General features: G+C 44.3%; 1 protein-coding gene across 1 annotated transcript; it reads right to left on the reverse strand.

Moving 5' to 3' along the window:
- Window positions 1–134767: 134767 nt before the first annotated feature.
- TMEM200C (transmembrane protein 200C) lies at window positions 134768–140417 on the reverse strand. Its single transcript, XM_070361737.1, is given in 3 exon segments — window positions 134768–136475; window positions 136477–137442; window positions 140281–140417. Coding segments are annotated over 2 exon segments (1776 nt in total). The 5' UTR covers window positions 137338–137442; window positions 140281–140417; the 3' UTR covers window positions 134768–135560.
- Window positions 140418–144179: the final 3762 nt, after the last annotated feature.

Here is a 144179-nt window from a genome sequence, read left to right on the forward strand (position 1 = left end):
GAGCAAAAAGAAATGTGGGGTTTTCTGTCAGCAAGCTTTGGGCAGATGGGTGCTCCTAGAGTGAGCCCTCCTCCAAGGATCAACATGGTGGCCAAGGTCATCTGAACCTGGAAATTCTCCCTGGATGGGGCAGCTTCAGGGTGTCTCCTGTGTTTCCCAGTGTTGACAGAGAGCTGCCAGGATCCCTAAGGAGCCAAGAACCCGGTTATAAGGTCCTTTCCCGCTGAGACCCACCCAACCAGACAAGCCTCCCAAGACCCAGACCGGCTTAGTGAGGAGCGGATTCGGTTCCGAAAGCGCCTGCTGTACTTGACAGTCCCAGACGGTAGTCCTTCTCTCCCAAGATTGATGCAACTGATCACACTGATCCTGAGGGGACTCATTCAGAACACAAAGAAGGCTAGTGCTTTCTGTCTTAATTGTCACCCAAAGCTAAGCCTTTTCTTTCTTTTCTTTCTTAGTCCTGAATACTTGTGAGGATTCATTATTTTTTCCCCTGAGGAATAAAGTGTAACCACCATCTAGATATTTCCGGATCTAGACTTCAAAAGAAACTCAGGGAAAGATATTTCTTGCTCTTGATATTCTTCTTCTAGTCCCGTTCAAATCTGTATGGGGATTTCAAACCTTCATTGTATGGAACAACTCTTTATTGACTAGGTCTATGTGACTTCTGTGTGAAGAGAATAATCCACCATATGAAAAATGCCTGTGTTGGAGAAAACTCACCATAGCTCTGAGCTTGCTGGGTGAGGATGGATGGGCAGACAGGAACCTGTTCTGATATGTATCTTCCAGATAGCAAATGTCCTGTTGTCTCTTTTAAGGAAGCCACACCTGCTTCTCCTTCTGTTTTCATATTCCATATGTGGGATCTGGGGTTCTTCCCAGGTGGCTCAGTGGTAGAGAGTCCACCTGCCAAGCAGGAGATGTGGGTTTGATCGTGGGTCAGGAAGATCCCCTGGGGAAGAGAATGGCAACCCACTCTAGTATTCTTGCCTGGGGAATTCCATGGACAGAAGAGCCTGGTGGGCTACAGTCCATGGGGTCTCAAAGAATTGGATATGACTGAACAACTGAGCACAAATGCACAACCCACATCAGAGAAAAGTTTCTTAAAAATTGTTTTTCCTTATGGTTAAAATGTTACAGTTTTTTTAAAGGTAAATATTTTATGTGTGTCTCTCCTTGGACCATGCACTCCTTGGGTTATTCCCTCACTACCTAGCACAGTACCATAAAAATGCAATAAATATTTCAGAATGTTCTATATCAGGAGGCTAGGGCCTGAAGACCGCTCTGCACCCTGACCCAACCCAGCCTGGAAGCTCATGGGAGAGGGCCAGGGGCATCTTCTCTCTCTACCTCCCTCCCACTCCCCTACCCAGATCACCAAGAAGCCAAGTTATTCCTACCAAGGGAAGCAGAGAATTTTGAAGTTATGAATTAAGTTTTCACTCCTCTCCATCTGCAGCTTCAAACCCAAATACTATCTTAGACTCAACTGTTGAGATTATCAGGTTCCAATTTCTTAGTGAAGACAGTGAGCCCCAGAATTAGCAGAGTAAAGAGTCTTAATGTTAAATATAGAGAGGTTTTATATATTGTTATGATTAGATAGCTTTCTGAAATAGGGTGGGAAGGACTGAATTAAATGGAAAGCACCAGAAGAAATGGCTGACTGCCAATGCAGAAGCCACAGGAGACATGGGTTTGATTCCTTGGTTAGGAAGATCCCCTGGAGGATGAAATGGTAATCTACTCCAGTGTTCTTTCTTGGGGGACCCCACGGACAGAGGAGCCTGGCAGGCCACAGTCCATGGGGTTGCAGAGTCAGATATAACTGAGCATACACACACACGTACACTAGAAGAAACAGACATTTAAATGTAATCACAAGAGACTCATCGAGTCAACTGTCTTGAGTTGACTATTAAACAACAAGGGTTTGAACTATGCAGGTCCACCTACACAGGAACTCTTTTCAGTAGTAAATATCAAAGTCCAAACCAAACCACATATATGAAGAGTGGACTCTAAGTCATTGGAGGATTTCTGACTGCGGGGAGAGTCAGTGCCCCCAACCTCATGTTGTTAAGGGTCAACTGTACTTGTCTTTCCCCTGCCTGTAGCTCTTCTCAAACTTGCTGAAATTAGAAATATGTATTCACACATACACATACATAAACTTACACGTGCCTGTCTGACCTCTTTCTCTCTTCCTTCCTCCTTTCCTCCTAAGCCCCTTCCCTCCCTCCATCCATATTTCTTCCTGAATCTTTGAAATATACATAACACAATCTCTGCCTGTTTGGGTGACAGCCATAGAACATGGAGGAAACATTCTCAGAGCTTATAAAGATGACGTTTTCTGCTTCCTGAGTTTCTATTGACTTCTACTGGGGTTGCATGTAGTCACTTCAGTTGTGTCCAAATCTATCTTTGTGACCCCATGGACTGTAGCCTGTAAGGTTCCTCTGTCCATAGGATTCTCTAGGCAAAAATACTAGAGTGGGTTGGCATTTCCATCTTAAGGGGACCTTCCCAATCCAGGGGTCAAATCTGCATCTCCTGCATTGCAGGTGGGTTCTTTACCACTGAGCCACTGGGGGAGCCTTTTTTTTACAAAGCACCTTTGTGTTGAATTACTATTCTTCAAATAGGGTTTGTGAGGATTCTATTTTTATTACTCTGTTGATTTTACAAGACATTATTTTAACATTATTTAATACTGGGAAGTGGCAATGATATTATCTCATCCGGGTTGTCCAGGCAATTGTCACTGCCTGAAAATAAATAAGAGGGAAATTTGCATAGAAATAAGGACATGGAGGCAAAAATAATTGCTGTTTTTCATCACCACAAATGAATCAGTTATTAGAACAGGATGAGGAAATAGGAGTCATCACCCCTGATACTGAAGGCATTTGCCTAAAAAGCTAGCATGTTAGAAAGTGTAATATTTATGATAGAAATTATCTTAGTGGTTCTGAATATGGACAATTTCAGAGTTGATTTGGGAAAACACCCCAAGGATATCAATGTTTTATTTTATAATTATTTTGGAACAAAATAGAATTTGTGCCAAAGTTTGTATTAAAAAACGAAGGATTCATCTAAGCAAATAGCCATAGTGGTTAAAAACTGTATTTGAAATCTTTTTCAGTGGTTAAATGCGTTTTTAAAAAGTATACATTTTCCCTCCTCAATGGTAATTTTCTAAAGTTCAGGTCACAATGATGCAAGGAATTTAAGGTAGAGATCCAACGATATCAAGTATTCATTACATCGTCTGGGTCTTATTTGGCTGGAAGCAAATGGACTTGTCAGGAGCTCAGCCATCTCTCTGTAAAGGACTGTAACAATCTCACTATGAAGTTTTATAGCATCTACATGTGGCTGGGAAAGAGGAAGAGTCAAGATATTTCATTTCAGCGCTTTTTCATAAAAATGCTCTGTTGCTTTCCACCTCTCTACAGTTTCCCTGGAGACTCTGAGCCCGCTCCCCCCGCCCTTCCACCTTTAAATACCTGGAAGCTTAGATGTTCAAAAACCCTGGAGCCACCTCTAGCAAAGTCAGAAATTGTACAAAGAACAGAGGGAATGTCTAGAGCTTCAAGGCATGTGAGTTTCTGAGTCTACTTGAGCAAATAACATTTCATCAGCATCGCTTTCATGCGCATATTCAGAGTACATGTTGTCTCACTACTTCCTTGCTGCCCAAATTGTAGTCCATAGACCAGCATAGATGCCAAGCAGCTAAGGACTCGCCCATACCAGAGGATGGAGTAACACCTGACATCTCTCAAAAGCCCTTGTCACGAGTACTAGAGTGGGTTGCCATTGCCTTCTCCCTTCTGCCTCTTGGTTACTTTCAAAGGCAATGTTCCCATTATCCTCTTTGCATGCCTCTTTTTTTCATTTATGAAGCATTTTGCTGCTTCACGAGGCAATTAGGGAGGAAGGCTCCGCAGGGTCGTATTGATCCCCCCTGTTCAGATGTGTAATTAGTTGTTAACACTTCATCATCATCAATGCTTTCTCGGGTTCTCTGTGACCCTTGACTCACGAAGTTCCCAGACCTCTGAATGCTGTGAGTTAATTAGCTTTGCTGTCTGATGTGAGGAGATAAAACATGGAGCCTAGATCTTGACAGGAATATCATGTCTGATAATCACATTCTTCTTCACAGGAAGTGAGTTTATCCAGAACCCCGACAGGGAACTGAGTAGACAAAGCAGTTCTCTTCGGTTCCAGCCGAGAGGCAGGAGGATTGCAAATTAATACGAAGAAGTATTACATTTATATACGAATGCAATTTTTTAAAAAAATTTTTGTTTTCATTTTTGGCTGTGCTGGGTCTTCACCGTTGTGCAGGCTTTTCTCTAGTTGCAGAGGGTGGGGGCTACTCTTTGTTGCAATGTGAGGGCTGCTCATTGTGGTGGTTTCTCTTGTTGGGAAGCCCGGACTCCAGGGTGCACAGACTCACTAGCTGTGGTGCATGGGCTCAGCTGCTCAGCATGTGGGATCTTCCCAGACCAGAGATCGAACCTGCGTCTCCTACCTTGGCAGGTGGATTCTTTGGCACTGAGCCACCAGGGAAGCCCTGAATGTAACTCTTGAATGTTATTCTTATGGAAGGAAAAAGACGCTGATCACTGGGAGGAGAGAAATATTCTGCTGTGTTCCTTTGCATGTGGGATGCAGTCAGGCGGATACACTCAGGCACTAATACACGCCTCTGTCAGTCTCCCTCCAAGGCAGGTGTAACTGTCATCTACTGCCCTACAGCACAGGGCAGGTGACAGTGGGTGACTCACCTGGGACGGGATCCCAGGACGGGTTATCAAGAACAGGCTGTAACGTGTCCTTTGAATTTAAAGGTGACACTCCGGAGTGAGAGAGAATTCTTCCAGATCTTTCCACCCTGTGCTCTGATGTAGACACTGTGTGTTCAGCCACAGTTGTATTTTTAGCGTCTCTCACAGTCTGTAGCTCTGTCCCTCTTGGGAAACTTAACGCTTCTGATAAAAAAAGAGCCTTGCTCGCTTTTTTCATGAAGACAAACTTCAGTTTGACAACTTGGCTCCACTGTCTTTGCCAGTATACTTCCCATTCCAAAGGGGGTTTTTTTTTTTTTTTTTTACTGTCTATACCTCTTGTTGCACACAAACTCAAACTCAAAGTCTTCCACTCACTGAATGGAAGAACAGACTTATCCAGAGTGATCTGGAGTCTAAAATGCTGGAACCATGCAGGGATAAAGGGTGTTTAAGGCAAGTCGACTGGATGCATCTCAGGTGTCATTATGGGTGATTGTGGTCTTCATGTAAAATTCCATTTGGCTTCCTGCAAAGTCTGATGAAGTTGAGGAGGAGACTGTCATGTGTAAGTCATGTTGTTCAGTCACCAAGTCTTGTCTAACTCTTCATGACCCCATGAACAGAAGCACATCAGGCTTCCTTGTCCCTCACCATCTCCTAGAGTTTGCCCAAGTTAATGTCCATTGAGTCAGCGATGCCATCCAACCATCCTCTATTGCCCCCTTCTCCTTCTGCCTTCAATCTTGCCCAGCAATAGAATCTTTTCCAATGAGTTGTCTCTTTGCATCAGGTGGCCAAAGTATTGGAGCTCCAGCTTCAGCATCAGTCCTTTCAAAGAGTTTTCAGGTGATTTCCTTGTGTGTAAGCCATAAAACCTTAGGAAAAACAGGCCAGCTGAGGACAAGGTAAGATGCCATATATGAATGAGGGATGTATTGGCTCGATCAGTGTACACTTGTAGGTTTGGAATGGGTTGGTTAAGAAGAGAAACATCTTGGTGCTTAGTTAGCATTCATCCACTAAAAGTCAAAGAAGCAATTATTGTTTTGTTTTATTTCCTATCCCTACTGTCTTTCCCTCCTTGTGGTTTCCACTTCTGGAATGGCTTCCATGGAAATTTCCCTTTCCCCTCACCTCCCCACTCAGGCATGCATTACACATGCATACTTCTCTGTGGATTCTGGTTGGATGTCGAGAACTTAGAGTATTCTAGAACTCTGCCTTGGGAAACAGACCCATTTATTCTGAATTCCAGTTTTACCACCTAGTGGCCATATGTTCTTGGACCAGCTTTTAATTTTTTTTTTCTTAGCTGTTTTCTCATCTGTAGGATGTGGATAATAATAGCATCTACTCTGTCGACTTTTTATGTGAATTGAGATAATGTGTGCAAAATGCTTAGCCACAAACAGGCCTGGCTCACAGAAAGTATTCGACAGACAGTAATGGTTGGTGGTTTCTGCTTATGGTTAATTATTGTTGTTGTTCAGTCACTAAGTCATGTTTGACTCATTGTGACCCCATGGACCACAGCACACCAGATTTCCCTGTTCTTCATGATCACCTAGGGTTGGCTCAAACTCCTTGCATTGAGTCAATGGTGCCATCCAACCATCTCATCCTCTGTCACCCCCTTCTCCTCCTACCCTCAATCTTTCCCAACTTCAGGATCTTTTCCAATGAATCGGGTCTTTGCATCAGGTAGCCAGAGTATTGGAGTTTCAGCTTCAGCATCAGTCCTTCCAATGAATATTCAGGACTGATTTCTTTTAGAATTAACTGGTTTGATCTCCTTTCAGTCCAAGGGACTCTCAAGAGTCTTCTCCAGAATCAGAGTTGAAAAGCATCAATTCTTCAATGCTCAGCCTTCTTTATGATTAATGATTATACTGTTGTAATTGTTACTATCAGGAGGCTAGGAAGCTCAGCCTTCAAAATGTATCTGGAATCCAGCCACGTTCACCTGCCTCTTGGCTATAATCCTCATTCAAGCCACTGTGGATTATCCGTCACTTGGACCTCTGCAGTAAACTTCTGAACTGACTTCCTGTTCCACACTTTATTTCCCATACAGCAGCCAGAGCACTCTTTTTTTTTTTAAGAATTTTTTGATGTGGACCATTTTTAAAGTCTTTATTGAATTTGTTACAATATTCCTTCTATTTTATGTTTTGCTTGTTCTTTTGGGCTGTGAGGCATATGGGATCTAAACTCCCTGACTAGGGGTTGAACCCACATCCCCTGCATTGGGAGGTGAAATTTGAACCACTAGACCACCAGGGAAGTTCCAGCCAGAACAATCTTAACATTTGCCTTCATCAAGTCATATGACTCTCTTGCTAAAGTCTTCATTGCAATAGAAGAAATTCATTCTCCTTCCTAAGTCCTCAGCCTCCTTGTTTCAGCCTCTGTCCACTTCTCTTTGGTTCTTTGATGCAGCAGTTTGGCCCAGCAATTTGGCATTGGTACCTCGCACATGATCTTTTGTCCGGAGAGCTCCTTTCCAGATATTCGTATATCTGCATCATTCTACTGTTGACTAATCAGCTCAAGTGCCACCCCACCCATCTCATTAAATAACAGGTTGAACTGTATGAAATCTCTGATTGTTCTTGACTAACACTTGACCTACAAATATGGCAACTTTATATGCTTCACCCTAATAACTCTGCCCACCACACCTCCATCACCAAGCTGTCTGTTCAGCCTCTTATTCTACATTTTACTTTGTCAGTGTGCTAACTGCACATCATGCAAATAGGAATACATGTCAGGAATGCAAATAGATCCCACCTCCTCTATCAGCTCTTAGAAATGGGCACTACCTGTTGAGGCACCATGTTGAGAAGGATTCTGAGGTTGCATTCAGACTCAGCTGAAAGAATCCCATGATTGATTAGCAGCAGGATCTTCCTTGGCCGAGGCATCTGTCATTTCCACTCTGAGGAATTTGTACTTGAGGAGTTTCATCTCTGCAGGTTGGGACAGGGTCTTGGCCCCTCACCTTGCTCAATTCCAAGTTCATGGTGCTCTGTTGTTTCTGTTAAATAGCCATTTCTTTTTACCCATGCACTTTGAAGACTGCTTTATTGGTATCCAGTGGCTTGTGTGTAACTTACTTGGAAGACTTCCAACAGTACTTTGCTGCTTGTTGATTTTTTTCAGTTTACCTGAAGACCATAAAAGATTCTAAGTCTCCAGATCATTTTCATATGACCCCTTAAAATTCCTTTTAAAATTAGACATTCTATGCAAGACTGATTTTGTTATTGAGAAGGATGGGTCAGATACTCTATCCTGCTAGGGCACCAGGAGATTAAAAAAAATTATTGAGCTTCCTTAAGCAGCTATGATTGCTGAATAACCTCCAGAAAAGATCCTTAGGCTTCCTAGAATTAAAGGTTTAAGGTATAATCATGGAGAATATACTGTTTCATATTTCCTGTTAGCTAATCACTGTGCTCAATTTCCATCAATGATGGAAAAATGATGGAAAAATGATGCAAAGTGTGTGATTAGATTAAAAGGTCTATTCAGGGATTGAATCTGCCTAAACCTTGAGGCCAATAGACACCCAACGAGATAGGCTTGGCCTCATTCATCAAGCTCCAGACACGTGTCTGTAGGATTTATTTTCCCCTTAATTTGATGGCCCTGTAAGCTGGGTCCAGGCAAGGTGCTGGTCATGAATGCCTTGGAAACACTGCCTGCCAGATGTGCTCTGATGCCGTGTTTTAAACGAGTTCTTCCAGCACACTCCTCTGGGCTCCTGTCCAAATGCTGTCTGAATTCACTTTCACAGGGAAAAGGAGGCAGATGGAAAAACCTGCCTCTCTCCCTCACTGCCCGGCAGGAACTCCCGTCTCAGTCAGATGGCAGTGTTCTCTTCCCCAGCCCCATCCCGTGCCTTCCCTGTTCACCTCCACTTTGCAAGAAACGTTACTTCTCACTCCATCTAAGCTTTCACTTCAGTAAGCATTCCGTGTGATCCATCTCAAGTAAACACGTCTCCTCCGTCTTTTTCAGGTTCCTGCGTAATGCTCATTTGTTTAACTGGCTAGAGACGAAAAACCCTCCCCAGCAAAAAAAAAAAAAAAAAAACCTCCTTTTTCTCTAGACAATCTATTTCCTTTCCATTTAGTTTATCCTGCTGTCTTGCAAAAGTCTCTTCTATGTTATAATTTAATGCTATCAAGTCTTAATCTTGGGTTTGGACTTTTTGTGTGTGTGCAGGGGCATATAGCACTTTATCTGGATTCCACATTCCTGGAAGCGAGGGCAAGGCTCTTGCTTTATATTTCAAAACTGGTAGCAGGCTGCCATGGGCATGGATGTTTCTGTGTTAAATAATTGCAGAAGGTAAGAAAAAAAGGAGAGAGAGATGCAGTAAGGAATGAGGTGGGGGAGGGAAAGAAAAAACCAGAAAGAGAAGCCATGATCAAGCTCCCAGAAGAGAACAGTGCTTGCTTTAAAATAGATGCCAATACATGCTTGATTCACACAGAGAAATACTCAGTCTTGACAGTGTCCCAAAGTTACAAATCCAATTCTGTTCTTTCTAGTTCTCTTCACGTCTCTGAATATACAAAGTGTCTGACCATACTCCACTTCCAAAGTGACAGTTCATGAGGATACCAAACAAACTAAAAACAAAGTCAGTAGACCTCCAGAGCTGATGATCCTCAGCCAAGAACGGTGCGCCATTTCATACCGATGTGACCCACATCATTGCCAATTTAGAAGATGCTCATCAGATTTCACATCTGAGAATAAGGACATTTTAAAACATGAGATCTTCAGGGATGAAAATCACAGGTTGATGATCTTTTCGATAGAAACTTATGAATGTATTTATTGAGGAGGGAGAGCCTGTAAAAGTTGTCTAAGTAGAGAAATGTTCTCAATTCCATGAACCAAACTTCTTTCACTCCTAGTTAGGAGCAAACTGGTGGAATGAGATGTTGGGAAAAATAGAAATAGAAGCCCCTGCAACACTCAGAATCACTGGATCCAGGACAGATACACAGAATCCAGAGCAGTGTGTGTGTGTGTGTACACGAACATGTGTACTTTCTGGACTTTAAAAATAGAAGTGCACACCCTCAGGCAGTTTCATTCCCGAGTGGTCCCAGGAGATGTGGTTTCAGGAGCAACAAGTCAATTCAATTTTTATTGAGGGTTCTGTGTGGTGTTCCGGAGCGTGGTGCATACACTAAAAGTTTACACTCGATGTTTCTATTTATGTGGGCACAGTTGCCACCCCTTCTTCTTTCCAGAGCAATGTGGTCACACACCCACTGTCAGGTTCCTATTTCACCTGCCCATTTGGAGAAGCAAGGTTTTCCCCCTCTAATTACAAAGGTACTATTTGATTCAGGCAGAAAATTTGTAAAATATATAAGGACACATAGACATATAATCTTATGTTATCAGATCTTATCAGATCTGTTGTTTCTCTAGTTTGCATTCTGATGTTTGCTCTTGGATGGTTTTGCAGTCTAGCATCCTGATTTTCATATAATGCTGTTACCCTGTTTCTTAGAAGTAGGTGATGTGGCAGGATGTTTTAGCTGATTGTAAACTGGGATTCTGTCTGAATGATAATTGAAACTCTGGGTGCCTGACACCTAGTGTGCGTTCAGGGGCTGATGTGGTTGTGGAAAAGTGCGTCACAGCCCAGGGATGGAGCAGGAGGATAGAGCAGGAAAACAGGGAAGTGGATTCTGCTGGGTGAACTTGATGGAAGCTTTGAAGTGTTGGAAGTCTTTCTCTGTCCTTGGGTCACAAAATGGTATATTGAACTGTCTTCTGATTACATCGCTTTTAATCCATCTGAGATTTACTTTGTAAGTGGTATCAGGGAGGGATTCTGTTTTTAATTTCCCTCTTTAGTGAGCTAGTGTCCAGGCGCCATCCATTGAGCAACTCACCCTGCCCTGGGGGATCTGTGAGGCCACATCGTCCCCTATGGTGATGCTGTATATGTGCATGGATCTGCCTCTGAGCAGCTCTCTTTTTATTCTTATCCCTATTTTCATGTTATTATTACCCTGGCTTTCTAATGTCTTAAGAAATCTGCTAGACAAGTTCTTACTCTCTGCCCTTTATTTTCAGAGTTGAGCTGGCTATTCTTGGGTTGGTATTCTCGTATAAAGTCAGGTACTAAGTTCGTTGAGTTAAAAAAAATGCAGCTGAACTTTTAATAAGGTTATGTCTGATTGGTAGATTAATGAATATGTAGGTTTAACCCATTTGTATTTATTGATTACTATACTATTAGTCCCTTGGACTGCAAGGAGATCCAACCAGTCCATTCTGAAGGAGATCAGCCCTGGGATTTCTTTGGAAGGAATGATGCTAAAGCTGAAACTCCAGTACTTTGGCCACCTCATGCGAAGAGTTGACTCATTGGAAAAGACTCTGATGCTGGGAGGGATTGGGGGTGGGAGGAGAAGGGGACGACAGAGGATGAGATGGCTGGATGGCATCACTGACTCGATGGACATGAGTCTGAGTGAACTCCGGGAGTTGGTGATGGACAGGGAGGCCTGGCATGCTGCGATTCATGGGGTTGCATAGAGTCGGACACAACTGAGCGACTGAACTGAACTGATACTATTAGGAACGGTTTTTGCCATTCTTTTTCTTGCACTCCATTTTCATTTTCTCTGTTTTATCTCTGTTTTCTCTTTTCCTATTTTCCTGTAGATAGAGTTTTCTTCTGCTGGTTTAAAAGCTAAATATTCTAATTTTGTCTGTGTGTGTCCTTAACCTAAAATTTTTCATGATTATTTACCCCTGTTGATTTTTAAAAACTCAATAGTATCTTCAGTTTCCTACTAACTAGTAAATACTGGAGCATGTTTTCACATCCTTCTGGTCTCTCTCTCTCCTCAAGCCGTCTCTCCTGGCAAGAATTCTAGCTGTGGGATTGTAATGGATGTTCTGTCTTGTTTTCCGGCTTTTTCATTTTTCATCAATGCTTCACCCCTGATGGGGTCCTATTGCTACAGTGGACAGAAGGAGCAGATGACTCAGGACATCTCAAGGAAGAATGGAGACTAGAACCTCAACTCTTCCCTCATCCCATTGTGTCAGCTCTGCCTCCGGTCACCTGCCCCCACATACATCATTCCAAAACAACCTTCATCATCCCAGGGCTTTTCTCACTTTTTAAAAGTTTCAGGAGCCCATACGTGCCTCCAGCTTCTGTAATTTCTCTAGGGTTGATCCTGGGAAGAAAGCCAGCTTCAGAGGCCTTCTGAGCACAGAAATCTGACAGTTGGTATTTCTTTATAGAACAGGGTACAACTCCTTGAGGAGCTGTATGAGGACACTCAGTCCTCATACATAAGACCTGAATAGAACTGAGCCTTCCTCTACTCTGTTTATGGCTGGGAGGACACCAGAGAGGCTGCCCCGAGTGGGGCAGAACTCCTGCCCTAGAGCCCCCATGGCCCCCGTGATGGTGACGTTCCAGCACCAGAAGGAGATAGGAATGGCTCTGTTTTATTGTTTTGTTCTTTTTTTTTTTTAAACTGAATCTATAAGAAGCCTCTTGGAAATTCCCTCTAAAAACCTGGGGGAAGTGTGACGAGGGTGAGGGGGTGGGCATAGGTGGATATTCCGCCTGGATTCTGCAGCCGTGCAGGCGGGGCCATCAAGCCTGTGGAATGTGACTACTGTTCTGTCACCAGCACTGGTGTGCACTCAGTTCAGTTCAGTCGCTCAGCTGTGTCCGACTCTCTGCGTACACTAGATGTGTTCTAACGACTGTCTCTCCATCACTTCCCTCCCTCCCTCCAACCTCCTGGAACTGGACCGCAGGACCCAAGAACTGCAGGATCCTTGACGGTTTGTTGACTGTTATGTCCCCCGGTCTGACTCAGTGCTCGCTACAGAAGCATATGTGCTCAGTAAACGTTTGCTGAAATTGTCCAGAAATAGGAGTTTATCTTTACTAAATGTGTGCTCCTGTCAGTCCTGTATCAGAACGCCTGTTTTCCCGAAGTACTGCCAGCACAGGTATTATTATTATTCTTTATAAATATGGCAAACTAAATAGATACAAAATGAGAGCTCATATTTTTAATTTGCATTTTTCTAATTACCGTTGCCATGGAATGTTTATCACAGGTTTAGTTTTCATCTGCGCCACTTCTATTGTGAATTTCTTGTTTATTTTCTTTTGTCTGTTTTCTCGTAGCATGGTCATTGTTTCCTCCTGATTCTAAGAGCTCTTTCTAGAAAGGGAACAACCCTGTTATACATTTATATTTGAAAAGTTATTGTTCCCCTGCTGTTTGACTTCCAATTTTGTTTTTTGATAAAGGTAAGTTTTTATACTATTGTATCCATCAAATATTCCCTCTATAGTTATGCTGCAAATATACTTTCTTGAATTAATCTTTGAACTTTCTTTCTTTTTCTTTCTTTCCTTCTTCCCTCCCTTCCTTCCTTTTCTTTCTTTTCCTCTGTCTCTTTCTGTTTTTCTTTTTGTTAATATTTAACACGCAAAACTGTTTTACCTTATTTTAACTATTTGTTAACCAATTTTTCTGGCACCATTTTTCTTGGGCATCATTCCCCCCATTAATTTGAAATTTCAGTTTTATTCTGGTCTAAGTACAACAAATTGGAACAAAATTTTTAAAGAGGAAATGAAAGTACAGAAAGAATACACATCTGTCCCCAGCAATGGGAGGAGGCTTTGAAGTCAAGCAGACTGACTCAACAGCTTGCATTCTTTATTGAAATTAGAGAATATTGTTGGAATGAACTAATTTATAGCTTGCCATGAGAAATTTCTAGAACAGAATAAACAAACTCATACAAATAGGGTAGTATACAATATTCAGTTCAACAAATGGAACTCCCTGCTTTGCCCGTTTTTTAAGCTGTTTGCACGTCCCTCTCGTATGTTTAGGTCATACCTGAATGGTCTAGTGGTTTATACACTGGAAGTGAGAAATAGATTTAAGGGCCTAGATCTGATAGATAGAGTGCCTGATGAACTATGGAATGAGGTTCATGACATTGTACAGGAGACAGGGATCAAGACCATTCCCATAGAAAAGAAATGCAAAAAAGCAAAATGGCTGTCTGGGGAGGCCTTACAAATAGCTGTGAAAAGAAGAGAAGCAAAAAGCAAAGGAGAAAAGGAAAGATATAAACATCTGAATGCAGAGTTCCAAAGAATAGCAAGAAGAGATAAGAAAGCCTTCTTCAACGATCAATGCAAAGAAATAGAGGAAAACAACAGAATGGGAAAGACTAGGGATCTCTTCAAGAAAATCAGAGATACCAAAGGAACTTTTCATGCAAAGATGAGCTTGATAAAGGACAGAAATGGTATGGACCTAACAGAAGCAGGAGATATTAAGAAGAGATGGCAAGAATACACAGAACTATACAAAAAAGATCTTCACGACCCAGATAATCACGATGGTGTGATCACTGACCTAGAGCCAGACATCCTGGAATGTGAAGTCAAGTGGGCCTTAGAAAGCATCACTACGAACAAAGCTAGTGGAGGTGATGGAATTCCAGTTGAGCTATTCCAAATCCTGAAAGATGATGCTGTGAAAGTGCTGCACTCAATATGCCAGCAAATTTGGAAAACTCAGCAGTGGCCACAGGATTGGAAAAGGTCAGTTTTCATTCCAATCCCAAAGAAAGGCAATGCCAAAGAATGCTCCAACTACTGCACAATTGCACTCATCTCACACGCTAGTAAAGTCATGCTCAAAATTCTCCAAGCCAGGCTTCAGCAACATGTGAACTGTGAACTTCCTGATGTTCAAGCTGGTTTTAGAAAAGGAAGAGGAACCAGAGATCAAATTGCTAACATCTGCTGGATCATGGAAAAAGCAAGAGAGTTCCAGAAAAACATCTATTTCTGCTTTCTTGACTATGCCAAAGCCTTTGACTGTGTGGATCACAATAAACTGTGGAAAATTCTGAAAGAGATGGGAATACCAGACCACCTGATCTGCCTCTTGAGAAATTTGTATGCAGGTCAGGAAGCAACAGTTAGAACTGGACATGGAACAACAGACTGGTTCCAAATAGGAAAAGGAGTTCGTCAAGGCTGTATATTGTCACCCTGTTTATTTAACTTATATGCAGAGTACATCATGAGAAACGCTGGGCTGAAAGAAACACAAGCTGGAATCAAGATTGCCAGGAGAAATAACAATAACCTCAGATATGCAGATGACACTACCCTTATGGCAGAAAGTGAAGAGGAACTCAAAAGCCTCTTGATGAAAGTGAAAGTGGAGAGTGAAAAAGTTGGCTTAAAGCTCAACATTCAGAAAACGAAGATCATGGCATCCGGTCCCACCACTTCATGGGAAATAGATGGGGAAACAGTGGAAACAGTGTCAGACTTTATTTTTCTGGGCTCCAAAATCACTACAGATGGTGATTGCAGCCATGAAATTAAAAGACGCTTACTCCTTGGAAGGAAAGTTATGACCAACCTAGATAGCATATTCAAAAGCAGAGACATTACTTTGCCAACAAAGGTTCGTCTAGTCAAGGCTATGGTTTCTCCTGTGGTCATGTATGGATGTGAGGGTTGGACTGTGAAGAAGGCTGAGGGCCGAAGAATTAATGCTTTTGAACTGTGGTGTTGGAGAAGACTCTTGAGAGTCCCATGGACTGCAAGGAGATCCAACCTGTCCATTCTGAAGATCAGCCCTGGGATTTCTTTGGAAGGAATGATGCTAAAGCTGAAACTCCAGTACTTTGGCCACCTCATGCGAAGAGTTGACTCATTGGAAAAGACTCTGATGCCGGGAGGGATTGGGGGCAGGAGGAGAAGGGGATGACAGAGGATGAGATGGCTGGATGGCATCACTGACTCGATGGACGTGAGTCTGAGTGAACTCCGGGAGTTGGTGATGGACAGGGAGGCCTGGCGTGCTGCGATTCATGGGGTCGCAAAGAGTCGGACACGACTGAGCGACTGATCTGATCTCATATGTTAGTTGCTCAGTCATGTCTGACTCTTTGCGACCCCATGGACTATATAGCCCACCTGCCAGGCTCCTCTGTCCACGGGATTCTCCAGGCAAGAATACTGGAGCAGGTTGCTGTGTTCTCCTCTTGGGAATCTTCCCAGCCCAGGGATTGAAGCGTCGTAGTGTGTGCATTTCTTACAGCCACAGCAGTAGTATGTCAATCCATTTCTAAACGTCTTGCCTGGAACACAGACAAACTATAGTTACAGCCACTGGGTAAAACAAAGCATTTGAGCAAAGTACTTCAGAATTTAGAACAGATTCAAAAAAAAAGTAGTAAGAGTTGGTGACAGTGTGGTGAGGGTTGTAATCTGCAGTAGAAGTGCAGGTTCCCAGGGTGGCTCTGGACCCACTCTGATGGGAAAGGGTTACCGATGGCTCAAGTGTCCCAGCCCACCCTTGACATGCACTCAGGTTAACACAACTCAGTTTAAAGCCACTACCTCCTAAAGGTCACAGAGTTTGGAATGACTCACGTCCTGGTAGCACCTTGACAAAAACCAAGAGAACGACTGTGTTCATTTAAAACAGCCTCAGGACTTCCCTGGTGGCTCAGTGGTAAGGAATCTGCCTGCTGATGCAGGAGACACAGGTTCGATCCTTGATCTGGGAAGATCCCACCTGCCATGGAGCAGCTAAGCGCAGGCACCACAACTACTGAGCCTGTGCTCTTAAGCCCAGGAACCGCAGCTACTGAAGCCCTCACTCTTGGAGCCTGTGCCGCACAAAAAGAGAAGCCACCACAGTGAGAAGCCTGCGCACCAAACTAGAGAGCAGACCCCAATGCTGCAGCAGGAACAAAGCCTGTGTGGCAACAAAGACTCTGGACAGCCAAAAATGAATGAATAAATAATTTAGAACGCAGCCTAGGACAGCTGTCCTGCAGGAGCCAGGGTACCAGCCCTGGAAGCCCCAGACGTGGCATCTAGCAGCGCTCAGTTGCCCTTGATAAGGCCAGGAGTGAGGCTGCCACTGCCTCACGTGCTTCACAGCCCTTCCTTACCCAAGATGTGGCCTCCATTAGCATGAGTGATGGGCTGGCTCACAGATGAGGGACCCTGGAGCCAGAAGGCCAAAGGCAGGATGCTGTCTCCCATCAGCCCATTAGCACAGGGCAGGGGTCTGCTCATCATTGATCTCTTGGTCCCAGAGGGAGTGATACTCTGGGCAGATGGTGTCACTAATACACCCTGAGGGCTGTAGGACACCTGAGCCCCGACCAGGCACTCACCCCAGCAGGGTGCACTCAGAGCCTGGGTGGAGGGCAGTGGAGACCACAGCAGCGTCGCAGAGAAGGACACTTGCCCGGGGTGCTGGCCTGCACATCTGCACGGCGAGTCCTGCCCTGTTCCCTTATAGAGCAGGCTGTGCGGTAGAGAATCAGTGCCAGTAAAGACTCAGACCTGAAAGAACAGGGTCAGAACTGCTGATCCCAACCCCAGGGTCCAGAGGGAAGTGTCTCGTGTGGACATCACGCTGCCGCAGGTAGCAAAGCCTTAAAACTCCACTCGGCAAGCGTTCACACTTGCGGCTCCAGGGGCAGGGAGCTCAACTGATCTGCTGTAGCAGAGAGAGGTCCCTGTCCTGGACTCCACTGATTTCCCCAGTCCCCCCCAAAAGAGCAGCACTCTGAAGAGGGGTTACCACTGGTGACCGAGTGAAGCTTGTGGGTTCATCTCTCAGTGCTTATGGTTTTGCTGCCTACGGATGTCCTATGGGCTCACAGACTCCATCCTCCCCCCAAACATCTGGGTCACTTCTGGGCCCTTCTCTCAGCCCTCCCATCCTCTCTGAACCTCCCCGTCTCCCCGCCCCCCACCGCCCCCCATTCAGGCCATCTGTTTGGACCTCTTCTTGCTGTTGTGATGGAGTGATTTGGGTGGGCGGAAGTGGAAAGTGGGCGGCGGGACCTCCTAGTGTCCACGTGGGGCTTGGACTAGTGCGGTCCTCCACCCTTGGTCTCCCTGCTGCCGGCCTGGGGGCGTCTGCCTCTGTAACCACACTGATGTTCAGCACTGTGTTCACCACACTGATGATGAAGACACTGACAACTAGCAGGGTCATCATGAGCTGGAAGAAGGGAAACTGAATCCCCAGAAAGAGCATTGGCAAAGAGCATAGGCTGCGACCGTCAGCTGCTGAACCCCAGGCATAGATCCTAGGCAAAGCCTTGTCAAATCAGGTGTTTGGAGAGACGACCTGCTTCGGCGCAGGTGTCTCACACTGCAGTCCCTGCTCGCCCAGGGTCAGCCCGGCTGCTGGCGTGCTCTCCCCCGAGGCAGGTTTCCTCTTTGCCTTGTCCGGCCTGAAAGGTTCGTCAGACTTCTCCCGGAAGGTTCTGAGCGTGTATTTGTCAGTCTGATTGGCTGTGACTAAAGGCGCAAACTCCTTTCCCTCCTTCGTTCTGTTATTTGTGCAACAACTGCATCGTGTACTCTGTCTAGGTTGTATGTATGTGCAAAGCCTCTTCAGTCGACAACTCCTTGCGAGTCTATGGACTGTAGCCCGCCAGACTCCTCTGTCCATGGGATTCTCCAGGCAAGAATACTGAAGTGGGTTGCCATGCCCTCTTCCAGGGGATCTTCCCAACCCAGGGATCGAACCCACATCATCTGTGTCTCCTGCATTGCAGGCAGGTTCTTTACCACTGAGCCACGGAGGAAGCTCCGTGAGGGGATGCATGTTAACTAAACTTACTGTGGCAATCATTCTGCAATACATATACACATCAAATCATTACCTTATAAGCCTTAAACTTACAAATGTTATGTTAATTACATCTCAATCAAGCTGGAAACAAAATAAAAACAAACAAGCAAACAAAACCATCATCTGGACCAAAAGATAGAGGTGCTATATCTTTAGTTTAAAAAAAGCAGTCTTGTAGAGAAAAAAACTCTACGTTCTTAAAGAATATTCAGATAAGTGCATACATATAGTTCTTAAACTGGATGCAGTCTTGTATTAATTAGTTATGAGAATTAGCTAGTGAAGTGAAATGCAACCTATCAGTGGGGAGGACAGCTTGAAAATTAGGAGATGTTGAATTACTCTTCTGTTTCAGATCCACAGTTCCAAGACCTACTAGAAAAAAAGACAAATCTGAAATTTTGTATATAGAATAAAACTTTTAAAAATAAAGACAAAACTATCATCTGAAGGATTTGTTAACTCACAGAGTTCTGGTTCCCCTCCCCGCCCCCACCCTAGGGGATTCTGATGCAGCAGGTCTGGGTGGAGCCTGGGAATTTGCATTTTCAACAAATTCCCTGTGGCCCTGATGCTGCTGGCCTGGTGCCCACATTTTGGAAATCACTGATCTGGATGCTGAGTCCTGAGGACAGTGCAGATTTGTCTTATTTGGGTTACTCTCTCGAGAGCTGAAAACGGAGGCAAAGTTTCCAGGCCAGGAGTGTGTTTGGGAGATAATCCCAGGAAGCCCTGGGAGGGGAACAGGGATGGGAGGGAATGAAGGGTAGAAAGTGAAGGGGAGGAGGAGGAGGGAGACTGCCCTGGGAGCACCTGCTACCATCTGGAGTAAAAATTCCTCTGAGGAGTCTTGGGAGACAGTGCTTATGATGCCTCTGGGTTCTCGCAACGGGGATGGCCTGGCATTACTTCTGCCAGAAACTGGTCCAGGGCTTTCCCTGTCCTGCACTTGTGGCCCACCCAGGCTCTGGCTCAGGGGATGGCCACCTGGAGGCCACCAACTGGTGCCTCAAGTGTGGGTCAGGACTGCCTGGACCCAGATGACCTGGCAGGGTGCTGACAGGCATTGCCATGAGAGCCTTCTAGGAGCTGATATTCTACTTGGGGAAATAAATGATACAGGCAGGAATTTTTAAAATAATTCCAGCAGAGAACAGTAACATTTTAAAATAAATTGCCATGTTAAAAACTGCCCTATTTCGGGACAAAGGATTGGGTTTTTGTTTGTGTTTGTGTGTATGTGTATACGCCCAAGCCCTTGAATTCTCTGGGAAAGAAAGCAATGTGCCTTTGTCTCTAGTCTCTTCAGGTAGAGACTGGCCACCATGGAAACAGGGTACCTGCTTCCAAAATTAGGACAGAAACCATGGAGCCCTCCCAACGCACCTTGCCGACCACGCATATCTCCACCTTCACTGTCATCACCACCACCAATTCAGCTCCACACAGACACACGGGCACGCATGGTTACTGGGCTCCTTCTTCTCCAGCACCTGTCTCTGTGGCTAATCAGATTCTCCCAGTCCTGCCCTCCCCACACCCAGGGAACTGGCCTTTAAATGCCCTGAAAAAAAGTGCAAGTGCTAGTTACTCAGTCGTAACTAACCATAGCCCACCAGGTTCCTCTGTCTGTGGGATTCTCCAGGCATTGCAGGCAGGAATACTGGAGTGGGTAGCCATTCCCTTTTCCAGGGGATGTTTCTGACCCAGGGATTGAACCCACATCTCTTATGTCTCCTGCATTGGCAGGTGGGTTCTTTACCATCTGAGCTACCTGGGAAGCTCTTCGAATGCCCCAGCTTTCCCCTTTTCCCTGTCACCCTCCTTGATGCAAACCTGCTCTGAGGTGGGGTGGGGGTGGGGAGCTCAGACACGGGTGTTAGGTTGAACTAAATCTTAAAGTTTGTGCAACTTGGGACTGCGTAACCTCCAAACAAGTTCCTTGGCTTCTTAAACTTCAAATTTCTGATCGTCAAGTGGGGAGAATAATTCCCTCTTTGTGGAGTTGCCGCTGCAAGGGTTAAATGCCTTGGACTTGCTAGTGAAAGTGAAAGTTACTCAGTCATGTCCTACTCTTTGCAACTCCCTGGACTACACAGTCTATGGAATTGTGTTTGCTAAATCCTAGCCCCTAATATTGAGCCAGTTTCTCAGAGTTTTTGGTAAGGGTTAAATAACCGCATGCCTAGGAAGGGACCAATAGTTCCAAGCTCACAGGAGGCACTTGAGAAACAGCAGGTGTTATTAATAATCGTTAACTCTGCAGAAGCAGTTGTAGACTATTTGCCCATAGCTGAATGATTCTGATCCTAAAAGGTGCCAGTGCTCTTGGAGGTGGGCTTCCCTGGTGGCTCAGCAATAAAGAATCCACCTGCAGCACAGGAGAGGCAGGAGACTTGAGTTCGATCTCTGGTTCAGGAAGATCCTCTGGAGGAGGAAAATGGCAACCCACGCCAGGATTCTTGCCTGGAGAATCACATGGACAGAAGTGGAGGGCTACAGTCCACAGGGTCGCAAAGAGTCGGACACGACTTAGCAACTGAGCACGCACGCTCTCGGAGGTTATCGAGGCCCCACAAGCCACGGCTTGCTTCTACCCATGGCCGAGAGCACATGGGCAGTGTTAGGTGGCCTTCTGATGCATGGGCCAGGACCCCAGCACCCTCGCCACCATTGCCCTGCCTGCAGATAGTAATTCCTTGTTCATAAGAAACACACTTTGGCTTTATGAATGCGCATTAGAGCACGCCTTCTGGAATTAAATCAACATTTGACTGTCTTTGCAGACCATGAAATTGCTCACATTTTAATCTACTTGTTATATTAAGAAAAGAAGCTTCTGATTTAATAGGTTCCACAAAAGTAAGTAATTCACAAACATGTTTTCAAACTCTTTGAAGGCAGATGAAAGAATGGAATGATGTGCTAAGAAAACCCTGCCAAGACACAGTATGGGGATTCAAGGCAGGGAGATGAGCAGCCAGCACCCCGCCCCCATCCCAGCAGGCTGGCTGTGTAATTGACTGCCCTGTGAAGCCAAGGCTCCTCTTGAGGGGCTGGGGTGTCAGGCTCCCGTCCCCTGAGTGACACAGCATCAGTTCCTCCTGCTCCTAGGAGAAACACCCAGCTGTACCCAAATACATACCCACAAATATCTACGTTCCAACCCCTTTCTCAACACCAGATTAGAGACTTCCTGTAACTAGAATGAGGAGGTATTACTGTGTTCTTCCTGTGTCTTGTCATATAGCAGAAATATGATTGCCATCTGCCAAGTGCTGGAGACTTCTGCTTTCAGAGAGCCATGCAGAGCCCACCCACAGGTGTAGGGAGAGGTGATGGACAGGGCAGGTGGGGGAGGGGTTTAGGCTTTTCTGACTCCTGGAAATGACTGCACGGATGGCCTAAGAATTTGTTTAAGGGAATTTGTTCACTGCCAAAGAGAATCTCAAATTTACTTTTAAGGTATAATTTACAAATATCAAGTGCACACACCTGAACAATATAGCTTGATGAGTTTTGTACCTGTCTGGGCAGTCATCATCCAAATTAATATTTAGGATATGTCCATCATCTCAAAAAGTTCGCTTAGGGTCCTTTCCTGCCAATATCATGATCCCACCCTTGCAGGAGTCACTATTTCACCACTGACCTCTGAAATTCTTGATCTCTGGGGTTATATAGTGTATATTTTCTCATATATATGGTTTCCTTCATTTAAAATAATATTCCTCAGATTAACTCATGCTGTTGTATGAAATAATCAGATCAGATCAGATCAGTCGCTCAGTAGTGTCCAACTCTTTGCGACCCCATGAATCGCAGCACACCACGCCTCCCTGTCCATCACCAACTCCCAGAGTTCACTCAGACTCATGTCCATCGAGTCAGTGATGCCATCCAGCCATCTCATCCTCTGTCATCCCCTTCTCCTCCTGCCCCCAATCCTCCCAGCATCAGAGTCTTTTCCAATGAGTCAACTCTTCGCATGAGGTGGCCAAAGTACTGCAGTTTCAACTTTAGCATCATTCCTTCCAAAGAAATCCCACGGCTGATCTCCTTCAGAATGGACTGGTTGGATCTCCTTGCAGTCCAAGGGACTCTCAAGAGTCTTCTCCAACACCACAGTTCAAAAGCATCAATTCTTCAGCGCTCAGCCCTCTTCACAGTCCAACTCTCACATCCATACATGACCACAGGAGAAACCATAGCCTTGACTAGACGAACCTTTGTTGGCAAAGTAATGTCTCTGCTTTTGAATATGCTATCTAGGCTGGTCATAATTTTCCTTCCAAGGAGTAAACGTCTTTTAATTTCATGGCTGCAGTCACCATCTGCAGTGATTTTAGAGCCCCCAAAAATAAAGTCTGACACTGTTTCCACTGTTTCCCCATCTATTTCCCATGAAGCGTATGAAATAATAGTTCCCTCTTTTTTGCAGCTGCATAATATTCAATTGTAGGGATCAACCACAGTTTGTTTATTCATTCACCACTTGACAGACATTAACCTATTTTTAATTCTTGGCTCTTATGAATAGATCTGATGCATCTGATGTGAATATTCTCATGTAAGTCTTTTTTGGAAGGGTCATTCATACTCATTTCTCTTGAGTCTATATCTGCGAGTGGTCTTGCTTGGTCATATGGCAAGTTTTGGATGAATTCTTTTTTTTTTTTTTTTTTTTGGTTTTCCTGAATGGTTATACCACTTAACACTCCACTAGTGATGCATGGATGATTCCGGCTACTCCACCTCCTTGGCAAATAGAGTCCAGCTTTTTCAAAGGTCAGTCAACAATCCATTTCCTATGTTACTCCCTGTGCCTGCAGAAAATGCTTGCCACTAATGGAGAACCTCTGATATAACTATCAGACATTTTCATTTTAAGTGTCACAATAACCCTACCAAGTAGGTATCTTATTTTCCATTTGCAGAGGAAGCAAGTTAAACAGTGGCTCACTAAGGCTGCCAGGGCACCACACTAGGGCCTGTACTCCCAGCTCTAGTGGGGAAGCCAAGGGGAGAGGCGGCGGGACCCTCAGAGCCCCTGTTGTTGTCTAGTTGCTCAGTCATGTGTAACTCTTTTGCAACCCCATGGACTGTAGCCCACCAGGCTCTTCTGCCCATGGGATTTCCCAGGCAAGAATACTGGAGTGGGTTGCCATTCCCTTCTCCAAGGGAATGGCAAACAAATCCTTCCCCATCCAAGGATTTGTCATGTGAGTGTATGTTCCTCGGTTCTTTGTCTCGTCACAACAAAGATTTGGAGCGACACACATTAAAGCCCTCGGTGCGTCACAGCTCTCGGGTCTTGGACAAACTGTGTTATAGCTCTTAGGCAAATCAGTGTTACAGCTCTATTTTATTTAGAAGATAGCAGGAGAATCCATCCTCAAAGCGTGAGGGCATGCCGACCCAAAGACTCAAAGAGAAGAGAGTGGAGGAGCACGCAGGGGAGGGGAGAGAGGGAGAGGGAGAAGAGAGAAAGAGCGTATGCACTCGGGAGAGAAGGAGAGAGAGAAAGCGCTTTGGCTCCTCCTTTTATATGTTTTTTCCTCCACCTGGGCCTGCCTTATGCAAATTGGGCTTAGCCCGGAGTGCTGTTTGTTCTACCTGAAGTCTTGACTCCGGTCCTCGGACCTTCCTTTGACCTTCCTTTGTTCTATTTTCGCAGGCTTTTCCCTTCCTTGTCTTTTAGCCACCACCATTTTGGACTCCTTTTCCCTATTCTACCTGCCTAACAGATTGAACCCATGGCTTCTGCATTCACAGGCGTATTCTTTACCATCTGAGCCACCAGGGAAGCCCCAAAGCACCCTGTACCTTCCTCCTAAACTTTCTGTTCTGGGGCTGGGGCTATGGCCTGAGGACTCATTTAAAACCTGTTTCTAAAGTGGTTTGGCCTCATTTCACTCTGGAGTCAAATATCAAAGAGGTAACCTGACTCTGATACAATTCTTACATCATTTACATTGCTTATTCTTTTTAACCTGTGTGAACACAGATTTCAGTTTCTAAGATCACGTGAAATGAGTTTTGCCACTGTGGGAGATAACAAAAAAAAAAAGTGAGATGACTTTATGTAAAAATCCCTGGAGAATTCCCAGCCTGGTGATTCTGCAGCTGTGATTTTTCCCGACTGCTGACAAGAGCCGGGCTGAGGGCTGTGGGCTGGTGGGTGAGGAAGGCTGCTGCTGCTGCTAAGTCGCGTCAGTCGTGTCCAACTCTGTGCGACCCCATAGAAGTCAGCCCAACAGACTCCCCCGTCCCTGGGATTCTCCAGGCAAGAACACTGGAGTGGGTTACCATTTCCTTCTCCAAGGGTGAGGAAGGCTAGGGTTTTCCTAAATCGAGAGCTCTAGTCCAGGTTGGGTAGTAGGGATCACTTCCTGAAAATGCCATGTTAGTCAGGGTTCTCCAGAGAAACAGAACCAACACAGGAGATACATGGAGATTATTATAAGGAATTGGCTCACAAGATGATGCAGGTGGGTAGTCTGCCATCTGTGATCGGAGCCTGGGAAAACCAACACTGGAGCTCAAGTCTGCATCTGGAGTCCTGAGGACCAGGGGGCGATGGAGTGAATCCCTGTCCAAGGATGGGAGAAGACCGATGTCCCAGGTCATGTAGGCCTGCCGAGAAGGGGCCAATTCTCTCTTCCTCCATCTTTTGTTTATTTCAGGGATAGGATATAACCCCCCACATCAGGGAAGCCCATCTGCTCTCCAGAATCCACTGATTCAACTGCTAATATCCTCCAGAGACACCCCCACAGACACACCCAGAAATAATGAGAAATAGAAACAGACACCTGGACTCGCTTGGCCCAATGAATTTGTTACAAAAATTAACCATCACAAATAGAATCTGCAGCAGCTATGACCCCAGCAGGCAATGTTACCATTCTAGGGCAAATAGGAAGATTATTTGTGTTTGATCAATAAAACATATGATACCATTCCTTTCTAAGTTAGGACAGGGCAGGAGACGATCTGACTTTTCTTCATCAGCTGCTAGGCACCAGGTGCTTACACATAGCCTCTCATTTAATCTTTACTCTGGCCCTGAACAGGAGGGGTTTTGTCTTCATTTTTTTCAGATGACGAAGTCAAGCCTCAGAGAGGTTAAGTGAATTTCCCAGGGTCACACAGCAAGGGCACAGCAGCTGCTTCACTCTGATGTGCTTCACTTCAAAACCAGAACTCAGTCTATTATACTACGCCATCTCTCCAAGAGAGACATTTCTATAACACATTTAGATAGATTGTTATTTGTTTTTTAAAATAACAAGTCTTTTAAAAACCAGAATTTCCTCTAATGGACAATATGAATCAATGTTGTAAAAACTTATACTCAGTACTCTCTGGACCATATTCATTATTTTACGAGGTATTTTCATCTACAGAAGAGCGTGAGTCCATAGACTCAAAAACCTGGAATACAGTATTAGTTTAATTAGAAAATAAATCAAATAGCTGTTCACTAAGATTCTAAATGAAAAACAAAATCTCCAATGGTCTGGCCTCCAACTCAAGACCAATGAATGAGACCCCCTTTATCCCTCAACAGCAAATTACAAAATGAAAATGGAAAGACATTTTTTTTTTTGACGTGCACCATTTTTAAAGTCTTCATTGAATTTGTTATAATATTGCTTCTGTTTTATGTCTTGGTTTTTTGGCCCCAGGGCATGTGGGGTCTTAGCTCCCTGATCAGGGATGTAACCCACACTCTCTGCAGGGGAAGGCAAAGTCTTAACCACTGGACTGCTAGAGAAGTCCCTGAAAAGACTTATTTCTAACTCTGAGCTCCTAGAATGTATCAGGATTTGCCCACATCTGGTTTCTATACTTTCCAAATCTCCATGAATCACCTTACCATCAGCGTTCAGGAAGGATGGCTAATGGTCCTACCGATCATCGTGGAGGGCAGATGTGTGCGCCCTCAGCTGCTCAGTTGTGCCTCACCCTTTGTGACCCCATGGATAGCAGCCCAGCAGGTTCCTCTGTACCTGGGATTCTCCAGGCAAGAATACTGGAGTGGGTTGCCATGCCCTCCTCCAGGGGACCTTCCTGACCCAGGGATTGAAATTGAGTCTTTTACGTCTCCTGCATTGGCAGGCAGATTATTTACCACTGGTGCCACCTGGATGGGAGAAGCCAGATGCAGTGCCAAATACCCTCTCAGGATTATTTACTTGTTTGCATAACTCTTTTACGCTGGGAAAGGTGTGCTCACATTTCTTTGCCGAAAGTCATCAGAAATGCTTTCCTTGTCATGCAGGAGGGCACAGAGGAGGCTGCCCATTCACCCCATGCCAGCACATCCTCAGGGGAGTCCAGTCTGGATTTTGCTCCTCAGGGATTGGCTGTGCAGTTTCTGAGACGGCCCTTTGTTTCATTACAATCTGAGGTGCTCAGCTTACTCATTTCTAGTTGGTTAAGCGCAGGAGGTGTTTTGGTTCAAGTCTCCTGAGGAACAAAAGCAGAAACAAGGAAATGGGAATTGGATGGACCCCAGGCACCAAAACCAAACAGAATGCAGAGCATCCAGACTTCCGGCATGTGTGTGGTTCAGTGAGACACTGACCGGGCGGTGTCCTTGGAATAATTAAAATGCCTGGTTCATTATACTCCTTTTGAAGAGAATTCTCGTAGGGACAAGTAGAACTATTTCATCCTGTCTTTCTGGCCACATAATTTAGGAGGTCCTGAAACAGTGAGTTACTGAATCTCTCGTGGCGAATTCAACAAAGCCATAAATATTCTTTGAGTGCCTACTGTGCACCAGACTCCCCACTAGGACTTGAACAGCAAACAACTCAGGGTCCCAAATCTCCGGTGACCCGCCTGAGATGCTGCTGGTCTGGGCCCGCTAGCCCTGCAGAGGTGACCTTGCAGAGACCTTGGCCCCAAGCGGTGACTCCAGAGCATCACACAAAGCTCGCTCACAAGCTCCTCATGGGGCAGTTACCAAGGATGTGACAGATGAAGAGTGGAAGGCACAAGACCATTTTCCGGATGTGGATAAAAATGAATGCTGGTTACCATGTGGGAAGCCAGGGCTTTCAGCCCCATGCGTAGCAGTATGACTTAGCACAGGGAAATATACCCAATCTCTGGGGATAAACCAGAATGGAAAAGATTATTTTTGAAAAAGAATGTATATATGTGTGTAGCTGAGTCATTTTACTGTACAGCAGAGGTTGGTACAAGGTTGTTAATCAACTATACTGTAATGAAAAAATTATCCACACTAAAACAAAAAATTAGTACAGCCCTTTCGACATGTATGCCCGAGAACTTTGTGCAGCCACAGGTGACAGGTGGGCTAAATGGGTGTCACGGTGGGTCCTGCGCTCACTGAGCCCTCGGGGAGTCCTGGTCGCCACTGTGGTTGCTGTGGCCACCCCTGGTCTCATGTCCTCTTCTCCCTCCTAACTCAGACCCGTCCTGCACATAGCCCTGCTTTCTCCAGCCAGGCTCTGCTCACATATTTTTCCCAGGAAATGAGCCCCAGGTCGCAATGATTTCAATCTTGTAAAACAGAATGTGTGTTATCAAAAGATGTCCAAGCCTTCGATATGTCTTTAGGGATAGCAGTAAAAGCTGTGATGACTTCTATCCGTAACTATCCTCTCAAACCAGACAGGACCAGCTTCAGAAAATCAGGCAAAAGTATCTCTATTAATAGACAATGGAAAAAGCCATTCAATGTCTTTGGTACAAAGGGCTGGAAAAAGAAAACGACTTAATCTGGGTAGCTCTCTTTTTATTTTGTATTGGGGTAGCTCAGCTGGTAAAGAATCCATCTGCAAATGCAGGAGACCCCAGTCTGATTCCTGGGTCAGGAAGATCTGCTGGAGAAGGGATAGGCTGCCCACTCCAGTATTCTTAGGCTTCCCTGGTGGATCAGCTGGTAAAGAATCTGCCTGCAATGTGGGAGACCTGGGTTCACTCCCTGGGTTGGAAAGATCTCCTGGAGAAGGGAATGGTTACCCACTCCAGCATTCTGGCCTGGAGAATTCCATGGACAGAGGAACACGGCAGGCTACAGTCCATGGGATCACAAAGAGTCAGACACAACTAAATGACCTTCTCACACACACACAGATGCACACATAGTTGTAATGGTTTCAGGTGAACAGTGAAGGGACTCAGCCATACACATATATGTATCCATTCCCTCCAAACTCCCCTCCCATCCAGGCTGCCATATAACATTGAGCAGATTTCCCTGTGTTGCATAGTAGATCCTTGTTGGTCATCCATTTTAAATTTAGCAGAGTGTACATGTCGATCCCAAACTCCCTAAATATTTCTTCTCCCTGGCAACCATAGGCTCATTCTCTAAGTCTGTGAGTCTGTTTCTGTTTAAGTAAGTTCATTTGGATAGTTCTTTTTAGAAAATGTTATAGCCAGACCTTTTTCTTTTTGCACATTTCTGAGTATTCAGCTGAGTAATAAAGCTTAGTAAGGAAATAACATCTGTATGTTCTTCAGTTGCTCTTTCTAATGATTTTTCTTTATGGTTGTCTGAGTTAGGGTTCTTTGCCCCCCCCCCACACACACAGTAAAGCAAAACAAAGAGACATCAGTAAAATGCAATCATCCTCAGTCTTTCTGGGCCTGAATATAAAAGATTGCTTCATTTTTCTTACACAGTTCACTAGCCTTCTAATCTTAATTAATGACAGTAGAAAGCTTCAAAATTTCTTTAGTTTTCCCGGTCGCATGGTGCCTGGGGCTTGGTTCTCTTACTCAAGCCTACAGTTGCTATTATTTATTAATATTCATTGAACATCAGCAATGCACTTAGATGTCACTAGGAGACCAGCATTAGCCATGATGACTCTCCAGTGAATTTAACCTCTGAATGCGACAGGACTCAAACCAAAAAAGAGCCTATTTCCAAAAAGCAAGGATGACGTAATGACATGGACCTGGGAGGATGCAAGGTGCCAAGATGGGTATCTGTGGACATTTGTGGGTCGTCTGCTATTTCCAGGTAAGCGATTCGGTTTTGCTTGGTTTCTGTGGGAAGTAGTAAGGGGAAGGGATATCAATCACCCTGGGTGCATTTCGTAGGCTGCAGAAGGAATGTTCTCCAACTTTTTTAGGAGAAAAAGTCTTGAATCTGTGAATTTAGTTTATTGTATCTCGACAATGGCTGTGCTCAGGATGAGTGAGCAGATGAGGTAATACACAGGAAAAAGGATGAGGGCATGAGGGTCCAGCCTCTGGTAGTCAGCACACAGAACAGGGGTGGGGTGAGGTGGGGAGTTAGGGGGCTGGGAAATCCTCAGAGCCAAGGTACAGTTTGAGGAGATAGATGTTATATAGCAGCAAAAAAGCCTGAGAAGGGGAAGCTTCATTCATTTAAAAATTTGCTTTTATTGAATTACAACTTTCAATTAAATTCTCAGATCTTAAGTGCGCATGTTCAATGAGTTTTGACAAATGCCTACACACTTAAGGCACGTTCCTATCATGATACAGAACACTCCCACCTCCCCAGAAAGTTCCCTTGTGTCCCCAACTAGTCAGTCCCCACTCACCAACCCCCTTACCTACCTCACAGGACGCCACTGTTTTGATTTCTGTCTCCATAGCTGAGCTTTGCCTGCTCATAAATTTCACATAAATGCAGTCACTGAGCACACACTCTTTGATGTCTGTCTGCTTTCACTAGGCTGCTTTTGAGTGCCATCCATGTTATTATAGCTATTGCTCCTTTGTAGTCTGAGTAGTGTTCCATCGGATTGCTCTACTGCACTTTTAAAATCCATTTTCCTTTTGATGGTCATTTTCCTCCCAGTTTTGGCTACTCTCAGTAAAGCATCTGTGGCATTTTTGTAGAAGTCTTTTTTTTTTTTTAAAGGATATCTGATTTTATTTGTCTTGGGCCAACTCTGGGAGCAAAGTTGCTGGGTATAATATAGTTACATGTTTAGTGCCATAAGAAACTGCCAAAGAGTTTCTCAAAGTGGTTGTATGATTTTACACAACATTTAAGAATATTATTTGCTCTGCATCTCATCAACTTTCATATTGTCAGTCTTTAAATTTTCATTACCTTGATGATTGATGATATTGAATACTTCTTCAAGTGCTTGCGGACCATTTCTTTGGTCAGGGATTTTTTGGCCACTTTCATCATTGGTGTTTCTGCTTTTTAATATTAAGTTGTGAGAGTTCTTTGTGTATTCTGTATACAGGTCCTTTGTCAGATTTATCTAATGTTTTCTGATAGTTTATGGTTTGCCTATTTGTTGTCTTCATGATTCTTTCTTGTTGAGTAGAAGTTTTTAGTTTTGATGAAGTCCAATTTATCACTTTATTTTTGGTAGTTAATGTTTTTTGGGTCCTGTCTAAGAAATATTTACTTTCTTCAAGGTCACAACGATTCTCTTCAATGTTTTCTTCCAAAGAATTGTAGATTTACTTTTACACCTAACTGTAATTTGGGGATATGAAATTATGAAGTAAGGGTTAAAGTTTATTCTTTCCCCATGTTGATTTCCAGTTGTTCTGACACTACTTTTGTGGAAAGACTTTCCTTTCCCCAGGGGATTTCTCCGCAGCCTGGTAAGGCCAGCATTCGACCAGGAAGAAGTCATTGGTGACTTCAAAAGAAAAAGAATCGGGGAAATTGGAGGGACGCCAAGAAAAAGAGAAGGAAAAGCCTTAACAAGGCAGAAGAGAGTTTAACAGAAACTGATCAAAGACAGATTATAGAGTCTAGAGTGTAGGAAGCAGATACAATAGAGAGGGTAGATACAGATCACACAGAACTTGGCTATGAAGGGAAAGTAAAAATAGGACTGAAATTCAAACAATCATGCTCAGGTCAAGCAATCACAAGGATATTTATTATCAACAATGGGCTCGGGAACTAATAATGTTAAGTAGGGGATTTAAAGGTCTCTGGCTGGAAAACAACTCAGATGACCTCCTTTTTTTACAGAGACCTTGCCACTTGCATAGAAAGTTCTCTGGCAGTACAATGAAGCCAGAGGCATTTACTGGAAAATATATATTTATTGTGCAAATACCTATTCAATATACAAGACTTGCTTGGCAGAAGTATAGTATGGAGAAATGAGTAGGTTGGGTTAAGCAGCTAGTCTGCCCAGCAGGCTGTGAGAAGAGCACCCAGGGGCTGCTGTGTCTAAGCCCTTGTCAAGAGAGACAGCTACTCTTGACATCTGCTTTTCTACATGAAAGTCTTCCTTAACAATTTACATAGATGAGGATCACAGTGCAGCTATGTTCTTCAAATCTTTAACTATGCACTCCATCCTACCGGAGAAGGCAATGGCAACCCACTCCAGCACTCTTGCCTTGAAAATCCCATGGACGGAGGAGCCTGGTAGGCTGCAGTCCATGGGGTCGCTAAGAGTCAGGCATGACTGAGCGACTTCACTTTCACTTTTCACTTTCATGCATTGGAGAGGGAAATGGCAACCCACTCCAGTGTTCTTGCCTGGAGAATCCCAGGGACAGAGGAGCCTGGTGGGCTGCCGTCTATGGGGTTGCACAGAGTCGGACATGACTGAAGTGACTTAGCAGCAGCAACAGCAGCCATCCCACATGGGCCAATTTAAAGTCCTATTACAAAGCAGCTACTAGCAAGAAGGAAGGCAAAGAATAATAACATTTTCTTGATTATTAACTGTTTACCAGGCAGGACTGCTGGATACAGGACTGTATCCAGCATAGTCTGTGCGCTGTGCAACTGCATACATCCAGGGGGCACTATTCCCATCCTAGCTTGGTGTTGTGCAGTGCGGTGGTCTTGATATCAAGCGCTGCTCTGTGCTCTTTGTAAAAACCAGCTCACTGAGTCCTTGCAATCACCCTGTGAGAGCGTCATCACTGTATCCTTTCTGCAGATGAGAAAACCGAGGCTCAGAGAGGTAAAGCCACTTGCTCAAGATCACTCAGCTGGTAAGTAGCAGAGTTATAATTTGTAGATGTATTGACTCCAAAATGTAACATCTCTTTAAAGCCTTGAAATGTTTAGACTGACCAGAATCATTTTTAGAAGGCAGGTTAGTAGATTATTTGGGATTAAACAAGCATCCATCAGGAAGAGTATGGAAAAAAAAAAAAGACCATTGGATGGAAGAGAAACAGGGTGGAGAAGTAGCAACTAGCAGTGTGGATAGCAGGTGATGGAAAGAAATCCAGGTTTGGCAGAGGCTGGAGGAACAGATGGCCCAGCCACCCAGGCCCACCCACTCACGTGGGGGAGAAAAGAGCCAGCTGGGCTTCCCTGCTGGCTCAGCTGGTAAAGAATCTGCCTGCAATGTTGGAGACCTGGGTTCGATCCCTGGGCTGGGAAGATCCCCTGGACCAAGGAACAGCTACCTGCTCCAGTAGTCTGACCTGGAGAATTTCATGGATTGTATAGTTCATGGGGCTGCAAAGAGCTGGACACAACTGAGCGACTTTCACTTTCACAAGGTAACAAAACTAGCCCAGCCATGACTGGCTTGGGGAAAATCCTAGGTAGGTTGATCCAGTGAATCAGGGGACCCAAAGTGGGGGAGGGGGGTAAAGGGGGCTGGCTTTTTGCTCCAAACCTGGAGCAGAAATGCCCAGTTCTTGTTGGGAACCTCCGTGTCCTCTTGGGGTGGAAACCTGGCTCAGAGACAAAAAAAAAAAAAAAGAAACAGCTTTCACTTTAGAGCAGGGGTTCCCAACCTCCGGGATCTAATGCCTGATGATCTGAGGTGGAGCTGATGTAATAATAATAATAATAATAGAACTAAACTGCACAATAAATGTAATGCATTTGAACCATCCCCAAACCAGTACCCACTCCCATCCGTGGAAAAATTGTCTTCCATGAAACCAGTCTGTAGTGCCTAAAGGGTTGGGGACTGCTGCTGTAGAGGTCAAATTCTAATTACCACATCTGCTGGCTGTGAGACTTCAGTAAAGTTATGGAGTCTCAGCTTGTCATCTATAAAATGGGATGACAGTGTCAACCTGAGAGATTGTTCTCAGGATTCAAGGAGACGATGTAACATGGGGGCAGAGTTGGTGTTCCGTAAACATCGGTGACTCTGTGACTCATGGTGTGTTTGATGAGACAGGAGCCTGATGGTAACTGTCCACCTATGGAATCCTCGAAGCCCCTGGCTCACCAGCTGCTGATTGGCTCCCATCATCCTTCAGGTCCAGCCCTGCATGCTCAGGTGATGCTGACTCCTCAGTGGGTTAGTGATGCTCTTCTGGACATTTTCCTTTATCTGTTCCCACCAGACCTCTCTTTTCAGGATCCCATGACATCAGGATAGCATTCTACAGTGGTTGCAGAGCAGTGTCATCTCCACTCCTGGTATGAACGATTCCACCTGTGAGCTGGAAGGAGGCAATTAGGTCTCCTTTATTTTATTTTAAAAGTCTGTATTGAATTTGTTACAACATTGCTTCTGTTTAATGTTTTGGTTTTTTTGCCACAAGGCATAGGGATCTTAGTTCCCGGACTAGGAGTTGAACTCACACTCCCTGTACTGGAAGGCAGATTCTTAACCACTGAACTGCCAGAGAAGTCCCTTGGGTCTCCTTTATTTTTGCATCTCAGACTTGGGTCCTCAAACCCCTACCCCCATCATAAATGTTGGCTGGGTGAATGGACAGTTAGTGCATCCACTTGTCCAGGTGCTGTGTGAACCTGGGGCTGGTGAGTTTCCATAGAGATGGGCCAACAGGGCTCCCGTGGGGTGGGGACCTGGGTTTAGCTGTCAGCTTCTGAAGCAGACTCTCATTGCCAGCCATCCCTGGTGGGTGCTGTCTGCAGGCCTCAAAACCATCGACTGGATAAGCAGATGCCTATGGGTAGCAGGCTGCCTGATTTCAGGTGGCAGTGGTGCCAGTGGGCACCAGGAGTCCATGTTTCCCTCGCACATGAGTGGTTTTGTTGGGCGCAGATATAAACCTTCCCTTTTCCTGGGCAGTAAAAGAATAGAGCTTCTGAAAAGCGATGGAAAAACAAATCAAGCAGGGCTGCGCTATGAAAAACACGCGCTCTCTCTCTCTCATAAAAAGAGACCAGCTTTACTGTTCCATCTGAATTAGTCACTGGTCGGTGCCAAGGTGACTGGTTAAATGCTTGAGGAAGAGGTCAGAGTCATAAGGTTACATGGGAAAACTTGGGGGCTAGACTCTCACCAGAAATAAGGGAGGAAATGACAAGTGCTTTCAGATTTATAGTAAATGGGATGCTAAAATATTCAACCATTTGGATATTGCTATGTTATCAATCCAATTAACCTTGCTTCATGTTACCCAGTGTGTTCAGCAATACTGATGGGGTCCAAAGTGATATGAAATGCCCCACTGCTGATGGTGATCCCGGATAAGAGAGAAAATACAGCTCTTGGAGTCCCGAGTTTGGAAGAGCAGTGAATTTCAATTCCCAAGTTATGAAGGCAGCGATAACCTGTGATTTGGTTGCAAACGAAGATGGTTTTCATTTTATCAGCAACGTAAATTTGTCAAAATCGTCAGCAGGTGGGACTCCGTATTCTGTACAATTAACAGTGATAATGGAAAAAGGGTTTTAGTATTCCACAATTGAAATGACCCCATTAGTAATGAAACAAAATTGGTGCACTAAAATGTTTTCTTGAAGAAAGGCTTTTTTTTTAATTGAATAATGTCCACTGAATCTTATTATAGTTTTTTTTTCAGTTGCTTTAAGAATAGAAAAACAGATGTTTCTCTTACAGCAGCTCTGCTTTCTCACTGTTACATTTTCTTTTTTGCTAAAGGTAAGAAGTATAAAGAAATATGAAGTACAAGTCAAGTATATTATTTGTCTGACCACGGCTGTATTTGAACATTTCCAGATGTTGATTTTATAAATATTTTACTATTAAAAAAAGACATACAGGAGAGAAAGTACCAAAATATCCTGGTCACTATTAGGTCTTTAGTTTTATTTCAATTTATTTCTCTCTTCATCTATTTATCTAATCTTTATATGTAATGGAACATTTCCCATACCTCTCTGCATTGGTAACTCTTCTACTAATATGACTGTGGCTGGAATTATTATTAATGCATTTATTTTCAAGGTTCTATGTGAAAAGCTCATTAAAATTTTGGCAAGATAGAACAGAATCCAGAAAAAATTCAATTTGTTAATTCTATTTCAAATAAATTCAATTTAAGCTCCAGCTTATCAGCAATCCTGAAGCAAAAGCAAGGTGAAAACTTTCAAAAATATTTCTGAAAGTCTATGGAATGTAAGTCTCTGCTTTAAAGGAAAAAGGGAAGTGGTTCCCATTTAGATGGTTTTCAAAGTCACTGGAAAATTGAAAACCCATTTTATTCGTGTTACTTATTTCAGGCTTGGGAAGGAAATGACAAGAGTTCAACCATTTCTCATATAAAATATTATCCCGTAACTTATAAACCTGACTATTACTACTTATGGAAAATGAGATATTTTCCTGACATGGTTTATAATTTAAGTATATGTGAGAGTCAAAATGATTTGAGATCCTGAGATAAATCATTACAGCTCTGGCTTTAGTGTTAAAAGAAATTTATTGCATTATGGTGGTGGCTTATGTGTCCAGGTTTGAACAACAGAAATGCCAGGGTGCGTTCATGGTGGGAGAAAGAGCTGGAGGATGGAAATGCTTCTCTTCATCAACAGTCAGTGAGGAAGACCCAGAGGCTGCCCAAGGGAGGACATGAGGGGACCACACCCAGGCTGGGCACTGTCACGGTGATGTTTCCCACTCACCTGCTCACCCCAAGTAAGGCATCAGCACCAGCACCTTGCGGGCATGGTGTCTGCAGGGCCCACATCCTCGTCCCATCCGTGTCCTCAATTTCCCATCCAACGAGGGGACTCCAGGGCCAAGGCCCGTTATTATAATTTTTTTAAATTTATTGGAGTGTAGTTGATTTACAATGTTGTGTCCATTTTTTTCCATAGAACAAAGTGACTCAGTTATACATATGTGTATTTTTCATCTTCCTTCCCGTGATGGCTTATCACAGGGTATTGAGTATAGTTCCCTGTGCTCTACAGTAGGACCTATTGTTTATCCATTCCATATATACGAGTTTGCTTCTGCTAATCCCAAACTCCCAGTCCACCCCTCCCCCCCACCTCCTGCCCCTTGGCAAACACAAGTCTGTTCTCTATGTCTATGAATCTGTTTTTGTTTCAGTTGATTTGTGTCATATTTTGGATTCCACATATAAGTAATATCATATGGTATTTGCATCTCTCTTTCTGACTTACCTCACTTAGTATGATAACCTCTAGGTCTATCCAGGTTGCTGCAAATGGCATTATTTCATTCTTTTTTGTGCTGAGTAGTATCCCATCATATATATATATATATCATATATATATATATTCACATATTCTTTATTCATTCATCTTTATCCATTGAAAAAAGCCTAAATGTCTTACAGAGCCAAGAACCTTAACTATGGAAGTATAGAAGTGTGGTAAAAGAGAGATTCCTTACCAATAGGAGCTCACAACTGAGACAGAGAAAGAATGCAGATGAAATAAATCAGTAACACAAGCTGGCATGTGGCAAATACGTGAATGATAAAGATCTGAATGACTACAGGAATGAAGGAAAAGAACCAGAAGAGGGAGGAGGAAACAGCAGAAGTTATCCAGTAGATGGGGGTCAGATGTCTGATAGAAAACCGTTTACCTGCAATATAATGACACCATCAATCAGGGGTGGGAGTTAGCTGCTATACTACAGATTCTAAATCTTTTATTCCCTTCCATGTGTCTCTATTCTGCCATCATTCAACACCTGGCCAAAATGGCACTCTGTAAACATTTGCTAAGTAACTGTAGACTGAACACCTGAATGGAATAGCTGACAGCACATGAGGGGTCAGACTGCCTGGGGACTGGAAAGACAAGATGGGCATGGGGGCAGGACGCTTTCTAAGCAGAGGGGACCCCAGAGAAGTCCGGGGTGTAAGAGAGTTACAGAATGTTGCTGGGGGTGGGGAAGAGAGCTGTGGGAAAGGAGGGAGGCAAGGAGAAGAAGTTAGAAACTCAGGCCTGAGTTGGAGGTGGAGGATCATGATTCCCTTTGTCATCTGGTTCAATGACCCTCCTCCCTCAGGACTGGCTGTGACCTGTCATCCCCTCCCCAGAGCTCCCCTAACCCCCGGAGTTGGCCTGGAGCCCCTCAGCACCTGGGCTCCCCTCCCCCTGCACCCGTCTGGGCTGGCCACATCTTATTCACTGGCTCATCCTCCTCCAGGTGAGATGTGTACCTCTGTGGGCAGAGATTTGGATGCTATTCACCTTTGAAGTCTCAGCACCAACAAACAGCTGTTGAGAGATCCAGTGAAAACCAGCAGAGGGTCCCCTGGACATTTCTGAAAGAGGAAAGGGGTGTGATGGGAGCTGTGCTTCCAGAGGGTTTAGTGGAGACAGGAGACAGGACATCTGGTGTGAAAATAACCTTGAAGGTGGACATCCGTACAGCAGCTTGGCAGGAACTAGGGCTGACTGAGGTGGGCAAGATGATTCTGGTTGCATTGGAAGAACCAACAGAACTCAGTGGCTGAGAGCAAGTGAAAACAGGCCAGTGGATAAGGCCCAGGCAGACAGTCTGAGTGCAGTAGCGAGGGAGTTTGTTGTTGTTCAGTGCTAAGCCATGTCTGATTCTTTGCAACCCATGGACTCTAGCCCACCAGGCTCCTCTGTCCATGGGATTCTCCAGGCAAAGTGGGTTTGTATTTCCTCCTCCAGGATGATCTTCCCAACCCAAGGATCGAACCTGTGTCTCCTGCATTGCAGGTAGATTCTTTACCACTGAGCCACCTGCAAAGCTCAATAGGGGAGACAGAAGAGCAACAAAAAGAAGCTAAGAGGAACCAGGTATCTGGAGAGAGAAGCTGGTGAAGGAGGGGCTCAAGGCTAGAGTGGTGGGGGGCAACGAGCAGTCTGATAGAAGGCAATGCCCATTAGCAGATGCGTCCGGAGGGGTGGGTGGTCCGGGTGGAAGGACAGGAACAAGGACAGGGTGTCCTGCATATACTACAGCAGAGCCTTGAGCATGGAGACCAGGGGTTCTCCAGCCCTTCCTCGCAGCAGCAGCCCAAAGTGCACTCCCAACCCCAACTTCAGATTCCTGCTGTGATGAATGCTGTCTTCCCAGTCAATAGAGAAAGGAAGGCTCATGATGGTCTTTGTGTCTAACAGGGAACAATAAATAACTGTAATTTCAGAGAGCTTGTTTCTTTTAAGGGAACAGGCACCAGCACTGCTAAGCCTGTATCATTGGTTTGTTTTGAGTTCTGCTGGAAAATAGTGCAGAGACGACCTACTGGGTTTATTTTTAGTTCTTGCGGGAATGAATGACCATCCGCTGTGGTTTAATGATTGAGTATCCCTCTTGGTAGCAACCTGCAAAATCGATCTATGGTTAGCACAGCTTAGCTGTTCAAAAGTGATCATTTTAACTTCTATTTCAGGAGATGGGGGAGCAATGGGCTGACACCTGGAACGGGTCACTAGTCCAAAGGTCCAGACTGTGGAGGTCAACCGTGCTGAGGAGTCAGCTGGTTGTGGACCCTGGGAGGGGTAGGCATCCTGTCTGCAGTTCCATTTGTCCTTCTGTGAAATGGGACACTGCCTTTCCTCTGTTCCCCTCACAAAGAAAACACAATGATCCTGAAAGAGGGGCCTTTCTGTCCAGACCCTAAAAAGAAAGGCATGGGACTACAAGAACTGACCTAGAAAGATGTCCAGGATCAGTTCAGTTCAGTTGCTCAGTCATGTCCGACTCTTTGTGACCCCATGGACCACAGCACACCAGACCTCCCTGTCCATCACCAACTCTCGGAGTTCACCCAAACCCATGTCCATTGTGTCGGTGATGCCGTCCAACCATCTCATCCTCTGTCATCCCCTTCTCCTCCTGCCTTCAATCTTTCCCAGCATCAGGGTCTTTTCCAATGAGTCAGCTCTTCACATCAGGTGGCTAAAGTATTGGAGTTTCAGCTTCAGCATCAGTCCTTCCAATGAACACCCAGGACTGATCTCCTTTAGGATGGACTGGTTGGATCTCCTTGCTGTCCAAGGGGCTCTCAAGAGTCTTCTCCAACACCACAATTCAAAAGTATCAATTCTTCAGCGCTCAGCTTTCTTTATAGTCCAACTCTCAAATCCATACATGACCACTGGAAAAACCATAGCCTTGACTAGATGGACCTTTGTTGGCAAAGTAGTGTCTCTGTTTTTTAATATGCTGTCTAGGTCGGTCATAACTTTCCTTCAATAACGAGGGGTAAAATAACGAGGGGTATATATTACATATATACATGGTGGTGGTTTAGTTGCTAAGTCATGTCTGGCTCCTGATACCCACCAGGCTTGTCTGTCCATGGGATTTCCCAGGCAAGAATTGTAGTGGGTTGCCATTTCCTCCTCCAAGGGATCTACTCAACCCAGGGATTGAACCCAGGTCTCTTGCATTGCAGGTGGATTCTTTACTGACTCAGCCACCAGGGAAGCCTATAGTGTATAATACACATATATATTGTGTATTATATATATGTATATCTATATATACACATATGTTATGATCCACTTTTATTAAGTCATGGTAATTATTATGTAGATATTCACATAGGCATTAAAACTCAAGGAAATCCACAAAAAAAAATAACATTATTTTTGGGGCAGTTGATTACAGGAGACATTTGCTTTTACGTCTTATAATTTTTTACCATTTGTATTTTTACAAGCTTGCATTTCTTTCAGAAAAAAATTTATGATGCAAGAATAAATAGATCAATGAAGAAGCTTCTTAGCCTGTGGAAGCCCATTTTGGTCCAGCGATCAATGGATACTCTTAACCACAGGCTTCATTATCTCTGGAAAAACTCTGAGGCAGCCAGGGTTGCAAGACCTCAAATGGCCTTTCCCCCGGACAATTTACTTCTAAAGTTCTTAGTTCTTATCCTAGGGCTGAATGCCAACTGGCTGTCAGAGTCACACTGATGTCAGCTCGCGCCAGGTGCCCGCGAACAAATGGAGTTTGTAAAAATTTTAAAGCCCATGATGTTCTCTGATGGGAGTAATGTCTCCTCCTCAGGACCAAGTAAGTATTTGGACAAACACATTTCCTTGCTTAAATATGGCTGGAGAGCAAGTTTTTGTTTTTTTTTTAATGCCAGATTTAAAAATGAAGATTTGGCAAAATGTGTGTTTCTCCAAACAGGAGTGAAGAACCAGGGCAGTGACAGGCATGTGTTTGGATCCCCAGGACCCTGTTCTGATGGGCACTGAGGTTCTCGTTTGAGCCGACTCAAGGTCTGTGCTGTGTGTTGTCTGGGTCTGTTGTGAATTGGGGTACAATTATGATGAGCAGGGTGAAGTTAGCACAGTTTTGTTTGTCAATTACTGCTGACCAAAGTGAATTCTGATGTGTGGTTACTGGGCTGTAACTTTTAAGATACTTGGGAGGATGATAAAAACACACATTCATAGTGCTCCCTGGGTGGATGGAGGATGCACTGTGAAGGAGAGACAGGAAACTCCCTCTTGAAACTCCATGCCCGGTTTACTATGTTAAAGTGCTAATTGCATCTCTCTCTTCTCCTTGGTTCCCGGTACTCAAACTTCCCGCCTCTCTTACGCTTCTGCTCATGTTGACTCACAGAGAAATGCTGCAAAAAATTTTATGATGTTCATGTCGTCCTTAGAATCTGAAAGTTTGATGCTGACTTGATAGTTGAATGACATCTTGAAAGTCTTGAGGACCTTTATAAAGCACTAGTAAAAGCTGGTGATCACCACAAGAATGAGAGAGAAATGTTTGATTATACAGTGGAAGTGAAAAATAGAGTCAAGGGATAAGATCTGATAGACAGAGTGCCTGAAGAACTATGGATGGAGGTTCATGACATTGTTCAGGAGGCAGTGATCAACACCATCCCCAAGAAAAAGAAATGCAAAAAGGCAAAATGATTGTCTGAGGAGGCCTTACAAGAAGAGAAGTGAAAGACAAAGGAGAAAAGGAAAGATATTCCCATTTGAATGCAGAGTTCCAAAGAATAGCAAGGAGAGATAAGAAAGCCTTCCTCAGTGATCAATGCAAAGAAATAGAGGAAAACAATAGAATGGGAAAGACTAGAGATCTCTTCAAGAAAATTAGAGATACCAAGGGAACATTTCATGCAAAGATGGGTTCAATAAAGGACAGAAATGGCATGGACCTAACAGAAGCAGAAGATATTAAGAAAAGATGGCAAGAATATACAGAAGAACTATACAAAAAGATCTTCATGACCAAGATAACCACAATGGTGTGATCACTCACCTAGAGCAGACATCCTAGAATGCGAAGTCAAGTGGTCCTTAGGAAGTATTACTATGAACAAAGCTAGTGAAGGTGATGGAATTCTAGTTGAGCTATTTCAAATCCTAAAAGATGATGCTGTGAAAGTACTGCACTCAACATGCCAGCAAATTTGGAAAACTCAACAGTAGCCACAGGACTGGAAAAAGTCAGTTTTCATTCCAACCCCAAAGAAAAGCAATGCCAAAGAATGCTCAAACTACCGCACAATCGTGCTCATCTCACACACTAGCAAAGTAATGCTCAAAATTCTCCAAGCCAGGCTTCACCAGTACATGAACCATGAACTTCCAGATGTTTAACCTGGATTTAGAAAAGTCAGAGGCACCAGAGATCAAATTGCCAACATCCATTGGATCATCAAAAAAGCAAGAGAGTTCCAGAATAACATCTACTTCTGCTTTATTGACTATGCCAAAGCCTTTGACTATGTGGATCACAACAAACTGTAGAAAATTCTTCAAGAGATGGGAATATCAGACCACCTGACGTCCCTCCTGGGAAATCAGTATGCAGGTCAAGAAACAACAGTTAGAACTAGATATGGAAAAATGGACTGGTTCCAAATAGGGAAAGGAGTACATCAAGTCTGTGTATTGTCACCCTACTTATTTAACTTATATGCAGAGTACATCATGAGAAACACTGGGCTGGATGAAGCACAAGCTGGAATGAAGATTGCTGGGAGAAATATCAATAACCTCAGATATGCAGATAATACCTCCCTTATGGCAGAAGGTGAAGAACTAAAGAGCCTCTTGATGAAAGTGAAAGAGGAGAGTGAAAAAGTTGACGTAAAGCTCAACATTCAGAAAACTAAGATCATGGCATCCAGTCCCATCACTTCATGGCAAATAGGTGGGGAAACGGGGGAAACAGTGAGAGACTATTTTTCTGGGCTCCAAAATCACTGCAGATGGTGACTGCAGCCATGAAATTAAAAGACACTTTCCTTGGGAGGAAAGCTATGACCAACCTAGACAGCATATTAAGAAGCAGAGACATTACTTTGCCAACAAAGGTCCGTCTAGTCAAGGCTATGGTTTTTCCAGTAGTCATGTATGGATGTGAGAGTTGGACTATAAAGAAAGCTGAGCACCAAAGAATTGATATGTTTGAACTGTGGTATTGAAGAAGATTCTTGAGAGTCCCTTGGACAGCAAGGAGATCCAATCAGTGTATCCTAAAGGAAATCAGTCCTGAATATTCATTGGAAGGACTGATGCTGAAGCTGAAATGCCAGTACTTTGGCTACCTGCTGTGAAGAACCAACTCATTTGAAAAGACCCTGATGCTGGGAAAGATTGAGGGTGGGAGGAGAAGGGGATGACAGAGGATGGTTGGATGGCATCAATGAATCAAAGGACATGAATTTGAGTAAGCTCTGGGAGTTGGCAATGGACAGGAAAGCCTGGCATTCTGCAGTCCGTGGGGTCGCAAAGAGTCAGACATGACTGAGTAACTGAACTGAAAGTGTGAATTATTTACAGAACACAACATTTCTGGTGGCCCAGTGGTAAAGAATCCACCTGCCAACACAGGAGACGCAGGAGACATGGGTTTGATCCCTGGGTCAGGAAGATCCTCTGCAGAAGGAAATGGCAATCCACTCTAGTACTGTTGCCAGGGACGTCCCACGGACAAAGGAGCCTGGCGGGCTACAGTCCATGGGGTCGCAAGAGAGTCAGACAGGGCTTAGCAACTAAATACCACACATTTTAAAAAGTAGGTGGACATCTCTCTCCATACCCCAATTCCAAACAAAGCGCACTGTCAAAGCATCGGACCTTGTAGCACAGAGCCACCAACAAATCTGCCGTCTTGGTCCAGAGGCCTGCTTGATGCAGAGGTGATTTGCAGTGTATCAGATGAGCATGACAAAGGATGTCATTGGGTACACAGAGACTGAGATTCAAAACCGATGGACTTGCAACCCATCTCACAATCAGTTATTATCTGACCAGGAATGGAATACCTTTACTGATCAGCCAGATCTCCTTCCGCTGTGCCACACCACCTGCTTACCAGAGGCATGACTTGTTACCCCTCTGGGATAACCCTGGCATTTCACGAGGCCTCCTGATGCTGACCTTGGGAATTTCAGGCTTCAAAGTGGAATTGCACAGGGAGCTATCTGGGCTCGCTGACCTATTGGAGCTCTTCTAAATCCCTGCCCTTCATGATTATTCTGCTTGTATTGCTTCCCTTTGGAACACCATGGCTCGCTTTTCAGCAAGGCTGGACTTGACTGAGACACGTGCACACAGGCCTCCAGAGGCAGAGAATACACACTCGGTTTTCCCTGATTAATTGGTGAGACGGTGCAGTACTGTGTATGCGGCCTTTATCCTGTCTCAAGGATACCTTTCCACGTCATCAGCAATACTTGTTCTAGGTGGTGATGTGTCAGAGTTGACTTCTGTTTAATCACGAAAGCCCAACTGTGTATCTCCCTCCAACTCCAGTTCAGCGACTTCAACGGGTACCTTTTTAAATTTAACTTTTATTAACCCTGTTTTAAAATTTTCAAGATCTAGTTTAAAGACTCATAAAGTTCTCCAAGGCTATTGGAAGAATATCTGTCCCCAGTTTCTTCTGCCTATTTCTTGGATTCCAGACACAACTGTTTTCAACAGCCTGCTATGAAAAGCATAGTACTTCTCATCATCCTTTCCATTTTTACCTGCATCTATTCACTTCTCACTATAGTAGAGGAAAATTTACCTCTCTTTCGTCACTCTTCCTATCATAAGCATCCATAGAAGCATAACTGCCTGTTTACCCAACATAGTTAAATAATTACTTGGGGTAGATGAATACTCACCTTTTGTACTATGATCACATAATTCAATGGGTATCTTGAAATCACAGGTGGAAAGAATACTTATATCATGCCAACAAAAGAGTGAAAAACAGGGATTTTTTTCCCTTGAAGAGCCTATTTACTAGCACATAATTGGTCCCAAGAATGCATTTTCCCTTGAGCAAGAAACTTTATTCATTTAGTAAATCATTATCAGCTTGTTCTTGATATCTGGTAAGGATACAATCAAAGTTCCTAAAGGAATGAATGAATGAATGGGCCCTTTTTGGATATATTCAGCACTCCATGCTGGTTTCTGAGACTCAATTGGGCATGAACCTATGCTAATTTTGTATCTTCCATCCCTTTTCATCTTGTACTCATCTTGGTCTCTCCACAGCCAGTTCAGGATGTGGGTGCTTTCCTATAGATGTCTTTCCAGTGTCCCTTTTTCAGGCATGAGAAAAAAATCAAACATTCCCTCTACTAAAATAAGGAAGCATGATTTAATTGTCAGAAAACGTAATTTTGACTTTGACTAAATAATACGAAGGAAAACATTTTTATGTATTACAGGTTATTTTTATTTTTAAATAAAAGCAGAAGCAAATCCCAAGTGGAAGAGCCAAGCTATCTGGCACAGTCTCATTAGCATGCAGCCTCTCTGATTATGAGCTCCAGAAATTATAAAGAATAGTTTTTAAAATTGATGTTCAAATTCAATATGACTGTGCTTTGCATCTTGTTCCAGTAAAGTCTCTTGTTGGTTTGCTTGTCTGGAGCCAAGCAGCAATTTTTGCTTTGGAAAATCCTGTGAATATTTATATTGTTGGTTTTCTAAGCTGCAGGGAATTTAAGAGGCTTAGAAGAATTTTGCAAAGTCTTGAAAGCAGGGAGTCACTGTAATACTATGACTAGGCATACATTTGTGTTAGACTTGAAATCGTATGCACACTTTCTACTATTCTTTTAGACCTGGACTCACATGGCCTTTTGAAATATTTCTAAAGTAATTAGACATGGCTATTTCTACTTACTCAAAGTGTTCTCTTCCTGACTATCTGCACTGGTTTGCTAAACTCCTACTGATAAAGGCTGAGAGTTTGGTTTTTGATTTTCATACATACTTGTCAAAATTAGGCAAAAAAAAAATAAGTATAGACCAGATATTACCTCCCATGTAGCTTAGCCTCAAAATTCTATTGTTTTTGGTTGAATATTACAAAATGAACATTGACTGAAGGAAGCTGGAGATAAAAGTTTTCATACTACATAGTCCATCACTTTGCCAACAAAGGTCCATATAGTCATAAGTATGGTTTATCCAGTAGTCATGTATGGATATGAGAGTTGGACCATAAAGAAAGTTAAGCATCGAAGAATTGATGCTTTTGAGTTGTGGAGCTGGAGAAGACTCTTGAGAGTCCCTTGGACAGCAAGGAGATCAAACCAGTTCAAACTAAAGGAAATCAACCCTGAATACTCATTGGAAGGACTGATGCCTGATGCTGAAGCTCCAATACTTTGGTCACCTGATGAGAAGAGTCAACTCATTGGAAAAGACCCTGATGCTGGGCAAGATTGACTCCAGGAGGAGAAGGGGGCAACAGAGGATGAGATGGTTGGACAGCATCATTGACTCAATGGACATGAGTTTACGCAAACTCCAGGAGATAGTGAAAGACAGGGAATCCTGGTGTGCTGCAGTCCATGGGGTGGCAGAGTCGGACACAAGTGACTGAACAACAATTCCATTTATATAAAGTTCAAAACCAGGCCAAACTAACTATGGTCTTAGAAGTCCATATAGGGTTACCCTTTTGGAGACAGGGACGGAAGTGACTGAAGAAGCTTCTGGAGTGCAGGTAATTCTCTGTTTCTTGCTGTGTTTTCTGGTTATACGGGTGTTTTCACTTTATAAAATATATATATGTGTGTATATATATATATATATATATATATATATGGAAATGTGACCATATCACTAGTTTGAACTAATGATATGGACATTTCCATATGTAACTTACATTTCAAAACAGAGTTTACTCTTACAGAAGCCTAGTTGTTCCCTGATTTTATTTGAGATTCCAAAGACAGATTCTAAGTGGGTAAGATTGGCTTCCAAAAGGGTGTCACTGCAAGTAACCAGTGACTGAAAGGGAGACGGAATTCCTGCACAGAAAGACCTGGTCTTAGCTTATGGACTCGGCCATCTGACCCATGAAAGAAAACCTTGTGGTGTGTGTGGATCAGTCATTTTTCTCAAGGGATAGTTTCACGCTTCCCCATACGTGGGGTTGTTTGTGAATGTGTGCGTGTGTGCTAAGTAGCTTCAGTTGTGTGACTCTGTGCCAACCCATGGTCTGTAGCCCGCCACACTCCTCTGTCCATGGGATTTTCCAGGCAAGAATACTGGAGCGGGTTGCCATGCCCTCCTTCAGGGGATCTTCCTGACCCAGGGATCAAACCTGCGTGTCTTATGTCTCCTGCATTGGCAAGCAGGTTTGTTACCACTCGTGCCACCTGGGAAGCCCTTTTTTGTCATTAAGAATCCAGTATTGCCTTTCCACTCTTTAAAATATGGTTGGGAAATAAGAATGACATTTAGAGGTCATATGGATAGCTCTGTGACAGCTTCAGAGGCTCCTGTTCTGGCGTCTTTTCACCCCATCCTAAAATCGCTCAGGATCGCTGAGCTAATTAGAAGTGGCCAGCGAGCGTTTAGTCAATAAGCAGCTTGGCTCAGCAGACAGTTAATGCAATGCCAGATCAATAGGAACTGAAATTATTTCTTCATTTCCTTCTATGGCCAGTAGACATTCATGAAGGACAGAATGTCAGCCTTCAGTCAAGGAAGCCTGAAATGTTTCATTTATTCTGACTCGAGACATGGAGAGGGAGCAACCGTAAACCGTTCCAAGGTCCTTACGGATGTGATGTCAGATTTTCATTTTCAAATGGAATAGGCTCAGAGGAGGTTTGGCAAAAAAAAAAAAAAAAAAAAAAAGGGCTCAGCTTTCTCAACCAAAGTCCTTTTGTTTTTTTCCTTTTCCTGGAGGGAGCCTTAAAAATGAGAACCGTGCTGCCATTTAGAACTATTAGCTGAATATGCAGCTTTTAGGAAATGATAGGTAGTTATCTTTCATCATCTTACATACTCAAAGAAAAATGAAAAGAATATTAGAAAACAGGAGGAAACATTTTGGAGGAAAGATATTAACAACGATATTAACATTTTTCTTCATGTGACCTTCTCATAATTCATACGGATGGCTATTTGGTTTCAAGTTCAGGACTGAATCAGGATGAAACGAAACTCTTTTCAGTACAGTGTGACCTACAAGAAGCCTTTCAGCCCCGCTGTTCACCACCACCTGGCTGCAAGGGCTTCCAGCCTCGAGAAAGCGACAGAGCAGTACTAAATGGAGAATAATCCACTTCCTAAAACTAATAACTCCTCCAGCCAGTTGGGGATCCAGGTAGATGGATGATGGCTGTCTTGACTTTTGAGAAGTGAGGGGGCCTAGCTTTATAGAGTATTGGATTTCTTTCATTTCTATGATTAACCTCAAACTGATCACCGAAGCCGATGTCTGGCCCTCATGGGCCAAGAGCTCTGTTTCTGAAAGTCACATGTGGAAAGACATCTCTACCTCAGGAGCAGTTCATGCTCTACTTATTTTCTTGGAACCTCCTGCCTCCTGGCCGCCTGGCAACAACTCCCGAGGGGGAAGCAATCTGGAACCAGAGAGTGGTTTATTTTTTTTGTTATTTTTTTTTAAAGGAAAATAAAAGATTGCAACATTTCTCTATCTCTGAAGATAAAAGTAAATCCAATTACAATGTCATCCATCTAGGAAAAATGAAATGACAGATCCAAAATTCCCAGGTGTGCTTATTTTTTTCCCCGCCCTAGAGGTTTTTATTTTCATGTTCTCTGTACAATTGCGATGGAATATTTACTCACCTGGAATGAATTCTCGGCGTTTCCCATCTGTTTGTTTTTCCCAAATTATTCAAGATAGTGGAATGGTATGTTCCAGCAAAGGGATGGTCTTCTGTGGTGATTGGTGAGTTTTCAGAAATGTGCAGTCACATAAGTAACTGGATTCCACACGTCTGTCAGCGTCACAGGTCTCCCTCTGGGGAAGGCAGGCCTCCCTGGGAGGGCTGAGCCCCGCCACCCCAGACTTCACAGCTGCTTGTTTATCTTCTACAATTTTCCCAGCTCCCTTCCTGTGACCTCCTGCACTTGGGACAGATTTCAATTATAGCAAATATTGTGTTCCTATGCATAAGCTTTTTCTGTGCCAACGACATTTTCTCACACTTCTCCTAGCTAGTTCTTTTTCTAAAAACAAAAAAAAAATGTAATGCAATTTTTAAAGGTTATCTTACACTTACAGTTATTACAAAATCTTGACTCTGTTCCCCATGTTGTACAATACATCCTTGAGCTCATCCTGCACCCAGTAATTTGTGGCTCCTTCTCTCCCAGCCCTATCCTGGCCGCCCCCCTACTCTCCACTGGTAACCACCAGTTTGTTCTCCTGATCTGTGGGTCTGTGTTTTCGGTTATATTTACTAGTTTGCTGTATTTTTTGGATTCCACAAAGAAGTGATATCACACAGTATTGGTCTTTTACCATCTGATTTATTGCACTTAGTAAAATGCTAAGTCCATCCAAGTACCTGCAAACGGCAAAATTTAATTCTTTTTTAATGACTGAGTAGTATTATGTTGTATGTACATACACCACAGCTGTTTTCCTTTTAATTCTGGGGCTCTGAGTCTTAGTTGCAGTATGTGGGATCTAGTTCCCTGATCAGAGATGGAGCTAGACCAACCCCCTGCACTGGAAGCATAGAGTCCTAGCTATAAACATTGGGGTGTATGTATTTTTTCAAATTAGTGTTTTTGGTTGTTTTGGATATATATCCAGGAGTGGAATTGCTGGATTGTAAGGTAGTTCTATGGAGAAGGCAATGACACCCCACTCCAGTACTCTTGCCTGGAAAATCCCATGGACAGAGGAGCCTGGAAGGCTGCAGTCCATGGGGTTGCTGAGGGTCGGACACGACTGAGCAACTTCACTTTCCCTTTCCACTTTCATGCATTGGAGAAGGAAATGGCAACCCACTGCACTGTTCTTGCCTGGAGAATCCCAGGGACGGGGAGCCTGGTGGGCTGCCGTCTACGGGGTTGCACAGAGTCGGACACAACTGAAGCGACTTAGCAGCAGCCGCAGCACAGTAGTTCTATGTTTAGTTTTGTGAGAAACTTCCATATGATTTCTTGCAGTGGCTGTACCAGTTTACATTCCCACCAACAGCATACAAGCGTTCTCTTTTTGCCACATCCTCTCCAACATTTGTTACTTGTGTTCTTTTTGATGATGGCCATTCTGACAGCCCCGAGGTGACACCCCTTGTGGTTCTTGATTCGCATTTCCCTGATGATGAGCGATGTTGCCCATCTTCTCATATGCCTGTTGGGCATCTGTATGTCCTCTTGATAGATCTTGATTAGAGCAAAGACCGTGGTCCTATGTACAGGCCTTTTTCTGTGTCCTGATCACATTCTCTCACATGTCCCCCAGCTAATTCTTTGTTAAGTCCAGTTCTTTGCTTAAATATCATGTCCTTTCGAAGCCTGTCTTTACCTCTCTCTGGGAAACTGAATTCATGGATCCTGTTATCTTAGGAAACTCCCTTAGCTTTTCCTTCACAGGGGTAACTCTGTACATGCCTTTGCACTTAATTGATTTTGCCTATTTCCTGACCTAGAATGAAAGGACCATGAATTCTCAGCCTAGGCCTCTTAGTCTACCGACCCATCAAGGGACTGGCATGGTGCCCACAACGTGGCAGACACTTGGCAAATATTTGCAGATACTTAATTTTCCTCTATCACTTACATGAAGGCTGTACTTCCCGGACAAGCCAACACGGTCAGAACACTCTACCAGGAACACTTAAGAGTCTGGCCAGCAGTCATGTGACACGCTTGGGCTGCTCTTTTCAAAAAAAACTTTTGGGATGAGTAAATTCAACTTTAATAATTTCTCAAAGTGACTGAATATGGACTTTAACCAAAGGTACTAAAACTTCCTTCAAATTTTATCTTTTGGGGAGGCTAATTTTGCTACAGATACTCTAGTCATTCTGCTGCTGCTGCTGCTAAGTCGCTTCAGTCATGTCTGACTCTGTGCAACCCCATAGACAGCAGCCCACCAGGCTCCCCTATCTCTGGGATTCTCCAGGCAAGAACACTGGAGTGGGTTGCCATTTCCTTCTCCAATGCATGAAAGTAAAAAGTGAAAGTGAAGTCGCTCAGTCATGTCTGACTCCTAGCGACCCCATGGACTGCAGCCCACCAGGCTCCTCCATCCATGGGATTTTCCAGGCAAGAGTACTGGAGTGGGGTGCCACACAAAAACAAACTCAAAATGGATTAAAGACCTAAATATAAGTCCAGAAACTATAAAACTTTTATAGGAAAACATAGGCAGAACACTCTTTGACATAAATCACAACAAGATCCTCTACGACCCACCTCTGAGAATAATGGAAATAAAAACAAAAACAAACAAATGGGAACTGATTAACCTTAAATGCTTTTGCACAGTGAAAGTGAAAGTGAAGTCGCTCAGTCGTGTCCGACTCTTTTTGACCCCGTGGGCTGTAGCCTACCAGGCTCCTCCGTCCATGGGATTTTCCAGGCAAGAGTACTGGAGTGGGGTGCCATGGCCTTCTCCCAGGGAATCTTCCCGACCCAGGGATGGAACCCGAGTCTTCCACATTGCAGGCAGACTCTTTACCCTCTAAGCCACCAGAAAAGCCCTTTGCACAGTGAAGGAAACTATAAACAAGCTGAAAAGACAACCCTCAGAACGGGAGAATCTAATAGCAAATGAAATAACTGACAAAGGAGTAATCTCTAAATCACACAAGCAGCACATTCAGCTCAGTACCAGAAAAGTAAACAACCCAATAAAAAAGTGGGCAGATCTAAACATTTGACCAAAGATGACATACAGATGGTTAATAACCATGTGGAAAGATGCTCAACATTGCTCATTATTAGAGAAATGCAAATCAAAACTACAATGAGGTATTGCCTCATTTTGGTCAGAATGGCCATCATCAAAAAAATCTACAAACAATAAATGCCAAGGGTGTGGAGAAAAAGGAACCCCCTTGCATTCTTGGTGGGGATGCAAATTGATACAGCCCCCTTTGGAGAACAGTATGAAGATTCCTTTAAAAGCTAGGAATAAAATTACTGTATGACCAACAATCCCATTACTGGGAGAGGGTGGGACAAATTGAGAGAGTAGCATTGAAACATATACATTACCATGTGAAAAACTAGATAACCAGTGGAAATATGTTGTACGGCACAAGGAGCTTAGATCCACTGCTCTTGACAACCTAGAGGGGTGGGTGGGGTGGGGTGGGAGGTGGGAGGGAGGTTCAAGGGGAAGGGGACATATGTATACCTATGGCTGATTCGTGTTGATGTATGGCAGAAACCAACAATATTTTAAGGCAATTATCCTTCAATTAAAAATAAATTAAAAAAAAGAGGGAGTCATAAAAAAAGTAGTCTTTGAAACCTTTAGTCACTCCACAGAGTACATAACTTGTTTAAAAATCATTGTCCCTTCTAAGGATATTTAGAACATTAGAATTGAAGTGACATAATGGATTACGTATGCAACCTCCTCACTTGTTGTCCTGATTTGCATTTTCATGCACAAACATGATGATATCACCCCCCATGCAACATCTTTTCCTTCCAGAATCCTCTGCCCTACAGAGACGGATCCAGGACCTGGCTGAGCTGGGTGTGTGCTTGCATTTGTGCTGGGCACAGACAGCATGCTGGGTGCCCTGTGGCTCCTGGGCTCACTCCAGTGTGATAGTTACCTGTGTACTTGTCTGTTATTCCCCAGGACAGTGGGTGGTTTCTCATCTTACCTCCTGTACCCCCAGCCCAGCCCAGGCAGGCCTCATACCCGGTAGGATAAAAATCAACACAGCAAGTGAGGGCAGGGCTAAGGGTGGAATTTCAGGGATCAACCAGAAGAAAACTATGATTATTTGGGGGCTAAGATGTTGAGACACCCAAATCTTATACCTGCTGGGAAGCTATGTACCTTGTGTTCTTGCTGCATCCACCTTGTCTGGACAATTCTTTTTGAAGATACATATCACACACTCTTGGAGGGCATTGGCTAGGGCTTGTCCATTAGTCAATCAATAAGTATATTCTTTATTATCTTCTGTACATTCCACTAAGTAATATATAGAGATGGGCTAACTCTTTCATCTGACCCCCCAGAGACTGCCCCTGGAATCAGCACTACATCCACGCCATTTCCTCAGTTGAATGAATTGACCCCATCTAGCTGGGGGTGTCTCTCTGCCACCCTAGCCCATGTTAGGGTCTGGGAGCAAAGTGATGGTAGTCCACCTCTGCTATTGTGAGTGTCTTCCCCACGTCAGTTGTGCCTCCAGATACTTTCCCTATTGGATTCAAGCGAGCAAGTCAATAAATTGGAAGGATAAAGCCAAGGATTAACTTTCAAAATATTTTAACCACTCTTCTCTGCTGTCACCTGTGTTCTCATGTTTATCACCCGTCTCATTTAAATGTTTACAAAAATATTCACTGTAGTTAGAATTTTAGGAAGAAGTGGACTGCATGTATATTTCAATCTGCCATGTTTAACTGGACTTATCTTCACCTGACTCTAAGAGATTAAGAACTTACGTAAGGCCAGTATAGCTCAGTATGTGGCATGGCTAGAATTTCAACTCTCTAAAAAGGAAAGAAGACCAAACACCAAGGATGTCAAACAAGTCAATCCTAAAGAAAATCAACTCTGAATATTCATTGGAAGGACTGATGCTGAAGCTGAAGCTCCAATGCTTTGGCTACCTGATATGAAGAGCCAACTCTTTGGAAAAGACCCTGATGCTGGGAAAGATTGAGGGCAGGAGAAGAAGGGGGCAACAGAGGATGAGACGGTTGGATGGCATCACCAACTCAATGGACATGAGTTTGAAAAATCTCCGGGAGATAGTGAAGGATATGGAAGCCTGGCATGCTGCAGTCTATGGGTTTGCAGAGTTGGACACAACTGAGCGACTGAACAAGGAAGGAAAGAAAAGGAAGATAAAGAAATTAGGGCTGAGATTGTGCACGTGTCTGGTTAGAGAATGATGGGTAACAGAGAGATGAGCTGGTCATCGAAAGTGCTGCTATGAAGCGTGGAATAGAGGGGAGGGAGCAGCCGCGGGTAGTGTCCTTGGACAGTGATTCCACCTGACTTCTTCATCTGTTTCTCTGGCCATCTTTTCTTTCTCTTCTCCTTCCTTCCCTCCATGGATGTGTAGACTCCCAGGTGAGAGGACTGAAGCTAAATCCTGGGCACAGGGTCTCATGAGACAGAGTTTTGTGCGTGTCTTCAGAGAGATCACAGTTTAATGGGATTAAACAACACTTATAGGGCAGTTCACTCAGGGCACAGAGGAGGGATACAAATCTAGCCTAATTTTGAGCAACGGAACGGTTGACTCCTCTGACTCTGCCAGAGTTCCTGTCTTTGGACTCATCTGTCCTTCAGGTCCATATCATCTGTCATCCCGATCATCACTGTTAGCATCACAACTATTTATAGGTGTTGATTAGTCGCCAAGTCATGTCTGATTCTTTGCAACCCCATGGACTGTAGCCTGCCAGGTTCCTGTGTCCATGGGATTTCCCAGGCAAGAATCCTGGATTGGGTTGCCATTTCCTTCTCCAGGGGATCTTCCCAACCCTGGAACCGAACCCTCATCTCCTACATTGTGCCAGGTGTAGTCTGTTCGCCTGGTACCACAGTAAACCCAGCACACACACACCACACACAGTATGTGTGTATTTAATTTAATTCTCACAACAGTCTAACAAGACAGTTATTACCAGTTTGAGAAAAGTGATGTTTAGAGATTATGCAAATCATCCAAAGTCACCAATCAGGAAGCCTTCCTGGTCTGCCCTCTTCCTCTGACTTTTTAGATGTGCCTGCCTAGTACCCAAAAAAGGTCATTGTCATTGTGCTTAGCCATCACAAATTTAAACATTCTGAAATGTATGTATATTTCTAGATCGTGTGCTTCTGGGAACCATTCCATTTTTATCTGTGTGTGCCTAATGCCTAACTCAATATTTGGCACAGGATTTAGAACTCATTAAATAAATAATTGCTTACACAAGGGAAAGCCAGGATTTGAACCCAGATTTTTCTAACCACAAAGCTCATGCCTTACCATTGTATCACATTGTGCTACATTCTCTCTCCTCGCTGCTCCATCTCCCCCCACGCCCCTCCATAAATTAGGGTTTGCCTTTCTCTCTCGATTACCATCTATCCCATAAAAGCTAAGTCCCAACTGACAATTATTTTCCTCTCTCTCTGGGAAGACTGGCGATTAAACCAAAAAGCACAGCCACATCTTTTTCAAAACCAAATAAATGCCTTTTGGAAAAAGCCCTCATTGCTTTCAGATGCAGTTGCAGAACACATGTGAGCATCAAAATAAACTTTTTGTTAGAAATATTAACTACATTATGGACAGAGACTTAAGATTCCATCTGTTCAATGGGGTTTTCACTTAATTAGAATCTTTTGAAACCAGAGCCACAAATCACTGTTCCTATTGGCCACACGTGGAAATATCTCGCTTCAACAGAACCCTATGTCCAGTGACACCTGCTATGACCCTGCAGTTTGTCTACACAGAACTGCAGAAGGCAGCACAGATAAGCTATGGCCTGGACTTGACTCATCAGCAGTCAGTCAAAACTCCTGCCAGTTCACAGGAGCTCAAAACTCAGGTGAAAATAGCAGTTGGACCTGGTGCTGGAATGAAGACACCGCTGTCTCCTCCCATTCTTTGCCAGGTCCTTTTTTTTTTTTTTTTTTTTTTTTTTTTTGCCAGGGTTTTAAATGCCTGCTTTTGGAGGCAGAATCACAGAGACACAGACCTGGATTCTGGGGACACAGAGGGCTAATATGCTGGCTGTGCATTTGCAAACTGGAACCTTGGCAAGTATGAAGCATCTGAATCCTAAATCTATTTCCTTGTCTGTGAAATAAGACAGTGCTGCGAAGAGTAAATAGGAATGCATGTAAAACAGTAGTGCCCTTTGGCCAGACAGTGGTCTGGCAAAGACTCTTCATTCCTCTTGAAAGGAGATAAAGGATCACACATGGAAATACCATGTGTGTGTGCATGCTTAGTCGTGTCTGACTCTCTGCAACCCCATGGACTGTAGCCCACCAGGCTCCTCTGTCCATGGGATTTCCCAGGCAAGGATACTGGAATGGCTTGCCATTTCCTTCTCCAGATGAGCTTGGACTTTGTAACAAGTTCAAGGTGCATTAAGCAATATCACTCTCCATTTTAAAAACATTTTACAGCAGTTATATCTATTCTTTCTATATCCTTGGTGGCAAGTTTGGCTTTCTAAGCTGTACTTTCTCCTTGAGGACACAAAGATAAAAGATTAGCTCAGAACATCAATGGCAACAACAAGATTGGAATCCAGAACATTCATCACCAATGATAGCTGAACCTTATGGTCCTAACTCAAGCAGAATGACTACAGACAATCTGAATAATGACTACACTAAAAACGTTGTCAAATCAGGCTCATAAATTATGTTGTAATAGAATATTATAAGTTGGCTACACTGAAAGGCAAATATCAATCTTATGGTTTGTACTTAAGAATAAGTTAACAATTTCATTCACCCATTGATGGAAATGACTAAGAACTAGTCCTCCAACTTAGATTTTTTTAAAGCGGGAATAGAGTTAAACTCAGAAGTATGTACTGTCTTCCCCAGGGGCTCAGCAGTAAAAAATCCACCTGAAATGCAGGAGACGTGTTTGATCCCTGGGTTGGGAAGATCCTCTGGGGGAGGGCATGGCAACCCATTCCAGTATTTTTGCCTGGGAAACCCCATGGACAGAGGAGTCTGGTGGGCTACAGTTCATGAAGTCAAAAACAGTTGTCTAAGACTGAGCACAGAACACAGAAGTTATGTACGAGGGAAAAAGAAAAATGTATCAAATATAGGTTTCTGGGTACAAAATAATAAAATTCTAATGATAGATCTTGGGAAATTCCACGAGTCTTCATTTAAGTGAGAAAGTGATCAGGTTGCTTTAATATCTGACCAGTTAGCTTTTCTCCCAAACGGCCAAACTCATGCTGAACTCAACGAGTTTAGTATTTCATGTCTTGTTCTCACAACTGCTTTATGTAAAAAAACCCACATTAGGAAAATAACAACAGACCAGTTATCTAGACATGCTCAGCAGCTGGAAATTTTGTTGAAATGTAATTGACTCCCCATTCTTCTGTCAACAGATGTAAAGCAGGAAGACAGTGTACAAAAATCATTGGCTAAAGATTACGAAGAGCCTCAAAGAATCCAAATAATAAAACTCCTCCTATAACATAATGATCTTTCCACCATGCTTTTGTCCCAGTCTTTCTCAGTCCCACAGAAAGGAATAAAAAATGTAGTGTCCACCACTGTGGGTGCCCCAGTTACAATTTTTGCAATGAAAGATCATGAACTGTGTCATAAAATAGAGGCCTTAATTATAGTCATTTAACACATTGTAACTCACCAGTGATTTTTGCATTCAGTGTGTTTCAAACAGCTGAGCTTTAAGTATGTGGAGATTCGTTCACCACTTCCTTATTATCCATGGGCCTCTGCAGCTGTGCGGCCTCCTAACTATGGTTTTCCTACCGAGTTTAATGACTCCTTGGAAGGAAGATGGAACCAAGGAAACCGCAGTGAAGGAAAACACCCAACTGGAGAGAAAGTTAACCCAGGTGTGAAAGTGGGTGGGACTGTGAATAACGATGAAAGAAAGCAGGCATCGAGCCTCATGGAAGGTGGGGTCCAGCCCGGCTGAACGTCCTGTGAGCTCTTGTCTCTTATTTTGGGCTCCTGGAGTGTATGCAGGTTGGGGAACTCAGAGGGTACTTTCCACAGATAAACCCCGCCCACCCCCAGCAGGGGTGTGAATTGCAGGGTGAGACAACCCTCTCGCCTCCTCTCGGACTTAACTTGATCATCCCCGTGTTGAGGCCACTCCACTAGCAGCAGTGGGACAGGGAAGCCCATTGTCCCCCAGAGGGGAACAATGTTACCCAAGAGGGACATAAGCTCTTCCTGAATTTCCCTCTATTTTTTTTCTTTTTTAAAAATATTTATGTATTTGGCTGTGCCGGGTCTCAGTTCTGGCCTGTGGGGTCTTTGATCTTGTCGAGGCATGAGATCTCTCAGTTGCAGCATGTGTGATCTAATTCTCTGATCAGGAATTGAACCTGGGCTCCGTGCAACGGGAGTTGGCATCTTAGCCACTGGACCACCAGGGAAGCCCTCCCTCTTTTTCTGAAATATATTTCCCTCCTTGTTACAGAAATGAAGAAAGTTCTCTCGGCCATTTAAAAATAGATAAGCAAAAAAGGAGGAGAAGGAGAAAAGGAGAGAAGGAAGAGGAGAAGGAGAAAAAGAGAGAAAAGGTACGAGAAATTGCATTAATGCCACACTTCAGACAAAAGCATTGTTAGCCCCTCAGCCCTTATTCTTGGTGAGAACAGCCTTCTACACAGACTCTATGCACATCTATTATCATTCCCTTATGACACAGCCCTGTGGGGGGTTTCACTACCTAGGAGGCTATGCCTGCTTTAAATCTTCCTGATAAGTATTACAAAATTGTCCTCTAGAAATCTAGTTATTTTATATTTGTATCAGAAGAACAGGAGTGAGCATTTCCTGACACATTTGCTTACAGAGAATGTTATATTTAACTTGCTAATTTGAAAGCTGGAAGCCAATTCCTAGTCGTTTGACTTCAAGTTACTTTAACATGCCCTTAAATTTTCACCTCTGCTTTTCCATCCCCTTGGGGGTTGGTCCTGGAGAGATTCTCTGAATTTCCATCCCCCTTTCTCTCAGGCTGACATTTTCAGAGAGGATATTCCTGTAGAATGAAGTAGAAACCAGAAGAAATTGTTATAGAAAATTAACAGAACATAAAAAATTTAAAGTCGGAAGACTAAGCTAATCTGTCACTGCTTATCTCTAGGCGGAGAGAAATAAGAGCATGGGGAGACAAGGAGAAAACTCTCAGAGCTTGTGTTCAAAGTATGCATTGTTTCTGCTTTCAGTTCATTGGTGAAAGCAAGTAACATGATATTCATGGGGCAGAGATGTTTAATTCTCTCAGAGGGAGACATCCATAGGAAGGGGTGTATGGGGAGGGGAATCAGTACTTTGAAATATATCATCCACTATATAGTATGCAGGTGTCTAGTACTTTTGTTCTTGCATATTTTGTTAAGATCTGGTCAATTCACAGAAAATGTGATGACCCTAATATTACTCTTGGGGAAACCAGGACTCGGAAAATGAAGCAGCATCCCTATTGCCTGGGAGAGTCCTAACCAGTCTGCAATTATGTTAATTCTGTTGTTCCTTCTTGGTTTTTTTTTTCTCTTCTCTCCCAAGCCCAGCCTTTTGATTCACCTTCTGATGCTTTATCATATCCTCTGATAACAAGCTCTCAGTATTACACTTAGGCTTTTCTATGGAATGTGTGCTCAGTTGCATAGTCGTGTCTTTGTGGCCCCATGGACTGTAGCCTGCCAGGCTCCTTTGTCTATGGGATTTTCCAGGCAAGAATACTGGAGTGGATTGCCATCTCCTTCTCCAGGAGATCTTCCTGGACCAGGGATTGACCCACGATTCTTGCATCTCCTGCATTGGCAGAAGGATCCTTTATTACTGAGCTACTCGGGAAGCCCCCTTTCAAAGAAAGGGGTGCAAATAGAAAGGAAAACCAGCCTTCTGTGTCTAGTTGAGAAGGCCTTGTATTTAACAGCTTCTAGATGTGACTGAAGCGACTTAGCAGCAGCAGCAGCAGACAGCATATTAAAAAGCAGAGACATTACTTTGCCAACAAAGGTCTGTCTAGTCAAAGCTATAGGTTTCCAGTAGTCATGTGTGGATGTGAGAGTTGGATCATAAAGAAAGCTGAGCACTGAAGAATTGATGCTTTTGAACTGTGGTGTTAGAGAAGACTCTTGAGAGCCCCTTGGACTGCAAGGAGATCCAACCAGTCAATCCTAAAGGAAATCAGTCCTGAATATTCATTGGGAAGCACTGATGCTGAAGCTGAAGCTCCAATACTTTGGTCACATGATGTGAAGAACTGGTTCATTGGAAAAGACCCTGATTCTGGGAAAGATTGAAGGCAGGAGGAGAAGGGGACGACAGAGGATGAAATGGTTGGATGGCATCACCAACTCAATGGACATGAGTTTGAGCAAGCTTCAGGAGTTGATGATGGACAGGGAAGCCTGGTGTGCTGCAGTCCATGGGGTTGCAAAGAGTCAGACACGACTAAGCAACTGAACTGAACTGAACAGATCATTAATATCTCATTTCTTAGAAGAAATTGAAGTGTTCAGCTGGGGGGTCTTTCTGTGCCTCTCTGGACTCGGCCTCCATCTGGTACTGATGGAACGAGACTTTAACATGGAATTAAATTTGGGCCTCCTGGGTTAACCTCGTCCTCTCCTCATCTCAGAGAGAAATGGACCAAAATGCAAAATTAAGAAGCAGGTGAGAACCCAGACATTACACACTATTCAATTAATATCTGCTTTGTCGAAAAGGGTGTGTGTGTGTGTGCTTGCTAAGTCATGTCTGACTCTTTGCGACCCTATGGGCTGTAGCCCATCATGCTCCTCTGTCTATGGGGATTCTCCAGGCAAGAATACTGAAGTGGGTTTCCATGCCCTCCTCCCGGGGATCTTCCCGACCCAGGGGTGAAACCCATGTCTCTTTTATCTCCTGCATTGGAAGGTGTGTTCTCTACCATTAGCAACACCTGGGAAGCCCCATCAAAAAGAGTACCTCAAGTTTTTTGGCATAATCTGAACGTCTCTTTAAGAATGGGGTGATAATTAAGGTTAAAAAAAATAGCGTGTGACTTGAAATGGAATAGAATGTGGCTGAGACAAAGCTTCGGAGAAGGCAATGGCACCCCACTCCAGTACTCTTGCCTGGAAAATCCCATGGATGGAGGAGCCTGGAAGACTGCAGTCCATGGGGTTGCTGAGGGTCAGACACGACTGAGCGACTTCACTTTCACTTTTCACTTTCACTCATTGGAGAAGGAAATGACAACCCACTCCAGTGTTCTTGCCTGGAGAATCCCAGGGATGGGGGAACCTGGTGGGCTGCCATCTATGGGGTTGCACAGAGTCAGACACGACTGAAGTAACTTAGCAGCAGCAGCAGAGATAAAGCTTGGAGATGCTAAGAGCCCTTTTTGAAATGCCCATGGGCAGCAAATGTGCAAAATAAGAGATTTTTTTTTTCTTTTGGCAAGTGAGGCTTTGATCCTGTAACCTTCATCCATATTTAACAGCAGTTGATTTCAATTGACTCCCCAAACCTTCAACCTCATTTAACTTACCTCTATTTACCAAAAACATAAACTCCTCATTCAAGCTAGAAGAACGTGAGAGAAAAATAGGCTGAAAAGGCAGGAATCATGTAATAACGATCCAGGAAGCAGTGAAAGCCTTGCAGCTATGATCACCAGGGGAAATCTCGAAATAATGGAACGACTATCCATCTTTTTGGGTATGCCTGCATTACGCCATGTACTGCTTATAAAACACTGAACACTTTCTGAAGCTCCAGAGAAAGATGGTCAAACGTGTCTTTACTTTATTAAATTTTCTGTTTTCAGTTTTATCTCTGCGTGATGTTTACCATCAGAGAAAAGTAACATCATTTTCAAGGAATACCCAGGGGAGGGTGGTTGTTTCTCTTGGAGACCAGGAATGCTCACCAGTCAAGTGTGGTGTCAGACATTGAAATAAACAAGAGATCAAAGGGAATATTCATCCAATTTTAAATGTTTTGAAGAAGACTATTCCCTTGCTGAATTGCTTGGTGTGAATGAGATAAGCGGCAAATAAGAAAAAAACGTACTGAGGAGCAAGAGTTGAAGAAATTGCACAAAAAGCAGGTATAGCTACATGCTATGATGACGTATATGCTGGCTTTAAGTAGCTGACTTAATTCTAACATCCTCATCGGCTTTTTAGAGTTTAAGTGGCAATTTTGTGTTTGCACAGCACCCTGGAGACTCAGACTTCTTGTGAGCTTGCCATGCTCTTGCTCGACTCTGTTGGTAGAAACTTTCTCATGAGTGTTGAAACTTAGGGGTGAAACTGATTTTAAGATGTTAAATTAGATTTTACTACTTCTTGATATTCATTTCCTCGTTAACTTTTTTAATAGTTTTTTTTTTTTACTTCATTTCCTCATTAAATATTTTGGGGGGGATATGGACCACTTTTAAAGTACTTATTGAATTTGTTACCATATTGCTTCTGTTTTATGTTTTTAGGGCACAAGGCATGTGGGATCTTGACTGCCCAGCCAGGGACTGAACCCTCATCTCTTGCTCTGGAAGACAAAGTCCTAATCACTGTTCCGCCAGGGAAGTCCCTACTACTTCGTTTGCATAAAAGCAGAAATACTATAGCTTCTTCTGGTAACTACTCTAGGATACAAATCTTTCTCCCAATTGGTCTTTTTTATCGAAAACTGCCAAACCTAGCTATCACGTTTAGTCTTCACTTATGCTGTTCTTGTTTCCACTTGAGCTTCACAGTCAGAGGAGGTTAGCACTGCCCTCTCCCACAACCACACACACAGACACACACATTCACCACCATTGTGTCTAGAAAGGTCACATTTTCTTTGTACCCCTGTGTAGCTCATGTTCCATCTTGTATCTTAGAAGTCTGGGTACGTGATATGTCTCTCTCTCTCACCAAGAAGGTACTATGCTGTAGTGATTTATAGCAAGGCTGGCAAATGTTTTCTGTGAAGGGCCAGGCAGTAAGTATTTTAAACATTGCAGGCCTTGTAGATGACTTCTCAGCTCAGCCACTGCAATGCAAAAGCAGTCAGAGATGGTATGTAATCTAATGTGCACGTCTGTGTTCCAATAAAACTTTATCTATAAAAGCAGGAAGCTAACAAGAGTGGCCTACGGGTTTGCTGACACTTGGCTCAGAGTGTGGACTTTTGTTTTTTTTGTTTGTTTATTTCATATATGATATTATACATGTTTCAATGCCATTCTCCCAAATCATCCCACCCTCTTCCTGTCCCACAGAGTCCAAAAGACTGTTCTCTATACATCTGTGTCTCTTTTGCTGTCTCGCATACAAGGTTATTGTTACCATCTTTCTAAATCCCATATATATGCGTTAGTATACTATATCAGTGTTTTTCTTTCTGGCTTACTTCACTCTGTATAATAGGCTCCCGGTTCATCCACCTCATTAGAACTGATTCAAATGTATTCTTTTTAATGGCTGAATAATACTCCATTGTGTATATATACCACAGTTTTTCTCACTTTCTGGCTCTGTGCCTTTGGGTAAGTATCGAACTCCTCAATTTTCTCATCTTCACAAGAACAACGATCACACTGACTTGATAGGATTGTTTGGAAGGCTAAATTAGCTGATACGCATAAAGACTGATGCTTGCCTGTGATCTCAGATGGTCTCTGCCTATTAGGAACTTCTGATGTTGATGACAGTCACAAGCTGGTTCCACCTGTGATGAGTTCAGTGTGTCATTCATGTATCATCCACTCACACCAAATATACTGACCCTCTGGTGCTCTCTAGGCAAGTTGTTAAACATTGAAATAAAATAATTGAAATTCCCTATCAGTATTAAATATCCACTATGTGCCAGACATCAGACACAATGTTTTTTTATGTGATGATCTCATTTCATACTAACCATCCTGGGGCAGGGAAACAGAGGAGGAGATGAGACTCAAATCATGTCAGTGACTCAGCTCAGGGGATAGGTAGGGGATGGAGAAGAGGTTTGAGTCCAGATGCATGGTGCTCACTGGCCACCCTTGGCTGCCTGCTCCGTGTATCAGGAGCAGTCCCTTCCCTTAGGAAGCTCTGCCCTAAGCACTGCCTGACCCACACTTATCTCCTTGCTTTCTCCTCCTCTCTCAAGAAGATTCGATTGAGAGAAGAAAATCATTCTCTCGGGACCAGAGAATTAAAAACAAGAGCCCACGAGCAGCCCAGTCATTAAAGTATTAAGTTTCACATCGATCCCAACCTGGGGCTAATAGAGCTTTTCAGGATGCACCCGCCAACCCTCAGCACCACCTCCTCTCTGTCCCAAGGCCTTGTCATACCCAGTGGATGTGTCAGACAGTGGCCACCAGTTTCCATTTGGAAAACAGTACATCTGAGATTTTAAAATTCCTGACACTTGGGAATGAGTCAGCGAATTTTGACTTTTAAGGCCAGCCATGCTGGACTCTCAGAATCACGTTTTCCACTTTCAGGAATAGACCTGTGTGCCTTGAGGATTGATTTGTCATTGCCTGGTTTTACCTTTCTGCCTGGAAAATAAAGATATCATGTCCCTTTCTTGATTTCAGCCAAGTCAGAAAGCAGTAAGCGGCAGGGCCATTTTGTGGGAAAAACCACCAGACTCAGGGGACTCTATGTTTTAGATGTGCCAGCTTGAGTCAATTTACAGAAGACACTGTCGTCTCTCAGTGACCCCACTGTCGCTTTCATGAAGCCACAGTCACACAGGGGTGTGCATGAGGGCAGAGGAGGAATGAACAACGTAATGGCTTTGGGATAAAGCATAGTATCGGTACTTTCAGAAAGTGGACTTTGGGTGAGATCTGTCATAAAATTGTGCAGATATGCAGAAGTCTGTTTGCTTCTCTTACATAAGGAAGGACTACATTGCTCTACAGTTGGGTGCGCTGGTTAAAAAGAAAGAAAAAGAAATAGGGAATAGGTATGAAATAGAGCCCCAGCCACTCTTACCATCGCTCTTAAAGAATTAACCACTTCCTTGGGCACCTAACTGAACAAAACAGAGATAACAAAAAAAGTGGCCTTTTCTGTAGAAGTCAGACGACACCAGTCTGTTAGAAGCTGTTTCAAACAGAAAGCTTGTTTCTTCATCTTGGAATTCTATAAGCACCCTCTCTCTCAGGTTGGGTCTAAGAAAAGATCAGGATGCTGCAAAACTGCCTAACCTAGATTCAGGGATCCACGACATGCAATGCAGGAGACAGGTTTGCTCACACTCACACCCAAGGGGAGACTCACGGGACACAGTCAGAAGAGAAAATTTGGTGGCAGGTGGTCACATACCAGTGTCTAGATCTGCTTTTCTAAACACATACATTATCTATTAATTCTCAGAAAAATAGATTTAAATAGGTAGTTTTTTTTTTTTAAATCATGCTTTATGTTTTAAAACATTGACCAGGAAGCCAAGGAGGAGCAGGAAAATTACCTCCAATCACGATTTGGAAGCACAACCTCAGCCTGAAGGCCAGATGCGGGATCTCCAGAGGCCAGCGCTGACCCCAGGATGGCAGGTATGGTGGGAACAGAGTGCGAATTCAGTTTGATGCTGGAATTTGGGATGTTGACGGTAACTCCCTGCAGGCAGCTGAAACTGGTCCCTGGGAGGGGAGCCTGGCACAGACCTGGCCATATGGAGGTGAAATAAAGCCGAGCTCTGGAGTTCTGGCTCCCTCCCTCTGGTCTCAGGGGCCTCCCCTATAAAATAAGGCAATGGCCTCAGAAGAGCACTTTTAAACCCTGGTCTCAGAGCACCAGGCAGTGCTTCTTGTTTTATGAATAGGAGACTCAGCTGAGGATTTTAGTAAAATGAAGATTCTCAGGCTCTCTCCTGGGACTCTGATCTGATGGGTTGCAAGTGGGGAGGGGTGGGGTATTTGCAGAGGACAGAAGTCTGGGACTCCAGCCAGGAACCTAGGACCTACTTTGACAAGTGTGGCTTTGAGACAGGCTGGGACCTGGGACTTTTTGCTGCAGTGCTTGCACCTGGACAAATGTTTCCTCCTCGAGCAATAGAATACAAAGAAACTAGAAGGGACGAAGGTCTTCCCTGGTGGCTCAACAGTAAAGAATCCACCTGCAATGCAGGAGATGCAGGAGACGTGGGTTCGATCACTGGGTCGGGAAGATCCCCTGAAGAAGGAAATGGCTACCACTTCAGTATTCTTGCCTGGGAAATCCTATGGACGTGTTGTAGTCCACAGAATTGAAAAGAGTCAGACATGACTAAAGTGATTGAGCATACACTCACGCATACAAGGGACTGAAAATAACTATTAATATGTGCATGTGCAGTTGGAGACAGATTACAGACAAAGATATAAAGACCAAAAAGCCCACTTCTGAAGAGCTGGGAACAAAAGCAGGGTACTGCTCCTGCCCCCTGGACAAGACACCACAAAGAGGAAGGGAGATCACCTAAGCCACCCCTTTGGCCAGCTCCCACAACACACCCCTACTCTCACCCCACATAAGGAACCAGCTCACTCTGCCTTGGGGAGCAAGCGAGGGAACCAGTTACTGTTCTCGATCCTTCTGCTGCAGCAGGGACCCCAGTAAAGCCTGGCTGGAATTTCTTGTCTGGCCTCTGATCAGTTTCTATCAGTTAGGGAAGACCAAGAACTCTGGTTGGTACCAGCTTTCCATTGCTCCCTCCCAAAGTTTACTTCATTTGCCTTGTATTTTCAACTTCTCTCTCTCTCCTGTTCCATCTTGCTTCCAAATAATCTCAAGTCATCTTCTCCATCTCGAGAGAATTACGGGGAGGAAACTCAGGAGCAGGGCCCCTGTATGTTTGTCTTTATGGGACACTGACTCCGAATGCATAGGAAGCAATACGTATTAGCTGGGTTGAAGCCTTCACATTTCCACATGTATTATCAATGTACCTGAAATTTATATCCTAATTAAAAACTCACCATTGGCTAAGAATCTATTAACGGGGGAAGGCTCATGTCAAATTCATTAATGAGGGTCATTCTGCTGTCAACTTTATTTGCTCATCTGAACTGAGGTTACCTTAGTTTTATGCCATCATTACTATTTGTCAATGAATAATAATGATCTTGAATTTCACAGCTATGTGAGATTGCATTTTCTCTAATAATTGTTACAATTGATATTTACACACGTTTTTTATTCCTACAACAGTCCTGTACTAATTAACATTTTTTTTCATACTAATAGTTGTCATGAAGTCAAAGTTCTCAGGGTGACTCCTGGTAAGAATCATTTGCACTTGTACTTCCAATGTGCACTTGACCTTGGGAGCACTCAGGACAGAAAGCTCAGATCCCCTAGGACAGCACAGGTATTTGTCAGGGGGTGAGAAAGCTACTCGAAGAGGTGCGTTTTGAATTGCAATTGAAAGTGGGTGTGACAGAGTCACCGGCTCGGACCCCTCCTGGAGAGGTGGCACCATCACTCCGGCCTTTCTCACTGAATCCGTGACAGCATCCTTTCACAAACCTCTGATTGCTCGGCTGCTTCCACACGTCTGCTTCTGAGGGCCTTACAGACCTGTTCATAGCCTATCCCCTCATTTTGCAGAAAAGCTCCCCCACTTCTGCTCCCCGCCCTTCCTGGTTCTTTCTGATGTGTCTCTGACTCAGTGTGACAACCTGGTCACCAGGTGTCCATCCAATGCCTGGGACTGACACCTGGGCCAGGGGGTGGGAGGGGGTGGGGAAGGGCTCCTGGCTTAGCTCAGTTTCCCTCATCCCACCCTCTGCTGACCTTGGGTCTGTGGAGGCTCCTATGGCCAATGACCACATCTCGCTCCTCTTGTCATTTCAAGTCATCAGGTTCTTGTTGCTGTTTGGTTCCTAGGTCGTATCCGATTACAATCCTATGGACTATAGCCTGCCAGGCTCCTCTGTCCATGGGGTTTCCCAGGCAAGAATACTGGAGTGAGTAGCCATTCCCTTCTCCAGGGGACCTTTCCACTCAGGGATCGAACGCGGGTCTCCAGATTTTTTTTTTTTTAACCGTCTGAACCACATGCTTCTTTAGAGATTAGTTAAGAAGAGGGAGTTGAAATTTGAAATCACCCTGAGGTTCTCACTTCCCTGTGGTTGGGAGCAAGATTAGGTCAAGCTGAGGCTGGAACTCAAGGGTGGGAGCCTGGTCCTCCGGGGACCCCCATATGGGAGGTTGCATCGTGGTGTAGCAGGGCGGGTGGGGTTGGCGCTGGGGCCTGCCTGTGTCTGTTCTCACTGGAAAAACCCCTTAACTGTCTCTGGGACTCATTTATTCATCTATAAACCAGGTAGATGAAAATATCTGTCTTGCTGTTCTCTCCTCAGTCTTAGGAGGAATCATTGAGACAGTGTCCGTGGACTTACTTTGCAAACAGAAATCAATTACACTCTGGCTAGGGCAAGGAATCCTCTTTGATCTGCCCTTTGATCTTGAACTCCAGCCCTGCACCTGCTCTGCGCACTGATCACTGGGCGGTGGGTAGGGCCGGGCTCAGGGGTGGGGTTGGCTGCCCACCCCACCTCCCCTCTGCCACCCCAGATCCTGCTCCAGGCCAAGGGCTCCTCAGGAGCACCCTGCCAGGTGCAGAGGCGCGGTGGCCCCTCCGTGGCCTGGCCTCTCACCGCATTGAATCTATTCCAGCTATTCAATAGGGATAATGAGCAGTAAGAAATCCATCCGCCCCGCATGGACCCCGTAATCCTGACCCCATTTAGCAAATCTGATGATACTTAGCATATCAGACTGTTGGCTTTCTTTCCAGCAAACAGTGAAACATGATTAAACTCTCTCCTCATTTCCATATTAATAGCACACCCGCCTGAAGAATTCAGGAAAGCACATTTCTGGAAAAACTCAGTTTTGGTTTAAAATTTTCCAGTGTTGCAATGAACAGCGAGCAACTGACCTGCAGAAATATCCCCTCCAGTCAGGGGCTCAGGGTTCCCCAGGTGGCACTAGTGGTAACCCGCCTGCCAATGCAGGCAACACAGAAGACATGGATTCGATCCCTGGGTTGGGACCATCCCTTGGAGAAGGGAATGGCTACCCACTCCAGTATTCTTGCCTGCAGAATTCCATGGACAGAAGAGTCTGGTGGGTTACAGTCCATGGGGTCACAAAAAGTCAGACATGACCAAGTGACTAACAGTCACTTTCTAGGTCCCAGGCTCCCTAATCGTGTCTTTCAGGCCGACATCCAGTCTCATGGCCTTCCTCGTGGAGATATGGCTGAACTAAAGAGCCTCTTGATGAAAGTGAAAGAAGAGTGAAAAAGTTGGCTTAAAACTCAACATTCCGAAAACTAAGATCATGGCATCCAGTCCCATCACTTCATGGTAAATAGATGGGGAAACAATGGAAACAGTGAAACTATTTTTGGGGGCTCCAAAATCATTGTGGATAGTGACCTCAGCCATGAAATTAAAAGACACTTGCTCCTTGGAAGGAAAACTGTGACCAACCAGCATATTAAAAAGCAGAGATATTACCTTGCCAACAAAGATCCATCTAGTCAAAGCTATGGTTTTTCCAGTAGTCATGTATGGATGTGAGAGTTGGACTATAAACAAGCTGAGCGTCAAAGAATTGATGCTTTTGAACTGTGATGTTGGAGAAGACTCTTAAGTCTAAGTCCCTTAGACTGCAAGGATATCAAACCAGTCAATCCCGAAGGAAATCAGTCCTGAATATTCATTGGGAAGCACTGATGCTAAAGCTGAAGCTCCAATACTTTGGCCACTTGATGTGAAGAACTGACTCATTGGAAAAGACCCTGATTCTGGGAAAGACTGAAGGCAGGAGAAGAAGGGAACAATAGAGGATGAGATGGTGGATGGCATCACCAACTCAATGGACATGAGTTTGAGTAAGTTCCGGGAATTGGTGATGGACAGGGAGGCCTGGTGTGCTGCAGTACATGGGGTCACAAGGAGTTGGACATGACTGAGGGACTGAATTGAAAGCCCCATCCTCACCTCTTAGTATACTTCCTGGAGGGGGCACAGCGGTGGCCTCTGGAGGCAGGCAGGGCAGGGTCCATGTCTTGGCTCTCTGGTGGGCAAGCCATCTCATTTCAGGCAAGAAGCTTACCAAACACTGTTTTCCCACCCATTGGAAAGCAAATCATAACATTATTTGCATTGATCTACTTCATAAGTTTATCATGAGGAATTGTAAATAAATGATGTGTAGAGCACTTAGCTCAGTGCCTAGAATACAGTCAGTTCCCAATAAAGGTTGGCTACTGTTATTTTGTTTTTGCTGTCTTGAATAATGTATCACCACCATTCACTGTTCCTCTCAGCAGCTTCTCAACAGCAGTGAAGACAGGGCAGTTTCTAGCTATCAAGCTTCCCTCAGTCCCTCCTGCAACCAGGGGACAAGGAAGAGGGAAATGAGACAGACTCCTTCTGCTTCTGCTCTCATACTGTGTTTGGGGGTGAGGAGATGCACTTTTTAGCCCTAAGTACCCACTGGCTCAGCGGTAAAGAATCTGCTTGCAATTCAGGAGACATAGGAGACACAAGTTCAATCCCTGGGTCGGGAAGACACCCTGGAGGAAGAAATGGCGACCACTCCAGTGTTCTTGCCTGGAAAATCCCATGGACAGAGGAACCTGACGGGCTACAGTCCATGGGGTCACAGAGTTGGATATGACTGAACACACATGTGCACGCACCGTCTTTTACCACATGGGCGAGTACTCAGTTTCTTAAAGCTCTAAAACGCAGGGATTCCTCAAAAACCCTGCTTCAGGTTTCTTGTATTCCTGAGGATGGATTCAGTTAACGATAGTCACAGAACTTAGTTCTACTTCTGAACCCTGCCATCTGCAGTCCAGATTTTCTGCTCAGATAATCCATGACTCTTGCTCTGTGAAGCATTTGGGGCAGTGGTCCCCAACCTTTTCGGCACCAGGGACTAGTTTCATGGAAGACAACTTTTCCATGGACTAGGGGTGAGGGGATGGTTTCTGGATGATCCAAGTGCAGTACATTTCTTGTCCAGTTCACTTCTCTTATTATTAACATTAGCTCCACTTCAGATCATCAAGCATTAGATCCTGGACATTGAGGATCCCTGATTTGGGAATTTTCTTACAAAACACAAAGCCATGAGAAATGTCCCTCTTTGGTTTGGGATTGGGAGTAAAAAGGATGAAGGGAAGGAGGATTAAGAGGGTCCCTCTCTCTGCTCTGCTGTTGTGCTGACTTTGTCCACATTAATTTCTAGATCAGTGACCCAGGGCGTGCCTGCCTGAGCCCACCCCAGTGAGGCCATAGGGATCCTCCCAGTGGTGACCACAGAGCTAGTCCCATTGTTGTTGTTGTTGAGTTGCTAAGTCAACTCTTTTATGACCCCTGGAACCGAATCATGCTAGGCTCCCCTGACCTCCGCTATCTCCTAGAGTTCACTCAAATTCATGTCCACTGATGATATCTAGCCATCTCATGCTCTGCTGCCCTCTTCTCCTCTTGCCTCCAAAATCTTTCCCAATATCAAGCTCTTTTCTAGTGAGCTGGCTCTTCACATAAGGCGGCCAAAGTACTGGAGCTTCAGCTTCAGCACCAGTCCTTCCAATAAATATTCTGGGTTGATTTCCTTTAGGATGTACTGGTTTGATCTCCTTGTAGTCCAGGGGACTCTCAAGGAGTGCCGTAATTCGAAAGCATCAATTTTTCAGCCCTCAGCTTTTGTTATGACCCAACTCTCACATCCGTACGTGACTGCTGGAAGAACAATAGCTTTGACTCTACTGACCTTTGCTGGTGAAGTGATGTCTCTGCTTTTTAATACACTGTCTAAGTTTGTCATAGCTTTGACTATTCCTGTACTGCTTCCCAATTTCATCCCTGCCACAGGCTCATGGCTCCCTGTGTCTCTGAATGTTTGCCTGGGAAACACCGAAAGTGTGAACTGAGTTTATAAAGCTGTGGGTTTAAGAATAGATTTCAAGATGCTATTTTTTCACCAGCCTTTGAATCACTTCAACTCATTTGCAAACTCAACTGTCTGCCAAAGGAAACTCATTTTTGATGACCGTGGAGAGAATGAAAGGCTTCATGTATGAGGCTTTCCTCTCCTATAGTTATGAGCTGTCCTTCCCAGAGGGGTAAGAATAGGCAGCCATGTAACGTAAAGGTACCAACTCCCATGAAATAAAAATATATCTTGAACATAAGACAGTGGACACAGCCTCTGGTTTTCAGAACTCTAAGGCATTTTATCAGACAACTTTATTCTGATCTTTCACCAGAAGTAGGAAGATGAATATTATAATTTTAAAAAAGGATTTGATAGAGTTGCCCTGTGCCTTGATTGACCAAAGAACCATTTGTCTCACCACCTGGTAATAAAAAGCATGTCTGGAAGATACTTCCTCTGGATCAATGTTAAGTGAGGGAGTAGATGCTGATATGGAAGGTAGTCGGTGAGTCCTTGACAGGTGGAGAGATTCATGTCTACAGCAAATGGGATTTGCTACCCAGGGTGGGTCTCAGATGCACTGTTTTTATTTTATGAGATTTTGCTGCCTTTTTGTGTCTCTGGGATTGTTTGCTGAATTGTGCCTCCTCAGCTCTCTCTGCTCAGTCTGCTGTTTTTTTTATACCCTGATTTGGAACAGGGAAGCTGGGTCCGGCTAATGATGATGAAAGATACGTGGAAAAGGCAATCAGGCACGAAGCCAGGATTTAGGTCGTCCATTCGCGTCGATCAGCCCTGTGCAGCGACTTCCTCACCTCTTAGAGGAGCCTCCCAGACTGGGCCTGGAAATCATCTCGTGAAGTGCAGCATGTCACGTCACGGGAATTGTGGACAGCTGCAAGATGAACTGCAGCAGGACTGAGATACTGCTGGAATGCTCCTGTTCATTTGCTGCAATAATTGTACAAATGGTGCTGCCTCCCTTTTTCTAGCATGTTTTCTTTTAGCAATTCCAGATAGGGCTGTGTTTCTAAAAATTAATCCTGTTTGGGCCACCAGAGATCAAGCCTATCAAACTGACTTTAGCGAGTGATCAGTATTTAAAGCCTACTTGAGACGTGAGTGTTGGAACTGTGCTGTGGGGTAGGCTTTAAACATGGGCCCAGAAGGGCTTCCCAGATGGCATTAGTGGTAAAGAATCCACCTGCCAGTGCAGGAAATGCAAGAGATCCGGGTTCAATCTCTGGGTTGGGAAAATCCCCTGGAGGAAGAAATGGCAATCCCCTCCAGTATTTTTGCCTGGAGAATCCCATGGATAGAGAAGCCTGGAGGGCTACAGTCCATGGAGTCACAGAGAGTCGGACACAACTGTGCAAACGAGTCAGAAGGGAAGTGAGGTATTAAGTGTGAGCTCAAAAGCAGGTCCCAGTCTGTGCTGAATAGAAGGCAGTTGTTCCAGCTTCCCTCCTGGCCCCAAAGAACATCTTGGCTGAGGCTGATCAAGTTCCGAACAGATGAGAGGGTAGAAAGCAACTCTTTGAATTAACGGGTTTGAATTAAGGCCAGCCTGCATGCCTCACTGTTCTGCAGTGTGAACCAGGTTTTTTAAAGTGTAAACAATGAGAGGGCAGGAGGCAAATCCTATGTTTGGTGTCCAAGGATCAGTTACAAATTATCTTATTGATTTTTTTTTTTTTTTTTTACTCCCTGGGCCATCAGCCTTCCTGCATTGCAGACCCAGAGCAGAGAGCAGTTTGGGAGGGGGAGGGGAGGCCCTGGGGATCTTCCTGGGGAGGCAGAAGCGTCCTGCAAGCTTGGCGGTTGGAGGTTGGGTTGGATGTCCATCCGTTGCTCGACATCATCGAAAGCTCTGTTGGCAGCAGCACGAGGGGGCAGCAGGACACTAGGTGTGTGCACGCATGTACTGCCTGATGTAGTAGGTGTGTATGTACACCTATGATACAGGGCTTGACGCACACAAAATGCTGGCGGTCTGTGATGCTTTCCTGAGGATGGGGACTGTCTTTCTCTCATCTCTGAACATCCCAGTGGCTAACAGAGTGCTTTTCCTAAATGAGTCACAGAGATGAAACCAACATGTAAGAAAGAAGCCAAGTGACTTCCCTGGTGGTCCAGTGGTTAGAGTTTACGCTCCACTGCAGGGGGTGCAGGTTCAATCACTGGTTGGGGAGCTGAGATCCCGCATGCCTGGTAACAAAAAAGTCAAAACATAAAACTGAAGCAATACTGTAACAAATTCAATAAAGACTGAAAATGGTCCACATCAAAAAAAAAAAAAAAAGAGAGAGAGAGAAGGATGCTCAAAGTTATAGCCCTGAGTCCACTTTTTGGCAAAATACAACCCCTGTGCCACCCTCAAATCCATACATGACTACTTGAAAAACCATAGCTTTGACTAGAGGATTTTGCTGGCAAAGTGATGTCTCTGCTTTTTAATATGCTGTCTAGGTTTGTCACAGCTTTTCTTCCAAGGAGCAAGCATCTTTTAGTTTCAATTATTTAACTCAGTTACTAACCATGGCTCTTCCCACATGTCAATATGCAACCCTGAAACAAACAAACATCCCAATCTTAGCTCTGCTCTCCCCTAGCCCAGGGGAAAGTCTTTGGGATTCAAGAAGATGTGCAAAAAAGAGGCCCTCAGTGGAGCTGGTGCCAGAGACCTGGGTCAAGCTGAGTCATGAGGAATGTCAAGCTGATGCTCAGAAAGGCCCTCCTCTTTCTACTCGGCAGCTTCATGGGACCGTGGCTCATATGCCAAGGTCTCTAGTCCTGCTCTGAGGGTGAGGACACAGGCTGGACACGTGGTTGATCTTTGCAAACGGTCTGGGGTCCTAGTCACAGGAGAGGAGTCCTGGGGAAGATCCTAAATTTCTCCTCAATCATCATTTTGTTTGGATTCATCTCCTTCTCACTGGTTCGCCCCCAAGGGACAGTGACAAATGCCAACTACCCCCCAGGAGGAATGGAGCCACATTTCAGTGTTTCAGATGAAGCTTAGTTTGCTTCATCCGAAAGGATGGAGAGGGATAATGACATATCCAGGGACACCTGCTCCAAGGTGTTCATAAGACTCTGTTGATGGTAGGTTTTTCTTTCTTTTTTTTAAAGGAAATATTTGTACTTCAATTTTTATCCTGCCCACATCAAAACAGCAACAATGAACACATTGAAGTTAACTGTCACCATATCAGCATGGAATCATTTATCATGTTAACGGTAAGCATCCCCCTGACACTGTGGGAATGGTATGTTCCATCCTGATTAAGACAAGCACAGAGGTGGGGCTGGGGTGGGCAAGAAGATGACCATCTGTGGCCTGGAAAAAAGAAGCACCCCAGAAATAAGATTGTAGGAAGAGGTTACTTGCCATCATTTTGCTGAGTTTTTCTTTTTCTCCCCCAAAGAGAATACTTACATCCATGGTATTTCTGCCTCAAGATGCATTTAATTTCTGGCTAATTGAGTCAGATTACAAATCAAATCTGTTTAATGTAAACAGAAATCCAGTTAGGCTTCAACCTTCCACCTGAGTCACCCTGCTAATTAAATTCCTGATTTATCAGCTTCTCTCTCTTTCTCAGTCTCTCTTGTTCTCTGTCTCTCCCTGTCAGATTGCCTTGGTCAGTTCACCCTCATGACTTCCCAAGACAGAATTGAGCTGGATGAATAGCCCCCCAACATCTGGCAGCCCTTGATGCTCCAGTTTGGGGGATCAATTCACTCTAACTTGATCAGCATCGTGGCCAATATGGCCCCACCCAGTGAGAGATACTTTAGTACATGATACACTCCTTGTCATATTTTGCAATGTGAGTTTACTGTTGAAATACCCTTTCCAGAGTATGAGGCATTGATTCTGACATTAAAAAGACCCTGTGAGTTGTGTAAAACTGGCGCTATTATGATTATTGCTGGAGGTCAGAGAGACTAAAGGCACCTGATCAGTGTCACAAAGCTAGTAAGTGGGAAAGCCATGAATATGGATATGATGGTTTTTTCATTCAAAATGTCATGGTTTGGGACTTATTCTTTTCAACTACATCACTAAGAAGATTGAATCTCACTAGCACTAATTGTGAATCTTAAGAGAATCTGATTTTATAGGTAATAATCTGAACCTAAATAATGATGGAGAGAGCATCTGAATGGCTGGTGGAGTCATCTTGGGTTTCATGGCTTTCTGCCGAGTTCATCTTGCTTCTGGTGTCTAACCACAGTGGACAGCTGAGGGCACTGTGTTCCTCAGTATTTCTCTGGAGGCCCAACTGAAATGCAAATGTTTTTACTGGGGTCCTGGGAAGGTGGGAACTAACCAAAACACACCCACTGGCTGCCACTGTAGATGGAGCAAGACTGAGAGACCATAGGGAAGGCAGGACTCAGTGGGGATGGAGAGATTTGAAGAGAGAACCTGTTCACCAGGTTCTAAGGAAGAAGTCTCAGCTAGACTAAGGGTTGCCCAGTGCATTATCCCAACAGCCCAGCCTTGACCTGTGGAGGGGACCAAGGACAAGGCAGAGAAGGACAGTCATCATCAAAATCACCCCTCCTGCCCAACAATTTTTTCTTGAACTGGCAGGAATTTTGCAGTGTCTCATTTCTTTTTAAGGACAAATTCTCATCAATTTCAGGAACAGAAGTTCAGGATAAAAGTATTTTTGTTCAATGTATATCTCACTTTCCAGTGACTGACATGCCCTCTTTTAATGCTAATTAGAAACCAAACCAAATGAAATACTTGAGTTTGACATATTGTAGTTATTTTAAAAGACTTTTCAACTCCAGCACCCAAAACACAAAACCAGTTATCCAAAAGGCTATTAGCATGGCCCTCCCACCACCTTGTGGGCACAGGGAAAGGCTAAATTAATCAAAATGGTAATTGCACTGCAAATCAATTACTATTTAGGATTATTCCTACTGAACTTGGGGAAGCCCCAGTGGCTCAAGAGGCAAAGAATCCTCCTGTCAATGCAGAAGATGTAAGAGATTCGGGTTTGATCCCTGGGTCGGGAAGGTCCCCTGGAGGAGGGCATGGCAACCTGCTCCAGAATTCTTGCCTGGAGAATCCCAGAGGACAGAGAAGCCTGGTAGGCTACAGTCCATGGGGTCACAAAGAGTTGGAAACGACAGAGTTGACAAGGCAACTACTGCACTTGACCATAAAACTATTCATATTCACTAAACTGTTTTTCTTTTTTTGCAAAAATAAGCCCTGGCTTATAAGATACCCTCTTATACATGCTCGTGTGTATGCGCACACACACATCCTGGGCTATTAGCCGAAAGGCGATCATCTCCCTCATTTTCTCAAATAGCATATATCATTCGCATGGAGCCAAAGCATAATTTGAATGAAATAGAATGCAATTTTCTTTAGCTTCAAATGAGTTGTAGTGGGAGATAATAATGCTTTCTATTTTTTCTTATCTGAAAAAGATCAGCATTCATATCTTTAAAAAGTCTCCCGAAGTGTTTCAGATTTAAATGCATTGTATTTAATGCAGTTTCTAAATCTTAACTACTTCTGATTCTTTTAACTGCTCAGAAAGACATACTAAGATATTCACATCTCCTGATCTAATGAAATCAAGCCCACAGGCATCAGTAAAAGTCAGGATGCTGCCTAACCTTCTGGAAAGTCTCCCCGGGTCTCCAGTTCTCCATGCTGGAATTGCATCCTTCCAAACTAAAGTTTTTAAAAATTAAAATTTCAATCAAATCAAGTATCTTTTGAGAGAGACCAGGAGAGGGAACACTTGGGTCCAAGTTTTAGGTAAACCATCCTTTAGGAGTAGATATAATTTTACAGTGGACTGGAATAGTGTTTTACTGCTCCTGTGATCTAGTTTGGGCTTCTCAGGTGGCTCAGATGGTAAGGAATCCACCTGCAATGCAGGAGACCTGGGTTTGATCCCTGGGTCAGGAAGATCCCCAAGGAAGAAATGGCTAGAAAACTCAAAAAGTTTTGAAGAATAAGCAAAGACATTCTAAATTAAGTTGCATAAATCATTTTTCACACTTTCTACTTGAGTGTCTATGTCTGTATCTCATTGTCTTTCATATTATTTATAGAGGTGCAAACAACTGTTTGATATCTCAAGTGCATTCAGAGACAGCTGGATGGTTCAAAATCCCAGTTCCTGTGTTCTTAACCAAGCAATGTTGCATTCTGTGCCTCTCGATTTCCTCATCTCACAGATTTTGGTCAGTTCTCTAGTTCCTGTTTCATCTGTGCTCATAAATCTGTAATTTTTGGCTTTTTCCTCATTGGGAAAGTTACTCATGCACTAATAAACCACAGAATGTCTATTCTGAGCCTGGTATTTCTTTAGACTGCTGATGGTCTAACAGCAAAAAAAATGACATCACAGATACTTATTTAGCAAATGAGAATGATCCTCTCTTAAGATCACAGGTTCAGTGGGGCCTGAGGCTCAGAATAATCTCTTTTATTAGAAGTTTTAGGTTTCTTTAAATAAAATTAAAATGTCATTAGGCAGAAGTTTTAAGCTCTAAGCCCATAGGAAACAATTTGTTATCTCTTATCTTCTCTTGAATGCTTTTGCTTCTACAATGCCTCTCTGACCCCAGTGGTTTAGTCAAACATATGTTGGCAGCCATCTGCACAGTGGCCCCAAACGTGAGCCTCAAGGGGAAGAAAGCCATGTTTGGAAGATAATTCATCTAGACTTTAAATGTTTCAGAGCTACTGAATCACAAATCCCTGGTGGTGGGGTGGGGAATGGGGAAGAGGCCAGGGATTGGTAGTTTAAACAAAATTTCCTGGTGCATTTCTTTCTTTTCAAGATACATTCATTTTATTAATCCATCGTTTAACTTGTGCAAAGATGTATTCATGAATTCTTTTGTATACCTGCTCCCCAGGTCAGGAAGATCTCCTGGAGAAGGGAATGGCTACCCACTCCAGTATTCTTGCTTGGTTAATCCCGTGGACAGAGAAACCTGGCGGTCCACGCGGTCGCAGAGTCGGACATGACTGAGTGACTAACATGCCTCATAGTTCTTTCAGTCTTTACTGAGTTTTTACAGTATTGCTTTCATTTTATGTTTTAGTTTTTTGGCTTCGAGGCATGTTGGATCTTATCTCCTGGACCAGGGATGGAAACAGCATCCCCTACACTAGAAGGTGAAATTTTAAGCACTGGACCAGAGAAATACCTCCAGGTGCATTGCTAATGAAAGTTTGCAGGAGGCTATGCTGCTGGTTCGAAGAAGGCAGTGGTACTCCACTCCAGTACTCTTGCCTGGAAAATCCCATGGACGGAGGAGCCTGGTGGGCTACAGTCCATGGGGTCGCTAAGAGTCAGACACAACTGAGCAACTTCTATTTCACTTTTCACTTTCATGCATTAGAGAAGGAAATGGCAACCCACTCCAGTGTTCTTGCCTGGAGAATCCCAGGGACGGGGGAGCCTGGTAGGCAGCTGTCTATGGGGTCGCACAGAGTCGGATACGACTGAAGTGACTTAGCAGAAGCAGCAGCATGTTGCTGGTTAGAAAACCACAGCTTGAGAGTCAGTGGACCAATGGACAGTGTTAAGTTTTCTGAGGAAGCCGCAAATGCAGATGAGGAATTTACAGATGTTTTTTGCATATGTTAACCAAAATGGAATGATAAGGAAAGCTACCTTCAGATGATACATTTTGTGTTGATGAAACTGGTCTCTATTGGAAACAAATGTCTTCAAAGACCTACATCTTGAGGGAAGAAACTGGAGCCCCAGAATATAAGGATGCTATGATGTCTGGACTGTGAATGTAGATAAAAATGCCAGTGGAGATTAAACTGTGCCAGTATTTTAATAAGGGTTGCTGTTGTTGTCACTTCTCTGATTAGAAATTTTATGCATAGTCCATTGAACCCTATTTTTGCCTTGAGTCCCGTAGCTTTAATCATGTGATAATTTTCAGGAATACAAATATGGCAACTAGATACAGTAGATAATAAAATAATTAAAATTAATAAAGTGATAATACAGAATAGTATTAGAATACAGCCTCATTAGAGCTAATAATTGGAGAAGGCAATGGCACCCCACTCCAGTACTCTTGCCTGGAAAATCCCATGGACAGAGGAGCCTGGTAGGCTGCAGTCCATGGGGTTGCTAAGAGTCGGACACGACTGAGTAACTTCATTTTCACTTTTCACTTTCATGCATTGGAGAAGGAAATGGCAACCCATTCCAGTGTTCTTGCCTGGAGAATCCCAGGGACAGGGGAGCCTGGTGGGCTACTGTCTATGGGGTTGCACAGAGTCGGACACGACTGAAGCGTCTTAGCAGCAGCAGCAGAGCTAATAATATAGGAAGAAATTCTTACCAAATCTAGTGATAATGACCCAAGAGTAGAAAATGGAGAAAAAATGGCAGATGTAGGTAGAATTGATGAAATGGAGATGATGTGAGTTGGATGAACACTTCTTGCAAGACTGAGTTAAACATTTTCCCTGAATTTGTCCAAACATCATCTCCAGCCGCTAAGCTAGACGTGCCTTCAGTGCCAAAACTTGAGAGATTAAGTTTGGGGACAGAATACCTTCAGCCCTTGATCTCTCCCTTAAATTAAACAAACCTGCTCTCCTTGATCATGCTTTGAACATCATGCTGCTAAGTTGCTTCAGTTGTGTCCGACTCTGTGCAACCCCATAGACGGCAGCCCACCAGGCTCCCCATCCCTGGGATTCTCCAGGCAAGAACACTGGAGTGGGTTGCCATTTCCTTCTCTAATGCATGAAAGTGAAAAGTGAAATAGAAGTTGCTCAGTTGTGTCTGACTCTTAGCGACCCCATGGACTGTAGCCCACCAGGCTTCTCCATCCATGGGATTTTCCAGGCAAGAGTACTGGAGTGGGGTGCCATTGCCTTCTCTCATATCTATGCACAAGCCTGCCTAAATAATTGACTTCTAGCTAACTTTGGGATGCTTTGGAGGGCCCCCGAGACCTCCCAAAGAGAGATATTAAACAACCTGAGTTCATTTGGCATGTGAAACTACATGGGAAGCACTGTCAGAAAGAGGGATGAATCTTCCCAAGTTATATTATATAGTGGATGTTACTGGAAGGTATAGTTTGGGCCGAGGCAGAAGAGAAGGAGAGCGAGATGGCATTTGTAGTTGGGCAGGGGGTGATACGTCCCACTGACTGCAATCACAAAATGATATTCAATGGCCTTTTTCACAGAAACAGAAATACTCCTAATAGTAGGCTGCTAATATTGAACAGGACCTTAAACGGCCAAGAAGACTGAGAAAGAAGAACACAGCTGGAGGCATCTTCCTCTCCGACTTCAAACTACATCACGGCCCCGTAGTAACCACCACAGTGAGGAACTGGCAGGAACACAGACACATGGACTCCAGGAAAGAATAGAGAGCCCAGGAATGAACCCACTCAGCCAAGATGGATTCCAGCGAGGAGGATCCTGGGAAGTTGCTAGGACCTATGGACTACAGTCTCCCATCTCTTGTTGACCTCTCCAGAATCCTGGTTGGTGGGAGCTTGTTAGTTCCTTGTTCCTTACCAGGACCTCCTGTTGTAAGATGACTCCTGCAAGTGTTTTCTCCTCTCTGTTGAACATTCATCTCTCTAATTGCTTCCCTCTGGGGCTCTCTGATTAACCCTTGTCCTGCCAACCATTCACCCTCTGTTCACAAGAGACACCTGTTTGTTCTCCATGAAAACGGATCAGAGGGCAGCACTCCTGGGAGGCTAGGAGGAGAAATCCAAGGATCAGCAGCTCTGGTGTCAGATGAGGAAAGAGCCCACAGGAAAATGATCCCTGGAGGAGTACCGAGATTTGAGATCTTGTCCCCGCGTCCTCACATAGCCACGCATCTCCCTTTACGAATGAATGAAGCAAAGATGTAGCCCCTAAGGTTAAAGTTAGAGGAGGAGAGAGAGATGGTTGTCATCCCTCATCTGTGTGGCCTGAATACCAGCTTCTCTAGGTTCTCCAGCCTATCACACAGGAACGGGGGCGAGGGCAGGTTTACAGGAAGCGAGTCTCTGAGGGTCACTAGCCCGCCAGCAGTTTACACTGTCATCCATATGGAGCTCTATGGAGGACTTATACTTGGACCAAGATGTAAGACTATGCTAACATTTTAATCCTAGGTAAGCTTTCAGCAGCTGATTTGGCTAAATTAGACAATGTGGAAAATGAGTGCAAACTTGCTGAAAATGCATTTCTCAAAGGAGGGAAGGTGGAGGAATTAAAGACAGAAATCTGGTGAGCTGCTGTCTGCAAAGTGGTCAGAACAGAACTGACTAGTTCAATTAACCAGAAATCGAAATTCTAAATGATGAGATGAGGCTGTTTGTGCAAATCTGACCTCACCCCTCACCTCCAACAATGGCTTTTATTAAAAAGCCTGCAGTCCTGTGCTGGTGGAGAGGTTCTCCTAAGTCTGGAGAGAAGGAGTAGATGGAGTTCACTTTAAGTATTCTGGTCCCCATGACCGCCAATAGGTCATTGCTGCTGCTGCTGCTAAGTCGCTTCAGTCGTGTCTGACTCTGTGTGACCCCATAGACAGTAGCTCACCAGCCTCCCCCGTCCCTGGGATTCTCCAGGCAAGAACACTGGAGTGGATTGCCATTTCCTCCTCCAATGCAAGAAAGTGAAAAGTGAAAGTGAAGTCGCCCAGTCGTGTCCAACTCTTAGCGACCCCATGGACTGCAGCCCACCAGGCTCCTCCGTCCATGGGATTTTCCAGGCAAGAGTACTGGAGTGGGGTGCCATCGCCTTCTCTGCAATAGGTCATTAGATGGAAGTAAACTGTGGGGTGCCCTTTCTTAGTGGCTCAGTGGCAAAAGAAAAAAAAATCCACCTGCCTTGGTCAGGAAGATCCCCTGGAGGAGGAAATGGCAACCCACCCCAGTGGTCTTGCCTGGAGAGTCCCATGGACAGAGGAGCCTGGCAGACTACAGTCCTTTGGGTGGCAAAGAGTCAGACACGACTTAGTGATTGAGCATGCACGCCTGTGGGACAACTATCTGAATTCACAGTTGACCTTGAGAAACGCAAGGTTATGTGAGTTACAAATACAGTTCCCCATCTGCTGTCATCTTAATCATTAGCTATCAGAGTAACCAAGGTCAGGCCGCTTACTTTTACTTGGCTTGATGTAATGGCTTCTTGCAAATCATGGTTTGAATTCTTATGTGAAAATTACTGATAAATAGAGAATTCAGCCTCAGGGTGCTGGTGAATGGCACTCTGTTAATTCTTCCAGAAATTACTGATAGTGAATGTTTTCACACAGGACACTTGAAGAAAAAAGTAACCTAAGTTGTCCTTATTGACTAATTGCTTCATAATCAGCAAACGTCCAACTTCAGAATCAGCAGGTAGTGTCTTAGGAAGGAGCTCTGACCCGTGGGCTGAGTTCCACCTCACAAACCCGAGATCCTCTGATGCCAACGCTGTTTGTGAGCTTTTCATGCGATTTAACCTGAGCTGCTTTGAGTCAAGGCTATTGGTCTAGGGATTTCAAGACACTGGGAAGGCTCATTGATTATTTTCTTTTAAATTATGCCACATATGTTAGAAGTCACTAGGTAATAAGTTCTGTGAAAATCTCATTTGCCAAAGGAGAGGCAGCCACTTAAATCTTGTGTTTCAGGCAAGGAACAGAATAGCGGCAGGTAACTGGGAAGCATCTAGAAACCATTACTTACCGTGTTTTATGTTCACTGGTGAACGATTCTCTATCTGAGCCATCCTACTTCTGAAATGGAAGTCAAGTCTGCTTCCTGTTCATGCTGGGATAGGATGGGGGTGGATCAGTGCCTCAGCTGAGACATTTGAGCTCCTTGCATGTTGTCATGTATTTTTGTTACATTGGCATTATAATTAATATATTTATGCAAAACTTAAAATTTTTAAGTTTACGTAAGTTTTGAAATATTAATACAAATGAAAAGTAGATTTTACTGTGGTAAATATTTATAACAAATTTATCATTTTAACTAATTTGAAGTATAGTTGATTTATAATGTTGTGTTAGTTTCAAGTATACAACAGTGATTCACTTATACATACATAAATACCTTTTTATTTTTCCCAGATTCTTTTAATTTTAACCATTTTAAAGTGTGTAGTTCAGCAGGATAAAGTACAACCAGGGCAGCTTGGCAACCACCACTACAAAATCCATCTCCAGAACCTTCTCATCTTCCCCAAAACTCTCCAGCCATTAAAAAACAGTTCCCATCCCTTCCCCCGACAGGCCCAGGTGACCACCATTCTACTCTCTGTCTGCATGAATTTGACTACTCTAAGGACCTCATAGCTTCACCAACACAATGGACATGGGTTTGGATAGGCTCTGGGAGTTAGTGGTGGACAGGTAGGCCTGGTGTGCTGCGGTTCATGGGGTCGCAGAGCGTCAGACACAACTGAGCGAGTAAACTGAAGGACCTCATAAAATGGGATCATACGATATTTGTCCTTTTGTGACTGGCTTATTTCACTGAATATGATGTTTTCAAGGTTCAAGCATGCTGTAGCATGTGTTAGAATTTTTAAGGCTGCATAATATTCCATCGTGTGGATGGACCACATTTTCTATCCAGTCATCCATCGATGGATATTTGCCTTATTTCCTCCGTTTGGCTATTGTCGTTAATGCCACTGTGAACATGGGTGGACAAATATCTATTACACTCTTTGAATGTTATGTGATTGGGGGAATGTAAAACATTGGTGCATAATTCAGAAATATACAAAGAATAGTTTTGCAGTAATTCTCAGATCCCTTACCCATAAGCAGCACATCCTATTACTTATTAATGTGTTTCCACTGGACATTCTACCCTTGCCCCAGACTGAGTCCCACACTAGTGAACAGTCTTCCCTAGTTTCCTTACATGGAGCCATTTGGGTATCCTTCTAGAAAACCAGTTTGGAGTATCATTTTATCTTCTTCATTGTTAACTGACCATGGACAAAATCAGCCTCTCTTTATGGATACTGATAAAGAAATTTATCAGTTTAAAAGTGAGTACTCCCAAGCATCCAGTATCATGCATTGAATCTGGACTGGCAACTCGTTTCTTACATGATATTTTATATGTTTCAATGCCATTCTCCCAAATCTTCCCACCCTCTCCCTCTCCCACAGAGTCCATAAGACTAGTGCACTGGGATGACCCAGAGGGATGGTATGGGGAGGGAGGAGGGAGGAGGGTTCAGGATGGGGAACACATGTATACCTGTGGTGGATTCATTTTGATATTTGGCAAAACTAATACAATTTTGTAAAGTTTAAAAATAAAAAAAATATTAAAAAATAAAAAATAAAAGTGAGTACTCAGCCATTTCTCTGCTCTTTCCCATTTGGGGGACATCATTTTCTGGGACAGACAAGAATGTAGTTTTTTGGTTTAAAATCTGCTACAAAACCAGAATCTTTTGATGGAAGAGAGAAAGCTGTTATGTTTGCTAATAGACAAAAATTTTTTTTTTTGTATTATTGTCACTGTGATCCCAACCTTGTGTAAAAGTTTACTCATTTCTGGGATTTCCTTTCTGGTCCAGTGTTGAGACTCCAAGTGTCCCCTGCAGGGCTCCCTGGTGGGGAACTAAAATTCCACAAACTGAGTGGTGTGGTAAAAAAAAAAAAATTCATTTCTGCAAAATGATTTTATTTCACATTCAGAAAAGGATGTTCTAAATATTACATAATGCAGTGCATTTAGAAGACAATGATGTGAGCAAAGTATAACTGGAACACATTAATGAGGATGCTCAAACCACAAGCTGTGCACACTTTTCCCTTAAATTACCTTTGTACTAAGAAAGAAAACTATTTACACTAATATGAAGAATATAGATTTTCAATAAAGTAGAACCAGTTATCTTTCAATTCTAAATATAACACATTCTGCACAAGCTGATGATTACTTATTGCAATAATACAAAAAATTCCATCATCCAAAGGTCTCAATGCATTTTCCAATTTTAAAGATTTCTTTAAGCATTAGAAAGTTGATTTCTGAATGTTACAGTGACATTGCATAATTAACCTTTTAAATGTCATATAAATTAGGAATAGAGAATGAATGTTAACTTTCATTTTAACAGTTTTTTTGCAGTTTTTATAAACAGCTCTCTGTGTGTGCTCAGTTGCTTAGTTGTGTCTGACTCTTTTGCGACACCATGGATTATAGCCTGCCAGGTTCCTCTGTCCATGGGATTTCCCAAGCAAGAATACTGGAGCACATTGCCATTACCTACACTAGGGGATCTTCCCAACCCAGGGATCGAAACCGTGTGTTTTGTGTCTCCTGCATTGGTAGGTGGATTCTTTACCACTGTACCACCTGGGAAACTTCAATTAACAGCTTTATTGAGATAAAATTCAATAAAGATATGCATGCAAATCACCATGCAATTTAGAGTCTACAATTCAACCATATTTAGTTATTTACCAATTTTTGCAACCATCACCACTGCCAATTTTAGAACATTTTGATCACCTCAGGAAAAAACTCTGTGTCCACTGTATTTGGTTTCACCCCTCTACACACACCCCTCACACTCCTCAGCCAACCACTGATCTACTTTCTGTCTCTATAGCACTTTCATACGAATGAAGTTCTATTATTATTACATGTCTTTTGTGCCTGGTTTCTTTCACTCACTATAATGTTTACAATGTTCATTCACATTGTTGGGTGTATCAATATGATTGCTTCTTATGCTCAAACAATATTCCATTGTATGGATATATCACATTTTGTTTATCTATTTGTCTGTTGGACATTCTGGTTGTTTCCGGGTTTTAGTTGTTATAAATATTGCAGCTATAAGCATCCATGTAAAAGTTTTTATGCAGACAGACATTCTCATTTATCTTGGATATATATATCCAAGAAGGGAACTGCCGGATTATATGATAACTCTGTGTTTAAACATTTGAGAAACAGCCTGTCTTCCAAAATGGCTGTACCATTTTATATTCCTGCCAGTGGTACACGAGGGTTCTGATTTCTTCACATTCTCACCAGACCTGTTACTGTATGACTTCTGGATCCTAGTCATCCTAGTGGGCATGAAGAGTTCTCATTGTGGTTTTGATTTGCATTTCACTCATGGCTAATGATGTTAAACACTTTTTAATTTGCTTATTGGCCATTTGTATGTCTTTCTTGGAAAAATGTGATGTCTTATCCTTTGCTCATTTTTAAATTGGATTTTTTGGTCATTGTATTGAGTTTTAACAGTTATTTACCTATTTTTAGATACAAGTCCCTTTTCAGATATTTGGCAAACATGCTCTCCCATTCTGCAAATATTTCACTTTCTTAATGGTGTCCTTTGGAGAACAAATACTTTTATTTTAATGAAATTCACTTTCTTTTTCTTTGGTGCTGTTTTTCATGCTTTTGTTTTTATATCTAAGAATACTTTGCCAAATCCAAGGCAGGGCATGAAGATTTACCATTATGTTTTCTTTATAAATTTGATAGCTTTCAGTTCAGTTCAATCGCTCAGTCATCTCTGATTCTTTGCAACCCCATGGACCACAGCATGCCAGGCTTCCCTGTCCTTCACCAACTCTCAGAACTTACTCAAACTCATATCCATTGAGTCAGTGATGCCATCCAATCATCTCATCCTTTATCGTCCCTTTCTCCTCCCGCCTTCAATCTTTCTCAGCATCAGGGTCTTTTCAAATCAGTTCTTTGCATCAGGTGGCCAAAGTTTTAGAGTTTCAGCTTCAGCATCAGTCCTTCCAATGAATATTCAGGACTGATTTCCTTTAGGATGGACTGGTTGGATCTCCTTGCTGTCCAAGGGACTCTCAAGAGTCTTCTCCAACACCACAGTTCAAAAGCATCTATTCTTTAGCGCTCAGCTTTCTTTATAGTCTAATGTTCACATCCATACATAACTACTGGAAAAACCATAGCCTTGACTAGATAGACCTTTGTTGGCAAAGTAATGTCTCTGCTTTGGAATATGCTATCTAGGTTGGTCATAACTTTTCTTCCAAGGAGTAAGTGTCTTTCAATTTCATGGCTGCAGTCACCATCTGCAGTGATTTTAGAGCCCCCAAAATAAAGTCTGTCACTGTTTCCATTGTTTCCCCATCTATTTGCCATGAAGTGATGGGACCAGATGCCATGATCTTAGTTTTATCAATGTTGAGTTTTAGCCCAACTTTTAACTCTCCTCTTTCACTTTCATCAAAAGGCTCTTTAGTTCTTCTTTGCTTTCTGCCATAAGGGTGGTGTCATCTGCATATCTGAGGTTATTGATATTTCTCCCAGCAATCTTCATTCCAGCTTGTGTTTCATCCAGCCTAGTATTTCTCATGATGTACTCTGCATATAAGTTAAATAAGCAGGGTGACAATATACAGCCTTGACATACTCTTTTTCCTATTTGGAACCAGTCTGTTGTTCCATGTCCAGTTCTAACTGTTGTTTCCTGACCTGCATACAGATTTCTCAGGAGGCAGGTCAGGTGGACTGGTATTCCCACCTCTTTCAGAATTTTCCACAGTTTATTGTGATCCACACAGTCAAAGGCTTTAGCATAGTCAATAAAGTAGAAATAGATGTTTTTCTGGAACTCTCTTGCTTTTTTGATGATCCAATGGACACTGGCAATTTGATCTCTGGTTTCTCTGCCTTTTCTAAATCTAGCTTGAACATCTGGAAGTTCATGGTTCATATACTGTTGAAGCCTGGCTTGGAGAATTTTGAGCATTACTTTACTAGTGTGTGAGATGAGTGCAATTGTGAGTAATTTAAGCATTCTTTGGCATTGCCTTTCTTTGGGATTGGAATGAAAACTGACCTTTTCCAGTCCTGTAGCCACTGCTGAGTTTTCCAAATTTGCTGGCATATTGAGCGCAGCACTTTCAGAGCATTATCTTTTAGGATTTGAAATAGCTCAACTGGAATTCCATCACCTCCACTAGCTTTGTTTGTAATGATGCTTCCTGAGGCCCACTTGACTTCAAATTCCAGGATGTCTGGCTCTAGGTGAGTGATCATACCATTGTGATTATCTCGGTGGTGAAGATCTTTTTTGTATAGTTCTTCTGTGTATTCTTGCCACCTCTTCTTAATATCTTTTGCTTCTGTTAGGTCCATACCATTTCTGTCCTTTATTGTGCCCATCTTTGCATGAAATGTTCCCTTGATAGCTTTAGGTTTTGTTAAAACCTAAATTTTGCAAGTGATGTGAGGTAAAGGTCCAATTCCATTCTTTTTCATGTGGCTATCTAGTTGTCTAATACCATTTATTGAGAAAAGAATTATTTTCTTATTGATTGTTTTAGAATCCTTGTGGAATATTAGTTGACCGTAGTATAGGGGTTTCTCAATTCTTTATTTTTTTTTAATTGGAGTATAGTTGTTTTACAGTGTTGAATTAATTTCTGCTGTACAGCAAAATGAATCAGCTATATGTATACATGTATCCTCTCTTTTTTGAAGTTCCTTCCCATTTAGGTCACCACAGACCATTGAATAGAGTTCCCTGTGCTATTTAATTGATTCTCATCAGTGATCTATTTTATGTGCCTGCTAAGTTGCTTCAGTCTTGTCTGACTCTGCATCCTATGACAATAGCCCACCAGGCTCCTCTGTCCATGGGATTCTCCAGGCAAGAATACTGGAGCAGGTTGCCATTTCCTACTCCAGGGGATCTTCCCGACTTCTGTTTTCCTTCTGCTGAGAAGTTAGATTTTCATGTGATTGGGGTTCTCTTGTAAGTGGTAAACACCTGTTTTGCAGTGGGTTGTGATGTGGGATGGAATTCTTGAGCTTAGGAGAAGCTTAATCTTCTGTAATGAGCAGCGAACATGTTTTGCCCCCAAAAGTGTAAATGTTTTAAATGTACATTTCAACATCTTATAGAACTGATACCGTCCCTAGTGGTCAGAGTAATAGTGCCCATAATATTGAACCATGGATGGCGCTGTGGAACACAACTATTCGAGGCAGGAAGGCTTCTATGGGAAGATGCCCGGAAGCAGAAGACTTGGGGCAGGCAGTGGTAACGGCAGAGAGTTAGAGAGAGATGGATCCCAGACCACTGTGTTTCACGGGGTTTGGTATTCACGATGGCTGGCTCATAGTAAGTGGTAAATAAATGACCTACTGGTGTGCTTATGGTATTACAGCCATAGCAAACAAAAAGAGGAATCAGTTAGGAAAATTACTTCCCAAATGTTAGAGATTTAAATTGGTCATTGTGTCCCATTTCTAATAATAATGATAAGTTGCTACTAGCCTTGCTTTTTAAGGGACATTTGCCACACTCCAGGCACTGTCCTGAGAGATGGACAGATGGATAGGACATGTATACTATGTACACATCTAGGTATGAGTATGTGTGTGCGTTTATCCTACATACATACACATACACATATATATATTACATAAATGTGTACTGATATATATTTAATTTTAACAACCACACACAGTATTGTTATCCCCATTTTACAGATGAAATATTAATAACTGAGCTTATGAGCAGGTAAGTAACTAGTTCTACATAAACCAGCAATATGTCTGGGATTTGAACTTAAAGTTTGTCTGACTTTAAAACCCATATTATTATTATTATGGCCACACTGCATGGCTTGTGAGATCTTATTTCCCCAACCAGGGACTGAACCCAGGCCCTCTGCAGTGAATCATGGAATCCTAATGCTGGACCTTCAAGGAATTCCCTAAAACCCATATTCTTAAACCCTGCCTCATTCTACTTCCTACCAAGATGCATGAACTTAGATACACTTTGCCTTCTCTAGCCTTATTTTAGAATCATCATCACGATTTTCTTATGCTTTTCTGGCACAGTTCTTAGAGAGGCAATCTTTTCCACTACCAAAATAACGATGGAAACTACTAGATTTTCCCTTCTTTTATGTCCTTCTTCCACTGGGCATTTACTTGATCAGGGCTATTTAGTAAGATCAATAAGGGCTTAGGCGGACAGAGGTCCTTCAAGAGCAGTTGTCTAGGGGGCAAACCACATTCTCTCATACTGATTTCATTTCAAACTCCTTCCATTCATTCTACCCCAATATTCTGTAAGAGGTATTTTGGCTGAACAGGGTCATTTTTATAAGAGAACTGGTAAAATTCTCTATGCAGAGAGACCTGAGACAGAGTTGGGAGAAAACTCTTCTTCTCCATTGCCCCAGGAGGCTAGCATGCCCAGTCTTAGATATGTCAAAGCTGGCACATTTCACAAGGTGGCTAAGTTCTCACAGAGCATCCTGGACGCCTGGATGCCCAGGCTTCTTCAAGTCCTGCCAAGCAGAGCAGAGAGCACAGGTGAGTTCTGGTCCTGCTGGGGACCAATCATAGACCAGCAACTCATCCGCTTCCTCCCACCCAGACAGGATCGCAACTGATAATGACCACAGATTCTAAGCAAATGTTGGAATATACTATCTGATGGACTTTTCTGCTGATTTGAATATTTACTGCAAATAAAAGCTTGTTATAAAAGATGACAGTTAAGGAGTAACTTTTTAAAATTTATATAATTTTTAATTGGAGGACAATGGCTTTACAAAATTGTGTTGGTTTCTGTCATACATCAACATGAATCAGCCACAGGTATACATGTGTTCCCTCCCTCTTGAACCGCCCTCCCACCTCCTCCACCCCAACCCATCCCAGCCCTCTAGGTTTCACAGAGCACTGAGTTTGAGCTCCCTGGGTCATATAGCAAACTCCCACTGGCTATCTATTTTCCATATGGTAATGTATATGTTTCCATGCTGAATTGAGAGTAGCAGGGAATAATTTTCTTTCTTATTGGAAAGAAAAACATTGCATGGGATACAGATTATTGGTTCTGAAAGGGTTATCCTTGGATGTTCTATTCCAGAGCTCACCGAGATGCCTGCTAAAAATGTAGATGCTTAGGTTCTACTGAATCAGAATATGCCAGAATACATAAGGATCTGCATTAACACCAATTCAAGAGATTCTTTTGCCTGTGAAAGTTTGAGAAGTGTTGATTTAGGATAGTGTGTTTTTCAGATTTGTCACTATAATGTGGTATTTCAAGCTCTGTATTTGTGTGTGCCCATTTTGTTTAGTAAGGAGAGATGCCCCCTCACCCAAGTGACTAAGAATACCCAAGGGAGGGTGGTTTTAAAATTACTCTATATAAGACCACAATTATAAATTAAATTACATCCTTCTTGAACTCTTCTGCTGTATATTTTGAGTTTTTTTATGTAAGTGGCTGACACATTCTCTATCTTAGCTTTCAACCTTAATTTCCACAAGTAATGTTGGACTTGACACTTCCTTGGAGGAGAAGGTGGTCAGAGCAAAATCTAATCTAAAGGACGGGCACATTAAATCTCAACAAATCCAGTTCAATATTGTGTAAGGGGGACTGGCATGGAGCCTAAGAGAAAACGCTTAGCCATCTTTGAGAAGAGAGAGATTTGTACTGGAAATGTTGTGACGTCCTAGGATTGTTCCAGGACGTCTTATTTATTACAACTCACTCATCTGCCATCATGGTTATAATGCTTTAAACAAGTTTTGCATTTTAGGTAATGGAAGAGTGTGGATGGAGGTGGGGACAAATTTAATTTTCATGATTGGATAGAGAAGTTAATGGTTAACCTTATGCCCTACCTACTAAAATTGAACAGCAAGGGGCCATTCACATTTATGGAAAAGGACTCGACTTGGTGAGAACACTGAGGTTGGCCTGAAGGAAGAAATGAAAGACCTGAATTTTAAGAGAAATCGATCGAGACTGTTGGCTGGGATTCTCCAGGGAAGTGATGGAAGCAAGGTGCAGGGTTTGGTTAGTTTTCTGTGGCTGCCGTGAAACCAGCGACCATAACCTGAGTGGCTTGAACCAGCAGACCCTAATCTTGGCACCAAGGACTGGTTTTGTGGAAGATAATTTTTCCAAGGACCTGAATGTGTGTGTGTGTGTGTGTGTGTGTGTGTGTGCGTGCGTGCACACGCACACAGGGGGATGGTTTGGGGATGATTCAAGTGCATTACAGTTATTGTGCACTTTATTCCTATTATTACCTCAGCTCCTTTTAGACCATCAGGCACTAGATTCTGGCAACTGGAGAGCCCTGACTTAAACAACAGAAGTTTGTCCTGCAGTCTTGGAGGGTATACATTCAAGATTAAGGCGGTGGCAGGGCCACGTTCTCTCTGAAGACACCAGAGAAGATCTGTTCCAGGCCGCGCTCCTGGTTTCCGGCAATTCTTTGGCTGGAAGCAGCTTACCCCAGTCTTCACATGGCTGTCTCCCCACATTCCTGTTTCTTTGTCCAAATATCCCTTTGTGTGAGGGCACCAGACATATTGCACTAGGGCTCACCCCACTCCAGTATGACCTCATTTTAACTAATTTCACCTGCAATGATCCCCTTTTCCACATAAGTTCACATTCTGCGGTCCTAGGGGTTATGATTTAACATATGGATTTCAGGGGAACAAAAATCTAACGCATCACAAGGTATATGAGAATCAGTGAGCTAGCTTCAGAGGAAAAGATGTGAGTAGTACATTGATGATGAAAATGTATTCTAATTCCTACAGTGCTATCCCAGGGTTAATTTTTCTATCTCTTTGAGAAAAGTATTAAATACTAGAGTAGAAAGGTATCAACAGATCATATAATTTTTTTTGTCTTATGATGCAGAAGGAAAAATTGAAATCTTCAGAAGTCAGGTGTTCAGAGTCCAACATTATGGTCAGTTCAGTCCAGTCGCTCAGTCGTGTCTGACTCTTTGCAACCCCATGGACTGCAATACACCAGGCTTCCCTGTCCATCATGAACTCCCAGAGCTTACTCAAACTCATGTCCATTGAGTTGGTGATGCCATACAACCTTCTCACCCTCTGTCGTCCCCTTCTCCTCCCGCCTTCAGTCTTTCCCAGCATCAGGGTCTTTTCAAATGAGTCAGCTTTTCACATCAGGTGGCCAAAGTACTGGAGTTTCCACTTCAGCATCAGTCCTTCCAATGAATATTCAGGACTGATTTCCTTTAGGATGGACTGGTTGGATCTCCTTGCAATCCAAGGGACTTTCAAGAGTCTTCTCCAACACCACAATTCAAAAGCATCAACATTATGATAGAAAATGGTAGAAAATCTAAAACTTGAATCTAAGTCTTCTTATTCCCAGTCTCTGTCACTTACAGGGAGCCAAGATACAGTGAACAGCTGCCCTTGAAACCCAACACTGGCTATCATTCTCTGCATGTTAAAGGCATGGGCCAACCCTTCCAGAAAGTAAAATTGGGCACTCCTTAAGTTGCCCCTTTCTGGTATTCACCACATGGACCATACGACACTCTGAGGGTACAGACTGAAGTCTCACGTTGCAGCTTGGACAGGGTCCTGGGCTTTACACATCTCCCCTCTCTTCTCCAGCTCTCCTTTCACAAGTTCCCTGTCTTGTCATCTCAGAGCCCAGCCCAGCTCCAAGATGGTGACCAAAAATGCGTTCACCTAACTTATTTGTTTCTTAATAGGTGATATTTTAATGGTAACAAGCCAGCTCTCTACTCCCTCTTCCTTTACTTCAGAGTCTTGTGAGTTTTCTGAGTGCCTATCTTTGGAGAATAAAATAAGACATCATTCGTGTGGTTCATTTTGACTAAAGAGTTGAGTCATTAGGAAAGAGTAGGCAGTCATCATGGGATTCTTCAAACTGCAAACAGTTGGTCACCAACAATTGTCTGTTCTTAAGACTTTGGTACCTTGGGTGGTCCACAGTGAACTTAACACATTGATGGGTAAAGAGCTACTATTGCAATTGGGATGTTGTTCAGCTTCAGGGCTTGTCTTGAGCTGTCTGGACAAACTATACAGTGTATCTATCACATGGAGTTTTTTCTTCCCTTCCAAATTTCATCTTTTTCAACCTATTCAAAGATAAGCTTGAAACAATGCTTTCATGCTATTTTCACTTAACTCCCTCTGTGCATAGGATTTCAAAAAAGCTAAATATTGATCAGAAAACTCTCCTGGTTTGTCTGAGAAAATATCTGTTCCCTGAAACAAGTTATTACCCTCAGTTGCTTTGGAAGATGCATCAGATTCACTCTATCAAATTTATAATTGGAAAATGGCAGGAGATTAATTATGGAAATGCTTTTCAATTTCAATAGTCAATTAACAGGCAACTGTATGAAGACCACAATAATTACATTGTTCTATAAGCATTGCTCCAGAAGTCTTATTTTAGTTTACTTAGACTTGTAGAAGAGAATCTGATTAGCACTATTTGTTTAATGAATTTGACATTCAAGGGGTGCATGAATTTCCTTTGGATATTGGATTATAAATTAATGCTTATCAAATTAACATTGATTTTCTTTATCTAGGTCCATCATCATAGGGACATTTTTCTGCATGAATACCTGCCATAGTTGTCATTATGTTCAGGTGGAAGATTTCAGAAGGAATGTGAATTCCCGTGGACCCTATTAAACCTATTTTCTTGATATCAATGGGACCTATAGGTCTTATAGATCTTTCCTTTTCCCTTCAATGTGGATATTGTTTTTCTCTGTTCTGACCAACAGGGAATATTTAGTGCAGGCTCCTGGACATGTTCAATTTCAGTAAACCTTAGGACTTATTTCGATATTATAATTGTATGCTCTCAGAAACACAGATGCTAAAGTGCATAGTTGGATAAGTTAGGACAGATGTACAAGCAATGTTGAATCAAGACATAACATTCCCATCATTTTACAACAGTATCTTGATAAGCGCTCTCCCTCTACACAGACCTACTGTCGCCTAAACTGCCAGGGAATTTGCAGTTATTTTGCTTCCTTCTTCTTAGAAGTGTGGAAGAATGGCAAAGATAGAGACTATTATGGGATTATCCTTGAGGAAATCAACCCTGAATATTCACTGGAAGGACTGATGCTGAAGCTCCAATACTTTGGCCACCTGATGTGAAGAGCCAACTCACTGGAAAAGACCCTGATGCTGGTAAAGATTGAGGGCAGGAGGAAAAGGAGGCAGAGGATGAGATGGTTGGAGGGCATCACCGACTCAATGGACATGAGTTTGAGCAAACTCCGGGAGATGGTGAAGGACGGGGAAGCCCTCCTTTGAACATGGTGTGTTGCAGTCCATGGGGTGGCAAAGAGTCAGACATGACTTATCGCCTGAATAACAATTGTGGGTTGGTACTCATCGGTACCCTCCCTTCTTTTAGACTTTGGTGGAGCACTGACTCAGGAATGTAAGACCTAGGTCTCACCTCTTAGCTCTTTCCCTACTTAGAGTCATTTAGGATGTCTGAATTTTAGTTTCCTTATTTGTAAGCCAAGGATGCTAAAACCTATCTCATAAAGTTGTTGTAAAGATTAAAATATGTAAGCACCTGACATGGGACTTCCCAGGTAGTCCAGTGGCTGGGACTATGCGTTCCCAATGCAGGGGGCCCGAGTTTGATCCCTAACCAGGGAACTAGACCCCACACGCCACAACCAAGACCCCGTGCAGCCAAATCAATACTGTTTTAAAGCACCTGACATTAGGAACACACTCGGCTGATATGCCGTTCATCCTTCTCTGGTTAAAATCCTGGGCACTAGGCATTTTCTCACCCCTTCCCCCACTCCAAACAACCAGTCAAAAAAGTATACTCTAGTCTTTTAGGGTAATGCATTTGAAGGAGGTACTTTTCTAATCAGAAACACTAATCATTGCTGATGTATTAATAAACTTGAATAACTTAGAGCGATTCCCATTCCAAGTAATATGTTTGCATTTTAATTTAAGCCTTAAAGAAGTGTTGTTTTAACCCGAATAAAGGACTTTGAGCTGAAAAAGTCAGGAGACTGGGGAATGGTGTAATGTTTGAGGTCAGGGAGCTCCATTTCTAAATTTCAGACAGTTATGCAGCTGCCTGTGTGCTCAGCTGGCTGCCTTAAATGCAGGTGATTTTTCTTAGAAAAAGATGTGTACAGGTGGCAGGCAAATTTGGAACAGCCTGGTTTAAATAGGTTCATGCAGGCATTAAAATCAGAGGGTGGAATCGAAGTGCTATAGCAAGGCAGCAGCCTTCTCATGCCTGGAGGGCAGTCGCTGCTTAGTGGATGAGAGGTAGAAACCAAAGGTCAATGCTGGGGGAGACCTGGTCAGCAAGCAACCTCTTCCCCTTATGCTCCTATAGGTGAAAATCACCCTGTGGATTCTGGAAGCACAGGAGTGTACCAGGGAGGGCAGCTTATCAGCTTCCCAAGTAAGGACTGGGAGTTTGGGGTTAGCAGATGCAAACCATGACATATAGGATGGATAAACACCAAGGCTTTACTGTACAGCACGTAGTGCATGCGTGCTCAGTTGCGTCCAACTCTTTTGCCACCCCATGGACTGTAGCCCACCAGGCTCCTCGGTCCATGGGATTCTCCAGGCAAGAATACTGGAGTGGGTTGCCATTTCCTCCTCCAGGGGATCTTCCCAACCCAGGGACTGAACCTGTGTCTTCTGCATTGCAGGTGAATTCTTTACCCACTGAGCCACCAGGGAAGCCACTGTATAGCACAGGGAACTACGTTCAATATCCTAAATCATAGTGGAAAAGAATATTAAAAACGTACATATATGTATAACTGAGTCACTCTGCTGTATAGCAGAAATTAACACATTATAAATCATCTATGTATGCGTGCATGCTCAATTGCTTCAGTTGCGTCTCTGTGACCCTACTGACCATAGCCTGCCAGGCTCCTTTGTCCACGGAATTCTCCAGGCGAGAATACTGGAGTGGATTGCCATGCCCTCCTCCAGGGAATCTTACACTTCAGTTTGAGAAATAATTTTTAAAAAAACATGTTTAAATCCAGGACCCCAATGAGCACTATCAAAACATCCCAGATGAGCGTAGTGGAAGGCCCTCTGTTTCCTTAGCTTCCAGGCCCCGAGCTGATGGAATGCTGGCTATGCCTTTGTTTTCCTCTTGGTTTCTTACAGAAAGTGGTTCCTAGCCTCAAGATCCTCATCATGTGGCTGTGACTGTTCAGAGCTCTGCCTTCCCATCCCAAGTTTTAAAATGCTCTTTGCCACTGGCTAGTGCCTGATGTTGTATCTATTTGCTTCTCCCAGGTAGACTGATGCTCAGTCACCTCTGCCTTCATCTACTCATCTAGAAAACAATACGATATGTCTTGGTCACATAAGCTACTCTATGAAGCAATGTGAATTTGTCTTTTCTTTCTCTGCTTGCATGACTGTAGATTCTGGATAAGATTAAAAGCTCCAGAGAGTTGTATGTAATGAGATTCCAAGCTGCATTGAGCGCTGATCCCAAAAGAGAAGATTTAGATCCCTGTTATGAACACTCAGCTCAAGACTGATGTGATGGTCAAACCTGAGAATTCTTTTCACTATATACACACTTCATTGCAATTATATTTCCCCAATTTCAATAGCTGTAATAAGTCACTTAAGGAAATATGGTTAGTCATAACCCTCGGCTCCCCCTTTTTTGGTAGGCATTTGGAACTCACACTTAAGAGGAATTCTCACAATCAGTATACCTGTCAGGGAGCTGGATGTGTACTGGTTGTGGGCACAAATGAAGTATAGTATGCATGCATACTAAGTTGCTTCAGTTGTGCCTGTTTGTGACCCTATGGACCACAGCCCGCCAGGCTCCTCTGTCTGTGGGATTCTCCAGGCAAGAATAATGGAGTTGGTTACCATGTCCTCCTCCAGGGGATCTTTCTGACCCAGGGATGGAAACTTCATCTCTTATATCTCCTGCATTGATGGGTGCGTTCTTTACGACTACTGACACCTAGGAAGCCCCATAGTATAGTATTTAAAAAGGAAGGAAAGTCAAATACTAGCGTCACTAAATCTTTGGCTCTAAATTTCTTTCTTTACACCTGTCTGTTCAGCAGCAAGTTGTCAATGGAAAATATGGAGGGAACTTCAGCCTACAGAAAATAGTTAATTAGACCAAATGAATTAGAGACTGAGGGGAGGGTGCCCAGCAGAACATCATGTTCCCTTGGCCATTAATCTGGTTTATGAAGAGCTGCCTTGGTGATTTCTCAGTATTTTGGTTACAATACCTGCATCAACTGTCAATGGCAATGGCATTCACCAACCAGGCAGCAAGACTGCAAGTAGGCAGTTACGGTGAAGAATAGGTCAAAGTAGATTTTTCTTTCTTAATGTGACTCAAACCTCCATTTTCCTCATGTCAAGAAGAGGCTGGATGGTGATCAATGAATTTGATGAATATGAGCAACGTGAAAGACTACTCAGTAATCAATTTGGCAGCTTTTCTTTAATCATCTTGGAGCAATTATGTGAATGCAATCCATCGGGTGTGTTACTAAAGCATAAGCTTAGGGATTTTAGCAGTGTTCTTTTTGAGACAAAATGCCAAGAAAAAATGGTGTGGTGGTTTAGTCGCCAAATTTCATCCTACTCTTGCGACCCAATGGACTATAGCCTGCCTGGCTCCTCTGTCCATGGGATTTCCCAGGCAAGAATACTGTGATGGGTTGCCATTTCCTTCTCCAAAACAGTCAGGAAGGTAAAATACTGACCAAAAAAAAATTTTTTTAACTTTTTGGTCAGCCCACACAGCATCTGGGATCTTAGTGCCACAATCAGGGATTGAACCTGTTCCCTCTGCAATGGAAGTGCAGATTCTTAACCAGTAGACCACCAGAGAAGTCCCACCATGAAATTCTTGAAGCTTCTATTTGAAAACAGGCTGTTCAGTGTCAGTGATAAAAACGGAATAGTTGTGCAGTGATGATTAAGTTAATCAAGTCACCTTCAAATCCCTGGGCCTTCTACAGGTCTGTGGAATAAATCTGATGGCTTAAAGAGTGAGACTATTCAAAACAGGCAAGCCGGAGGCCCCGTATTGACTCAGCATTTGTACCCCAAACCTCAGCAGGCCTTATTACAGAAGATAAATGAGAAATATTTTTCCCCCACCTGTCCTTGCTTTCCACAGAGTGAACTTTAAATCAAATTTTTATTTTTATGTCACTTGAGAGGAGTGAGAAGGGCTTCCAGGTGGAAGGAGATTAAAGTCTGTGAAGGGGTGAGAACAGATAGGCGGTGAATGTATTTTTTTTTTTTTATGGTGCCAGGCATTTAGAGTAGCTGGGGCAGAAACAGGATACATGATACACTCCCAGGAAAGAAGGGGTATATATTTGATAAAGAACAGTGTCCCACCACCCATCAGTGAATTTAGTGGACAGCTCTTTGCCACTACATGCTGCTGCTACTGCTGCTGCTAAGTCACTTCAGTCGTGTCCGACTCTGTGTGACCCCATGGACGGCAGCCCACCAGGCTCCCCCGTCCCTGGGATTTTCCAGGCAAGAACACTGGAGTGGGTTGCCATTTCCTTCTCCAATGCAGGAAAGTGAAAAGTGAAAGTGAAGTCGCTCAGTCATGTCCGACCCTCAGCGATTCCATGTGCTGCAGCCTACCAGGCTCCTCCGTCCATGGGATTTTCCAGGCAGGAGTACTGGAATGGGGTGCCATTGCCTTCTCCATGGCCACTACATAACATCAGGGAAAAGAATATAGGTGGAACCTAATGCACTGGTACATCCCGAATCAAACAACATCACTATGTGCAGGAGAGAAACCTGAAACAAGAAATAAGGAGCATCCAGTTTAGAAAAGCTGGGCTTCCCTGGTGGCTCAGTCAGTAAAGAATCTGCCCGCAGTTCAAAGATGTGGGTTCAATCCCTGGGTTGGAAGATTCCCTGGAGAAGGTAATGGCAACCCATTCCAGTATTCTTGTCTGGAGAATTCCATGGACAGAGAAACCTGGAGGGCTACAGTCCATAGGGTTGCAAAAGAGTTGGACATGACCGAGTATCTGAGAACAAAGGGCACAGGTAAACTCTTCAGGTGTTCATGCGGAACTAAAAGTGGCCAGATACATGGTTAGTGGTCACTTCATGAACCAAGGCAACAGACGAGCTGAGAAGCAGATTGCATGGCCCCAGGCACCCAGCTAGGGAGGTGCAGGGGCTGAACCATACAGCCCTCACCTGGCCACGCCTCGTGCCAGAGTTGCATGTCCTGAGGGAGGGGCAACTCTTTGCCCACCCAGGAAGTACAACTTAATGACTGCACAGTACACACAGGTGGAAGCCTGGCTGAGAAACCCTTGTGGTCAGAGGAAAAGTCACTTCCTTCAAGATGAAATGGAAGATCAAAATTAGGAAATTAACTGAATAATGATGGTGGCTCATGATGGTAAAGAATCTATCTGCAATACAGGAGACACAGGTTCAATCTCTGGGTGGGGAAGATCCCCTGGAAGAGGAAATGGCAACCCACTCCAGTATTCTTGCCTGGGAAATCCCATGGACAGAGGCTCTGAGTGTCTCCTGAGGGCAAGGTACTGGACTAGGTGCTTGGGAAAGCATGTGGTCCTTACAGTTGCAAGCAGGAGGGCAGGCACTGAACAAAAGAACTGATACTGTTTAATCCCTGTTGTAACCAAGTTTACAGAAGATGCTAAGCCACCCAGAGGAATTAGAAACTCAACAGTAGTTAGGGTGGAGGAGTGTAGGTCTCTTTCAAAGCCTGTTCTTGAGTCTTCAAATCAGGAGTTATGTGAATGGCACATCCACCTGCTTCCAGTCATCCTTGTATAACCTTTCATTCCTTTTACTTTGGGTGTTGCTCCCTTACCCCAGGGACCAATACTGATGAGAGACACCCCTCTCAGGTCTAAGACACCTTACTTAGACACCTAGAGTCTAAGTAAGCCCCGTCAAAGGGTATCTACTGTGGGTCGCAACCTATCAACGCCGCTTGAGAAGGATAAATTGGACAAATGAGTTTATTCTACTGTATTAATGGATGATTGTGTTCATGTCATCGCTGGGGTAACACGTATTTTAAAGGGGCCCTCAAATCCTTAACCTCAGAGATGCACTAACACAGGGGTGATGAGGTGGCAGGGACGGTGTTCTGGAACAACTTGTCTTAGATCATCTTAAGTCATAGCACAAATAAAAAAGTTCTGATTTAAAACTATAGAGCTCGAACACTTATTAGCATATTTTTAAATTCCTCAACAGAATTATGGAGAAGGCCTTTGATGTATCAAATATTAAGCCTTTGATGTATCAAATGCTCTCTGCCTGGAGGGATTAGTTCTTATTAGAAAATTCTGGTCTCTGGTCTCTCTCCAGGCCTTTAACGACTTGTGTATCCTTTCAGTAATAGGCAAGTGGCAGCTGGTGTCGTCTGGGGAAGGTGCAGTGTCTGCAGCGGCAGGCTGCGTGTCCGTCCATGAAAGACAGTTCAGTTCCTATCCTGCCGAGGGTGCTTGGGAGGCAGGGAGGGGGCTCGCTGATTGCGGGGATGTAGTCTGCAATAGCAGGACTGGGTGTTTCATGTATCTTTTTAAGGATGAGTACTCCTTTCTGGAGGAGCTTCCCTGGTAGCTCAGCGGTAAAGAATCTACTGGTAATGCAGGAGACTCAGGTTTGATCCCTGGGTCAAGAAGATCCCCTGGAGAAGGAAGTGGCAACCCACTCCAGTATTTTTGCCTGGAGAATCCCATGGACAGAGGAGCCTGGTGGGCTATCATCCTTGAAGCTGGAAAGAGTCAGACAGGACTGAGCGACTAAACAACACCTTCTTTTCCAGGTCCCTGGTGCCCATTGAGCCTCTGTTTCCTTCGTCTCCCAGGAAGGAGGAACAACAGGCGGCCTCCAGGTACTTAATGCTTCTCCCTGTGTGTGTGTCTTACACCTGGGCTCTTTGGGCATGGGGCAGAGCTAGCCTACAGTAGGAGGACTTTCCCAAAGAAAAGTCTTAATCTGACCTGATGTGCTGGGTCGCCTTCCCAGCTGAGTGGTTATGTGGAGGTGTCTGTAGAAGGACAGTGGACGCTGGGCAGGGAGCTGACGTCCCCAACACCAAACTGCCATTTCTGTCACATCTATATGTGTCCATCTATAGTCTGATCGTTAAAACGATCTGAAATAACTCTGCTTGAATACTGTTCAGTGGTCACACCCTATGTAATATTCACTCTGGAGGAAAAGGAAAAAATGTTCTCACAGGGAGAAGGCTGCTCAGTGTTCCAGGGAAGTGTCTGGGGATACTACTGACGGGGACAGCGGGGGGTGGGGGTGTCTCTTGTGCTTTCTCTCCCCCTCCTCAGGAAACCACTCTGGGTCCAGCTGCCTGGTACAGACTCCAACCCATGGAGAAAGCAGAAACCAGAGCAACTCCAGCTTTGAGCCACTTCTTGTGACAGCTGAGGCTCTCAAGACTGAACGGTTGAGCCAAAGCAGAAGGTCTTTTTCTGGCCGGGGCAGTGACTCCAATTGTCCCCTCCCAGGGCTGCTTACTATGTTGAGTGAATACCTAAGCCATGCTCGGGTTCATGGCTCCCCAGGTGAACCTGGAAGGGCACATCTGTTCTCCCTAAATAACTGCCTGCCCCATAAAGCAGGAAGTGGTTATTCCCCACCGCCCCCTTCCCCGTCTTGGTGAAGTCAGCATAGGTTTTATTACTGATGCCTCCAGAAGTAGCTTGGGTGAGATGAAAGAGGTACACTGGAGGTCTACTTGGTACTTTGGACTCTCCTCCTGCACGGGGAACACGTTCACAGAAGCCTTTCCTATTGAGCACAGCTGATAGTAGTTGCTGCTGCTTCATTTTCCCTTCCCTTGGGAATAAGGAAAATAATTTTCTTTGTCTTAGCAAAAATCCCCACCCAGATTCAGGAAGGGTCACAAATTATTACAACAAAAATTTGCTAGGTGCCAAGTAGAGTTTTGGGCACACATTGACTCACACCCAAACCCCCCTCATTGTAGGAATCACCCACATCTTTAACAAATAAATTGTAAGGAGTGCTGGGTCACACACAAGACCGAATTGGAAAGCGAGGGTTTGGAACGCTGATAGTCTGATTTTGAGCCTAAGTTCCTACTCATTTAGCTACTTCTTTATGAAAGAACTTCTCCTAAAGAAAAGGAGAACGACAACGGCTGCCTCCCACATTAAAAAGGTTGGTAGATTGGTTTTAAAATTACTAGGTTGCAAGTTTTTTTTTTCTGCAGGTTGTTGCTTAGTCTGCTAAGTTGTGTGGGACTCTCTGCGACCTCATGGACTGCAGCCCACCAGGAGTCTCTGTTCATGGGATTTTCCATGCAAGAATACTGGAGTAGGTTGCCAATACTTTCTCCAGGGGATCTTCCCAACCTAGGGATCAAACCCTGTCTCCTGTGGCTCCTGCATTGTTGGCAAATTCTTTACTGCTGAGCCACCCGGGAAAGCCAAGTTTTTTTCTCCAGGTACCTAGGTCTATACAAAACTTGTCTCCGTTGAAAATGGCTAAGTATGACGAGTCATTTTAAAACACTTCCCTCATGCTGAGGACTTGGCTAAGTAGATTTAGCTAGACAGTGAGTTTGTTTGAAGTCCCTATGACAGCATAGGCTAGGAAGTCCAGACCAGGTGTCACTCCACTACCAAACCAGGTTCGTTTTGCTTCCACGCCCAGCGAACCAAACCACTGAACCCCCAAAGTTTGCAACAGAAGGAAAACTTATGCACAAAGCGGCCAAGACCAGAGAAGAAAGTCTTCGATGTGTTCTCCTAGAGGCAGGGGAATGGGGATATTTATGGGATGAGCTGGCGACCCAGGCACGGGGAACTTGGGGAGAGGGGGAAAGGTGATGAGAAATAGGTGCATCCACCTCATTCTGCGCAGGCGCAGCGCAGCCACCGTCCCACATGTTCAAAACAGGGAGTCGGGTGCTCGGGAGGTCAAAGGTCACAGGACACTGACGCATGCCCAGTTGGGAGGGCCGCGGGTCCCATCCAGTTTTAAACCAGCCAGGTTCCAACTAGACGCAGCTGATTTAAGTTCCTGGAAAACAACTCGGGCAACTGGCTCATTTTTAGGCTCCATGCAGCTGCGAGGATGTGAGCTTTTCGCAGCTACGATGGAAAGGACCTTGATTAGCAAGGGCAGGTCAAGTGGATCTGACTAATCATTACCCAGGGTTTCATCTGTACCTGTTACGTGGAAGGAAGGTGAAGGAGAAGGGATACGAACGGCCTTTGATAAGCTTGTCAGGTGATCACTTGTACCTGTGTCGCTAAAATCCTGGCAGGCAGTTCCCTTCGACGGTTTATAAATACCTCCTCGTATGGACCCAAAGTCAGGATGAAGCCATCAGTTCTACCTTCCTGTTGAACTCTGGAATAAGTACATGTAATAAGTTGCTACTCATATTACCTTTCCAGTAGAGTGTTTTCTTAAGCTACTTAAGCTTTTTAAGAAGGCACTATTGACCTGCTGCTGGTAGAAACTTCAGAAGGATTAGGAGGCATTTTTCCTAAGGGCTTTCTTAGGAAAGAAAAGTTGTACCTTTTCCTGTCTACTTTTAAAAAATGCTGGCTTCTTGGTTGGAGTTGTCTTATGGGAACCTAGAGGCCGGTTCTAGGTCCCCATTGCTCACACTTACATATATGAAGAATCTGTCTGGGGTTTCCAGGGGAAAAAGAATCCACCTGCCAATGCAGGAGACACAAGAGACACGGGTTCAATCCCTGGGTGGGGAATGTCCCCTGGAGAAGGGAATGGCAACCCACCACAGTTTTCTTGCCTGGAAAGTCCCATGGACAGAGGAGCCTGGTGGGCTAAGTCCATGGGGTCATAAAAAATCGGACAGGACTCGGTGTGCAGGCCACACACATAGGACCTATTTCTGGGTGCTAGGACCTGCTGCTTATATGTGCCATCTGGACCACTCTGGCAGGGACCCTACACAAGTGTGCACACTGCAGCGCAGGGCCAGCTGTCCACAAATCCAGCTTCTGGAGACAAACAGAGATGCTTAAAGCTTCTGTGAGGACGTTGCCGAGGAGCAATCAGGCTTGACTGAGAAGTCCCTGAATGGATGCTGATGTTGAGGGTGGCAAGTGGTGGATGAAAAGTAAGGGGGCATAAGAACGCAGAAGCAGGATCCCTAGCATGTCAGCCAGGCTGAGGGTGGAGGTGAGGATGCCTCAGTCAAAGAGGGATTTGTTATAACAAGTCATTTTATGTGGCCCCACAATAAATGGATCTATGCTAGCTTAGACTCTTCAGTGTATAATAACTTTGATGGATTCAATTGATCAATCATTTTGCCTAGAGGATTGGAATTAAGGTGATGATATAGCCCTGTGCTCCATTTCAGTAACTGCTTATAAATCCCTTGTTTACCCCAAATTCTGGCGGGAGCTGTTGGTGAAACTGTCACAGGCAGCAGAGGTTTGGAATCCCACCTGATGGTCCTTGAACCTCCAGAGCAGCTTGGTGCAGAAGCCTGATAATTATGTTGATTGAATCCTCATGACTGAGCTCCTTTTCCGCTGCTTTCATTTATTCTTTGGCGTATAAATGCGTTTTCAATGAGCATCACAGAATGGGCAATACCAGAGAAAAAGAGTGCCAGCAGGAGCTACGCTTCGAGATGCTGTTCCAAGTAGCTGTTGAATTCCTTGAATCATTCCCTCTCTAAGCCCTGTTCCACCCTCCCTAAACCTACAAGCCTATGGCACTGAGATGAAGGAGGAAGTCTGACACCACAGAGAGGCTCCTAGCTGTTCTGGGAGCAACATCCTGACCCTGGTCTCGGGAGCAGCAGCTTCAAGCAGTAGAGCCCCTGTCATGTTTTGCCCATACTTTCTTTTTTCTGTTTTTTAATTTTTACAATGTTGTGTTGGTTTCTGCCATATAACAATGTGTATCAGCTATAATTATACATACACCCCCTCCCTCCCTCCTGTCCCCCCTCACCCATCCCATCCCTCCTGGTTATCACAGAGTACCAGGCTGGGCTCCCTGACTAGACCGTAAGAAATATTTTTGAATGAAACCTTCCTATCCTAAAGTCATAGCCTCTTAACAGTGGGGTCAGCAACTCATCCAGCTTTGTCCAGGATCTGACTAGTCTTAATGCAAAAGTTCAACCTCTGGGAAACCCCTCAGTCTGGGACAAAGTAGGATAATTGGTCTCCCTACTTGAAAGGCATTTAAAATGCATCTTCCTAGGATCCAATGTGATTCTGTATTCATTTTGTGGTCGAGCGTGCTTGTTATAGCCATATTCTACAGGCAGTTATCTGCATGATCAGAATGGCACCAGGGAACACATTTAGCTGAGAGGAGGGGTGTGTGTGTGTGGCGGGGAGGGAGATAAGAGATGAGAGAGCAGGAAGATTAATGTCATGTCAGAGTCGGACTGCAGGGCTTCTTTTACACCATAAATATTGTATGAAGTGCTGATGTAACCTTTACTGCAGCATGACATGGGAGTTGGCAGTTTTTATGGCTCGTGATTAAAGTAAGAAACAAGTCTCTGATTAGATTATTCTTTTCCCCCATAGACCTCTGTCCTTCCCATTTCCAAGAATGCTGTTTTATTTCTGCAATCAGTCTAACTCAAACTCCAACACCAAAATACGTGGGTCACAACCTAGAAAGTGCATCCTAAGAAGCATCTGTTTATTCTTTGCCCCAAATTATTTATAATCTCGCATATTGAAGTCAATATGCATATTGACTTCAATATGCATGGTGGGGGCAAAAATAAAAAAGAGTTAAGACTTGTAAACGCTGCCTCCTTTTAAAAAGTATTATAATTTCTGTGTGTGGGAAAGTCCATTGAAGTTCTCTTCAGGCTGCATAAGAAAATATATGGGTCTTTAATGATTTTAGTTTGTTACAATTGCAGATAGCTAAACACAGTCGGCTGAAAAGCAAATTGAGCTCTAAGGAACAGAATTCAAGCTATTGGCTTTTTCGTTATGCTCTATCCTAGTCAGTAATTTAATTATTTGTGAAACTTTTAAACTCAATTGACTCCTATGGAATTTATCCAAGTGGAGGGTGTTTAGTGTTACACTCATTATATCTTTTGGGCTTGATCCAGCAATTAGCAACTCGGCTTTACTCAATCATAAAGAACTAAGTGTGTTTGAAATGCCTGTGTGCAGTGTTTCGTGTCTTTAAATTATCTCTTTTTAAAATTCAGAACATTGCATCTGCTTCTTATGTGGAAATGCAGTTGGAAATAACAGGTTCAAATTAAGGAAAAAATTTTTTTGTCTCCTGTAGCTCTTTGAGTGAATTTATTGGATGGGGATTTAAAAACTCAACTGTGATGAGTAGAGCTCAAAATGAAAATGATTCAATATGAATAACATCGGAGGGTTGTTGCTCAGTCGCTAGGTTGTGTCTGACTTTGCAGCCCCACAGACAGTAGTAGCAGGGCAGGCTCCTCTGTCCTCCACTGTCTCCCATAGTTTGCTCAAATTCGTCTCCATTGAGTCAGTGATACTATCTAAAAATCTCATCCTCTACTGCATCTTCCGTCTTTTACTTTCAATCTTTCCCAGCACCAGCATCAGGGTCGTTTCCAATGAATTGGCTCTTCGCATCAGGTGGCCAAATTATTGGAGCTTCAGCTTCAGCATCAGTCCTTCCAATGAATATTCAGGAGGTAAGCCCTCATAAATCAGAAAATCTGATGTTAAAAATAGGTGTCAGTCTAGAACCTTGCTCTGGCAGTTAGATGCCATCTACTGGCTGTTAGTTACTGTTTGATTCAAGTAGCCATCATTTAAATGCAGAGGGAGAATCAATCACCAGGGCTTGTTGTTAAAATGCAGCGTTATACAGCATAGTTATTTTGTAAAAATCAATAAGCATAGCTACATTTTGAAATTCAGATTGTGTGTTTTAAAAAACTGCTATGAACTTAGTCTTCTGTATATTTTATTTTTTTTTTTTTTAGTCTCCCAGGAATACCATGTTGCAGGACCATCTGACTGCTATTGATTCTACAATCTAGCTTTTTTCCAGATGTATTATTATGTACAGGCATCAGAATATAGTTCTTTGGTCTTTGAACCTTATTACATTTTGCAAAAGCAGTCAGATCCTAGCTGTTCTCCATGTAGAATGTATTAGGTGCCAATGAAGATGGTTCATGTCCTACTGACAGACACACTCAGACTCTGTCTGCAGTTCTCCATTTAGGAATGATTAGCACTGGTATCTAGCATGAAATTAAATATATAAACCAATCTCTTGTCCTTCACATCTATGAATTTTAGCACTTGAGTATGGGGACTGTGTTTGTGCTCTAGGTAGGAATGTATAGTATGAATCACTGAGTTAACAGTTCCTGGGTATCTTAAATTAGAGGCAAACATACGTATAGACATTCTGCTAGTGTTCTAGAACAGGCATTGCTTAACTGCAGCCAACAAACTAGATCCAACCTACTCCCTGTTTTTGTAAATAAAGTTTTATTGGCACCCAGCCATGCCCATTTGTTTACATTTGTTTGTCTAAGGGTCCTGGTTTGTTGCTTGGTGAAGCTGGGTCACTGAGACAGACACCCCAGGGCCCAATAAGCCTATAGTATTTACTCTCTGGGCTTTCACAAAATTTTTGCTGACTCCTTTTATAGAAACTTAGACTCTTTATTTCATTAAGGCTATCTCTTATTTAAAATTCTGAATCAGCATCTTTGCTTCAGTCAGCAGAAACTTTCCCACAGCTCTGGGTTGCCCCATGAGAGATGATTCTGCCCAGAGAAGCGGAGGGTGGGGTGGTGGACACCCTGCTCCTGGGCAGCTCCAGGCTCCCAGTGACAGCCCAGGGCTGCCCTCTAGGGCCCAGTGCAGGGGAAGGTTTGTTCCTGAGCTGAGCGGAGGGGCTTTTTTCCTTCGCCTTTTGATGTCCAATGGCTGAAATACATGCAGAAACGTTGGTAATAAAATTGACCTTTGTGTTCATTGAACTAGAACTACCAGCTGGCTGTGGAGGGATGTGCTTTCTCACAGTTTGGTGAATTGTCAGCAGCTTTGCGTGGTGCAGACCATAACCACTTAAAACAGCTTCACCAGGACTCAGGATCAGAGGCGCCAAAAAAGGAACGAGTCTGAAATACATAAAAAGCAAAAGCCCATTTGTCTTTAAAAAAAAAAAAAAAAGTCAAATAGGCCAATTGACAGGAATTGGGGGAAATGATATTTTCATATATTCAATACTGTTGTAATATAGAAAAGAGATTCAGGAAACCCCACATGGTAATTTTTCAAATGCCCCATTTATACTAGAGAACTTTCTTTTTGTTAAAACTACCTCCATTGGTGATAACAGTGGAAAAAACAATTTATATCATGTCTTTCAAGGTCCTTTGGGGGCATTATCATTTACATTCAGACATGTTCTGTGGTAGAGAGAGGGAGAGCTATCATTTATCTCCTATTTCAATGAAAAGAAAGACAAGATTCAGAACAGGACATGTCAGAACTGAACTGGGTTTGGATGACAGCTGTTTCCTGGCTGTGTGATGTTGGGGTGAATTATCTCTTGGGGTAAAAAATCTCTAAGCCTCAAATTCTCTCAGCAGTCTCAGGAGATGCTCAGCTCTTGGATTTGTCATCAGGACCATAGGAGAAGATATATGCAAAACAGCTAACACTGTCGCCTCCGTGTTGTGCAGTGAAATGTGAGTGATGCTCATAAGTTACTCCACCTGTCTTGGGACCCATGACACGCAGTGTATAGTTTCCTCACACATGCATGTGTGCTAAGTCACTTCAGTGTCCGACTCTGCGACCCTGTGGACTGTAGCCTGCTAGGCTCCTCTGTCCATGGGATTCTCTAAGCAAGAATACTGGAGTGGGTTGCCGTGCCCGCCTCTGGGAGATCTTCCTGACCCAGGGATCGAACCTGGGTCTCTTATGTCTCCTGCATTGGCAGCCAGGTTCTTTACCACTAGCGCCACCTGGGAAGCCCACCGTTTTCTCATATTTTAATACTATTAATAATTTGACTAGGCTAGCCCAGGGGTTCCCATCTTTGGCTGTAATTCACATTTCATGGGAAATTACACACACAGACACCCCTCCAACTGCCTGCACCCTGCCTCATGGCAATCAGATCAGGATTTCTGTTGCCTAAGACCCAGGTATCCATCTTTGGTTCTGACATTTCCACTACATTCTTCTTTTTATTTATTTATTTTTTAAACATAGTTTCTATGTCTTTCTGGAAATTCTCCTTCCCTCCAGGCATGTTGTCATCCTTCCCCACTAGATCTTTTGGCATCTTTTTTTTTTTTTGGTCTTTTAAATTTGATTTTGAAATCATTTTAGGTTCACGGAAAAGTTGAAAGAACAACACAGAGGGAGCCTGCATACCTCTCGCAGTGCTTCCTCTACTGTTCATATTGTGTGTAAAACAGAGTCTGATCGCCAAAACTAAGAATTCACATTTGCACGTTATTGTCCACTAAACTGCAGGCGTCATTTGGATGTCACCAGACCTTATCAGCAATGTTCTTTTCCTGTTCCAGGATTCCACCTCATATTTTTATAATTGTCATGTTGCCTGAGCCTCCTCAGTTTGTGAGAACTCCTCCATCTTGGTCTTTGAAAACATTGACACTTGAAGGTACTGATTTTTGCAGATGGTCCCTCAATTTAGGTTTATCGGGTGTTTTCTCTTTAGATTGAGTCTATATATTTTTAGCAAACACTGCAGGAGTGATGTACTTATCTCAATGTACTATAACAAGGGCACACCATCTGACGGGTCTTACATTGGTGGTGATGTTACCCTTGATCAAGGTGGTGTCATCTGCGATTCTCCAGTGCAAAGTTACCACTTATCTCTTTGTAGTTAATAAACCTCTTTTGGAGAGACATTGAGACTCTGCAAATATCCCACTTCTCAAAACTTCTGTCCACTGACTTGAACAGGCATCTGTGAGTCTTGGGTTGGGAAGATCCCCTGGAAGAGGGCATGGCAAACCACTCCAGTATTCTTGCCTGGAGAATCCCCATGGACAGAGGAGCCTGGCAGGCTACATAGTCTATAGGGTCACAAAGAGTCAGGCATGACTGAGCAACTAAGCACGGCACATGGTAGGCAGGATGTGTGTGTGTGATCAGTCGCTTCAGTCCTGTCCCAACTCTTTGCGACTCCCTGGCCTGTAGCCTGCCAGGCTCCTCTGTTCATGGGATTTCCCAGGCTGGAATATTGGAGTGGGTTGCCATTTCCTACTCCAGGGGATCTTCCTGACCCAGGGAGCAAACCCATGTCTCCTCAGTCTCCTGCATTGGCAGGCAGGTTCTTTACCACCGAGCCACCTGGGTAGGCAGGATAATGGCCCCCAAAACATGGATACCCACATTCTGATCCTCAGAAACTGCGAATATGTTAGACTACATGGAAAAGGGGAATTGAGATGGCAGATGGAATTAAAGTTTCTGGTCAAATGATGGTAAGAAAGGAAGATTATGCTGGATTATCCTGGTAAACCCAGTGTAATCACAAGGGTCCTTCAAAGTGGGACAGGGAGGCAGAAGAGAAGAGGTGGAGATGGACATGGGGTGACTAAAGCAGGGTCACAGAGCCCCCAGGTGCTAGCTCTGAATATGGAGGAAGGGCGCCCCCAGCCAGGGGGGCAGGCGGCCGGGAGGTCACTGAACCTGAGAGCACAGCTCACTGGAGATGTTTTTTCCCTCCTTTTAACTCAGAATCTGCCCAGTAGATTAGTGGTTCTGATAGTAGTTAGCTACCAACAGTGACCCATGACAAGTTTCCCCCGGTTCCTGATTTCCTATAAAATAAGAACAAGGTACTTGGAAACGTATATGTTAGAAGATTTGCCTGTTGAGTTCTGTGTTCACGCCCCAAACTTTTCTGGGAGAATGTCCAGAGTCCGTGATGGTAAGTTATATCTCGGCTCTCCGTTGTTGGAAGAAATATTTTCATCTTCCTGTCCAGTTCTGAGGTCTAAGTTTTTGTGTCATATTTCAATCGCTTTGACATTTCTCTTACAGGGAGGTTGTTTGCAACCTAAGTGAACCCGCCTGGATTTCTGGCACGTATCTTAGTGTTTGCTTTCATTTTTGTTCATGTGTAATGGCTATGATTCTCAACCGGGGCTTAGGCATGCCCCTCAAGGGACTCAGGGCAATGTCTAGAGATCTTGTTTGTCACACACAGAAGACAGAAGTGTTCCTGGCGTTCAGGGATGCTGCTAAACTTCCCACAATGCACAGCGTGTGCCCCGCCTCCAACAGAATTATTTGGCCCCAAAATGTCAATAGTGTTGACGTTGAGAAATCTTGGCCTAGGGAAAGCACCTCTAAAAACAGTAAGTTTTTTTTTAACTTATGCTTAATTTTAGATGAAATTTATAGCTTTTCATCATGCTTTATATTCTTATTAATTAAATGATGCTTGTCTACTTTTTAATTAGCATTAAATAACTTCCTCTATATTCCATTGGGCTTCTCTGGTGGCTCAGACAGTAAAGAATCTGCCTGCCATGCAAGAGACACAGATTTTATCCCTGGGTTGGAAAGATCCCCTGAAGAAGGGAATGGCAACCCACTCCAGTATTCTTGCCTGGAGAATCCCATGGACAGAGGAGTCTGGCAGGCTATAGTCCATGGAGTTGCAAAGAGACAGACATGACTGAGCGACTAACATATTACACGGCTATAGAAAGATTTGTTCAGGATCTATGTAAAGACTATGGTGACAGTCCCTTTGGGGCAGAAATCTTTAGCAAAACTGCTCTGTGCTCCAGGGACAAGCAGCAGCAGGCATCTGGGTGCCATCACTGTGAATGTTCCAAATAACAGGCTCCTGGAAGCATAAAGCAAGATCACAGGATACCAACAAAGATGGATTGTTCTGAAGATACAGATGCAAAGTGTATCTCAGTTGGGTCCCAGAAGGCAGAGAGGTCAGTAGGCACTGACACTCTGTTTCCTGGGTAGCGGAGGACGCTGAGAAGTCAGATGACAATATTGCTATCGTCAAGACTGAAGGAAGGCAGTTCATGAATGAGCTGTTAATTTTAAATGGGGTCTTCACTACTGATGGAGAGCCTTTGCTCTCAGCCAGATCCTGCGCTTCTGCCAGTTCAGCCAAATGCAGTGAAGGGAGGAGGTAAGGGAGGAGAGAGGGCAGAGCTGACAGATGGCAATTGGTGAAGAGCTGAGTCAACATAAATTATATCTCAGCAGTGAGCAGGGAAGCGGAAGGGCGTGTGCCAGGGCTCAGCTTACCATGGGGCTGGTGCATGCGCCAAAGCACAGCTGGCAGACCACTAGGCGTCTCACAGGGCTGGGAAGCAAGTGCAAAGGGGGAGAGATGCCCTTTGAGGGAAAGCCACCTGGATTTCACTTAGTGGGGAGGAATGTATTTGAAACGATACAGTAGTTAAAAGTCATGAACATTAGAAATATCGGAAAGCCGCAATTATAGACTACAGACAACCAAGGGGAAAAATTGCCGATAACTATGCTGTTGTTGTTTAGTCGCTAAGTCATGTCTGACTCTTCTGTGTCCCCATGGACTGTAGCCCGCCAGGCTCCTCTGTCCATGGGATTTCCCAGGCAAGAATACTGGAGTAGGTTGCCATTTCCTTTGCCAGGGAATCTTCCCGACTCAGGGATCGAACTTGAGTTTCCTGCATTGGCAGGCGAATTTGTTACCACCAAGCTACCAGGGAAGCCCCACTGATAACTATATACGTTAATATACATATACTACTTGTAAATATCTCTATGACTAAATACTTAGAAACAAGACTCACCAGTTCAAAATCCACCTGTTTAATTGTGTCTCAAATGTAACTTATTTTCTGACGTTGAGGAGAGTTCATCTAAGTCGCATATGAAATGTCCATATAATCAAATTTTTTTATCCTGTAGATTTGACACTTGCTTCCCTGGTGACTCAGAGGTTAAAGCGTCTGCCTCCAATGCGGGAGACCTGGGTTTGATCTCTGGATCAGGAAGATCCCCTGGAGAAGGAAATGGTAACCCACTCCAGTATTCTTGCCTGGAGAATCCCATGGATGGAGGAGCCTGGTAGGCTACAGTCCATAGGGTCTTAAAGAGTTGGACACGACTGAGCAACTTCACTTCACTTCAGTTCTTCACTTCCTAGAGATTATATAATTATACAGTAACATTAACTTTCCAAAATATCAAGGGAAATAAAAAGTCAACCTGTCAGCCTTAATACATTATAATAATATACAATACAAAGTACTATAACACAGACATGAATAGACATATGAATGACTGGTAATTATTGCTTTAGGAGTTAAGTAAAATGGAAATATGACAAATATCAGGTGCCTGTAAAGTAAAATTCTTTTAACAAAATCTCTGGGTGAAGATTTTTTTTTTATTACTTTAAAAATCTGTAACTTAGAAAAGTCTGAGTTTTTTTCAGTGTATTGAAGCTTACAAACCAGAACCAGAATATCCAGACCAGCAGGTGGCACTAAGAGAGAAACCAATGGTCCCTAAGATTTTTCAAGGGAATTTAAAAATTATAGAAGGGGAAACTTCCGAAGTGAATGTAAAATAGGTTAAAATCTTGCATCTCCATTATGCCCATCAAAGCAAAGGAATGGATTTGGGGGAAAGGAATAGAAGGCTATGACACACACTCCCTCCTTTTCCCTCTCATTTTGAATTACTGTTGACTGGTGGACAAGTTTTATAAGCCTTGAAGATTGTCTCTAATCCACAAATATATTGTCTCAAGTTTCCATGAAAACCCTTATTAGAGATGCTATTGTAGCAATTGTTCAGATTGGACAGGCTGCAGGCAAACCTCACAGGGGACCGGCAGAACACCAACAGGGTGACTTTCCCAAGGAGCCCTTTGTGGCTCAGAAAGAGTCAGGCTGCCCTCCTGGACGCCCCCACCATTTGAGGGTTTTGTGTAGGACCAACATTTGGTGAAGGCGGAAAATTGTATTTAATATTTGATGAAGTCATCCTCGGCCAAGGATTCATGGCAGGTGTGCATGAGAAAGCATCGGAAAGAATATGTAAAGGCTAATACACTAAAAATTATCAGACATTCTCATAGCCGCTCCCGAGGTGTCTCTGAAGGGTAATTACCTTGTGCCCAAGATGGAAATGAAATGGGGGAAAGCATTTTCATATGAAAGTGCAAGAAATGATTTTACTGTTGGTGGGAGTTGTAAGCTCCAGATGCATTATTATTATTGTTTTTGCTGCTTCCAGCTTCTTTCTCCCCTTTTTATCCAGATGAGTTCTGCATTATATACAGGACTTACAGAGGAACAATAAGAGACTTTAATAATTCATATCTGAGGGGAGTGAGAGAAGGGCACTTCTTATTATGAGGACATCGAATGGATTGCTTATTCTAGCGCCCAGGAAATGCTACAGACCATTCTAGTTCCTACTGAAAAGGCCTGTTCTTTTCTGTCTTGGAAATTTCTGATATTGGAGGGTCAGTGATTCTTGGACAAGAACCTCTTTGCTAAATTGTCTGTGCTCCTTTGGAGTTTCAGCTGAAGATGTGGGTGTAATTTTGTCAGCCTGTGGGAGGAGAAAAGGGAGGGGAGGAGAGGAAGGAAGAATCTTGGAGAGTCAGAAAGGTCATCGCCCTGTCGTGCTCTCTGCGTGTTCTGATATGAACTGGCAGCGGACTCCTGCCCCAGGAAATAGCATCCAAGTGGCCTTAGCCCAACACTGTTAACAGACATAATGTGTGCACTCCTTTCTCTGGACCACGTTCTATCATCTGAATCTGAAATGGCAGCTGCGTCGAAACACGTCTGCATTATGTAGACCTAATTCCAGTTTTTAAAATGCTGATTCAAAACCCTGTGTAACCAGCAGCAATCAGTTACGTTTGTCAGTTTCTTTGACTACAGCGTGTGAGTCTCTCAACACACCAGGACTGGATTCCATGCCATCGCGTGATAGAGAAGCTGTGTTTTCTGAATCATTGGTAATAGTAACTACCATTTATTGGACTTACAACATCCAATTCTACAGCAGACCAGACATGAGGTGGGGACTGGGGATGGGCGGGTTGGTTTGCTAAAGTCCTGCTGAATTCGGAATAGATTAAAACAAACACGCTTGTTCAAGCAGCATAAGCAAACACGGAGAAAACATCTTTGGCTATCTGTGGAGAGAAGTTTTGTGATAGATCAGTAAAATACATACCCCTTAATCTGTGAACTCATACAGGGTCCTAGCATAAGGAGTAAGGAATGACCCATGACCACATGCGTGTGTGTGTGTGTTTGTGTATGTTTGTGTTACACAGTACAATTTATGATCCCCAAAGGAAACAACAAATAACAATGGCAATAGAGTGAAATGTTTATGTCTGATTCTGCTTCCACCACTTGGAAAAATCACCAGTCCTCTTTAACATCAATATCTTCCTGTATAGAATGAGAATAATTATGATCCCTACTTTATAGGGGTGTTGTAAATATGAGATTAGTGATGTCAAGTACATCCCATAGTTCTGGCACACAGTGTGTGCTCAGTAAATGTCACATAGTTTTACTATTACTGCCTTAAAATACCATTCCACTGTATGAGCAATTAAAACGGTATAGAGTGGTAAATTTATTTGCCTCAAAATGCATTCATAGTTTATTAAGTAAAATGTTAAGAAGACAATATAACTAGTTCCATTTTTCTAAAGAAGAAAATCTATCAAAAAATTCTGTGAATATACACACATCATTAACATTCAGCAATGCAGGTTATCTGTGTATTTTTTTTCTTCTGTGTATCTTTATCTTCTAATTTGTCTTCAGTGACTGTGACCTGCATGAGAAGTTTTCCTTCAGAACGGAACAGTGTCATGACTGACACCAGAGGGCGCTGACGCTTGTGAGTTTCTTTGACGCTAACTTGAGGGTGGAGCCCATGGTGAGCTGTCCAGGGGCTGAAGAAGGCGAGAGCCTCAGCCCAGAAGAAGGAAAGAATGGTAGCTTCCCTCCAACAAGCGAACAAAAAAACAAATACCTGCACTTTAGGAGCTACTGATGTCAGGATCCCTCCCCTGGCAATTTCTATCTCACTCTCTGCAGTAGGTCCAGGCAATTCCAGTGTATAACCAGTACAGCAAGGTCCAGAAGCCTGAGGAAACTGAAAGCCATCTGATCTGGGGCACCAAGCAGGATCGGGAGGAGATTTGCCTGCAGCTCTCATTCCCTCAAAGATGTGGTCCATCTGCCCCTGCTCCACAGCAGTGACCCTCCTCCCTGCCTCTCCTGGCCCCCTCCTCAGCTCTGGGGAGGACTAGGGCTCCCGGGTCTCCTCCACCAGACCCAGAGCACAGAGCAGGGGTGGCCCGAAGAGGACCATGTGGACCACAATCAACCCTGCTCCCTGCTGAGGCTCCATATTGTGAGTTCTCCCCAAAGCTGAACTCCTCGTTCTTCACTGCAGACCCAAGCTCCCAAAGATGCTGGTGGCATGATGAAGCTCCTGACTCACAGCTCTCCCGTGCCCTGCTTCTGGCCACAGAGAACAGTATCTGGAGCCCGGGATAGCTTGGGGGTGGTGGGAAGCCTGCAGTCTGATTCCTCAGGCTGCATGACTTGGGGCAAGCAGACCCGACAGCTCAGGAAGCAGGCAGGGGAGAGAAGTGGGTTGAGGACAGAAGGGAGCATCATCGGTGGCTGTGATTCTCTGCCCACAGAGTGTGGAAGGCTAGCCGGGCTCTGCCCTCTCTAGCCCCAGCCCCCACTCACGCTGCATCCTTCTGGTCCTTGGCATCCTGCTGAGTGTTGGGTTTACCTGGGGGTGAGTGACCGCAGAGATGTCCTGAGGTGTGCAGTCCCCATTCTCCTGGTGTGTGAACAGAATACCAGCCTCTTGTGGAGTTTTCCAGACATCCACACGCAGAATATAGGATGGATGTAACCACATCATGGTTTAACGGAGATCTCAATTCCATGCTATTGTTTTCCTATCTCTTCTCTGCCCTCAGCATACCCCAACTGGTGCTGACTTGATTGAAATGGGGGAGCAGGACCCAGTGGTAGTTAGAAAGTCTGCACCAGTGGTGCCTATTTCCCCCAGAATTTCATTGGTTTGGTTTCATCACTGAAGACAAAGGAGCTTTAGCTGCCGACCTCTCTGGGATCACTTTTGGCAGGTTTGTGGCAAAGATCTGGTGGACTGTGGCTTGGAGAATGCCAGGGAAAGTAAGCTTTGTGCATCCCCATCCCAGTTAGTTGCCAATAGCTGCATGGCATACCAGCCAGACCCTGGGACATAAAACAATTGGTTATCCTTTCTCACTGTGCTGTGCAGTGGCTGTGGGGTGCCTGGGGCTCTTCTGATGACCTCCTGGTGCAACCAGGACAGTCTTTCTATCTATTTGATCTTTCATCTTGGGCTTCTTCCAACCATGATGGTCTCAGGGCAATATCCCGAGATAACCTGGCAAGTGGTCTCAGGGAGAAGGGGCAGAAGCTAAAAGGCCTTCTGGGACCTCAGCTCAGGAACGTGAACATCACTTCCACTGCTTGCAATTGGTCCAGGCCAGCCACCATGGGAAGCCCTCCATCTCTTGATGGAAGAAATGGCAAAACATTTGGGGCCATATCTAATATAGCACAGGGTTTCTTGTTTGGGGCGCTAATCGACATTTAGAGACAATTAAATCTTTGTCGAGTGGGGTGGGGAGCGGGGAGGCGGGGGAGAGAGAGGACTCTCCTGAGCATCATAAGATCTTAGCAGCATCCGTGACCTCTGTCCACCGGATGCCAGGAGCATCCTCACACCCCAGGGGTGACAGCAAAACTACCCCCGGACCTCGCCAAGTGTCCCCAAAAAGGAGACCAAATGTCCCCCAGGAGAGAATCACTGATCTGTTGAAGGTGTGGATTTCTTTTTCTAAGATGGATTCTCTCTTTCTTGGTGTCAGCACCTACTTTGTCAGGACAACACTGACTCAGGTCTGCTTGTGTAAGTTAATATCTCCATGGGGACTAACTCACCTGGCCAGAACTACAGGTTCCCCTGCCAAAGTGTGAGTGGATTCGGGGCCCCCTCTGCTGAGCAACGTGAACTGCCCCATCACACGTGGACGCTCTCTTGCCTTCCTCCTTCCTTCCTTCCCTTCTTCTTCTTTTTTGTTGCCCACAGTCACATCCAGTGAGTTCTTCAGGCTCTGTGGGGCCAGGACAAGCTGGTGGAGCCACTTCAAGGGACAAGGGACAAGAGTTCAGTCTGTGGATGGCCGTGGAAGAAGCATTTTCCAGGTCCCTAGGATGTGAGTTACTTCATTTCTATTCACACACTTAAAAGATTGACCACAGTTTGGGGGTCATATTTGTGGAATGGTATTTTATATGGCAGCTCTTTGTAATTTCAACAATTATTTCTTCCCAAGCAATGATGAATTTTCAGTTTTTTTCTTCACTGCTCCCTTCTCCCAAATACCAGAGATGTAGTTAATCTTTACCAAAGAACAGGCCATCTTAACGTCTCCAAATGCTGGATGCATTTCTGATTTGCAGATGGCATCTATGCCCATGCTTTAACAACCCAGCTTTCTTTCCAGCTCGGCGGGGCTGTTTGTGATGATGCTAATGTCAGCTGAGAGGTGTTGCTGACACCATTATTTCTTGAAAGAGACTGAAGGACCCAGCATCTTGGTGTTCAGAAAGCATCCCATTTTGTCGCCTCAGTTCTTTGATGTTGCCAGGCATCACTGAACTGTGAGGAGCTGAGAGCAAATTCACATTCCACTGAAAACACACTTTGCTCAAAAAAGAAGGAACATAATTTGTGGGGAGAACGTTCTGTTTATGGAATCTGACCCACAGAGGAGCCAGTGGTCAAAACCTCCAGCAGGACTCTGCCAGGATTATGAGACCCAGAGCGAAGTCCTTTTACCACTCGCCTTAGAGAGGAAGGGCTCCCCAGATTTCTTTGTCACTGAAAACAAGAAGCCGATTTGGGAAACCGGAGCCAGGTTGCACGAGTTATGTGACAACGCTAACAACAGCTACGGCGCTGTCTTCACAGCCCTGATGAATTGCTGCCAGATTTTAATTGGAACCTACCCATGAGAAAGACTCTTTTGACATCTATAAATAATCACAACACAGCGGAAATGTAGCAGCTATAGAAATAGTTACAGCAAATATGAACTTCCTTTGGAAAGCTGCAAAGTCTTTTTTCCTTTTTTCTCTCTCCTCTTCACCCCTCATCAACTCTTCCTGTTGGTTATATCCCAGCTTCCTTGTCTCTAATGCATGTGTGTGTGTGTGTGTGTGTGCGCACGAGCGCCTGCACACTTGTGCACGCCCAGTCACTCAGTCGTGCCAGACTCTTCGTGACCCCATGGACTGTAGCCCTCCAGGCTCCTCTGTCCTCTGCCTCTGGGGATTCTCCAGGCAAGAACACTGGAGTGGGTTGCCATTTCCTTCTCTAGGGGCTCTTTCTGACCCAGGGATTGAACCCCCATCTCTTGCAACTCCTGCATTGGCAGTCGAATTCTTAATCACTAGTTCCACCTGGGAAGCCCTTGTCCCTAGAATGACCCCCTAATCTACGTGTGTTAACACTGGCCATGCAACATTTGTTCACTTCTGTTCTTCTTCAAAATCAGGCTGTGGTATTATGTGCCTTGGTTTTTAAAAGCTCGTGTATGTTATTTAAAATTTCATTTTTATTAGCATGGTGGTTTAGGTCCTTAAGTTCTGGGGGTGAGAGTGCTATTGAAGTCACCAGACAGGTGTCTGTTAACCTCCCCAGGGGTTGTTTACTGTACCAGCCTGTCATTCACCCCCGCTGTAAGGCTTCAAAGGTCGCATCAGATCTTTGAGATGCATGTGTCCTGTTAGAAGGGTTAAGACTTGCTCCTCAACAGTCAGAGACCTCTTCCTATACTTCAAGAACCCAAGGACCCAGCACCAAGAAGAATATGTGGATTGAAAATAATTTAACATTGAAAGATCTCCAGGCAGACTCAGGCTCTCATCTTTAAACAAAGCATGGGCTTCAGTGTTGAGCTCTTTGTTTTTCAGATGGTTAAACAGTCTCACATGTGGCCAGGTGAGCCCATTTCACCAGGTCCAGCATGTTGGGGGGCAGGACTCGGTATTTTCAGTGACATAAAGCGTGGTTGTATCATATTAGGTAGAAGCATGATATTTTTCAGTCTTTATTTGGAAGTTAAATATGATCCGGGAGGTGTATTGAATGGCAAGTCAATGGCAGACAGACTGTTATTTTCTCAACTGTGTCAACTTGGTCAAGCTGGATCTTTCTTTTCTAGAATGTTCTGTGCTATATGATTCTGAGTTAGGACTTGGCCAAAAGACCGATTTGCAGAAGGAGGAAGTAAAGAGGCTGCTGTCACCCTGGGATGGTGTGGTGGGGTTACATAGATGCAGAGATGCTGGGGTCTGAGGTTTGGCCTTTGCTCTCCTCCACCCCACGTCCGCTCTTCCAGACTGATGACCCTGGGGGACAGCAGCAGGGCCAGGCCCACCCCAAGATGTGTGGTGGTACAGTCACGGGGGTGTTGATACACCAGAGTCTTGCCTCACTCAAAATACTTTCTCAAGCCAGCTGAAGGAATTTTGAGTCCCAAAGTGATGAGGGAAGAGTGCCCATCTCAGGAAACCCAGACAACTGCTGGTGATCGGTCATAGTGAAAGTGAAAGTCACTCAGTCGTGTCCGACTCTTTGTATAGACCCCATGCACTATACAGTCCATGGAATTCTCCAGGCCAGAATACTGGAGTGGGGAGCCTTTCCCTTCTCCAGGGGATCTTCTCAATGCATGGATCGAACCCGGGTCTCCCGCATTGCAGGTGGACCCTTTACCAACTGAGCCACCAGGGAAGCTATCAGGTGATTGGCCATAATAGCTGGCATTTATTGATCACCAACTACAGGCCAGACACAGGGCCTTATCTACCTTATGTGCTTTATTTCCCTCGAAAACCTTTTGAAGTAGATACAGTTTTGCAGGTGACAAAATTTGGGGGTTTAGCTCAGAGCTGAAAACGCACGTTCTTAACAATGGATATGATATGTATATATGTGCACATATGTATATGTATATTCCCTGGTGGCTCAGATGGTAAAGAATCTGCCTGCAGTGTGGGAGACCTGGGTCCAATCCCTCTGTTGGGAAGGTCCTCTGGAGGAGGAAATGGCAACCCACTCTAGTATTCTAGCCTGGGAAATGCCATGGACAGGGGAGCCTGGTGGGACTGTAGCCTGGCTACACTCCACTTGTCACATAGCAAATCTATTTGTTTGCATGTCAGTGTCTGCCTCTAGAATATGATAGTTCAAGCTCAAGAAGTGCATCCTTTTCATATTTCTCTGTTAATCACACGGTCTGAAAACGAGATTTATGATAGATATTTGTAGAATAAATGGACAAGTAAAAGTGACAGTAATGGGAAATGTGATCGGCCTTGGTAACATAGATCAATAAAAGTTGGCAGTGACCCTTGCAGTGAATGTTTGTTCACATGGTCAGGATGTGAGCCTAGCTACATTAAAGAATTCAGAAAGATTACAGATTACAGAGAGGGATTATTGATGTCGATGGGCATAGTAGTGATAGAAATGTTTATTATCTAGCTTGCCTCACACATTGACCAAGGAGCACCGGGGCAGGGCACTAATTTTACAGAAAAAGCATAGAATACCTTGAAACGTGGAATTTTTTTAACTTTAGGGAGCAGAGACATCTTCTCAACGGTAGGGGGAGCAAGGTGCAGAAAAATGTAAAATTGTAACTCAAATGAGAAGCTCTCTGAGTCACCTAGGGATAAAAGCACGAGAAAGTGATTTTACATGAAGCAGTCTGAAAATGGGGTGTTGATAAATTTTAAAGACTGACTCTTTTTGAAAATGGTTTTGGAATTGCCCACCAGAGCAATTCTAGCACAAAGCAGTTCAGGGAAGATTTCACAAGGATCAATGTAAGTGTTCAATAAGGATAAAGCCGGATAGATGGTTTTTAACCTAAATCAGATGATTCATCCTTCAACAGTGGTAAAATTCCCACCATGTTTATGCCAATTAGACCCAGCCTTGAACCTTTTATTGTGATCTTTGGAAAACCAGAATTGAAGTGAATGTTACTGATGCTATTTAAATGAAGTGCATGAAATAGTGTTATCAGATAAAATTTGTGTTGCTTTTGCTGTTTTTGTTGCTGTTCAGTTGATAAGTTGCAGCACTCCAGGCTCCTCTGTCCTCCTCTATCTTTCCGAGTTTGCTTAAATTTATGTCCATTGAGTCGGTGATGCTATCTAACCATTGCTGTGTTTTGCTTAGGATTATATTCCGCCTTGAAATTCGAGAAGTTCATAGACTGGTTCTAGAAAGACTAAATCAGAGAAAAGCAAGTTCATGTCAAGTGTGTGATCCCCACCAGTGACTGTTCTCGGTGTGACACGCTGAGTTCTTTAAATACTCTTCCTAGCAAATCTTCCCTTAAAAATGCCCCCAACTGGCATGCATTAGAACAAACATGAGCTCTTTCAAAATTTATTGTGACCATCTCTGAATTTTCTAATTAGAGTCTAGGGGGAAAAAAATCCTGTCTATTCAAACTGAGCAAGTTAGTTGCATAATAAATTATTCCTATTTTATTTTAATTATGCAAATTTGGTCTGCAGACAGTTCCAGGGCCTGTAAAATTGACATTTGTTTGCTTTGTTTTACTTTCAGGGCTTTTTTCTAGTTTCATTAAGCCCACTTGGCAAGGCCCAGAGCTTCTAAAGCATTTAGGTCTTCACTGAGGTTCATAATAGTGAAAATGGCAAGCCACTCCAGCGTTCTTGCCTGGAGAATCCCAGGGACAGGGGAGCCTGGTGGGCTGCCGTCTGTGGGGTCGCACAGAGTCGGACACGACTGAAGTGACTTAGCAGCAGGATGTGTAAGGAGAATACCCACTACACGATAGGAAAATAAAAATACAGCATCTGAAGTGACCATGGAGTCTTGCATATCTACTTTGCTGCTTATAAATATGAGCACCGTTTCTCCTAAGCCTGGGCTGCGACAGTATTCTGTGACATAGAAATGAAGTCTTGCTCTTTGGTGATTTTCTTAAGGTTGCCATCTATATCATAAGAACTATTATCTGCTTGAAGCAAGGGTTTTCTGGCTATGCTGTTTTTGTCCATAGAACTCAAGGTAAAGCATACATGATCTCAAGTAAGTTGCAAACATGACCTTTCTCCATGTTGGAGCGGGACCACAGGGGTACACGTGAACACATCCGAGATCTCCCTTCCTATGTCACTTCTACTCAAAGACCCAGGAATCCTCCCACTTGATCATTCTACCATCAATCCTAATTTTCATTTCAGCAGCCTGATTCCCAAATCTGTAATTCCAGGCCAAGACCTAGACATCAGTCTCAGGCATTCATATAAGTTTCAGGACATAATGGTACAAATACCCCAGATTTTAAGAGGTCCTTGGGCTCATTTTTCTCAACCATCCCCCCTTCCTCTGCCTTGAAGATGGATTGCACAGAACTCTTATAAATCAAGAGATACGATGGCTGGGTTATTTATTCTGAGACCTGGTTTAATACCTTATCACTGTCGTTCTTCCATGAATTAAGTATGCTGAACGATCCTGGGCAAGAGAGAAAGCATTTAAGGTGAGACCTGATTGTTGTTAATGCTGTTCTTCCTAACATGAGTCAATGAAATCACAGATGAATGAAACACAACTGTGACACTTCTGGGACCTCATCATTTTCAGGGGATAGAAAAGGCTTTGCTTTCAACCACCAGCTCCAGGGCTTAGAATCCATAAGAGCCTTTCAGAGTTGGAACTTACAGTTTCCTTCTAAATGACTGTGGGAGCATGGCTAAATAATTATACGTCTCAACCATTGTGTAAAACCAGTTTAATTAACATTTTTCAGGCATGTCACATTTATACAATCACCAAATAATTTTCTAAAATTAGGCTGCATTAGAAATTGCCACTCATCAACTTGGATTATTTTTACTCATGGCCCTAATCATGCCTGAAAGAAGTTTTTTCTTTTCATATTATTTTATTTACTTAATTTTTTACTATTATTTGGTAATTCCATTGAAGATGATTCATCCTCACAGGCTAGCCAGATTCTCTGTTCAACTTATTTGTAAGTGTTATGTTTAATTGCCATTGACTTAATCAAAGCTGACATTAAAAAAAAAAGCAGCTATGGCATTATTAAATTTCTTTTTTCATTTAATTTATAACAAAAGAAATCTTGGAAAGCATCCACCCCTAAATCTCAACTTAGAATATATGATAAAAATAAAAGAAAATTTTTAGGGTCCAACGTTCATGGCATTAAGAAAGGCAGATGTTGCAAACATGCATTTTAATTGTGTTTTGGCAGCACATGTTTTAAGAAGATATCATTCAATTTACTCTCTGAGAAGACAGTTTTTAAAATGGGCACAAATAATTACTATATTATTAGTAAAGTATTCAGATTATTCTTTGGGTTCCTTTAAGCCTATTATAATTATTGTCATATATGTTGTTATTATTATTATGACTTTCATTATAAATGCATTCTTTTTCCCCTAAGTTAGTAATCCCAAGCAAGACTAATAAATCAGGAAATGTTCCTAGGCATAAAGCTGAAATGAAGTTAGGAATACAAATGGAAGGAACTGTACAATAAAATGTGCAAGCAGTGAAATAATATTTTGTGCTCCAAACACATTGAGATGTGTGGTTATATAAGCAGAAGGATTAGCATTTAGGTCACCAAATTAGTCTTTTGAATTTTCTTGCTCTATCCAGAATTCTATTTTCTTCCTGACATCATTTGCCAGGCCATATTAACTATAGCATTTTAGCTCCCAGTATTTTCAAATTTTAAATCTCTTACCAATAAATATATCTCTATGAAAGATTTATGGCCCTGATGTTGACACTGCAGTTGATAATATCTGTTGAACTTGATCTGTAATGCAAAATTCTTACTTTGATGGATTAGAGAAAAGAACACATTTTATACTTTTGTTTTGACCATTTACCCACTAAAAAGATTTCAAAGAAATCAAAATGTGAGAAATTCAAATAAAATAATACTGTTTTTTTTTTACTTTATTAGAATATTTGTATTGAAAAAGTAGGTTTTCTCCCCTATCTTTTAGTTTGCAGGTTTATGTGTAAATGAAGTATTAGGTTACATTTATACAGTGCAAAACCATTATTCTGGCTGAATCTGGTTTCAGTAACTATCCGCAAATGACTGGCTACTTAGAAATTTAAAAGCTTAGCCCTTTGGTGCCAATTCATAAAGAATATTCAGATTTATCTTGTTCTTATTTGCATCAGAACAGCTAGGTTATCTTTTGCTTTGCTATGAACATGGGTGTGAAAAAATAGGAATGGAATGCTTTCTTAACAAAGATAAATTATTTTTGCTTTGATATAGATGATGTTGCAAATTAATGTGGAAATACATTCCGTTGTCACGTCTAGATTCTGGAAAGTGCCCTGCAGCTTGATAAATAGCCCTGAGTTCATGTTCCCAGTCCTGTTCCCAGTCCTCAGGGCAGGGTGAGCAACATGACATTATCCACCTTGCTGGAAACACACACACAGCGCTGTGGATTCCCCGTCCCAGTCTTATCCCTCCCTACCACACCGAGAGAAGTGATATCCAGGATTTGAACATTTAAACTATTGATAAATGGTTATCGTAGAAGCATTATATGATTCAGCAAAAATAATTTTTGCTCATAAAGAGAGCTTGGTTTAGTTGCTAAGTCATGTCTGACTCTTTGCAACTCCATGAACTGTAGCCCACCAGGCTCCTCGGTCCATGGGATTCTCCAGACAAGAATACTGGAGTGGGTTGCCATTCCCTTCTCCAGGGGATCTTCCCGACCCAGGTCTCCTGCATTGCATGCAGATTCTTTACCACCTGAGCCACCAGGGAACCAAATTAAATGTCTAATAAATACCAAATGGTATAGTATATACTTTTTGAGTACTTTAATGCCCAAATCACTTTAATCTTGATCCCCAAAATGCTTCTACTGCTTATAGAAGGAGATGTCTGTCTGTCAACCTTCCCCATACATAGATAGATAGTTTTATTGTTGTTTTTCATTGTTTTGAAACAGGTCACTCTCTGCAAGTTGGGGGATTCTCTGGAAAAGACATATTATCTTGTGATGTTGTGTTATGACAGTCTAGCTTGTTCAGTTGCATTTTGCCTTCACACAGTTGCTCAGGCTGGTTCTGCTGTTTGACACACCTATTGTACCTTTTTGCACCAGCTGACACTTTCTTCATTTCTTGAGATTCAGCTGCAGGGTCCATGTCATAGTGGTCATATTTCTTACATTGTATTGAAGTGACTGGTCACGTGCCTGTATCAACAACACAATCGCAAACCCCGTGGTCTGGAACTGTGTTTGCTTCATAAGCACCAGCCTTCCCACCTTGCACCGTGCCTACCTGCCTCCTATGTGTGTGTGTGAGACTCTTTGCAACCTATGGAATATAGCCCCCCAGGCTCCTCTGTCCATGGGATTTTCCAGGCAAGAATACTGAAGTGGGTTGCCATTCCCTTCTCCAGGGGATCTTCCTGACCGAGGGATAGAACCCAGGTCTCCTGCATTTCAGGCAGATTCTTTACCATCTGAGGACCATAGAAGCCCTAAACATCTGAACTGATCTGAAAATGAATTTGGTTACCCAGAGGACAGCAGCTTCAGCTAAAGTTGTTTGTTCCTACAGGTGAAATTGTTTTCTCTTGAGTTATAAGCTATGTGAAATGGAGTCAGGCAATTATCACGTACAGCAATGGCCAAAGTCCTACATTGAGACAAAGTAGTTTTTTAGCCTGTCTGGCTTTGATGGACCTGATGGGGAAACAGTGGAAACAGTGTCATATTTTATTCTTTTTGGGCTCCAAAATCACTGCAGATGGTGACTGCAGCCATGAAATTAAAAGACGCTTACTCCTTGGAAGGAAAGTTATGACCAACCTAGATAGCATATTGAAAAGCAGAGACATTCTTTGCCAACAAAGGTCCGTCTAGTCAAGGCTATGGTTTTTCCAGTGGTCATATATGGATGTGAGAGTTGGATGTGTAAAGAAGGCTGAGTGCCGAAGAATTGATGCTTTTGAACTGTGGTGTTGGAGAAGACTCTTGAGAGTCCCTTGGACTGCAAGGAGATCCAACCAGTCCATTCTGAAGGAGATCAGCCCTGGGATTTCTTTGGAAGGAATGATGCTAAAGCTGAAACTCCAGTACTTTGGCCACGTCATGTGAAGAGTTGACTCATTGAAAAAGACTCTGATGCTGGGAAGGATTGGGGGCAGGAGGAGAAGGGGACGACAGAGGATGAGATGGCTGGATGGCATCAGTGACTCGATGGACGTGAGTCTGAGTGAACTCCGGGAGTTGGTAATGGACAGGGCGGCCTGGCATGCTGGGATTCATGGAGTTGCAAAGATTCGGACACGACTGAGCAACTGAACTGAACTGAACAGACCAGTTACAACAACTTGTGTACTTTCTCCCTTTGAAAGTATGGATATAGTTTAAAGGTTCTTGAGTTTCTCATCAGAAAACAATTCTTTGTAAATATACAGATACATTTCCCTCCTTCCATTATTAAACATTATTAGACATTTAGCAGTCCCTAATATCAAGTGGATTAATTTCAATAATACATAGTTAGTTTGAATTTCTTAAATATTGGAAAATATTCAGCCACACATTTGCTGAAATAGTATTTTCTAAGGACTAAAAGTTACCAAAATGTTTCATTTAAAAACACTTGTCTTATAAAGAAAGGTGAGCACTGAAGAATTGATGCTTTTGAACTGTAGTGTTGGAGAAGACTCTTGAGAGTCCCTTGGACTGCAAGGAGATCCACCCAGTCCATCCTAAAGGAAATCAGTCCTGAATATTCTTTGGAAGGACCGATGCTGAAGCTGAAACTCCAATACTTTGGCCACCTAATTTGAAGAACTGACTCATTGGAAAAGACCCTGATACTGGGAAAGATTGAAGGCGGGAGGAGAAAGGGACGACAGAGGATGAGATGGTTGGATGACATCACCGACTCAATGAGCATGAGTTTAAGTAAACTCTGGCAGTTGGTGATGGACAGGGAAGCCTGGCATCCTGCAGTCCATGGGGTCCCTAAGAGTGGGATACCACTGAGCAACTGAACTGAAATGAAAATTTACCATAATGTTTCATTTTAAAACACTTGTCTACATACAAATAATCTGTAAACAAGTGTAAGTAAGTGCTTGTTTGTGAAACAGAAAAGCTTTCCCAGCTTAGCTTTATCTTTTCTGTCTTTTTGCAGGATGTCAGCTCTTCCACACCTGGATCTGCCCACTTTTTTCCTCTCTTGTGGTTGACAGTCTCAGCCTTAGTGGCCTTGGCCACAGTATAGGATCAGAAGCTCAGATAAAGTGACACAGGTGGTGAGACAGGGCATGGGCTTTATGATGCTCTAGGTGGATGTGCTTAAGCTTTTTTAGTCTTTTGACAGTAACATTATGAACATAGAAAAAAAAAAAACTATTAGTATTGGTTTAGCCAAACATTCTGTTTGCCATACAGGGCTATATTCCAGGCTGGCACTGTTGCTGGGGTGAGGGTTTTCAGAAGCCCATTTAAAATTGAATAAATGTATCTGAGATTCTAGAAACATGAGAGAACCCTGGCTCAGGGATGCAACCTAAATTTCCAGGGTTGGGCCATTTATAGTTCCTGCTGTGGTTCTTGCCCAGAGGGACCCAACACCAGAGCAGGGCTTTTCTGCCACTGCAGAAAATTAGCACACCGGAAGAGGTTGCTCCCCAGGTCTTTGGAGGTGTCAGGCAGCTGTTTGATTAAAATTATTAGTACAAATGGACTCCCCAGTTTGTGGTGACTTAACTGAAAGTGTTAGTTGCTCAGTTGTGTCCGACTCTTTAAGACCCCATGGACTATAGCCTACTAGGCTCCTCTGTCCGTGGAATTCTCCAGGCAAGAATACTGAAGTGGGTTGCCATTCCCTTCTTTGGGGGATCTTCCCAACCTGGGAATGGAACCTGGGTCTCTGGTATTGCAGGCAGATTCTTTACCAGGGAAGCTGGTGACTTAAATCCCATAGAATTTTCATATCTATTAAATGGAAGTCATTCTTTTTGAAGAGAGGACCTAAAAGATGATTTTGCTAAGAGAAACGAAGGGAGAAAAGCCTTAGAATGCTTTTCAGAGTTTGTCATTCAAAAGTTTAAATATTCACCTATGATTTTGTGTCCTAAATCAATCAATCAGACAATGGCCTGAGTCTAAAGAAAACAAATTCCATGAAGATCAATCCTGTTCCTTACGTGACTGTAAAATGTATTCGTATATATTTATATTTTCATATCTTGGCAAAAATACTATTCTGATTAAAATGCAAATTCATACTTGGTTTCTAATTTAATGTATTTGGCAGATTTTTTTTAAGTTCTCTAAAAAGTTTCAAAATTCCATCATTAAAAACTATACAAAATGACTCAAGAAAAACTAGTATATAAAGAACTGTTGTTGACATGGTTCTGAAAATCCACGAGCACCTGCTCCTCACTTTCTCCCATGCTGGCTCCTCTCATAGAAAGGGGCTGGGACCATGGGGGTGGGAGTTGGGGGTGGAAAGGGTGGGAAGGAGCTAGCTTGGCCTCTTCGATGTCACCAGCCCACCATAAATGGAAATGAAATAACTGACCAAAACCAGCCAAGTAAGCTGGTTTGCATAGGCATTGTTTGTCACAAAATATTATGACTCCAAACCGTGAGGAATACTCATCCAGTGCTCGTTCATCCCATGGTCTACTGGGGACCATTGCAGGGGCTCCATTCTCACTTTTTAAATTCTCTTTTTTCTAACATGTCTAAATTATACAGATTTTTTTTCCAGTATAATAAGTTTATATGGTTGTCCCTAACAACTGAGCAGTAAATTTAGCCTACTAATTACTTTTTTCTATTTTGCCTTTAATAACAGTAGTTAACATTTACCAAAGGTTTATTTGTGCCAGGAGTTGTTCTAAGTCCTTCACGGATGTTAGTTTATGTAGTTTAATTAAATAATTAATTCCAAGATTATTTCCATTGAACAGATGTGGACCCCAGGTCCCATATTCCGAACCAAACCCCAAGTCAGGCTTCCAGCCACCATGCCGTGTTGCCTTACTCTCTAGATTTCAAACCTAACATTATTCTGTTAATAAACAGGAAGGTCATATGAAATCATTCTGCTTAGCAGTTGATTCTATTTTAAATAAAGCTCTAAAAACTTTTTATAATACTCTCTACCTTCCAAGCTGGTTGTCAGCCCTCTGCACAGGTGTGAATCCATTTAATCCAGTCCTGTGAGGGGGGACACAGTTGTTATTCCCAATGTCTGAAGAAGGAAATGGAGACCCAGAGATGCTGAGTAGTCTGATAGGAATTCAGGATGTGGGGCAATGCATATGCCAATTATTGCAATTCTTTTTAACATTCTAGTCCTGCCACTGCTGTTTGCCTTCGAACAAATGACTCTTTCTAGTTCTTATGTATAAATAAAGGAGGGGGGCTGATTCTGTCATCTCTAAGATCTCTTCAACAAATGCTGCAAAGTTGACTTTAAAACAGCTTTGTCTGTCCCAGTCTGAAGACTTAAATGCAAAGTCCAGATTTTAAGTGGCTGTGCATTCTGATTCTTCCCTGGATATCCCTAACAGTGGTTTCTGGAAAGGAATCAAGCAGGATGCTAAAAACGTAGACAATATTTTGATGGTCTCTAGAAATGCCAGCTTCAGCCTGGCATATGCCAACACATACAGATAATCCTCAACATTGTAAATCCTGGCTCCACCGTGCACCAGCTGTGTAACCTGGGTGAGTACTCCATCATGCCTTGTGTCTTTCCCTGTAAAGTGGGTGTAATAATAGCCCTATCTCCATAGAGCTGAGTGAGGGCTGAGTGGGGAGTTATTGAGATCAATGTCTAGAGTGTGCAGAAGATAACTTGGTCCATAGAAAGTAGTAAGTAAACATTTAACATTATTATTGCAGAAGATCTCTGCTCCTGTGAACAGGAAGGATCATGTACCACTATGATCATAACTGCAGAGGATTCCTTCTGAGGTCTGATGACAGCCTAGATTTGGAAAATTGGGCTCATTCTTTATTTCCAGGTTAAAAAAAAACTCCATTTAAATTGCTCAGTAGTTAAGAGAGATGTGACTTGATACCGAGCTAAATTAGTTTGCTGAAGTTACTCAATTTCAGAGGGCCTGTATCTAGATCAATGTGAGCTAGAAGTTTTTATTTAATCTGATCAATATCATGAGGCAATCAGCGTTGTTAAGTCCAGGCAATTGGTGGGACTGAATTTTCTGAAGTTTGTAAGATATGAATGTTCTGCCCACCCTTATTTAGTCAAATTAAGCGGCTGTGGGTTTATTATTTGCTAAACATCTGATAGTGTATTTTTTGAGGACTAGGAACAGCATTTTAGAGCACTAGAATGTTTTTCCTTTTAGACAACTCATCAGATTCTCTCAGTATATGAAGTACCCAGTGTGCAAGATAATTGAGAAGAAAAATGAGGAGATTTTTAAATACTTTGGTTAAGGGCTATAAAATAATTGAGACTTGAAATTTAACACTACCTGATGGTGTGGTTTTGTTTGTCACTCTTATTAGTGGGAACTTACTTTTGCTCTATGGAAGAGTCAAACAAATTAATCCACAGCTTTAAAGTGTGTTATGAGCATAATGCAGATTCAATCTGGGAGTAAATTAGGCCCTTTAAAAATTGATCACAGAATGTGACACTAAATGGAGTTGACGAAGTATTATGTTCACTTGGCAAAGTTGTCTGTGCAAATATGATAGGATTGTATCCGGGACAAAACAAATACCCTGAATTTAAGTAAAGATTTTAGAGCTGAAGGCAATCATAGAGATTATATCATCCACCAGAGGCCCAGAGGAATTAAGCGATTTGCCTAAGGTTACACAGATAGTAAGTGGATCTTCCAGATTTGAGCCCAGGCTTTCTAGAGCTTAGTGGGAGGGAGGCCCACTCTCCTGCAGCATGCATTCAGACACCGTTATCACGATAACAGTCTCAGTAACTACTGTCTTTGAGTACTGCTCTGAACCAAGCTTTCGATCAGGCTCTGTCCACATAACCTCCTTGTTCCACCCCTCATGGCTCTATGTGGAATGTCTGGTGGTTTTTAGTCGCTCAGTCGTGTCCGACTCTGCGACCCCATGGACTACAGCCCCCCACCCCCAGGCTCCTCTGTCCATGGGATTCTCCAGGCAAGAATACTGGAATGGCTTGCCATTTCCTTTTCCAGGCCATCTTCCCAACTCAGGGATCCAACCCTCGTCTCCGGTGTCTCCTGCATTGCAGGCAGATTCTTTACCCATTGAGCCATTGGGGAAGCCCTTGGTATGTCTAGTTATCCCCCTTTTATAGATGAGATCACAGAGACCCAACATTTGTGACTTGTTCACGGCTACACAGCCAGCAAATGCCCAAAGCTGCGGTCCAGCTTCACCCCTGAATCTGCATTCTGTCCCTGGGACCCACTGTTTCACCCCTGGGGGTCAAGAGGACCTCATCTTTGACAAGATTTTCCTTGAAAATCAATATTTTAAATTCCTGCAATGCTAGCCTCAGCTACCCATAACTGGAGAACCTGTTTCATCAGACTGGTACACTAATTACTGTGTTTGTCTACTGGTCTTGAAAACTAACTAATTGACTTTTAATAATATCAAGCATAAACAACCTACCACATTATTAAAACATGACCTGCTAGCCTTTGTAGGACATGGATTCAAGATCTTGAATTTAAAAGCAAAAATCAAATAGTCAACTGCCAAAGGATGGCAGAAGAACATGAAGCCTGGGTGCTCTGTAGATTAATCCTAAAGGTAAAGTAGAAGCATTGTTGAAAATTACTGTTTATTTAATATTTCATTTGGAAGAGATGCTCCCAAACGTTCAATTCTACTCTGTATTTAAGTTTAAAATATGCTTGAAATGACTGAGGATGGCGCTGAATCACAGTAGTAGTGTCATAGCAAAATATCTTAGGTTTACCAGCTGAACTGCCCCATGCTTTACATGTGTTAAAGTATTAGTTCCGAGGCAAAATGAGGCAATATTATGTTTAACTGTTTGTTTGGAAACTTGTTTTATTAAAAAAAAGATTTTTTTCATTGTAATGCTATTTTCAGTACAGGTGTGATAATACTCCATAAAGTATTGTGTACTTGATATAGTGAATTGAGGAAGGTAACGGTCCCACTGGATGCTGGCCTCTAGTCTCCATGAGATACCCTAGTAGCAAAATGTAAATACCCTTTTCAAAAATAAAGAGGCCTTTGTGTGGTGGGATGAGCAGACAGGGGTGGGGCAGGGAACTGTGATCTCTTCAAACTCATGCTTTTGGCTTTGACTTCACTGAGTAAAATCAGTTCTCAGAGAACTGAGACAAACCCTTCTATGCTCCCCAAAAGCACAGAAGGAAGAAAGCTTGTCATTCACGAGCAGCTAGGGACAAAACCAGCGGCAGAGTACAGGTCAGGGGGATTAGAGATTAAAAAAAAAAAAAAAGTTGGAGTAAAGTGCACAGTTACTGTCAAAAATATATTATTTTGATCCTAAGAAAATTAAGAGAATTTTATCTAAGGAACTAGATTGCTGACCTTTTAATACATTTGGTTTTCAGAGAACATACAATCACCATCGGACCTATAAGACTAGTTTGCTTTGAAAAAAAAATTGCTTGGAATTATCTACAGGAATCTCGTGAACGCAGTTCAAGGCTAACATTCTGCAGCTCTTTGGGTAGTGGGCGATTTCCGCGGATAAACCCCCTGCTTCCTGCGGGCATTTCTCCTATCTTCTCTTTCTCTTCCTAAATGCCAGCACTCTCCAGTTCTCCGTCCTCAACCCCTGAGGCGTGAGACCGTGAAATCATGTAGAGTTTCTCCTTGTTTGTAAACTGCCTCTGCACCGGCTGGGACGGCTCGGCCTCGGGGACCTCCTGGCCGGGATCCTCTGGGGGTCTCTGCTCCGGCCCCGGGGCGATGGCAGCCTCCCCGTCTGGGTTTCCACCGGCCCGCAGGTCCCCCATCGACTCCAGGGAGGTGCCAGTCTCCCGCAGGGGGGTGTAGCCCTTATTGCTGCAGGACGGGTCATCAGAATGGGAACTCGGCGAGTCCGGCCGGGCGGGGGACTCCGGGGAGGCCGCGAGCTCCGGGAGGCTGGAGTCCAGGTCCACGCTGCGCGAGGCGGACGGGGGCTCGGGGTACGAGGCCGCCCGGTAGTCCGGCAGCCCGCTGGTGCTGCGGCGCCGCAGGGCCGCGTGCCTGCCGGTCCTGGGTAGGCGGCCGCCCTGCCCCCTGGCGGTGCGCGCGGCCGCCGGCTCCTCCGGCTCGCGGGGCGCCCAGCGCGCGCCGCCCCGGGCACCGCCCCGGAGGTCAGCGAGGCTCAGGTCGAGCGGGATCTCCCGGGCGCCACGCTCCCCGGGTGGCCGCTGCCAGCCGCGACTCGCGGCCCCCGCGTCCCCGTCGCGGTCCCCCGGCAGGGGTAGCAGCGCGAAGGCGCTCAGCGACGAGCCCACGAGGGAGCTGGCAGTGCTCGGGCGCCCCCAGGTTTCGGGAGGGCTGCCGGGCGCCGGGCTGCTGCCGCTGCTTGCGGCCCGGCGACGGCCGGCCACGCCCGGGCGCTCGCGGTAGATGCTGTACACGGCCTCCGCCAGGCTCGGGGGCTCCCGCGGGCGGCGCGGGGACGAGACCAGGTCGGGCGGGGACGCGGCGCCTGGGGTCCCCGCCACCCCCGCTCCGGGCCGCGGGGTGGGGCCAGGCGCCGCGGGCGAGCATCGCTGCCGCCCCGAAGGCGTCCCCGGCGGCGCCGCCGCGGGTCCCAGGCTTCAGCTCCAGGCCCCGCGACTGCACGTAGCCCAGGAAGCCGTTGAGCGGCGCGGCCCCGGGGGGCGCCGAGGCGGGGCCGGAGGACGAGGCGGCGGCCGCCAGGTCTTTGGCGCGGAGGCTGTGCACGTCGATGACGGTGGAGTAGAGGTCCCGCAGGTTGATGATCTTGGTCTCCTTGTCCCTGTTCTCGTGGAGCACGGCGTTGGCGCAGATAAAGAGGAAGATGCCGATGCCCATGATGAGGGGCCCAAAGACCTTGAGCTTGTCGGAGTGCAGGTAGCCCGAGAAGACGCGGAAGAAGAAGCCCACCGACGTGGAGGATGACGGAGAGGGGGCGGGGGACCGCGCTGGGGGCGTGCTCCTGGGCGCGCCCACCGAACTGGCGGTGACACCTTCCGGAGGCCCCGGCTGGGTCCTGGACCGGTTTCTGTTGCCCCCGCTGCTGCTGGTCACGGAGGGGACGCGGGGGCCGCTGTCCCCGGGCGGCGGCGGCGGCTGTTTAGCCCCCTCCCGGTGGGCTCCGTTGGCCTTGGGCCAGTAGCCCACCACCGCCAGGGCGATGCCCACCAGCAGCACCACGATCCCGCAGAGGGCGATGAGCCCGGAGACGGAGCACAGCTTCAGCTTGCCCTTCACCACCACCACGTCGTTCTTGCGCCTCTTCTTGGTTTTCCGCTTGCGCTTGGGGACCTGGCCCGGGGGCCGGAGGGGGTCCTGCTTCCGGGCGGAGATCCTCAGGAGGCCGCCGGTGGCGATCATAGCGAGCGGTGGAGAGTGGGGCTAACCCGGGGCCGGAGGCCTGTGCGGGGGGCGGGGGGGTGGGGTGCACCAGCTGCCCACTAGCCGCTCCTCCACCTCCTCCTGCTGCAAAGCAGAGGAAGACAGTCAGAAGGTGTAGGCTTGGCTGCGGCAACATCCCACGCGCTCTGCCATAGTCCGGCTCCAGGATCCCACCACGTGTGCGAGCCCCCACCCCACCCCTTCCCACATACCCGGGCCATGACCCGCTAACAGGAGTGCCCTACGTGGAGACCAGGGGGTGCCGGCAGTGGATTAGGGACGAGAAGCGCTGTTGCCGTAACTGATCCGAGACGGTTAAACACACTTGGAGAGGACGTCTTCTTTTCTGCCCCATCTCCCGAACACTGTAAGCAGTGCTCAATTCAAAAGCTCCAGGCTGACAGCCAACGGAGTTCTGACCATGAGTGAAAACTAACGTGGGGACTCAGCGCTCGTGGGAACGGGCTCTCCTGGTCTCCCAAGCGGGGGCGCCCCAGACTTCCAAGTCTCTTAACTGAGAGGAGGGTCTGTTTGTCTGTGGGGCCTTCAAAGTCCCTGAAACAGTCACAAAAGTTACCGATTCATAAAGACAAAAAGAAGTCCTTTCACTGGACGGAAATGAAAAGTCATATCATGGCAGGCGGCTTATTTACCCCAGGTAATTAATAAAGAGTTCACGGCTGGGGGAACACCGGAGAGCTATGTTAGTACTCCGACCATGAATCCTTCCACCAACTTGTCTCCAAGCCATCACTGTTCTCAAGCAAGCTGATCTTTCTCACAGCCCCTTCCCTCTCATCTCATTCCTGCAACATCTGGACAGCTTCTTGGGGTGGAATATTTAGTTTTAGGTAACAGGTTATGTAACTGCGCTCTTCTTTCTGGTCTCTTCTCCTCCCTCAGAGGAACTCCCTTAAAGGTATCATGTGCTAGAGTCCATCAGGGAATTTAAGCAGTCCTCCCAGCATCTCCAAGAGAAAGATCTTTTTCTCATGTGGGAAAATTCCAATCTTTAAAAAAAAGAAAGACCTGCCATCATAGCTTTCTGACCCCTTATTAATGTGCCAACAGCACATTCTGAAGAATCCAAATATTCAAATGAGGAGGCAATTAACTATGTACAGCAGTCTACATAATAATGATGGCTTGTAAGATCTCCCAAGGGAGAGCAGTTCCCATGTTTTTCTCATGAGGTCAGTTTTAGGAAAGGAGGGGGGACAACAATCAGTGGACTATCTTACAGGAAGTTTAGTGGTTTATAATAAAGCCTGGGTAGATAAACAGCACAGATGCAACTCTGTGGATATCTGTCAGCTTCTAAAAATTTCAGTCCTGCTGGATCCCCAGAGTAACACATTTTCTGTTCCACTGGTTGTGTTCCCTCCTATAATAGAGATGCTAAAATTAAGGGCATTGTATGAAATTGAAAGGCTTAGATATCACTCACAAGCCTTTGGGAATTATATCCTTTATAAAATAATTCATGTTTTAGAATAAACTGCCCTTTGAAAATGGGGGGTTGCTTAGGTTGGTGCCTGGGTGAACAGCTTTGCCCGTTGATCCCCTCTATCATACCAAGACAAGAGCATTTCTCCACTGGTGGAAAAGCAAATGGCAATCAGCTATTTACAATGCTTGCAAATCAATATCTCCTTGGAACTTGGTTGGCTTTCAGTAAGCAGGAATGTGAGGTGGGCTAGAGAGGGGTTAAACACTGGGTAGGTGAGAGAGGGCTTAGAGAATACATTTACAAACGCTTTGAATTTTGTTTTTAAGTAGGAGCTGCACCAGTAAGCAGAGATTGGGGAAAAAACAAAAACAAAGCAGAATCCAACAGTAGCTTACTGTCCATTCTTCCCCCCAAATAAGCACATTTATTATGTAGTTGTAACTGCAAAGACTGCTTTTTTAAGTGATACACAAACTCCAGCATCTTTAATGTAATAATCTGGAGATGAGTGATTGTCTTAAGAAGGACTGGGGAGCCAGACATTTTAGAAGCAAAGGCAGCCTCAGTTGGCGAGGTGGCTCTCCCAGAAAAAAGAGAAGCGCTAACATTTTGTTGGGCACTGATGGGGACGCTGGATGTCTTGGGGGAGGAAGGTCCACACATGTTTTTTCTCCTCACAAGGCAGCTTTGGCTCTGGGTACAAAGTAAGGAAGACTGGAACGGATTTCAACAATCGTTTACAGAAGATCTTTAAAATTAGTTTAATAGCCAGTAATTAACTCCCTAGTTTATTATTCCTTCAGCTCTACTGAAGCCTGAACTCCTTTATAACGTGTCTCCATCTGACGGGGAAATACTGACAAAGGTCAGATGGCGAGGAAGAACCACCTTGGAGGTTTTCTTCGTGCATAATGAAGGAAAACAAACTTAGCATTCGAGCTCGGCTGCCCTAGCAATTTACAGCCTGGTGCTGGTCTTTCCGCGGCAAAGGAATGGAGGCTGGGGGAAAAGAAAGGAGGGATGTCTAAAAATACAACTGCTTCCAAGAGAGACGTTCAAGTTCTCGGCTCGTGACGGATTAAGCCCCACTCGGTGTCTGCTGCTCAGAGCCCACAGGACTGGGAGCGCCCTGCCCTGCCCGGGTCCTCAATACCCCCGGCCCCTCCCCGGCAGGGCAGCGAGCCCCCCTTGCCCTTCCTTTTAGGTCTGCTTATTTATGTTGGAGTCACATGAGTGCAGCAGCTGGGAGTCCGCCTCTGGAACGAAGCCAGGCGGGAGCGAAGTGAGGGCAATCCTGAACTCGCTTGTATCCCGGCAGCGCGTGCCGCGTAGCCCGCCCAGGAACACGAGTGTCCCGAACACCCGCGCGGGGGACCCGGGCTGGGGCCGGGGGCTGGGGAGGGGGCCTCCGGGGGGACGGACAGAACGGCTCAAGATGGCAGCTCTGGAAGCCAAGAATATCGCTCACTTACCCGGGAAGACGGGGGCAGGTCGGGGCCGGCGAACGGGCGCTCGGGCGACACAAAGGAACCATGGAGAAACTTTTCGAGCCAGAGCCGCCGGCGGAGCGCGGGGACAGCGCCGCGGGGCCCTCGGTGCGAGCGCGGCTCAGCATCCCGGCGGGGGCGAGCGTCAGCCCCGGGTGCGCATCCCTCTCCGGCGCCGGGGCGGGAGCCATTTCCCGGAGTTTTCAAGAAGTGTCAGGTTCTCTGCATCCCGCATCCCGCCCGGAGCCGCTCTCCCCGCCGCCCCGGCCCCTAGTCCGGCCCTGCCTGCTGGTCGGCCCCGCGCCTCTTTGTGTGGCTGCTGCGCGCCGGGCACCGCCGGGTGGAGTTGAGCCCGCGGCGGCGGCGGCGGCGGGGAGAGCGGCTCGGGGCGGCCGGACCCGCGGCGGTTGCTAAGAGACCGGAGCCATGACACAGGGAAATCGCTGCAGGATGGCAGTCGGTACCCGGCCGGGCTAGGCGGCTCGGGGGCGCACCCGCCCCCCGCCCCGCCCCGCCTCCCGCCTCCTCCCTGGCTCCCGTCTCCCCGCCTCGCCGGTCTCCCCCTCCACACTTCCTCTCCCGCCGGCGCGCGTCCCTTCGGAAGAACCGCTTCCCCAGGAACAAGGAGGCGCGAGGGGAGGCGGAGGAGGGGGCCCGGGCCGGGGGCGCGCGGAGAGGGCAGGGCGCGGGGCGCCTCAGCCTCGGCCCTCCCCGCCCCTGGGGCGCCCCGGGACCGCCGCCTGCCCGGGGCTGGAGCTTTGTTCTTTCCCTCCCAACTACCTGTCTGAGCCGCGGGCCGGAGGGTCCCCAAAGGACGGGCCGCTGCTCCCGGAGGGGCTCCCCATCAACATCCGAGGGTAGCGCCCGCGCCTCCTTGCCTCCCTGCCACCCCGCCTCTCCTCTCCTCTCTTCCTCTCTTGTTGCCTCTACTCCTGGACACGACACAGCCTGCGCTGCCTCCCCCCTCCCACTCGGGAGTTGGCAGTGTGGACGCACAGCGAACACAGTAAGTTGTCCCCCAGCGAAGTCAGGCCGGGCCGAGGGGAGCCGCCCCCGCCGCGCCGCGCGCCCCGCGGGGCTCGTGGCCGCCGCTGTCCGCTGTCCACGCGCTCCAGCCCCGCCGGGCTTTTGTGGCCGCTCCCCCGGACTCGGGCAGCTGGGGCTCATCGGAGATTAGAATCGGCTCCGGGGCTCTCGCTTGGCAGCCCCTCTTGCTCCGACCCGCGCGCTCATCAGCAAGCTTGCAAAGGAAAACTGCAATTCTCCAGGAATCAGGGTTAGCATCAGAGACGGGAGGTGGGGGGAGGGAGGCCGTCCGAACTCCCTACGTCATTTTTGAAAAAGCGAGAGGGAGAGAGGAGTCTTGTTTCCTGGCTCATCCCTGCCCTCTCAACTGTAAAGTAAAAATGACAGGAAAGCGAGCATTTCAAAGTGGAATTTCCCCATGGAGAATTGAAAAGAAAGTAAGAAAGATTTCAATTATCTATTGAAATAGGACAGCCAGGGTTCAAGAATAAAGCAACAGAAGAGCAGGTGCTGTCTGAACTTTGGGGCCCAGACAGAAATACATTGCTGGGGTGGGCTGCGGTGGTGGTGGTGGTGGTGGTGGTGGTAGAGGCTGTTGTGTATTCTGAGTTTGCCTGTTCAAGGGTTCACGAAGCCCACCCGGGAGGGCCTTGCAGCCCGCAGCGTCAGGGACAAGATTGTTCCTCCAAGGTACACGGCATCCTCTTGTGTTTACCGCTAGAGCTTGCATTTTGCAAAAAGAACAATAAAGACCAAACATTTATGGGTTTAAAGACAGAAATGTGGACACTTGATGTGTGAGGTGGGTGTGGAGACGGTGGGGAGGCCGGAGGGGGTGGAGGAGAAATATTTCCCTCAAAGGAAACCATGCATCTGCATGTTTGGAAGGTGGCGTCCGTCTCCCTTTCCAAGCAAATATTGAAGCTGGATAATGATGGGGTGATCAGAGCCCACCTCCTTCTACCTCTGTTCCTATTCAGACGCTAGAAAACAAGTCAAAATGAAGGGAAAGTTTTCAGTTCCACAATAGAGTGTTTCCTTTCAGAGAAATCACTGCAAAGGAGAAATCACCTGGTCTAGTAGTCATTTTCAAGGTGCTTTTTTTTTTTTTTGGCTAGGAACATCTAGACTTCAGGCAGATTCTTTACCCACTGAGCCATCAGAGAAGCCCTCCAGACTTCTAGAATGCCAATAAAAATCTGGTGATGTGCACAAAGACTGCATCTGAGAAATTTCATTACACAACTGGCTGCCGGGGCCACGGGTGGCAAGTCCTGTCCTCATTGGCCTCTGCTGAGCTGTGTAAACAGGAATGGCATTGCAGAACTTCATTAGGGTCTGAGGTGGATTAAGCCATTAACAGTTTCAAATTTCAGCAGAAATGATAGCCATCATTGGCACAGTTAAAATTTATCTGAGGGATTTAGGGAGAAAGGAAAAAAATGCTTTTCTAGACAAACAGGCCTTGGGACATACTTTTCTTCTGTGGATGACTGCAGTAAGAGTCATGGTTTATTATTCAAAGGCTTCCTTCCAAACTGGAGTTCTTTGGAACTTTGAACTGTTACATTTCACCTGAGTGTATCATCTTCAGTTATTTTCTTTGTTTTCAGCTCAGGGTATCGGAGGAAATCAGATCACATCTGGTTTCCAGTGCAGTCCTTTATCCTCTCTGTAATAATATCATATCAACATACATTCCCACGGGTTTGCAAGTGATGTGGTTATTTTGAAAAGAACAATGGTTCTCTTCTGGAGTTACTTTTTTTCTGATTTCACTGGCCATTCAATTGGGGTGATTTCAGAGGTTGTGGGACACCCCCTCTTTCTCCCTGCTGGATACTGAAGGGTGAAGACTACCTACTCATAACAGTTCATCAGTGTTTATAGAACTGAGGGCTCAGCAGGGCATTCAGAACATGTGGCAACAGGAGAGAAATGAGGGCCTTGGGAAAAAAGAAGAGGAAAAAGATGAACTTAGTTTTGTTGTTCAGTTGCTAAGTTGTGTTCGACTTAGTGTTTGTGACCACATGGGCTGCAGCATGCCTGGCTTCCCTGTCCTTTACCATCTCCTGGAGCTCACTCAAACTCATGTCCATTGAGCCGGTGATGCCATCCAACCCGTCTTATCCTCTGTCGTCCCTTTCTGCTCCAGCCTTCAACCTTTCCCAGCATCAGGGTCTTTTCCAGTAAGTCAGTTCTTCACATCAGGTGGCCAAAGTATTGGAGCTTCAGCATCAGTCCTTCCAATGAATATTCAGGGTTGATTTCCTAGTCTAGGATTGACTAGTTTTAACTAACTAAACTAAGAACAGTATGAGCTTAGATTAGTTGGATTAAACTCTGAACTGAAGCCTTTCATCTGCTCTTTCTTAAAAATAACCCTTATGTAGTATATGTAATTCACAATCCATTTACTTCCCTTGGTCATGTCCTCAACCTGGACTGGCTCACCTGTCTGTATTTGCCTGGGGGGCTCAGGAGGAGACGTGGTGGTGGGCAGCCTGCCAGGGTCCTTGGTGGTGAATGTGAACAGAACAGGAGAGAGGATAACAGTGTGCAGTGGGAGAAGCCTGCCCGTGTCTGCAGCCCCGCAATTCCTGCTTCTCCCCACGCTCTGATCTCTCAGGTTTTTCAGTTGCAGGAACCAGGTAGTTTGGAGGCGTGTGTTCTGGAACCAGTTCGTATCCTCCACACACTAAGTATGGAATTTAATCAAATAAGTCAGTGATGTTGGCTTCTCTGCCTCAGTTTCCCCATATATATTGGGATCATGACACACGCTTGCCTCATAGCATTATTGTGAGGATTAAGCAAGGTTAGTTCACGTTCACTAATGTTTGTTGCTGCAGTCGTGT

The sequence above is a fragment of the Bos mutus genome, chromosome 24 (assembly GCF_027580195.1).
Source record: "Bos mutus isolate GX-2022 chromosome 24, NWIPB_WYAK_1.1, whole genome shotgun sequence".
Classification (NCBI taxonomy): domain Eukaryota; kingdom Metazoa; phylum Chordata; class Mammalia; order Artiodactyla; family Bovidae; genus Bos; species Bos mutus.